Genomic DNA, 140,139 nt, shown 5'->3' on the forward strand with positions numbered 1-140,139 from the left:
ATAGTCTATAATTTAAGGAAGATAATTATATCTCCTTTGACCATACAACAAATATATACTATATTTAACTCTTAAATTTGAGGATGATGCTCCTTTCTTTTGCTGCCCCAGACCGACTTGGTCTCCCTAAACAAAATTCTTTGATCAACAATAATAAGGCGGTCTAAATTGCATTTAAGGTGATTTGAAATCGGGTCAGGAACAATTTGCGTTGAATTTAGGTCGGGTCAATAACAAGTCGTGTTGATTTCGAGTCGGGTTAGTAACTGATCGGGTTGAATTTTTTGGTCGGGTTAGTAATAGGTCTGGTAAAATTCGGGTCGGGCCAATAACAAGTCGGGCTGAATTTGGGTCAGGTTAATAACAAGTCGGGTTGATTTTGGGTCGGGTATGTAACAGGTTGGTATGTAACAGGAACGGGTCGGGTTGAATTCAGGTTAGTAACAAGCCGGGTAAAATTCGGGTTTTGACGGGTTAAAACGGGTTTGGGTCAATTTCGGTTCAAGTCGGGTTCGATTCGGGTCAAAAATTTACGGGTTACATTCGGGTCGGGTCATCTCCAGGTCAGTTCATGTTCGGGTTCGGGTCTCACATTCTCGAGCCAACTCGGGTTTAGGGTCGGTTTCAGGTCGGGTTTGGGTCACCATTTTTTCGGGTTCAGATGGTTCGGTTAAGAATTGAAGGTTCAGATGGTTCGGTTAATAATTGAATTTGAGTCGGTATTTCGAATCGGGTCAACTTTTGACAACTCTATTGTTACATATTTATGCCCTCTATCTCAGTTAAAACATTTATTTCAGTTGTCATTTTCATTTTTTGACGGGTTATATCAACTTTCCTTAATTTGTAGGTTATTAAGTGGAATATTGAATAAGGCATATACACATCACTTTCACAGACAGCCAAGTAAAAGTAATTTCTGGTCTCTAATTTCATAGAACATCTAAGAGACTTTTCAAAAGACTTATCACTTTACTCCAAAAAACATTTACAAGATATTTTGTATCACTCATTTGAATTTATCCTAATATTCTTTGATCAACACATAAGACATTTAATGCAAAGGATAAAAAAAAAATAAAAAAAAAATAAAAAAAAAAAGAAAGAAAGATAAACTACCCTTGAAAATATACCTCTTATGCCTCAAATGGCCATTGTTCCTGAATCCTGAATACCTCCACTAGTTAATAACAATGATTCTTATACTTGTTCTTGCATTAGCTGTACAAATCTTTGCTCAAGATGAAACACAGTTCATCTACAATGGTTTCCAAGGTTCCCTCAATAAACTTCAAGTTGATGGAATCGCGACTATCCTCCCAAATGGTCTTCTCCGGATGTCAAACCATACACCTGCTAGTCTTTCCCATGCTTTCTATCCACATCCCGTGATCTTCAAACCAAATCATTTATCATTCTCTACCACTTTTGTTTTTGCAATGTTTCCTCAAGTTCAAAATATTTCAGGCCATGGAATCGTTTTTGTTATTAGTCCTACCACAAATTTCCAACACACTCTCCCAGCTGCGTACCTAGGACTCTTTAATACTTCCACCAATGGCCGTTCTTCTAATCATATAGTTGCTGTAGAATTAGACACTGTCAAAAATCCTGATGTCGAAGACATTGATGGCAACCATGTTGGGATTGATGTCAACAGCCTCATATCTGTTGATGCTGCTTCAGCAGCATACTACTCTGACAAAGAAAGGTCGAACAAAACCCTGCTGCTAAATAGTGGGAAACCAATGCAAATTTGGATAGACTATGATGAGGTTGAGATGTTATTGAATGTAACACTAGCTCCATTTAGAGATCCAAAGCCTAGTAAGTGTTTACTGTCTAAGCACCTTGATCTTTCTGCCATACTACTTCATTCCATGCATGTTGGTTTCACTTCTTCTACTGGCCTTCTATCAAATCGTCATTACATACTAGGATGGAGCTGGAATCAAAGTGGGAAAGCGGAAGATTTAGATACTTCCAAGCTTCCATCACTTCCACAAGACAAACATCAAAAGCAAATCCTAAACAAACTTATTTTTCCAGTTCTACTTTTTGTAGTTTTACTATTGTTACTAATGATTGCTGCTGCTGTTTGGGTTTTATGGAGGAAGAAGTATGAAGAATTGGTTGAACCTTGGGAAAAGGAATATACTACTCATAGATATACATTCAAAGATCTCCATGTAGCAACAAAAGGTTTTAAGAAATCAGAGCTTCTTGGAATTGGCGGTTTTGGGAAGGTCTACAAGGGTAAACTGCCTTCTATAAGTCACCAGGTTGCTGTGAAACGAGTATCCCATGACTCGAAACAAGGGATGAAAGAATTTGTTGCGGAGATTTCTTGTATGAGAAGGCTAAGTCATAGAAACCTGGTTCCACTACTAGGTTACTGCAGAAGAAAAGGGGAGCTTCTTTTGGTCTACGAGTATATGCCTAATAGGAGCCTAGACAAGCACCTCTTTGGCAAGGATGATGAGCCAAATTTATGTTGGTCCAAGAGATACAACATCATTAAAGGGGTGGCCTCTGCCCTTTTATACCTCCATGAGGAGTGGGAACAAGTTGTCCTTCACCGAGATGTGAAGGCAAGTAATGTCCTGTTAGATGCTGAGATGAATGCAAAATTGGGAGATTTTGGTCTGGCCAGACTGTATGATCATACAATTGATCCTCAAACCACTCATGTGGTAGGTACCATTGGATACATTGCACCCGAAGTCAGTAGAACGCAGAAACCTACCACCAGCTCTGATGTTTATGCTTTTGGAATGTTTTTACTTGAGGTGGGTTGTGGGAGGAGGCCAATGGGAAAGCAGACGGATGATGTTGCAGAGGATTTCCTCAGTGACTGGGTTTACGACTGTTGGAGAAGGGGGGAAATTCTTATGGCAAGTGATCCTGCAGTGGAAGGTGATTATCAGGAAAATGAAATGGAGCTTGTATTGAAATTAGGCCTTCTCTGTTTGCATCCTAAGTCAGAAGAAAGGCCGACTATGAGGCAAGCAGTACAGTTTCTTAATGGAAGTGCAACTTTGCCTGAAATACCATCTGACTATGAAACTGTTAGTGGCATTTTCTTTGGTGAGGTATTGGGGAAATCAGTTTCATTTCCATCATATCCACCATCATCTGGAACTATCTCTCATGGAGATATGTCTAGCACAAATTCAGTCCTTCAATATGGCCGCTGAATATTGAGTTAGTCTACCTTAGCTTCTTGTTAAACCGATCTACTTGCAGTACAGCTAAGTAAATCTAATGTGCAATGTTGGAACATGTCTCATTATATGCTATTCTTCAGAAATTGGTATTCCTTTCCTTTATTTAACAACCTTCTGTTTATGCAAAATTTCATAAAAAAAAATTCTATGATCTAACCACGATTAGCCATTTTTCTCTATAGTCTAGTCCGTAATCATACAGGGTCAATCGATAGCTTAAGGTCATTCAAGGGAAAGAAGCTGCTAGATATACCCTAGAAAGAGCTCATTATTTGCATATCTAATATCAGTTTCCTCCAAAAATTAACAAACTTCTGAAACAGCAATTTTCCCATACCAGAACAGACTACAAGGGAATAAGAAACAAGTATTCTTTAAAAAAAAATGTATCAGCACTGAAACTCCAGAGGCATCAGATGCAGTAAATAACAGAGCACTTAATTATCCATATATATAACGATGAAATTTCATAGGTTAAACTGAAACATAAATAAAGTTGGATAAGTATTGTCATACGCTGAAGGATTAAGTCCGATTAACTGCACAATCCAAGACACTTGGCTGCCCAATTATCTGTAACAATAAAGTTTAAAGAGTCAATATAAACTTAGAAATGGGCATTGGTCTGACAGTTTAGGCATAAACATGAGCTTAAAATGATCAGCTGAAAAAAGGTATGAAATACCTAACAAGTTCCTGATGTTGGTGACTATAATTTAGGCATATAAGATGATAGTTGGTGGGTGACAAGACATCAGAATTTTCATCAGACTTGTGAAGAAGATTGGTTAATGTTTAGAGACTATGCTTATAAATTTTAGAATGTTTAATGCCTGTCTTTATTACCGATTACAGTCTAACACCCAGCAAAGACTAGCAAAAAAACTGCATTTAGTACTGATTTAATCGCCTTGCATGATTGCTAAATCATACATAATAAACCAGTAGTATATGTATATTTAAGTTGTTCTTTGGTTCTATAATTGCTTTTTACTGGTTAAACAGTTTCACACTTTCACGCATACATTTTTATTGTTTTGCTCTTCTTTTAAGTTCAGTGTTTTGGCTATGACTAAAAGAATGCTCATTTTCTTCTTTGAAAGGAGAACGAAGACAAACAACGAAGAAAATCTTTGCCTGGAATTAATCTCCTAATTAGTAGTGTATGTTTTAGGCTGCATTTAAGAAATTCGGAACAGACAAAGGAAGGAAGAAAGGTAATTCAATGAAAGACGACAAGTGTGACATCTATATCTTCATAATTGTATCTTTAAAAAAAAAAATCAATTATTCATGTTGAAAAATAAATGATGAATAGAGCATATATAGTACAGAAATACTTATTGCCAAAACATATAAAGGACTTCATCAATATGATAGGACATCCAAGCGACTTTTCAAAGACTTGAGTCACTTAGCACCAGAGTAACGTGAGACTTGGTCCATAAATCCATAATCCACTAATGAGTTACAAAACATATTACTGTATTATTGCAAAGGAATAAGGAATAAATTGAATAATTAAACTTGTCATAGTAATAGTAAGGTTATAAAAAATAAAACACCTAGTGAAAGAAGCTATATTACCTTAGCTTGGACATACATAATTCATTACCATTCCTCCGTGCAGCCGAGAGATGCATTGGAATATGTCAAATGATGCATTGCAAGAGAAAACTGGCTACCCCTTAGGAGAAGGAAAAAAAAAAGGTTAGATATCATCCATATCGTGTTGAATACGAAGTAACATGTAAATATGCAATGTGATAAAACTTCGCCTTAAAAGCAAGCTATTGCCACACCCTATACAGGTAGTCCATAAGCTATCTATTAATAGCTTGGGTGAAATTTTCCTTGTGCCACTAATTGGACGTGCGCCCAACTATAGAGATTCTAAAGTGTGCTAGCTAATCTTGCATTGTAAAACACGCAGTATGTACTGCGCTGTTGAACATTGTAAGGTAAATAATAATTCCAGCTTCAAGATGGAGAAATTTCCCACCTCAAACCATCCAAACACTGTATTGAACTCCTTCTATCCGAAATTAATTAGTTGTCACATTCTCCCAACTCGTCATAATTAAAAAGACATGATACCATAACTTTATATGAAAAAAAAAATGTGTTATTTGTATGATTTCCTCATCTCTTGACAAGTGGATCACTCGTCCTCTTAACATTTCTTCTTCTTCGTTCTGATCTTATGGTTTTTCCTTCCCCTGCCATTTCCCTATTTTTCCAAGAGCTTTCCATCTGCTTGACCGTGTCCAATATGGCGCTCTCAGGAAATAATACTCGTAGCAATTAAATGGTCCTACTATTGTACTAGGAAACCTATTCTATTGTGACAAAGCTACATTGCCTTCAAATCTCTTTGGCTACACTTGAGCTCTATTACTTTGCTTCACTTTTTCATTCCTCAAAATCAATTATATTCCCAACATAATTCCCCCATAAACACTTTACTAAGCTAACACTCCAAATTTCAATCTTATTGGATGTTGTTCTTGAATCCAAACTATGATGAGCATGATTATACTTGTTCTTATATCTCTTTTAGCTTTACATGCATCTGCTCAAAATGAAACTCAATTCATCTTTAATGGTTTCAAAGGATCTATCAATAAAGTTCATGTTGATGGACTCGCGACAATCCTCCCTAATGGTCTTCTCCAAATGACAAACTATACAGCCCACAATCTTTCCCATGCTTTCTATCCACATCCTGTGATCTTCAAACCAAACCATACATCTTTCTCTACCACCTTTGTATTTGCAATGTATCCTCGTGTGGTAAATCATTCTGGCCATGGAATCGCCTTTGTTATTAGTCCAACCACAGATTTCCGACATGCTCAACCAGCCACATACCTAGGAATCTTCAATGCTTCCACAAGCAGCCTATCTTCCAAGGATAATACCAACCAATCTTTGAACCATATATTTGCCGTAGAGTTAGACACTGGTAAAAATGTTGAAGTTAATGATATCGATGCCAACCATGTTGGAATTGATATTAATAGCCTGAAATCAAAAGATGCTGCTCCAGCATCATACTATTCTGATAAAGAAGGGGTGAACAAAACTCTACGGCTAACTAGTGAAAAACCAATGACAATTTGGATTGACTATGATGAGGTAGATATGATTGTTAATGTAACATTAGCTCCACTTGGCCATCCTAAGCCCAGCAAGCATCTCTTGTCTAAGTACTTCAATCTTTCCACCGTACTCCTTGAATCTATGTATGTTGGCTTCTCTTCTTCTACAGGTGTGGTTGCAAACAGTCACTATATACTAGGATGGAGCTGGAATCAAAGTGGGAAAGCACAAGATTTAGACCCTTCCAAGCTTCCATCACTTCCACGAACCAAACATCGAAAGCTAAGCTTAAGCCACCTCATTTTTGTGGTTCTGCTGAGTGTTGTTTTACTACTGCTATTATTAATTTACGGAGCAGTTTTTTTTGTATGGAGGAAGAAGTATGAAGAGTTGCTTGAACCATGGGAAAAAGAATATGTCCCGCATAGATTCTCATACAAGGATCTGTACGTAGCAACAAGGGGTTTTAGAAACTCTGAGCTTCTTGGAGTTGGAGGATTTGGGAAGGTCTACAAAGGCGTATTGTCTTCTACAGGTGATCAAGTGGCTGTGAAACGAGTCTCCCATGATTCGAAACAAGGGATGAAAGAATTTGTTGCTGAGATTTCTAGTATGAGAATTGAGAAGGTTAAGGCATAGGAACTTGGTACAGCTCCTAGGTTATTGCCGAAGAAAAGGGGAACTTCTTTTAGTCTATGATTACATGCCTAATGGAAGCCTTGATAAACTCCTCTTTGACCAGGTTGAGGGATCAAGTTTGTGTTGGTCCTCAAGATTCAACATCATTAAAGAGGTGGCATCTTCCCTTTTATATCTACATGAGGAGTGGGAACAAGTTGTCCTTCACCGTGATGTGAAGGCAAGTAATGTCCTATTAGATGCCGACATGAATGCAAGGTTGGGTGATTTTGGTCTTGCTAGACTTTACGATCATAACATTGATCCTCGGACTACACATGTTGTGGGAACCATCGGCTACATTGCCCCAGAGGTCAGTAGGACGCAAAAGCCTACCACCAAATCTGATGTTTTTGCTTATGGAATGTTCTTACTTGAGGTGTGTTGCGGGAGGAGGCCAAGTGGCAAGCAGTCTGACAACGAGGTAGAGGAATTCCTCAGTGACTGGGTTTATGATTTTTGGAAGAAGGGAGAGATTCTCAAGACTAGTGATCCCAAAATGGAGGGGGACTATCAGGAAGAAGAAATAGAACTGGTCTTGAAGTTAGGGCTTTTGTGTCTGCATCCTAATCCAGAAGAAAGGCTGTAATGAACTGACTTCGGGGAGGGTATTATGGGTAGTTTAGTATGTTAGTAGTTATCAATTGTAGTATGGGCAGTATGGGTAGTCTAGTATTATTAGGTTTGTAGTTGTTAGCCTTAGTATAAATAGGAAAAGGAGAGAAGGAAACAGTAGGCAGAATGTTATTATTTTAGAGAGTTCTTGGAGAGTGATGGCCTAAAGCCAATAACGATGTACGCAAGCTTTAAGCTTTATCTATCCAAAACAACCTTCCGTTCATTTAATTTATACGCACCACGCTAGTTCGTTGCAAAGGCCTAAAATGAGGCAGGTAGTTAAGTTTCTGAATGGGAGTGCAGCGTTGCCTGATATACCATCAGAATATGATATTGAAAGCCACAGTTTCATTGGGGAGGGTTGGGTAGCATCAGGTTCATTAGCATCATCACTCCCATCATCGTCAGGAAATATTTCTGTTGGTGTTATGTCTAGCACAAATTCAGTCCTACAATATGGTCGTTGAATCAGTAATATCAAAGTGCTGTTACACCACTTATTACTTAGTCAGATATTGTGTTAGTCTACCTCATGTGCTTGTAACACAATATATAGATCTGATGTGCTTTGTAAAATACTAGATTATGTCTTATTAACTAGGAGCTATTTTCACAATAAGATTTTCTTTAATTTCCTGCATTCAACAGCCTTCTGAGTCTACTCCAAATTTTTATTTTTATTTTCCATGAAAACCTTTCTTGTGCTCTATATCTGTAATCATACAGGGTCAATTGCTTGCTGAACTAATAAGGGTTTAATAACTTCATTGTTGACATAACTAATATCAAGTGTTATTTTCCTTCCAAAATAATCGACTTCAAAAACAGCCATTTTTGTAACCAGACCAAACTACAAGGGTATGTATGTGACTGAAACTCGAGATGTATCAGATGCAGTAAAAAACAAATGAAGCATTTAATCAAAATATAATGAAGAAACAGCTTCAAAAAAGGGACAGAGGAATGAAGATACAAGTTTTGACATACCCTGTAGGATATATATAACAAGCATAATCCAAGACACTAGGCTGCCCAATAACTCCAGTGAGTTATCTCATCTCATCTGTAACATAGATGGTAAAGAGTCAAAATAAACATAAAAATGGGCATTGGTTTGAAAATTTAGTCACAAACATGAATTCATTGAATAATCAGGTGAAATAAACTTTTAAATAATATACATAATGACTATAAAATCCAATCAGAATTGCTCTCTACTAATCAACAACAAATGTGAGTACATGACTACATGTTGGTGGGTCTTTGGTTCTTTTTCTTCTTCTTACTAGATTGACAATTTCAGACATACACCATTTTTTTTTCTGTTAAGTTCCACCTTAGTCATGACTGAAAGACTGCTCCATTTTTTTATGCAATGACTCCGAAAAAAGAATGGAAGACAAACAATGAACAAAATCTTTGTCCAGATTCTACCTAAATTTAGATGAATATAAAAAGCAAAATATAGGTGTAAAGGTATTCAATGAAAGACTACATGTTTAATAGATCAAGTAATATTGTAGTACAGAATTATTTCATACTGCCTAGTCAATATATATAATAATATACAGGTCTTCACTTCAATATAATAAGATATCAATGTGACTTTTTCAAAGACTTCAGTCCCTTGACACCAGAGTAACTTGACACTTGGGTTACAGTTCACTGATGAGTTACAAATCATGTGTTTAGAGCAAAAGAAAGGATCAAGTACCCAACATAATCAAAATTATAAGCGAAATCTTAAAATTATAAGCGTTTGATAATTTGAAGGAACAACTATGAATATTGTACGTGGCTAATGATATTTAGAACGAAGCAATGGACATTAAGGTCAGATCAGAGAATATATGAAGCGAAAAATTCATTACCTAGGACATACAAAATTCATTACCATTCCTCCCGTATGAAAAAACATATAAACATGCAATGTGATAACAATTTGCCTTATAGGCAGTAACATGTAAATATGCAATGTGAAAATTCCAGCTCTGATATAAAGGAAAATTCCCGCCTCAAGCCATCCAAACACTTTATACGGAGTATTTGGCCTCATTCTATCCAAAATTAGTTGGCACTTTCTCCTTACTCGTCATAAGTCAAGATATGATTCTATAACTTCACATTAAAAATATTGCGTTTAAATCCATGATTTGAATATCTTACCCCGTGGATCCCTCAGTCCTCTTTCGCTATTGGACTTGGGATCAAGGGAGTCCTATCTCCGATATGGGCCTAACCTTTCTTCTTCCATGGTCCCCCTTCCCCTGCCTTCTCCCTATATTTCCAAAAGATTTGTCTGCTGACCGTGTCCAATATGGTGCTCTCTAATGGAAACAATAGCTTGTAGTAGTTAAAAAGCATAATACTAGTAGTGGTTTAAGGGACCAATTCGGCAATTACTAGGAAATCTATTATTTTGTGACAAAAGTTACATTGCTTTTAATTATCTTTGGCTACAACTTGAGCTGTATCATTAGCTTCACTTTTTTGTTTCTTTGAAATAATTAGTCCTAACACAATCCCCCCCCCCCCCCATAAATACTCTACTAAGATAACACTTCAAGTTTCAATATTATTGGCTATTGTTCCTAAATCCTAACACTAGGCCACCCAATTAATTAGCAAAAATGAGCTTGATTATATTTGCTCTTATATTTCTTTTAGTTGTACATGCATCGCTCAAAATGAAACACAGTTCATCTACAATGGTTTCAAAGAATCTACCAATAAAATTCATGTAGATGGTGTTGCGACTATTCTCCCTAATGGTCTTCTCCGAATGGCAAACTTTACAGCCCACAATACTTCCCATGCTTTCTATCCACACCCTGTGACCTTCAAACCAAATCATACTATACATCATTTTCCACCACTTTTGTTTTTGCAATGTATCCTCTTGTAAATAAATCTGGCCATGGAATCGCCTTCGTTATAAGTCCTACCACAGATTTGCATGGTAATCCATACCTAGGAATCTTCAATGCTTCTATCCCCAACCTATCTTCCAAGGATTACACTAACCAGTCTTCGAAACATATATTCGCCATAGAGTTAGACACTATAAAAAATGATAAAGTTAATGATATTAATAATAACCATGTAGGAATTGATATTAACAGCCCGAAATCTAAAGATGCTGCTCCAGCATCATACTATTCTGACAAAAAAAGGGGTGAACAAATCGCTAAAGCTAAATAGTGGAAAACCGATGACAATCTGGATCGACTATGATGCAGTAGATATGATTGTTAATGTAAAACTAGCTCCACTTGGTCACCCTAAGCCTAGCAAGCATCTCTTAGCTAAGCGCTTCAATCTTTCCACCTTATTCCTTGATTCTATGTATGTTGGCTTCTCTTCTTCTACCAGCCTGTTTACAAGTAGTCAATACATACTAGGATGGAGCTGGAATCAAAGTGGGAAAGCACAGGATTTAGACCCTTCCAAGCTTCCACTACTTCCACGATTCAAACCTCGAAAAATAAAACTAAGCTTAAGCCAGCTGATTTTTCTAGTTCTGCTGAGTGTGTTATTACTATTGTTGTTATTGATTTCTGGAGCAGTTTGGTTTTTATGGAGGAAAAAATATGAAGAGGTTCTTGAACCATGGGAAAAAAAGCATGCACCACAAAGATTCTCATACAAGGATCTTTATGCAGCAACTAGAGGGTTTAGAAACTCTGAGCTTCTTGGAGTTGGAGGATTCAGGAAGGTCTACAAAGGTGTGTTGTCTTCTACAGGTGACCAAGTGGCTGTGAAGCGAGTCTCCCATGACTCAAAACAAGGGATAAGAGAATTTGTTGCAGAGATCTCTAGTATGAGAAGGCTAAGGCATAGAAACTTGGTACAGCTCCTAGGTTATTGTCGAAGAAAAGGGGAGCTTCTTTTGGTTTATGATTACATGCCTAACGGAAGCCTTGATGAATTCCTCTTTAACCAGGCTGAGAGATCAAATTTATGTTGGTCCTCAAGATTCAAGATCATTAAAGGGGTGGCATCTGCCCTTTTATATCTACATGAGGAGTGGGAACAAGTTGTCCTTCACCGTGATGTGAAGGCAAGTAATGTCCTATTAGATGCTGACATGAATGCAAGGTTGGGTGATTTTGGTCTTGCTAGACTTTACGATCATAACCTTGATCCTCGGACCACTCATGTTGGGGGAACCATCGGCTACATGGCCCCAGAGGTGAGTAAAACACTGAAACCTACCACAAACACCGATGTTTTTGCTTATGGAATGTTCTTGCTTGAGGTGAGTTGTGGGAGGAGGCCAGTTGGCAAGCACTTTCACTATGAGGTAGAGGAATTTCTCAGTGATTGGGTTTGTGATTGTTGGAAGAAGGGAGAAATTCTCAAGACTACTGATCCCAAAATGAAGGGGGACTATCAGGAAGAGGAAGTAGAACTGGTTTTGAAGTTAGGCCTTCTGTGTTTGAACCCTAAGCCAGAGGAAAGGCCTAGAATGAGGCAAGTAGTTCAATTTCTTAATGGGAGTGTAGCTTTGCCTGATATACCATCTGAATATGATATTCAAAGCCACAGTTTCTTTGGAGAGGGTTGGGTAGCATCAGGTTCATCAGAATTACCATTGCCATCATCGTCTGGTATTGTCTCTTTTGGTATCATGTCTAGCTCAAATTCAGTACTCCATTATGGCCGTTGAAGCAATGATTTGAGAGTGCAGTTAGAGTACTTAGTCAGATGTTATACCTTTTTCATAAATTAATGTGCTTGTAACACAGTATTTAGATCTGACGTGTAAGTGTAGTAAGATCATGTCTTATATATTATGAGATTTTATTTCAGTGGTAATCTTTCCTACATTATCTAGCCTTCTGAGCATACAGAGTTCTAGTTTTTTTTTTCACATCAGTAAACTATCTGCAGGCATGACACAAACTTTTTTGAATGCTCTATACCTGAGAATTTTAAGTCTCTATAACTTGCTCTGTTGCTCAAGGACCCTCTGAAGGGAAAGAAGCTATTTGATGTTAGAAAACCCCAGTATAATTGGCCTGGGCACAATACCACCTCCTATTAATGGGGTTTCTTTCCAATAACACCCTGGTATACTTGGGCTAAACCTTTTTAAAAAAGCTTTATATTTTAAACATAATGCGAAACAAGCATATTTTGTTATCTTGAATAGACTGATTGCAGTATAGTACTTAACTACATACATATTCACAATTTAATTGCTATCATAGGCTTATAGGCATATTAGCACAACTCTAGAGGCATCAGATGCAGCAGAAAACTGAACACACGATAAAGATTACAAAATAATTAAGTTAGATAAGTTTTGACATACCCTCCATTGTTTAACCAGCATTATGCGAAGACATTAGGCTTCCCAGTTATCTGAAACAGCATTGGCCTGGTAAAATAGTCTAGTTAAGTTTAGCAGTGGTAATCAGCATGGTAATTTAGGCACAGATTATTAAAAGCACTCCGACTAAATGATAACTAGCTTTTTCTCTGGATCCTGGTCATGATAAATGGTAATTAAGGGAAATAAGATTAATACTTTTTCAAAGAAAATGTGAAGATAAGGTTTTTATATGGAATTTAAGTAAGGTTATATGACGTACCATCCATCCATCAGATATAGTTATAAACTTCAGCCTTCATCGTATTACAGACTGCACTCGTATGCCCTGCTTTGACCGACAAACTTAATCAGACAACAGCAACCAGACACTTGTGACATAATACTTCATATTAGTACACTACTGAGATAGTATACTTACTATGTCATTACAATCAAGACAGAACAAAAACTAAACCACCTAATAAAATCATTTTATCAAAAAAATAAGTAAGAAAAATAACATTAAATAAAAAACAGCGAGAGAAGTGTTGTATAAGCCCAATCTAGTTATCTGAAGAAATATTTGGCGGATTCAGTGCTCCGGACTTCCGATCCTTTTTAGATCCTAGGATTCTAAAGAAATGGAGCTCATTTTGAGGCAAGTATTGCAAGTTTTGGATGACACTAACAATTCTCTACAAAAATCTGACAAGAGTCTTGTGAAACCATCAACTTCATTTCCAGCAACACCTAACTATGCATCAGCTTGTTCTGTTTCTAAAGCTGATATGATTCAACCCTTGTGCATGGTCTTTAAATCATAGGATGCGTAATTTCTTCATTTGTTACATGTCATACATATATAGTTCACCTAATGACCTATAAATCCAGCGAAAATACTTGTAATTAAAACAGCATGGTGATGTCAGCTTGTTCTATAATTTCTTGAATGAATATAATCTTGTGCCTAAATTATATATTTATTTATTTATTTTAGTGTTTCAGTTGAGATAGAAAACCTGCTCATGGCAAGAAGTAGAAGAAATGGACAGTTCAGTAAGTGACAACGAAAAAAAGGAAGTCAAACATTTGGGCTTTGATCAAAGTTTACACCGCTCAGCATTTCATATGCAGTCAACCAGTATACCACCTTGAATTTCTTACATAAGTATTGGTCTTTCTTAGAGTAGGTTAAATATCATTATCAAATAATTTTGGTATGAAGTACTCCGTATTAAACAAATTAACATACTAGTAGAAAATACTCTTCAATATGAAAACGACATTTTGCTGCCAAAGAAATTAAATACTAGTATGACTTTTCAAGCGACCAACTAGGACATATTGTATAACCCACATCTATTCATCCTAATATATACTGTACTTTGAGGTAGAAATCATACATTCTTGATGGAATCGCAACTATCCACTCAAATGCTTATATCTCCAATGCTTATTATTGTTCTTATATTATCTGTACATACCTTTGCTCAAGAGGATATGCAGTTCATCTACAATGGTTTCCAAGGATCCATCAATAAACTACATGTTGATGGAATCACGACTATCCACTCAAATGGTCTTCTTCAAATGACAAACCATTCGCAACAGCTTTCTTCCCATGCTTTCTATCCACATCCTGTAATCTTCAAACCAAGTCGTTTATCATTCTCTACCACTTTTGTTTTTGCAATGGTTCCTCAAGTTCATAATATTTCAGGCCATGGAATTGTTTTTGTTATTAGTCCTACCACAAATTTCCAACATACTCTCCCTTCTCAATACCTAGGACTCTTCAATAATTCCACCAATGGCCGTTCTTCTAATCATATAGTTGCTTTAGAATTAGACACTGTCCAAAATCTTGAATTCAAAGACATAGATAGCAACCATGTTGGAATTGATGTCAACAGCCTCAAATCTGTTGATGCTGCTTCAGCAGCATACTACTCTGACAAAGAAAGGTCAAACAAAATTCTGCTGCTAAATAGTGGAAAGCCAATGCAAATTTGGATAGACTATGATGAGGTTGAGATGTTACTGAATGTAACATTAGCTCCATTTAGAGATCCAAAGCCTAGCAAGTGTTTGCTGTCTAAGCACCTTAATCTTTCTGCCTTACTCCTTGATACTATGTATATTGGCTTCTCTTCTTCTACTGGTAGTGAGGCAGCAAGTAATCATTATATACTAGGGTGGAGCTGGAATCAAACTGGAAAAGCACAAAATTTAGACCCTGACAAGCTTCCACCACTTCCACAAAACAAACAGCAAAAATTACTCTTCAGAAATATTGTGTTTGTAGTTCTACTTATTGTGGTTATACTAGCGTTATTAGGGATTGCTGCAGCTCTTTGGTTCCTTTGGAGAAAGAAGTACAGAGAACTGCTTGAACCTTGGGAAAAGGAATATGCCCCTCATAGATACACATTCAAGGATCTTTATGTAGCAACTAAAGGTTTTAAAAACTCTGAACTTCTTGGAGTTGGTAATTTTGGAAAGGTCTACAAGGGTATTTTACCTTCTACAAGCCGCCAAGTTGCTGTGAAGCTAGTGTCCCATGATTCAAAACGAGGGATGAAAGAATTTGTTGAGGAGATTTCTAGTATGACAAGACTAAGGCATAGAAACTTGGTACAGCTCCTGAGTTACTGCAGAAGAAAAGGAGAGCTTATTTTGGTCTACGAGTATATGCCTAACGGGAGTCTTGACAAGATCCTATATGGAAAGGATAATAAATCAAAATTATCTTGGTCCACGAGATTCAACATCATTAAAGGAGTGGCCTCTGCCCTTTTATACCTTCACGAGGAATGGGAACAAGTTCTCCTTCATCGAGATGTGAAGGCAAGTAATATCCTGTTAGATGCTGAGATGAACGCAAGGTTGGGTGATTTTGGCCTGGCCAGACTCTATGATCATAACAATGATCCTCGAACCACTTATGTGGTGGGAACTGTTGGATACATTGCACCTGAAGTCACTAGAACGCAACAACCAACCACCAGCACTGATGTTTTTTCTTTTGGAATGTTTCTTCTTGAGGTGGGTTGTGGGAAGAGGCCAATTGGCAAGCAGTCTGATAATGATGATGAAGATTTTTTCCTCGGTGACTGGGTTTATGATTGTTGGAAAAGGGGAGAAATTCTTACAGCAAGTGATCCTACAATGGAAGATGATTATCAGGAAAAGAAATTGGAGCTAGTATTGAAGTTAGGCCTTCTCTGTTTGCATCCTAAGGCAAAAGAAAGGCCTACAATGAGGCAGATAGTGCAGTTTTTTAATGGAAGTACAACTTTGCCTGAAATACCATCTGATTACGACATCGATAGCTGTATTTTCTTTGAAGAGGGTTGAGGCAAAGCAGCTTCATTACCATCACTATCTGGAACTCTCTCTCTCTCTCTCTCTCAGTTTCCTGTCTCGCATAAATTCAGTCCTTCGATATGTCGTCGTTGAATCACAAATTTCCAGACGGCTAACTGTTAGAGTACCAGTTCAAATATTAGGCCTCTCCTTTTTTTTTGGTGAAAAAGGATTTCATTCAACAATATAAAAGCATTACAGAGTCTGCTACATACTACGAGTACTACATTACTTGTAGTCTACCTTTATAATAAACTGGTATGTTTGTAAGCCAGTATGTAAATCTAATGTAGTAATGTGCAATGTAAGAATGTTGGATTATATTATATTATGTGCTATATATTTTATCATAGACTACATTGAACTCCTTTCGTTCAAAATTAGTTGTTACATTCTCTTAACCGGGAATACTTAAATGATTTTCTTATCACTTGATGTGTGTACCCCTAGTACATACCTAACCTTTCTCCTTCATCCATAGTCCCCACTTCCCATGCCTTTTCTCAATTCATATTCACATTTTTTTTCTATCCGTTGAACGCGTCCAATATGGCGTTCTCGCATATAATAATAGTACTACCAAACTGGTCATACTACTGTGTTATTTTGCTTTATTACGTCTCTACGACAATTACTTTGATCAGGGCTTCCACGTCTTACACCCATAAATGCTTTCCTAACACTTTTAAATTTCAATCTTACTCCTCTAATAAGGTATTGTTCATCGGTCAGCTCAATTCGCAATAATGAGCTTGGTTATTTTTTCTCTTATAATACGATTAGCTGTATATGTATTTAGTCAAAATGAAACACATTTCATCTACAATGGTTTCAAAGGATCTATTAGTAAAATTCATGTTGATGAGGTAGATATGATTGTTAATGTGAAATTAGCTCCACTCGGTCACCCTGTGCCTAGAAAGCTTCTATTTTCTAAGCACTTCAACCTTTCCACCTTTCGCCTTGATTCTATGTATGTTGGCTTCTCTTCTTCTACTAGTGTGGTCGCTGAGAGTCATAACACATTAGGGTGGAGTTTGAATCAAAGTGAGAAAGCACAAGATTTAGATCCTTCCTTGCTTCCATCACTTCCACGAATCAAACATCGAAAGCTTGGTTTTTTATATGAGGATAGAAAGCTAAACATAGACCGGCTGATATTTGTACTTTTGCTAAGTGTAATTTGCATATTACTGCTATTGATTGCTGGTGCAGTTTGGTTTGTATGGAGGAAAAAGTACGACGAGTCTCTTGAAACATGGGAAAAAGAATATGGCCCACATAGATTTCCATACAAAGATCTTTATGTTGCAACAAAAGGTTTTAAAAATTCTGAGCTTCTTGGAGGTGGTGGTTTTGGGAAGGTTTACAAGGGTGTATTACCTTCTGTAACTATAACTCAACAAGTCGCTGTGAAACAAATCTCCCACAACTCGAAACAAGGGATGAAAGAATTTATCGCGGAGATCTCCAGCATGAGAAGGCTAGCGCATAAAAACTTGGTGCCACTCCTAGGCTATTCTAGAAGAAAAAGGGAGCTTCTCTTGGTATATGAGTATATGCCTAACGGGAGCCTAGACAAGTTCCTCTTTGTCAAGGATGATAAGTCAAAATTATGCTGGTCCTTGAGATTTAACATCATTAAAGGGGTGGCCTCTGCTCTTCTATACCTTCATGAGGAGTGGGAACTAGTTGTCCTTCACAGAGATGTTAAGGCAAGTAATGTCCTGTTAGATGCTGAAATGAACGCAAGGTTGGGTGATTTTGGCCTTGCCAAACTGTACAATCATAGCATTGGCCCTCAGACAACCCGTCTAGTGGGAACCATCGGATATATTGCACCAGAGGTTAGTAGAACAAGAAAACCTACCACTAGCTCTGATGTGTTTTCTTTTGGAATGTTCTTACTTGAGGTGGGCTGTGGAAGGAAGCCAACAGGCAAGCAAGATGATGATGACGATGCAAAGGCTCTATTTCTCAGTGATTGGGTTTATGAATGTTGGAAAAGGGGAGAAATTCTCAAAGCAAGTGATCCTAAGATGAAAGGAGATTATCAGGAAAAGGAGATGGAGCTGGTCTTGAAGTTAGGCCTTCTTTGTTTGTATCCTAAGGCAGAAGCAAGGCCTAAAATGAGGCAAGTAGTTGAGTTTCTTAATGGGAGTGAAACTTTGCCTGATATACCATCTGAATACAGCCCTGATATTAACGATTTTTATGGAGATGACTTGGGAACATTGCGTTTATTACCATCAGGAACTAGCTGTCCCGGTGTCATGTCTAGCACAAATTCTGTTCTCCAATATGGTCGTTGATTTAGTGATTTAGTCATTGACTCCAGAGTGCTACTTTGTTTGTTTGTTTGTTTTTTTTTTTTTTTTTTTTTTTTAAGTTTGCATTTTTCAAGGGTGCAAGCCACTCGAAAGCTTGGACTGGCCTATAAAATTATAGTTCTATGTTCCTGAAAAATTAGTCATATTAATCTTCTTGTTAGGTTAATTATACCATATATCTGTCCAGCTCCGCTTGTTCGTAGCATATTCAGAGCCCTGATCCTTCTAAGCATGCAGAGTCTTAAAACATGGTCTTACTGTAAGCTAACCTTACAGAGTCATGTGAAAGATAGTAGTACTTTCACCCTCACCTTACTATGCATCTGTCTATTTAGTTTCTAGTACTAATTCAATTCTCGCGCATAGTTTTCCTAACGACCACTCCTATCAGACATATTTGTAATTAAACAGCATAATGCAAAGGCAGGCACAAACATGAGTACAACAAATGACAGCCAAATCATCTAGGAAACATCTGTAACTATATAACAGGTAATTAAGGGAAATAAGAGTGATATAGATTAGTGGAAAATATGTGAAAGCGTATTAAAAGATAAGGTTCTATGCCGTACCATTTACCAGACATTTCTTTAATCTCCAGTGTTCATTGTATCACAGACTACTGCACCCCATACACCCTGCATTAACCGGAAATCTGAATCAGACTTTTAAGACAGCAACGCCAGACTTAGGACAAGACTCTTCACTTTAGTACATAACTGAACTAGTATAGTTAATATGGCAGTAAATGCATACAGAAGGGAACAAAAATCAACTACCTTAGAAAAATCAACTATAGTGAGAGTAAGAGTTGTGTGTGCCCATCTAGAAAAGGGCAATTGATAAAATAGAAGCATTACAATTTGTTTGAATTGAACCAAACGAGAAGAGAATGAATATTACGCGCATAATTTCCATTCATCTAAATTACTTATATACTTATATACTCAGGGACGCACTAATAAACAAGATGCCCTTCCTTACAGGGTAAGCCAAGTTGATAAAGAACTCAAGAAGTGATGTATCATTTATTTAACACCTTGTACTGTAATTAAGGCAGATGATTTCACCTTGTAATAAAGCATCCTGTGTTCTTGTTGTACGCACTGACAGTTTTATGGCTCTAATGGCCATTTCTCTTCAGTATCTCCTCCACATATCAACGATTTTTCTTATATCGGGTGCACTGACCCTTGCTCAAGATGAAACACAGTTCACCTACAATGGTTTCAGAGGATCCATTAACAAACTTCATGTTGATGGACTTGCAACTATCCTCCCAAATGGCCTTCTCCAAATGACAAACTACTCAATGCGCAATACTTCCCATGCTTTCTATCCACATCCCGTGATCTTCAAACCAAAGCATCTATCATTCTCCACCACTTTTGCTTTCGCAATGTATCCTCAAGTACCAAACCATTCTGGCCATGGAATTGTTTTTGTTATTAGCCCATCCACAAATTTCAAACATGCTCTCTCATCCATATATCTAGGACTCGTCAATACTACCAGCGACGGCCTATCTTCAAACCATATATTTGCTGTAGAGCTAGACACCATCCAAACAAGAGAGTTTGGAGACATTGATGATAGCCATGTTGGAATTGATGTTAACAGCCTGCGCTCCATTGATGCTGCTTCATCATCTTACTATTCAGATAAAGAAGGGGTAAATAAAACCCTGTTGCTAAATAGTGGCAAACCGATGCAAATTTGGATAGAATATGACGAGGCACAGATGTTAGCTAATGTAACATTAGCTCCTCTTGGTCATCCAAAGCCTAGCAAGTGCCTGTTGTCTAAGCACATCGATCTTTCTACAATACTCCTTGATTCTATGTATGTCGGTTTCTCATCTTCTACTGGCAAGGTCTCAAACAGTCATTATATACTAGGATGGAGCTGGAGTCAAAGTGGGAAAGCGAAAGATCTAGACCTTTCTAAGCTCCCATCACTCCCACGAATCAAACATAAAAAATTAAGCTCAAACAAGCTAGTTTTTGTACTTCTTCTCAGTGTAGTTTTACTGTTGCTTTTAGTGATCGCAGGAGTATTTTGGTTCACATGGAGGAAGAAGTATGAAGAGTTGCATGAATCTTGGGAAAAAGAATATGCCCCACATAGATTATCATATAAGGATCTCTTTGTAGCAACAAAGGGATTTAAAGAGTCCGAGCTTCTTGGAGTTGGAGGTTTTGGGAAGGTCTACAAGGGCGTGTTGCCTTCTACAGGTGCCCAAGTTGCTGTGAAACAAATCTCTCATGATTCAAATCAAGGGATGAAAGAATTTGTAGCGGAGATCTCTTGCATGAGAAGGCTAAGGCATAGAAACTTGGTACAGCTCCTAGGATATTGCAGAAGAAAAGGAGAGCTTCTTTTGGTCTATGATTACATGCCTAATGGCAGCCTTGATAAACTCCTGTTTGACAAGTTTGAGAAATCAAATTTGTGTTGGTCCTCAAGGTTTAATATCATTAAAGGTGTGGCATCTGCCCTTTTATACCTTCATGAGGAGTGGGAACAAGTTGTCCTTCACCGAGATGTTAAGGCAAGTAATGTCCTGTTAGATGCTGAAATGAATGCCAGGTTGGGTGATTTTGGCCTTGCCAAGCTTTACGATCATAGCATTGATCCTCGGACAACCCATGTGGTGGGAACTATTGGATATATTGCACCAGAGATTAGTACAACACGGAAACCTACCACTAGCACCGATGTTTTTTCTTTTGGAATGTTCTTGCTCGAGGTGGGTTGTGGTAGGAGGCCTACTGGCAAGCAAGATGGAGAGGAAGGTGCAGAGGCTCTGTTTCTCAGTGATTGGGTGTATAATTGCTGGAAAAGGGGAGAAATTCTCAAGGCAAGTGATCCAAGGATGGAAGGAGATTATGTGGAATACGAAATGGAACTTATCTTGAAATTAGGCCTTCTTTGTTTAAATCCGATAGCAGAAGGAAGGCCAACAATGCAGCAAGTAGTTCAGATTCTTACTGGCAATGCATCATTGCCTGATTTGCCATCTGAATACAACCCTGAAACCAGTCCTTTTTGGGGAGGACTCTGCAACATTGATTCAATGCCCTCATCGTTTCCATCGTCGTCTGGAACTAGCTCTCTTGGTGTCATGTCTAGCATAAATTCAGTCCTCCACTATGGTCGTTAAATTTTTCATAGACTCCATAGTCCTGATAAAGTACTATGTTAGGCTGTTAGCTAAATGTAATTGCCTACGTTGTTGACAATCTTATTCCCTGTAAGTTATAACCTCGTATGTTGAGTTCATGTGTAATGAAAATGTGTTGCTTCAGTGGGGTAGTTGCTCATAAGTAAGTTAAATATTTAAAGGGTTAAGGTAATAGTAAATTTAGCCATTTAAGCCTAGGTTAGCCACTTCAGTAATATATAGCATACACTAATGAAATAGCCAAAAAAAAAAACAAAAAAAAAAAAAGTGAAATCTGTAAAAAAAATACAAGGTCATCATGTAGAATTTTCCAAAAGTAAATAAAGAGGTATGCGGCAATCTTAGTGGGATAGAGGGGTTAAGGCGTAGTAGTAGCCGCAGCAGTAGTAGTATGCAGTTCACGTAATTTTAAATGTTAGATTCAAGTATATACAGCTCATATACGACAATTATATGACTTCAACTTTCCAACTTCCAAGCAATGACTTTTCAAGCGGCGACAAAACCGACTTCTTTCACTTGACTCCAAACAGCATGAGACATCATTTATCACTCAAGACACTCACCTCTATCCATCCTAATCTTCTGTGACCAAGAATTCAGAGTTGCAGACATTTAGTGTAAAAGGAAAAAAGAAAAAAGAAAGACTAAGGTACCCTAGTTAGTAACAATGATCCATATATCTGTTCTTCTAATATTAGTTGTACATGCCATTGCTCAAGATGAAACACAGTTCACCTACAATGGTTTCCAAGGAGCCACCAATAAACTTCATGTTGATGGAATCGCGACTATCCTTCCAAATGGTCTTCTCCAATTGACAAACTACTCAAGTTACAATACTTCCCATGCTTTCTATCCACGCCCCGTGATCTTTAAACCAAATCACATATCATTCTCTACCACTTTTATTTTTGCTATATATCCAATAGCTCCAAATCAATCCAGCCATGGAATTGTTTTTGTTATCAGTCCAACTACACATTTCCAACAGGCTCTCCCTTCCGCGTACTTGGGACTCTTTAATACTTCCTCCAACAGGCTGCCTTCAAACCATATAATTGCGGTAGAATTAGACACCATCCAAAATCCTGAGTTCAAAGATATCGATAGTAACCATGTAGGGATTGATGTGAATAGCCTCACATCAAGCGCGGCTGCTACAGCCGCTTACTATTCTGACAAATTAAGGGTGAACAAAACCCTGCAGCTAAATAGTGGGAAACCAATGCAGATTTGGATAGACTATGATGAGGTTGAGATGTTATTGAATGTAACACTAGCTCCATTTAGTTCACCAAAGCCTAGCAAGTGTTTATTGTCTAAACAGCTCAATCTTTCTACCATACTACTTCGTAACATGTATGTTGGTTTCAGTTCTGCTACTGGACCTATACCAAACTATCATTACATACTGGGATGGAGCTGGAATCAGAGCGGGAAAGCACAAGATTTAGACCCTTCCAAGCTACCATCGCTTCCACAAATTAAACACCATAAGAAAAGCTTAAGCCAGCTTATAATAGTTCTACTTATTGTAATTTCACTATTGTTATTATCAATGATTGCTGCAGCTATTTGGTTTGTTTGGAAGAAGAAGTATGAAGAATTGCTTGAACCATGGGAAAAAGAATATGCTCCTTATAGATACTCATTCAAGGAACTTTACTTAGCAACAAAAGGATTTAAAAACTCCGAGCTTCTTGGAGTCGGTGGTTTTGGAAAGGTCTACAAGGGTATAATACCTTCTACAAGTCGCCAAGTTGCTGTGAAACGGGTCTCCCAAGATTCAAAGCAAGGGATAAAAGAATTTGTTGCAGAAATCTCTAGTATGGGAAGGCTAAGGCATAGAAACTTGGTACAGCTCTTAGGGTATTGCAGAAGAAAAGGGGAGCTTCTTTTGGTCTATGATTACATGCCTAACGGGAGCCTTGATAAGCTCCTTTTTGACAAGGTTGAGGGATCAATTTTGTGTTGGTCCATAAGATTTAAGATCATTAAAGGGGTGGCATCTGCCCTTTTATACCTTCATGAGGAGTGGGAACAAGTTGTACTTCACCGAGATGTAAAGGCAAGTAATGTCCTGTTAGATGCTGAGATGAATGCGAGGTTGGGTGATTTCGGCCTAGCCAAGCTTTACGATCACAGCATTGATCCTCGGACAACCCATGTGGTGGGAACCATCGGATATATTGCACCAGAGTTAAGTAGAACACGAAAACCTACAACTAGTACCGATGTTTTTTCTTATGGAATGTTCTTGCTTGAAGTGGGTTGTGGAAGGAGGCCAATTGGCAAGCAAAATGAAGATAATGATGCAGAGGCTCTGTTTCTCAGTGATTGGGTTTATGATTGTTGGAAAATGGGAGATATTCTCAAGGCAAGTGATCCAAGAATGGAAGGAGATTACGTGGAAGACGAAATGGAGCTTATCTTAAAATTAGGCCTCCTTTGTTTGTATCCAATAGCAGAAGGGAGGCCAACAATGCGGCAAGTAGTGCAGATACTTAATGGCAGTGCAACATTGCCTGAGTTGCCATCTGAATACAACCCTGAAACCATCGGTTTCCTTGGGGAGGACTTGGGAACATTGCATTCACTGCCATCATCGTTCCTGTCGTCATCTGGAACAAGCTCTGTTGCTGTCATGTCTAGCACAAATTCAGTCCTCCGATATGGTCGTTAAACTTTTCATAAATTCCTTAGGTTAGGTAGTTAGCTAATGCTGAGAGTTTAGGTTCAGTGCTTTCAGTGTATAAACTGGTGACTAGCAATACAGATGCAAATCAAATGTGTAATGAAAATATGTTGGGTCATGTCTTATTGTGTGCTAATTTCTTCAGACAAAGGTTTTACCCATACACGCTATCTTTATTTTCCTGCATGAAACAGCAATTCTGAAAACTCAGAGTCATAGTCATCTTAGTTAACTCTGAAACTTTTCAAGTACCAAAGAACACGAAGAATTAATCACTTTATACGTGAAAGAAGCTGTATGATGTAAGGAAACCCTGGTATATTTCAAGATTTTTATTAACGTTGGATGTTTTTAACCTGAAGTTAACCCAGAAGCCTTGGAATCTTACACTACTTAATCAGACAGCAGGCTCTCCTACACTCTGAACTTACCCTTGGCTGACTATAATGATTAGGTGTATAAGTTATAGTGAGATCGTTTCGATGAGAAGGTCTTCCATTATTTGCATATTTCATGAAATTGGCAAGAGCAGATTAAGAATCTTCCTGACATAATGAGGAAATATATTGCTGAATAGAGTTTAAGTACCTGGTCTTAGACTCTTGCAAAACTATAAACTGACTTCAGTTGATCAGCTTTCCGAAATAAGAAGCCCTCTCCCAGTGTGCAAAATAAAGAAAGAAAAATTGTGCTCCCATCTTCTTGTACTGCCACAAAATGACTAGTAAAAAAAGAAATTGTTTTACAAAGCTTATTTATTAATAGTACATGAGATATATGAATTTGCATTTACAATTAACATGGAAGGAATAAATATTTTCTTATCATGTAGCATCCGAGCCAAATCTCATTCTGATAATTTTGCCTCGATTTCTTCCAGACTTAAGCCCTTGGTCTCCGGAACTAACGTCAATATAAATACAAGAGACAGCAAAGCAATAGCTCCAAATAAGAGGAATAGGTTATCAGCTCCAAGCAACTCCTGCAGATTGCAGAACAGATCTTAGCACAGAATTTTGCAGACTAGCCAAGGAAGCAATCAAATAAGGAGTCCCTTAATACCAAGAAAAGCATGAATTAAAATATACCTTCAAAGGTGAAAAGGCAAAGGTCACAAGAGCATTTGAACCAAAGTTTGTTAAAACAGCAAGACTGATTCCTCGTCCTCTTGTGCGAACAGGGAATATCTCTGACACCATTAGCCAACTGATTGGACCAAATGATATCTGAAAAATTGATTCAGGACAAAATCAATGTAAGTGGAAATCCAGAAGGTGTAATGAAAAAGAACTGTTTCTCGATCATTGGTTCCAGACTTCCAGTTATATTATTCAGACTAGCCTTTCAGAAACTAAAATTATTTTTGAAGGTGATCGGATACAACACTTTGCTAACGAATCAAAAAATGTTTAGAAGCTACAAGAGGAATAACATTGCAAAACAATTTATAAAATCAGAAATACAGAGTAATGGACTGTGAACTTCTCTGAAAATAAGATTAAAATTTTGGTTTTAGAAATTTACTTGATAACTACCGACATATAGCAGCAAAGCAGCTACAGCGACAAAAGGGAGGCCTCCAAGAAACTTGTAATATGCAGCAAGGAGGAACAAGGACACAGCCTGTAAAATAGCTCATGAAAGAGTTCAAACACCAAATGAGCATCTCTTCCCCACATTAAAAGGTTAAAGAATAAAATCTTGTTTTAGGGTTTTAGGGAACAGAAGGTGAAGTATACATACAATCCCACTAACACCTCCTATGAGCAAGGGTTTCCTTCCAAGATCATCAACCTTAAGAACAGCTACTCCAGTCATAACAAACTGCAGGAAGGAAATGAGAGATGAGCTCCATACGCGACTCCACTGTATACAAACAACAGATTGTTGCTCCATGCTAAAGTAAAAGGGAATCAAGTATACCTTGAATAGGCCAATCAACACTGAAACTCGAGTGGCATCGGATGCAACAGAAAACCCAGCACTCTATTTCACAGTCAAGGAAAAATAAGTCAATTAAGCATTCCGTCTGTTTTCTGTATTAGAAACAGAAAATTGAAAACTGGATAAGCTTCGCCTTACCTGTAGGATTTGACCAGCATAATACAAAACACTAGGCTGCCCGGTTATCTGAAGACAATCATAGTGGTTAGTAAAGGAGTCCAAATATTTTCTATAAACAGATTTTGATGCAGCTTTTTAGGCACAATGAGTACAAAGAAAAGAAAGCATGATCCATGTACTGAGAATACATGCCCACCAAATTTTCTCCAAAACCCCCAATTTGATCAGTAAAATACCAATTTCACCACCTATATGGGCCATATTTATCCAAAAAAATGCCACGGCACAGAGTTCACTCCCTGTGCATGGTGTATCATCCGTTCAAAGAATGAAAATCACCTGCTGAAAAAGTACGAGACCTCCACCAATGATGAAAGCTTTCAGATTAGGCCCTTGAAACACCTCTAAAAAGCTTCCCTCTTCCTGATCTTGGTAAGAAGACTTCATTGAAACTAGCATATCTTCAATTTTCTTTTCAGACACTTTATCCCCTGCGGATCTGCCTCGTAGTTTGCTCAGAGCAGTAATAGCCCGCTCCTTGTACTCCTGCAAAGATCCTTGACCTTTAACACCCCTAAGAAGCAACCAGCGAGGTGAAGGAGGCAGACTTAACATCCCAAGACCCATAACTGCAGCAACCGGAAGACTCAATCCAAACATGTAACGCCAGCCTCCAACCACATCAATATTAAAGTTACCAACAAAGTAACCCAACTGAACAAATGCAAATGAGCTACAAGTTAAGTCAAACATTAGGTAAAAGAAGGGAAAGGAGGGGAGGGGAGGGATGGGGAGAGATAAATTAATCGTAGAAGTAAGATACCAAAATGCCGAGAACTATGAAAAGCTCTTTCAATGAAATCAAGGTTCCTCGAATCTGAGAAGGACAAGTTTCTGCAATGTATAGAGGGGCCCCATGCATAGCCTACAATAGACCAACTTCAGCATACGCACAATTACAATACTAGGAAGTTAATTCACTCAATATCAAAACCATTAATCACTAGGATGCTCACCCAACCAATGCCAAGGCCATAAAGAAGCCTCCCAATCAAAAGAGTATTAAGACTAGGAGCAAATGCGGTGGTAAGGCCACCAATAGCATAGAGAGTTGCAGCGATGAGAAGTTCTCGCTTCCTTCCTTCAAGATTTAGAAGATACAAATATCTCTTAAAATTTGTTAATCCCAAATCCATCAAAAGTACATCACAAACAAATCAACATAACACGCTAGCTAGAGTCATACCAAGGAAATCAGCTATTGGATAGACGATAATAGAACCAAAAAGAGCTCCATACAGTGAACCACTCACCTGCATTACAGGAAAACATATCGGAAAGAAGTCAACTAATATCAACTCTATGTCAAATCAAGGCATGATTAGTACAAAAGCTTACCACCAAACCCTGTTGAACTGCTGAAAGATTGAACCATGCTGTACCACTAAGCTCAGGAGACTGCATTTACAGTAAATTACTAATTACATTTATCTATATTTCTATAAAAAAATATCACCAAAATCAGAAGTATACCTGTAGTGATATTGTAGCACCAGAAGTAGCACCAATATCATACCCGAATAGTAAACCACCTAGTGCAGGGAATAGAAACCTGGAAGTAAATTAACAGCAAAATCTGTTAAAAGTTCTAATCTGGGCACAAATTTGTAATTAGCATTTACTAATTTGGGGCCAATTTAAACAGATTGATGTGCCTCAATTCTTAAACTTGACCAATTTAGTAATCAAGACCATTAATTGACCCAAAATATGAAAATAAACGTATTCAAAATTAATAAATTACATTATAAAACAAACCCATCAAAATTCAGAACTATAATTTCATACCCAGCAAGAAAAAATTCAAAACAATACAAACTTAAAAAAATATTATTGTTCAATTGCCAGAATACTGTGAAAAATGACTCAATATATGACAAATTAAACTCAATTTAAACTACATTATACAATAAACCTATCAAATTTCAGTACTTCAAGTTCAAACCCTGCTAGAAAAAAACCCATTTAAGAGAATGATTGAAGAGGGAAAAACTCACGGTAAAATTACAGAGGACCATGCAAAGACTTCTGGTTCAACAACATCATGCTCAACAGGGTAATCCTCTTTCTTCTGGGAATTTACCTTATTGAGTAATAATGAAGTTTCAAGACTGTAAATTGAAGGATTTTCCATGATAAAATTTCTTCTTCTTCCACTGAATTGCAGTTTAGGGAAGAGTTTTGTTGAAGAAGATGATGCATGAGAATTAATGTGGGACCAAGAGGAGATAGAAAATGGTTTCTTGAATTCACGAATTTTGAGGTGGGGGTGGTGGATGACCCAGGCACTGGTGACTGACGCCATTTTTTAAGAAGCAAAAACAATTGATCATAGCCTAACTACCACCCACCCAAATATAAAGTTTATTATATATTTATATCTTAAACTGTAATAATGTGTGGGATGATTAGAAACATGGTTGTGTTATGTCAATTATGTGTATAAATATCAGCTGCGGCCAGCGAGCGTAGTGACAACAATATGTCATGATGTAAACGGAATTTGAGCTAAGTTCATTTCATGCGATCTGATTTGATCACATTATTAAACTTGTATTAATATGTTCTTTTCAAATACGGAAGTATGAAAACATAATTATTTACGAAATTAAAGATTTTTAACAGTATAAACACAAATAAAAAGATTTGATTTAAGTATTTCTAAAATAAGCCAATATCAATTTGTGTTTGAATTTTGTAGATATACATATACAAGTATATTGAATTATTGATAGACTAGTAGAATTAACTTGCAAGAAAGTGTTAATAAGGTTTGTGATACAAGAAGATTGTTACCTAGTAAATTTGAGTAAACATTTTATTACCATCAATTGCTGAATCTCACACTGTCACAATACTTTCCTTCTTCTCTCATCTAAATTCCAGCAGACGACTAATTGTGTTTTTTTACCTTGTAAACTCGTAATTTTTATCCATTCACACTTTGAAATAAACACAACTTAAAAGTCATAAAAACATCCTGACAGGCCAACTCCAATTGAATGATTTCACTCAACACCACCCTCCTCAACATGCTCAAATCACGGTGTACAATAGCATAACACACAAAATGGCGACCTTCCATCATACTCCCGTATATGCGTTACCTAGAGTTTAGAGCAAATCTAGGAGACAGTAGAATTCTGAGGCGTGTAATCAGTAATACTGGTACTTGCACTTCATGGATGAACGCTTCAAGTCTTCATTGAATGGCATTCTTACATATTTTCAAAATAACAAAAATCATACTATTGCATAGTGTCCATCAACAACATTAGAAAACACCAGTATACTAAACCACAGATTATAATTGCGTCATAGTAAGACTGACAACATGATGTTTAACCCTAATCTACACAATCATGGTGCTAAAAAAGACACAGAGCTAGGGAAAATGCAATCTCTAGAAGATGATCCAAATGTCCGAAGTGTACAGAACTAATGGAATCACATATTCCATTTAAGAAATGATGATAATCTGATTTAGCCATCCGCATTTAAGGCCAAAGGGCTCTTGCATTATATACAACTGGCCAACCACTTTTATCCCACCTCTAACAGCATATACTGATTCCATTCTTAACCCTCGAAAGATCTAGCTAACGAAACCAGGACAAGACAAGAGATGCTGAGTGGCAACTCGGATAACTTCCCTCTAAGAGCCACTGAACTTCCCAAAACGACTTTGTCCTCTCAAAATTAGAAATCAAATTCTCCTGAAGCCTGCCAGAAAAAAGACCACATGTAAGAAAATAAGAAAGATGTCCGGCTTCCACAGGTGAACTGGTAGCAAAGCGCACTGACCTTGTTGAACAAAATGTCCTTGTTGTTTATATGCATTATGCCATCCTTAAGGGTGCACTTCCAACGGCTCTTGGTACGTGTCACCTGAACAATACGATAATAAAAATTCAATTAAATACTTGGTAGAAACAGTATTTTAAACTACAAGAAACACAGGGTACATATACAACTAATACTTCATATTTTGTACTCCGTAACTAGGAAGCATTAGCATACCTTATCAAACTGAGCCAGAACCAAATGCTGTGTGTTAAGCTCTTCTCCTTGGTCGATGTCATCTAAATCATCATCATCATTCTCATTCAAAGGTGGTTCGTCATCACCGTTTTCATCAAGATCATTCTGGGCAGGGGGAGCAGGGGTACTAGCTTGCAGGTCTAAGCAAATTTGAGACAAACATGGACAACATGAGAGAGAGACCTTATGCCATGCTAAACCAATATGTCAAGATATAGCGGAAATTTAGAAGCATACCAGGAGCTGGAGTGTTCACCACATTGTAGTCTTCATTGACGGGTTGATAATTGTATATCTACAAGGTAAAATGCAAATAATGTTCAGGTCGCATAAGTGCCCTTGCATTCAATACTGATCCATTCACAACACTATCAAGCTCGTGAAAAGAGAACCACAACTTTACAGAGTAATACTTACGTATCAAAGAGAGTTTGAGGTCTGGAACTTTTCAGATTCAGACACAGTTTTAGCTCCAAATTAACAAATACATTGAAGAAATATCCAAACAAGACGAATGACAAAACTTGAAACTGGAGCAACACATAAAGATTGAAGCTTGAACTCCAGATATTTTACCACAGCTCGTTAAATTTCATGCCCATTTTTATAGCTAGTACAGAGCATTAATTTTCAAGCCTCAACACAGGATCCACTTTCATACACGTGAACTTTTTCTTTTGTCATTTTCATTTTCCAAACCTGACACTAAGCTAGATTGAACCTCTGAATATAAAAAGTTTCAAGCCATTTTATTTCTGCCCTGAGATAAACTAAGAACCAAAAATATTGCACCCCTGATCTAGACAACATTCACTCATTGATATGACAAATCATGAACAAAGCATTTGGACAAGCAACAGCATCCCAAAATTGCTGGAAAAAAGACATAAAACTAAGGCGGCAGTATTATTTGATGAACTTAAGAACAACAGGATAAAAATCTCTACCTGTTTTCAGTCAATAATACATCAGAAAGAATGCAAGTTTATCCGTATATTTAAATATTCTGAATTTTGGGAAAGATTAGAATTCGATTTTTTTTAAATCATAAACCTTTTGTTTGGACTATGACCAACTCATTTGAAGCCATAAACATACCAAACCAATTTTTACTCTAAAAAAACATACAAAACCAATAATCTCCACACACATAATTTTCAATTCTAAAGAAGTAATTTGCATGCCCCTTCTTATCCAAACAAAGTATTATTCGAGCATAATCTCATTTCTTGAACAGAAACAAGTGATTGCCAATTAAATGAGTTCTGCACTAATATCATTACTATGGTAAGTAGCATTGGGATGGAGTGGCATCCCAATCATTAATACACTGAACTGCCACTCCCCAATTTTCATAAACCCCACCTTGTTTGGCACAAGCTTGGTCAAGAAAGACATCTTAAACAGACTTTTTATTAAACAGTTACTCCATCAGAACACGGCATCCCTCTTCTTATACAACAAGGGCAGTCTTTTTATTATATAGTTACTCCAACAGAACACACAACGTAAAACGACCAAAATCAAATGAACATTTGGTTCAGCAAACACAAATTACTGCTAAAATATAATTGGGATTTAAAGAAAATAGAACAAGCTTACAACCATAGTATTAGAGAGAAAATTTTACATTGGGTGTGGAAAGCATGTCTTCATAAGGATCAGGAATTGGTCCATCTAGTTGGGGAATCCTAGAAGAGGATTCTTTCTGCTGCGCCGGTGTGACTTTTACAGCGCCACTTCTTCCAGAGGACTTGCTCTGAATGATCTGATACAAGATCACAATAATTATAAATCCACTAAATCCTCAGTGACGATATTAAAACATATCAGCATCTTTATAGATGTGACAGATTCGGATAAAAAGAAATCTGGCTAAGAAGACTAGGTCCATTAGCCAAAAGTAGATAAAGTTTTTCTTAAAGATCAACCTGAAATTAAACCCCCTCAGAGAAAGAGAATGTGCAATAATGATATAACTTATCAAGCAATGTTCAGAATTTTGTAAGCCAGCAAATACAACGACCGATGAATGATACAAACTACAAAGCCTTCAATATATTTCCTCAAATATGAATACGTACTTTTACAAAAATAAAAAACTGGTATACTGGCAGAACTAGATGCAAATACCATGGATAGAAGTGTCAATATATACAACACAACAAAACTAATACACAATGGGCAAGTGCTAGGGGGATGTGCATGCAGTGTAACACATCAGTTAAAGACAATATATGCTATCAGGAACTGGGAAAAAAAAAAAAAATACAATCTAATTTAACCAAGACAGTTCAAGAAGACAATCAGCATATTCTTCTAACAAACATTGTATAGAGAAACCGCTAGAAGGTGTAACACCAAAATAGTGACGTTCGTCCTCATCGCATGCCTACATTCTGCAGTAACAAATATGAATACTAAACCAAAGCTTTTGTGTGTGCTATTAGTTGAGAAATCTCCAGTATTTTCCTTGTGACTTGTAAGTAATCAAGAGTCAGAAGAAACATTTTTCTAATAGAGCACTGCATAGAAGTCCAGAAAAAATAACATCCCAACTTTTTCCTTTCCAAACTACCATACGCATTCGCTTGGCCATTTACAAACACCCCTCCTCTCCCCCCCCCCCCCCCCCCCCCCCCCCCCTCCTCACAAGACACACACAAATCAAAAGCATAGAATTGTATGATGAATACTAAAGAAAAGAAAAACACATGCAAAAGGTAGGGGTTAATATTTGGAAGGTGAAAACCTAGCTGTCTACAGTGCTTGGATTCAGATATGGGTGTCTGACTCGGTATACATTTGCATGCACAGACATGAAAATTGTAATTGTAAACTACAGGGACATCAGCAATCAAATTAAAATCTAGACAGAGGTATACTAACAATTAAAAATTTGACTCTATATATACTTTGATATCAAAAATCAATCTATAATCTTTAACAGTATCAATCATCTCACGAAAATAATGATAATTTCTTTTTAACTAAAAAGAGAAGTAAAAACACATGAAAAGAAAAGAGGAAAGGGGAAAATATTGAACTAAAATATGTGTTGAGCTGTCGATCTCTCTCCACTAAAGTACAGACCCCAGTCTGACAGTCAGTCATATTTTTAAAAATGAACTGAGCTACCATCACACTAAAGACTACCTCTGAGTACATCTGTCATGATTACTGATCGCCAATCTCCAACCAGCAACAACAGCAAGTAAATTCCCTATGTAGCAATTTATTTCCACGCATTGCAATGGCTCAATTCTAAGATCTAGAATTTATGATTGTAAACCTAGATCTCAAAAGTTTATTATTACAATGACAATTTGATGATCTTAATTCTTAGTAATATAAAAATAAATAAATAAACCCCCTACCACAAGAACATGGAAGTCTGATTTATTAAAACAACGGATTCCCAATATGAAAACCTTCCTACGTTTTCTTTCTTCTAGACCCCCTACTCATGTCTCTTTACTTAAGCCTGCATCTTCTCCTAATAAGGAAGAAATACATCTATTGCTAATGATTCTAACATAACCTTATTTTTTTTGTTTGAGTATAGGCACAAAATAGCAGCCACCATTTCCTAAAAGTATTCATCTTGTATGAGTCCACGCTTTGCTGGAAATGAATGATGAGCTAAATCCTATAGCAAATCACTCCATACACAGCCATCAAACCAAACATTACTACTAGAGAGACAAAGGTGGATTATTGAAAGATATTCATCGCAATGACCACCTTTTACAATATATTATGGACTTTATGGTCTTGTATCCTCAACCAATTTCTGGATAAATCTTATCAGCTTAGCCAGTACCAAGGTGCTTGGATCAATAAGTAGAAAATCAACTTAATACAAAAGACATTTGTTTTTTGTTGAGATAAATTATGGATAAGTGGAAACACGTGGAAAGTTGGAGTTGTGGACATTGAGGATAAGATAAAGAAGCACCACCTTTGTTGGTTTGGGGATGTGAAATGTTGACTAGAGGATGCATCAATGCAGAAGGTGGAACCATAGATGATTGGGATAAAAAAAAATTAAAAAAAAAAAAAAAAAAAAAAAAAGCCTGGAGAGGACAAAAATAACGTGGGTATAGGGAAATGATATGAAGAGGGTGGGTTCACAAGACCATGTAACACTAAATAGAAGGGAATGAAGGAAGATGACTTTCGTGGATGACCATGAGGGATAGAATCTTGGTTCATGGAGCCCCTATCCTATAGGAATAAAGATTTGGTTTTGTTTATTGTTGGTGTATCAGGCAAGAACATGTTTAGAAAATGGTGGCTGCTATTTTGTGCCTATCCTCAAACAAGAAAATAAGGTTATGTTAGATATTTATAGGATTTATATTATTATAAGTTTTTCTAAACATGTTCTTGCCTGATATATTAAAGAGCTATATCAATAAGCAGGTTAGGATTTGTCTAAAAGAAACGACATACATAGTATTAAAACCTAAATAGTACATGCAGAGCCAATTATAATTTAAAAAAGCCAATTACAGAAAAAATTAGTATCATAGAAACAAGATGGTAAGACTTACTTCCAGTTCAAAAACATCACCTACGACATCCCCAGCTCCATCTTGCTGAGGTATATATCCTCCTCCTTGATACTGTGGTGGAAACTCATCACGTTTTCTTTTCCCAGTAGGCCCTGTAAAGAAATCCTGGATATTTTCCCAATTTAGAATATGTTAGCAGAAATACCCCTGCCTAAAGCAGAACACTCGATGAAAATAGTCCACATGTAAATCATATTGATCATGATTACAATATTATGAAAGCAAAAGTCAACATAATCTGGCATCCTAAATCACTGAAAAAGAAATTAGAAATTATCCAACCCAAAAATTGGGAATCACCTGAGTTGCTGGTTGTGACGAACCTCTATCTACCTCTTCTCGGCCTTCCACGTAAGCTACATGACAAAACCAATGACACCACTTATCAAGACAACAATTTTAAAAAATATGGGTGGAAAGGAAACAGAACATATGAGGAAAGCATAGCACAATTTCTCCTTAGTCTTACTCACCCACATTAACATCCACACCAAGTGGAGGCCTCTGATTCATCCAGGGTGAAGGCGGTTGCTGCAAGAAAATTAAAAATTCAGCATTAATTCTGTAACCATCTAGCCAGGAGAACAGACAGTACTAAAAGCTTATAATTTGACATAACAGCAGAAAGAATATTAATCCCACATTCCAAACGGTATCAGTCTATCAAATAATTAGCAAGGCTTGAGGAGCCAGATACTAATACTCAAATCCTCTAAAGTCATATTGAATTATAACTTATAACTACTATGTCAAAAACATCAAAGGATAAGAATAACATTTAGTTAAATAAATAATGGTTAAATATAGGCTACTTTAGCAATAAAAATAAAAAGATCAAGATTTGTGAGCCACTTGACCAAGTTGGCCCAAGAAAAGATTTTAAAATACCATGTAAGGGCTAGGCCTTCCAACTCCGGGCTTTATATCATTTGAGGCACCATCACCTTCATTAGAAGTTGGAGTAGGATAATCTGAAGGTCCTGTAGGAATGTTATACATCGAGCTATCTGCAGTTCCAGGTAAAGGAGTCTGAATTGGAGTTTGCAACGGCGTCTACAACAACAGAGCAAAATCATCAAACATGATTCCTAAAGGGGAAATTATCTAAGATAATATTAAATTGCTTCTTACTTCATTAAGAGAAAGGGGAAAAAAAAAAAAAAAAAAAACTGAACGGACGTTTTATCTGTCACAATAATTAATAATGATAAAAAAAAAAATTCCAATACATAACTGACATAAACCAAAGACTATTTGTTAACCCCTGTTTGACTACAACAAAAAAACAAACACAACTCTGCTTGTACCAAACTTAAAACTTAAAAAGATAATTTGACCACATATAGCGGTATCAAAATTTGGGAAGGAAAAAAAATTCAAACTTGATATTTATATGACCAAATACCTCGAAATCTTCCCGTACGTTTGTATGGATTGATACTAAGTGAGTAAGTGGTTGTTTATATAGCTTTACCAACATCCCTTTTTAGTTTAAAAATTGATAGTTAACACTTGTGCCGTATATGGAATATATAAAGGAGGGGAGGGGTGGAATTAAGGTCTTTATACTCTAATTTTGCATAGCGAAGCAATTTATAAACTCAAGGAAGATTAAAATACTCCACATCTCCACCACCTCCATAGAATTCCATGTTCACTTATAGGGAGAATATTTGCACTAATATAAACATTTACCAGTAAATTAACAAAATATACCTCCCATAATTCCCCGACCCGAAAAAATCATTTTCATACAACTGTTTTTTAATTGGTTTCTTTATACAACTTCTATAGAGATATAACACTTACAAAGAGCTATCAATTTTTCAAGAGCACCTGTTCATTATACAAGATGGTTGTTCATTCATTTTAGTTTCCTTTCATTTGTTTGATGGCAATATTACAACTGCCAATTTCCAACTACGAATATTTTTTTTCCTTTTCAAGTTTTGAACGGGTAAGGACGTAAGGTGAATCTTTACAACTAAACTATAAAACAAGAAACATATTCAACAAGCCAATGCCTTCACTATTATTAATTGGATAAAATACACTAAACCATCAGATAAAAATAATAAAATAAAATAAAAACAAGTTAGAAATGCAAACAAGTTTCCTAAAAATCAACGTTTTCTGTCACCATTTCTAAAGTTGATAAGCAAACAAAATTCTGAATATTACAATTACTTAACCAATACTCCAGTATAATCCTAAACAGTGCCCAAATCACTCACCGGAGGGAAAAGCATCTCAGCAGTGGGAGTTTCATATTCTTCAGTTCCTTCATAAGGCACATTCAGATCGTGAACAGGCGTTATCGCAGCTCCCGGCCCCGGCTTCGCCACTGCCGGCCTCTCACTGGGCTGCAACACAGCGCCGGCTTGCATCATTTTCAGTTCCCAAAGCTGTAAACAAACCGCATAAAATAACACATCAATTTCACGAAAAAAATCCACAAATCACAAAACCCTAGAATCACTCAGATCAGAACATCTTCCACCAATCTCACTCCAAATTAACACTAATCAAACCGAAAACCCTAATTAAACACCAAAATCACAATTTAAAAGCAAAAATTCGAATTCATTTCTTCTAATTAACAACACAAATTACATACTCCTTGTAGTTCTTGGAGGACTTTTTCGCCGGGACCGCCATCGGCAACAAACTCTTCGCGAACTTTCTCGATGACATCCTCAATAACATGGATGTAAACAGCGCTAGTAGTAGAGGTCGTCATTTCTCAATAAATTCAAAAAAAATTCAAAAAAACTCCGAGATTCTCCGGATATCTCCGCCCGAGATAACCAAATCGGAGCGATTTCAAATTGAGTGGAACCGATTAGAGAAGAAATCAGTGAGTTTTACGGTGTCGATGTTCGAAGACGATATCGGAAGAGGCGGAGAGAAGGGTGAGGGGGCGGAGGAGGAGGCGGAGGGGAGAAGAGAGAAAGGTGGAGAGAAGGGGAGAAGTGGTGGTGGGGAGAGCGGAACAGAAAAGGAAGATTAAAGAGTGGAATATAAATAGGTTTGCATCCGTTTATAATGCTCTGGGTCCACGTGTCAAAATATGCAGTGTTGTTCAATGCTTTATAAGATGCCTCTTCTATTTATCGAGAACAAGGTTTCCAGATTTTTTAACTTGAGAATTTGCTTGGAACACTTGTTTTTTTCTTAAGTTGTGATTGTTTGATCATATTGTACTTCTTTTTTTTTTAATTAATTCGTATTATTGGAATGAAAATAATGAAATATTAAACGGAGTACTCCCTAGTCTCATTTTTTTTAAAACCAAACTAGTATATTAATTTAGGGCTCTCTAGTCTCATTTTATAGTTTTTCTTTGTGTTTTTTTCACGGTATTTAAGAAATATGAAAAAAGTGGATAAATTAAATTTTTTAAAAAAAAAAAGGAAATTTTGCATATAACCACCTTTTAAATCTTGTTTTTTTTTGCAAAAAACCACCTTTTAAAAAAAATGTTGTTAAAGACCACCAATTTATAAAAAAATGTTGCAATTTACCACCAACTGCCGGAAAGTGAATGTTGACCACTTTTTCCGGCGTTGATCTAGTCATGTGCGTGGCACATGACCCCCCGTCCCCCCTTTTTCTTTCCTTTTCTCTTCTGATTCCCTTTCTCCTCCAATGGTTCCCCTTTTTTTTTCCTGTTCTTTCGATTTCCCTCTTCTCCTTTAGTTATCATTCTTTCTCTTTCTTTTTGTTCCTCCATTGTTGATTGTTGTTGTTGTTGCTGCTGCTTCAATTCTTATTGTTAGGAACCCTAATTATTGTTAATTGTTGCCGCTTTAATTCTTCTACCAACCACGAGACACCTACCACCCACAATCCCCTCTCACATGTCGCCCACTACCCACTTACCCAACCGCAAGAACCATCCAAGAACAATCCACAATCATAACACACTTCCCTTCAAAAACCCCATATCTAAGCACGCGATTCGATGATGGAGAAAATGGACTGTGACTTGACAAGGGAAGGAAGGGAATTGGAACTAAGGAGGAAAAGAGGGAAATTGAAAGATAAATTGTCATTCTTTGGGGGGGGGGGAGAATTAGGGTGCATTAAGGGGAAAATTGAATTCGTTTTCAATTAAATGAATTCAATTACTAGAGAAAAGATGAAGAAGAAGATGAACAGAGAAGAAAGAGAAAGAGAAAGAAAACAAAAAACGTAGCAGCAATAATCTACAATGGAGGAGGAATAGAGAAGAGAAAGAAAGAGGAACCACAGTAGGAGAAAGGAGAAATCAGAAAAGAGAAAAGGAAATAAAAAAAAGGGAAGGGAAGGGGGGGTCACGTGCCACGCACATGACTAGGTCAACGCCGGAAGAGTTGGTCAAACATTCCCTTTTCGGTAGTTGGTGGTAAGTTGCAACGATTTTTCTAAAATTGATGGTTTTTAGCAACATTTTTTTTAAAAGGTGGTTTTTTGCAAAAAAAAAAGATTTAAAAGGTGGTTAAATGCAAAATTTCCAAAAAAAATGAGAAGTTCATAGACAAAAGCTAGATAGAGTGTGGGAAAAGTATAGAGTACAAGACACGTGGAAAATTCAAGGATTATTTAAGAAATACAATGAATAAAGTTAAAAATAAATAAAAAAATAAAAAATAAAAAAAGGTAAAATGGTCTTTTCATACTACCCAAAAATAGAAACGAAAACAACATTTTGAGTCTCTAAAATAGGAAAACAGTAACTGTAATATGGGACGAAGAGAGTACTATTATAAGATAAATTTTCTCGTGAATTTCAGCTTAGCAAATAGTGTAAACCCGGGCGTTGCCCCGGGTTACTACAATAGTAATTGTCATTGTCAAACTAAAATGGAGTATTTTTTTATTGAACCTTACGGTTTGCACTTATATAAATTTTTTTACATATTAATAAAACATTTGATAATTGGCTTAAAATGTAAAATTGTTATCTTTCTTATAAGAGGTTGAAGGTTCAATCCTCTTGGCTTTACAATGGAGTTTGTTTGTAACCTATCAGCTTTGGTGTAATTCAAAAGGTGCAACATTTTAATGTCGCATATCACCCGCTGAATAGACATCCAGTCCATCATAAGCATAGGGTATTATTATCATCATCGTTAATTTCTCATTATTACTATTATTTTATTATTATTATTATTACTACTATGTTTACAAGTCTATTGGAATAAGAATTGTTGCACAATATATGTGAAGTATAAACTTTTCATGCTTTGAATTTTGGACACATGTAGGGTTTAGCGTGGCTCAAATTTCATAAGCCCTACCAATTGTCTCTTAAGGCTTCTTAAATTCTCTATAAATTTTAAGATTAAGAAATTGACGAAAATTTATGGAAGAACCTAAAATTATTGGTAAATGCTCATGCAGCAAGTTTCTAGATTCATGTAGTTAATTTAAAAAGCATGTGTCTAGGGCTATAGGTGATTCTACACACTTCTTCCATAGCGTATAAATGTGTGATTTTGAACATTATTTGAAAGCATGTAATCCAGTTATACCTTTCTAATGTTTTAAACTCTCAACTCATACACTCATTATATATACTCGCTAGTATATTATTATTTGTGGATTTTTTGATGGATTTCGAACACTAGACCTTAAAGAAACAAGATCTACTTCCTTACCATCTTAGACAATAACAATTGATGTCATCTTTACATATAAATATAACTATAAATGACATACATAAATTAAAAAGGAAATACGAGATATACAGTTTGAAAAAAAAGGAATAAACTCAAAATTTCACAAACCATATAGTGTTAAAAAATATCTTTTTTTAGTCTTTATCAATTAGTAACATAATTTTTAACATTATGCATAACATACACAATCGATGATAATATATTTCATTTTGCCAAAAAAGATGATAATATATTTCATAAACAAACAATTTAATCAAAGTGGTAACCGGGTGCAACGTCCGGGGCCGCACCCTGGTTATAATTTATAACTAAGATTTTTTTATTTTTTTATTTTTTTTTTTGAGATCAATTTATAACTAAGATAATCAATGGAAAGTGCTACTTTTTTCTTTTCATAATCCATATTCATTATAATATAGGGTAATATGTTCGTTCGAGGTTGATTAGCAACACTACAACTTTGAAAAATTATGAGGGTGAAGGATAATTCAAGTGGTCAAAAATTCTTTCTCGTTTCTTAAATATCTATTTTGAAATTTGAATAGAAATATCGATTTTTGAATAAATTATCACATAAACTCATTATTTGAAATCCTAATTTAGAAGTGGTAATTTAATGTAATATATTTTGGTTTTCCATAATTTTTTTTTTTTATTATTATCCTATATATTACGATTTTATTACTTATATAATAATTGTTTAGTAGTTGTATTTCACACAATTACCATTCACATATTTGTTTTTTCTTTTCCAAACTAATGAAATGAAAAAGTTAATGTTTTCTCGATCATATTATTGGATTACTTTTCAAATTTTATAACAAAACTTATACTTGTCAGTTGCCATTATATAATAAGGAGGTGTAAAAAATGACCCCTCATAAACCTGTAAGTGGCCACTCGTTAATATCCGAGCCCATTCCGAGGCATTTGTTACCTTTTCCTTATTGATCTTTATATTTATCTATATTCAGACTCGTGAAATATGAGAAACAAAAATTTAATGGGGCGGAGGGAGTATATAATATAGATAGATTGCATTCAATTACCCAAAAAATTCTATCAATTACAAGTAGTGACATTTCACGGAAATAAAAAAGCTTAAATAACTTAAATAAGGAGTCAATGTACATTGGACATGTAAATTTACATGGGGCATGCAAAAAAGTAGAGAGAAAAAGTGATAAAAGTATATGGAAATGCAAAATTTACATAAGGAAGCTAAAATTGCACAAATATTATTGCAAATTGGAGGAGATTTTGGTAATAGAGTAATATTAATAATGGTTGGAGAAAGCAAATGTTACTATAATTTTGGGACTTAAATTAGGCCATAAAGTATTGTAAAAAAAAAAGGCAATAAAGTACTATTAATAAAGGACAGAGGGAGTACTTGAATACGCAATCACAAGGAACACTTGTTGAGTTAGAGATAACTCAAATGATTAGTGCTTTCCTTTCGATTTCAGAAAATTCTGAGATCGGATTTCAGCCCGCCCTTGTGGCTCTCTAAACACCAAACAAACAAGGAACACTTGTCGATGATGGACATGTGTGATATGTGTTACCAACAATGTCTAATTGGGTAAATTCACATCCATACTCTCGTAAAAAAAACAAAAGAAAAAAGGAATCACACCCATACTAGGGCTACATCTTTCTTGCATTCAGCAGAAAGCATTTTTCCTCTCTCACTCTCGCACACATGCTCAACCGATTCACCTCATTTCCCCCGACGATGCCTCTCACCAGATGAGCGGCGCCCAATCTTCACCCTAAATCTTTAACCTAATTGCGTCTTGTTGATCATTTATCTTTTCAATCATCCACTCAATTTGTCTTTCGGATTGTTGAATTTCAATTTCAATTGTTGTTTCTCCAAACCCTAGAAAATGTCGGGCGGCTTTTTCCGGGTAATTAAATTTATCTATCTTTTTTTTGGAATCTGGTAGTTTTGGAACTGCGTAATGTTGGTGATTGATATTCTGATTATGAATTGATTATTTTTAGATCGGATTTAATTGCATATGCACTCGAATTAATATGTTTGATTTAACGTTCAATTGTCGATGTAATTGTTGTCGTTTCAGCTGTTTTGATCTTGTATATGTAGAAATTGCTTGTTTATTACGCCTGGTTGATTTTGTGTCAATTTGTTGGAGTTTATATGATTGGAATTTGGAATTTTCCATGTGAATAGGGTACGTCGGCTGAGCAAGACACTCGGTTCTCAAATAAGCAAGCAAAGTTGCTCAAAACGCAGAAGTTTGCTCCAGAACTCGAACATTTGGTTCGTTTTATCAATACTATTGTCATCACTTGAGTATTTGCTAGGGAATTGAAATTTGAACTAATTGTAATTTGTTGATTGTTCGTATGGTGAATTTTGTTGGTTAGGTTGATATTTCAAAGGTGAAAATGGATGTTATCAAGCCGTGGATCGCGAAAAGAGTGACTGAACTCCTTGATGGATTTGAAGATGAAGTGCTCATTAACTTTATCAATGGACTTCTTGAAGGAAAGGTAACCTATGTTACTGTCATCATGTAATATTGCAGTCATTTGCTGGATATAATTTATTGATGCATCCAGTTTTTTTTGTGTCAATTTACTTATATATTGTTTTCAGTACAATTCACTTACATCAATCTCTACTTGGACAACTGCATGTATTCGGAAATACAGACACATACTCAATGACTCAAATTTGTCTAACTGGTTGTTGTTTCCTTGTCCGTGTTGTTCCGTTACAACACTTTCATATAATCATATCTGTCACCAAGAAACACATTATCTGCTCTAGTAGCAGTTTTATGACGGAGTCAATTTTAGAGTCACAACATAAACTGTTTACTTGCAGAGGTTATAGATTGTATTCATCTCATTCTAAAAGGTTAAATTTTGCTTAATTCTCTGCATATTTTGTTGCAGGTTGTTAATGGAAAGCAGATCCAAATTCAGCTGACTGGTTTCATGGAAAAGAATACTGGTAAGTTCATGAAAGAGCTTTGGTCGCTTCTTCTCAGTGCGCAGAAAAATGCTAGTGGCGTACCCCAACAATTCCTGGATGCTAAGGAAGAGGAAACTAGGAAGAAAAAGGTTCGTATTTTTACAGTGAGGCTCATTGTTCAAGACTGTACTTACCAATGTTGCGTGATTAACTCTTTGTGAATATTTGCAGGAGGAGAACGATCGTATCTTTAATGAAATCCAGAGAAGGAAAGAGAAGGAAAGAGAAGATTCTGAGCAAGAGAAAGTGAGGCAAATGGTAACTTAATATGTTTCATGCTAGAGCTAGCTTTTTGAGAGTTGGGTTGTTTGATTTTAACTCTCTTGTTTCTTATGGCCACTCAGCTTGCTTCTGCAATTATTTGGGTTCATGTCCTTACCTCAAACTACTGTAGGATGACGGGCTTGGAAAATATTCTAATGACGAATCAAGTCGAAGACGAGAAAGAGGTTCTGGTGCGCAATCTGAAGATGAGAATGGAGCTGACGTGAAAAATGGTTTTGGAGGAAGATCCAGGTTGGTTGCTAAACAATTAATGCTTATTTAATATCCGTGATTTTTGATGTACACTCCTTTGAGTGTTGTAGATTCTCGATGGTCTTTTATAGTTCCATTGGCATGTGCAAATGGTTTTAAAGATTAAACTGAAATATTTGAATCGTTTTAGGGAGCATTTTGTAAAAACTGATTAAAAGTTGTTTGGTCTTTCTTCTAATCTTCTGTGTTTAAAAAATCTGAAGTCCTCAAGTCTTTATCCCACCACAAAGGACTGTTTGTTATTGAAAACTGCATCAGTTTTATTCAAATTAAACATTACAACTGTGATGGTTATATTTCAAAAGGGTTTTAGCGATTTTTTTATATCAATGTACCGTATGCCTTTTCGCAGTTTATTATTGTACTTGTGATTCGCTAAGTAAGTGGTTGCATAAAATTTCTTTTGTACTAGCTTTTAATGCGAATTTTTTTGTTGGTATGTTGAAGCTTCGTAGTTGCTTTAATATATGTATTTTGGGATTTTGGTATTAGGTATGTGGTATTCTTTACTTGTTCCGTTCCGCATATATTGCACCATTTACCTTTTTAGGAATTTTCATATTTTTGCAATTTGTTTTTTAGGAAACTTTTTCCTTGTACATTTACCAATTTACCCTTACTAAACCCATGTGAGTAATTCCTTGCAAGGAGGACACTTTTGTCATTTTGCCTTTCTCTCCTCTTACCAGATTTCTTGCCCCTCCCCCCATGGTGCAATATTTGAGGAACGGAGGAAGATATATTTTTCTACCTTGTCTTCTTAAACATCATTAATGGTTAAACCTCCTTATGATGAGGTTTCCTATCTATGTTGCTTATCAGTGTCATCTATAGATGACTAAAATATGTTCTTATTGGTGTCTATTGTATTCTGGAAAAAAAAATACTTGTATTGATCTTGTTTTTACTTTGTATAATGCACATGTGTAGCTTCCGTTTTTGCATTTGCATGTTCAAAGAATTTGGAGTAGAATTGTCACACCCTATATTCTGCTGTGGATGGTTGTCATGGTAGTTTAGGAAATAGATCATTTTGTGCCCAACTTACTGATACAGCTGTCATGTACTCATGTCTATCTATTTGTCATTATTTCCATGAACATGGTGTTTTCTCCCCCTTCCCCTCTTTTTCTTAAGTGTGTTTGAATTTGCTTCCTGTGGGTGCATCAAGTTGTTTTGGTTTTGGGTAGATGCTGCATTGTCTCTTGACCTCCAAACATTTGGGTGTTTTGGGTAGATGCTGCATTGTCTCTTGACCTCCAAACATTTGGGTGCTGTTGCATCATCCTTAGACGTGATTGGTGATTTAGTTGGCAACAGAAATATTGACATACAAACTACCTCTTTATTTGCAGAGCATCCAAGTCACCATCTGATCATTCTCAATCACCTCATCGGTAAGTATTCTAGCTATTTTTCTTGCTTGAACAATATGCAAACTTGTGTGTTATCAGATTTTCTTCTTTTGGTTCTTTAGAGCACTGCTCGATCTAGGTGTATTACCAAGTCATATTCTATTTTTAGAAGTTTTCCAAAGGATTTGGTCTTTACAGCATAAAGTGAATTGAACAGGTTGTCGTTATCACTTAATAGTTTGCTCTTTTGTTGTTATGCTCTTAAGTCAATGATTATGCCGCTTCCATTTTTAAGAGATTCTCAAATTATGTGGTTTCGGCATGTTTTTCAGTAGGTTGCTATTTGATGTCAGTATTTAGTTGTGTTTTATCCACCTTTTTATTGGATGTTTATAAAATTACTGTTTTATTATTAACGTTACTACTGTTTGAATATTTGATTACAAAGTATCATATTATTTCTATGTTTCATTTTTTATATTTTTTTGGTCATCATTTGTTTGTTTCCACCGACCAACTTCCATGTTACAATTATCTTTGCTAACTTAATTGGATATATTTGTTTGTTAGTTGAGTACCGACTTCTTTAGCAGGATTCACACTAGATATTGGTGCTACACTGCTGCATTGTGTTACTATTTTCTTTCTTTTCCTTCTCTTGAAATTTTTATACACCCGGTGCAAGGTGCACCCACAAGTATTTTCTGCTCATTTAATTATTTTTGCTCAATTTAAATTCTTAAAATGAGCAAAAAAAAAAAAAAAAAATCAAATGTGCAAAAAAGCCACCCTTGGGTGCACTTGGGTGTATATATAAGGTTATGCCCTTCTCTTAGTTCCTGTGGTGATCAGGATTCACAATGTTGATACTTTTTCAGAGACTGAAACATCTTTTTCTTACTTGTAGAGAAAGAAGTGTATCAAGGAGTATTTCTGGCTCTCCTAGGCCAAAAAGGCAATCGGTTTCTCCTGGAAGAAGACATCAATCGCCCCGAAGAAGATCTGTCACACCTAGGAGGCGGTCTGCCCGGGAGTCAGTGTCTCCAAGGCGGAGGTCTCTTTCCAGAAGGCGGTCTCCATCTCGTACACGTTATAGGTCTCCATCTCCTATGAGGCGCCGGGTCCGTTCTCCAGCACGTAGAAGGTCACCATCTCCAATTCGACGCATGTCACCTTCTCCTGCCAGAAGATCACCATCTCCTTTAAGACGACGGTCTCGCTCACCTTTGCGACGGCGGTCTCCTTCTCCTAGGAGGCGTAGGACACCTTCTCCGTGGCGTCGACGATCACCATCCCCTAGGCGACGCAGATCCCCTTCTCCTGTTCGTCGCCGTAGGAGAAGGTCCTCTTCAAGTCCGAGGTCTCGGTCTCCAGGTCTGCGTAGGTCTCCGTCTCCTATACGACGTAGGTTCCAATCCCCTGTCAGAAGGCCTTTTCCTGTCCGACGTAGGTCTCCGTCTCCTGCACGGCGTAGGTCTCCGTCTCCTGCACGACGCAGGTCTCCGTCTCCTGCTCGACGTAGGTCCCCCATGGCAAGGGGACACCGTTCTCCATCTCCAGTGGAACATAGATCTTTAGCTCCAGTTCGGAGAAAGTCACCTGTTCCAGCTCGTAGTCGATCACCTACTCCATCACCTAGCAGATCTCCGTCACCTGCCAGTCAAAGTTCCGGATCACCTGTCAGGCATATTTCTGCTTCACCAGTTAAGACAAGATCACCCAGGATTCAGAATTCCCCACATGGATCCCCTAGAGATCAAAACAGGTAATTTATGGATCAGTCAGTTGCAGTATTGCATTTGTGAATTTGTATTCTTTAAGCATCACTCTCAACTTTATTTTTGCTGAAGCATCTTGCAGTTTCAGTTTAGCTCTAATTTGCTCAAAAAGTATTCTCTCTCTCTCTCTCTCTCTCTCTCTATATATATATATATATATATGTGTGTGTGTGTGTGTGTGTGTGTGTGTGTGTGTGTGTGTGTAAAGTCAAAAGATCTTATCTTTAGATGGATTTACAGTGACCACGAGCCTGCAATGATGGCTCGTAGACAGCCTATTTCATTGTCCCCCCAAAGAGATAATCGAAAGCGTTCACCCAGAAATGTTGCGTCTGTCTCACCTTCTCCAGAGAAGTCAAATGCGGCCTCACCACTATCCCGCAAAAAGAGTTCTGGTGAAGATAAGAGGTCTTTCTCTGCTGCCTAAATTTAAGTAACAAATTTTCGGTTTATTGGGACTTTTATAATAAGTTTAACTTTTTCTTTTCTTTTCTTGTGCAGGCTGGCAAGTCCATATGACAGTCCTGAAAAAAAATCAGGGGATAAAACGACCATTAATGGAAATCGGAGTCCTAGTAGATTGAGAGGCCACAAAGTTCGTCATGGAAGCCTAGAAATGAGAGGAGATAAATTTGATAATGATAGGTTCAATTTGTCAAATATAAACAATAATTTTCATTTTACTGGAAGTGTTCATTTCAAAAATTGCAGTTTTTTAAAACATCAATGGTTATTTTATAGGGAGTATCAGGCGGACAAGTACAAGTCAGAAGAAAAAAAATCAGGACGCTCATCAGTTGGCAATCAGAGGGATTCTCCTGATCGATCAGTTAGATACCAACATCGTGGTAATGTTGATGCACGACAGGATGATGAGATAATAAGGTAATGAACTAATGACTGTTATATGAATTGTCTTTTTGTGCTGCATTCTCTTGTAAAAGCAGTTATTCCTCATTTATTATTGACTGGTTTACAGTGAAGAAGCTTCTTTGAAGGAAGTTCGTGCTCTGAAAAAGTCACCACCTAGAGGTACTGTATCAGATGAGAGGTCTGACATATTGTACCCTGGGGATGTTTTCAAGTTGGATGAAAAGAGGAACTACCAACAGAAAGATACTAGGGACAACACTGTGTCTGACTCCGTAGTGAAATTACAAAATAAACGAAGAAGTCCTAGTGTTGACTCTGAATCTGGATCTGAGGAAAGTGAGAAGCATAGAGCTGAAGTTTCTGAGAAGAGGAAGCATCGAAGGTCAAGGCGAAGAGAAGTGGCATCTGATGATACTAGTTCTGAATCTGAGATGGAGGATAGAAAAGAAGCTAAGAGAAGAAAGAAAGAAGAGAAGAAAATAAGAAAAGAGGAGCGACGTAGGCGTCGTGAGGAGCGGCGCCGGAGGAAGGAAGAGAAGCGTGCTGGTAAACGGAAGCGAAAGTCAAAAGATGCTGATGCCCTGTCTTCTGATGTGGAAAACAATGAAAAGGATACCAATGCTGCAAATGGTGAACGTCGTACAACAAAGTATTCAAGTGATGAAGAAGAGACAGAATCACAAAAGAAGAGGCTTGAGATTGAGCTACGTGAAAAGGCTCTTGAATCACTAAGAGCAAAGAAGGGGATTAGCCGTTGAATATGTTCTTTTTGTAACTTCTGATGTTGCCTATATTTTGCAACGTTGAACGATTTCTAATGGCTTTGTTTTTGTTTTTTGTTTTTTTTGTTATTGTTATGTGTACTTTATATCTTAAATGCTATAAATGTAGTTGATATATCTTTAATGCGGTCTGTGTTTGCTGCTGGCAGTTGAGATGGATAGTTGAGGATTTCTGAGATATCTCTTGACTGCGACTGTACGCAGGACTTGCTGCTATATATTCTGGTAATGACTGTTTCCATTGTTGGTTTCTCGTATATGTAGAATATCCGGAGAGCATTGCTTTTGGGTGTTACTCATCCTGCTGTTGTACGACCCTTATTTGTTGTTATTGATTAGTTCACTCAATGTTGCTAGTGAATAATAACTTATAATAGTTATGCCCATTCAATCTAGTGATTGTAATGTATTGTAAGGAAGTAATACCTAATGGTGCCATTATTCCATATTGTTTTTAGTACTAAGTCAGCTTTCTGGTTAATTGATAGATCATAATATTCCAACTAGATGTGGTTGAGAACCTGAGCTGGCCTACTTATTGAGCACAATTCAGGTGAAGTATTTCAGTTCTTTGACAGTCTCTTGGGAGAAGATTTGTGTACATATAGACTACAAAATATGTCCATTGGAATTTTATAGCATAGGGCTTTTTTTTTCTTTGAGTTGTGTATCTTACTTTTGTGTCATTGGCAGCTTGAAAGGAGTTCTTGGACTGTGTATAGTTTTTGACTGGTGCTTGCTTTGGATGCTTGCTCTCCTGTTCTCCATACGGGTAGATTCCTGCATGTATAACTACCTTACTACAGTCAATAGGTATTGGTATCAGTCTCTCTTTGTCAATTCATTGCTTCTGCATTGTAAACAATTTGGTCAGGGGATAGGTATTGGTATCAGTCTTTTCTTTGTCATTCGTTGCTTCTACATGTTAAACTATCTCAAATCATGAACAATACTTTTTTGTCATCTATGTCTCTTTCTCTCCCGTTCTGGTTTTCTGGGATAGATCTGTTACTAGCTTCGTCACTGTGGCACTACTGACTATTCTGCAGTTCTCTTTTTTCCATATTTGTTCTGTTAGCTTTTTTTATTGACTTGCATTAAGCTGTTCTCTACTGTACATGGTATGCATAATATTTGCAGAATAGGAAGTGATTTTCATCTTCTGAAGTGGTTTTGAGTTTGATTTGATGTTACTAACTTACAAAGTCAATGTTGACATGCTATGCCAGACTACATTCTACTTTATGGTTTTTCATGAACTAGCAAACTGAGTTGTATTTATTTAATTGGAGCAGGCTTGATGTTGGTATAGTTCAATTACTACGTAGAAAGTATGTTTAGACATAGATTAGCATTTTGTGACTGAAGAGATTGCAAAACTTAGCATACTTTGTTATTTTTAAATCACCCAGATTAGGGAAGGAATTACTATTCTGTATCATTATTAAGTGTGATGGTTGTTTTGTGCTGTTATTTGGGTTTCAATTGGAGAGATGAATTATTACTATTCTGCTGTTTTTGTTGATATGCCCGTTGTAATTATTATTTTTTTGTTGTTAAGGCTTGCCTGAATCTCACTGCACTAATTTTCACGGTTGGGTCAAGTTACTCGTTGATGTGTGCTTCAGAAGTTAAGATCTTACCTATGTCTAGAGATTAGTGGCACCTTATTTTCTATATTGTTTCTGTATATTTTACATTGTTTGCCAAAATATGCTATATCAATTGTAAAGTTCAAATTGCAAAGTCAGGTTTGTACTGTTAACCCGTGCTTATGAATTGAAGAGATATTATGCTGATTAGGGAACAATTTATGAATGAAGTTTTTTGTCGGATTTGTTTGCTCGCTAATGGTGTACTTCTTTCGAGTGTCCTTATTTTGAGGCAGTAGTGGTCTTTATGGAAAAATTTTCTTCTAAGCAAATCAAATTCCCAGAATTTTTCCTTGCCATTAATAATTTAATGTCGTAATTTTATGGTAGAACTTTGATGATGTTGGTTGTTATCTATCTGTATGTAGGTATTGAGTACTTAACATAAATGTAGTCTGTCAGAAATATTAAGGTTGTGACTGTCAATATAGTTTATAAGAAACACGCTAACTAAAATTCTCTGTTAATACAAGGTTAACTTTTTAAATTGGATCAATATTTTGCTTCGTGCAACTATGCTGATAGTGGCATTTGGGCCAGTTTGACTTTAAACATGACAAGAATTGTGTTACACCAGCTGCTGTTGTTAGCTGCTAGTTGGTACAATACTCTGTTGTCTGCTGATGTTAGTTATGTACCAGTGTTGTCGCTGCAAGTAACGACTGCATCTGTGTTATCCATTTCGTTTGCTCCCTGCTCCGCATATTACGAGTTTGCAAAATTTGACTAGTTTGAGAATTTTCTTCTTATTCTAATGCTATAATTATAATAATCTCTTTTCATCATTGTCTTGTAACTTTGTAAGTCCGCTGTAACAGCTTCCTACTATGTCGATAACTCTATCAAACTCGTTCAAGCCTTTAATTTCAACTGTGCCCACAAAGGCCTTTAATTACTCTATCATACTGGTTGATTTCGTTGTACTCAGTCTGATAAATAAAACAAGTTTGGTGAACTCTTTGGAAGTCTGGGTCCGCGTTTGCCCGTGTTGCGTTAAGTAACTAAGGCAACATCTAAACAATACGCCCTATTTTTTTCGTTGTACCTTGTTATATTTCATCTTTGTCAACGCACAAGGCTAATGGCATGACTCTGCCTAATGATATAAAATAGGATAATGTAGTGTTTGTAGAGCTATTTAATATCAATGAGCTCTTTCCAACAATGATTGAAAAAAGAAATTATAGTCACTAATTATGGTTAACTCGGGTAATCAGTAAAGTGGTGTAAGGTGATATTTAAGAGATGAATTTATTCCGGTAAATATCATTGCCCTTTCGGCTCTCTAAAAAAATTGTATGAATTTTATTACTCCGTAAATATCTGCATTGACTGGTTATAAAAATGGATTGAGACTTGTCAAAATTATCCCTATTCCCTTACCCATATAAGGGCGCTATCTGAAAACTTAGTGGTCATCGTTATATTGTAGATAGTGTTTGCGTGGCTGATGTTAATTGGGTAAAGATAAGCAGATGGATTGTCTTCTTTCTTCTGCCTGTGTACTGCACATTACACAAACTAACAGAATTGATACTAATGTTAATGAATGGATCACAAACTAAAATCACAAAGATTTCTAAACTAACTAAGCCTTAATTTTTTTGAGTAACTCCTATGGCTCATACTGTCCCTTCCAATTCATTTCTGTTAACTACTACACCTCATTCTAGGCTGCTGGTTTCCAAGAAACCAAGGCAGCTTACTGTCTTTGCTAAGAACGCCGGGCCTTTTTCATCGTTTCGACTACGAAAGCAGTCGGGTGATGATGATGCAGCTTCTGAAGATGATGGCCAAGTTAAAAACAATAATCCCTTTCAGTTTAACTGGAGTAAGATATCTGAAGTTGATGTCAAGTCATTGATTCCGGTTGTCAATAATTCTTCTGGCTTGGTGGGCCCTGGTAGGCAGAAGGATGCTGGGACTGTTTTTGTTGTGGGTGCCACCGGTCAGGCGGGTGCACGCATTGCTCAGAAGCTATTGCGAGAGGGCTTTAAGGTCCGCGCTGGGGTGCCAGACCTTGGTGCGGCACAAGAATTGGCTCGGTTTGCCTCAGACTATAAGGTGGTTTATCTTCTTACTGTTTTTTCTTTTTTACTTTATGTTTTTTGGTGATTGAGAGATTTATGATTGTACGCGCTACTTTTTATATTTGTGTTTGAAAAGAAATAGATGATGTTAATGTTAGAGTTGGAGATCAATTCTTTGTGAATAGGAAAGCAGGGTTATAAGAAGTTTAAACTATAGAAGCCATGATATGCTATGATTTTGCATTAAAAGGGAGGAAGAAAAATCTTTACAATGTCATTTAAGGTTGGTATGTTGTTTACTTACATTTGAATAGTTGGCAGATTATATCAAAGGAAGAACTGAAACGCTTGAATGCTGTTGAATCCACGTTCAACGATGCAGAATCAATCGCGAAAGCAATAGGGAATGCAAGCAAGGTGGTAGTTACAATTGGTTCTTCTGAGAATGGCCCCAACAAAGAGGTCACCACATCAGATGCTCTACAGGTGGTTGAAGCAGCTCAACTCGCCGGTGTGGGTCACTTGGCGATCATCTATGATACTGCACCAGTTGCAGCAACCAATAATGTACTGGATGGAATCTCCTCCTTTTTCAACAACCTTTTCTCAAAATCTCAGCCATTGACTATTTCTGAGTTCTTGGAGAGAGTCATCCAGACTGATGTCAGATACACGTTCCTCAGGACGACATTTACTGAGGATTTTTCCCCCGAGAGTTCTTACAATGTTGCTGTGGCCACAGAAGGGAGTGCTGGCACAAACGACTACAAAGTAATGTAATGTATGCGCACAAATGTTGAAAAAAAAAAATGGCTACTTTCTGTATGTTTATGGAGCTGTCCTGTTTTTGGATGGTTTTAATCCTTAGTCCTTACTTGTACAGGTAGCAAGGTCACAGATGGCTACTCTGGTGGCAGGTCTTTTCTCAAATACAGCAGTAGCCGAAGATAAGGTAGGTTGACATTCTGCACATATCACAATAATCTTATTTAAACATGGTAAAATTGCCTATAACATGGTTTAATGCCAAGTTGAAACTAGCATGTGTATTTGATCGTTGGATGCATCATAGTCAAGTTAATATTTGTTGGACTTCACATGTAAAGGTCGGACACATTTTAAGGGTCTTGTCCTGAAATTATTGATCCACAAATTGGAATAAATTGGAATCAGCTGATATATTATTGAGACTACTTTTGCATTTTAAAATCAACAAACAAGATTAGAGAAAACTGCCAAAGGCCACTTAGCACGAGCTGAATCACATTAACATAACATATGATGCAAAATACGTAGTAATATGCTCAGGACCAAGAATTAGTCTGCTGATGAACACAGATTTCTAATCTAGAGATTGTATTCTTTTCACCCGGTAAAATTTATCATCTGGGAATTCAAGATTCCATTTGTTAAATTTCACGTGTGTTCAAAATTGGGTTTGGAATGCCTAGGAACGGAGGGTTGTGGTTCTGTTCTTGTTCCTTCTCCAACGCAGGACTTTTCACCTGTGAATACATGCTTATCTGGAGCTCAAGATGTAGTTTTTGTCCAGATAGTTTAGATTTCCTCTATCCCTCTAGGAATGCAAGGAGAGTTATACTTCTATCATTTGAAAAGTTGAATATTCTTCCTTGCTTATGTAACATTTTCAGGTGGTGAACGTGTATGCGGATCCATCAGCCCCATTAAAGACTTTAGACGAACTTTTCAGGTATTGTTACATTCTGCACTACGAACAAGCATTCTAACTTGGCCCATTTTGTTCTACCAAAACAACACATATGCTAAAAACTATTGAATTTCAGTTCCATCCCAGAGGACAATAGGAGGAAAGAATATGCAGAAGCAGTTGCAAGAGCTAAAGCAGAAGAAGAAGCTATAAAAGCTGCTGAGCAAGCCCAGGAAGCAGCTGAGGCTAAGAAACTGCTCGAAGAAGAAGTGAAAAAGTTGGCAGAGCAAGAAGCACGAGCTGCTAGTTTAGCTGAGGAAGCTAAAGAGAAGGCAGATAAAGCAGGAACCTCATTGGATAACTTATTAACTAGAGCTAAAGACATTGGCTCAGGAATTTCCTGGGACCAAATTGGGTCACAGCTTTCCAGTGCAGTGAAATCATCAAATATCGAGCTTTCCAAAGTTCAGGTTGCTACTGTGAGAGGACAAGCAAAGGCCCAGAAGTTACCCACACAAAAAGCTGTGACCAAACAAAGTACTCCGAAGCAAAGATCTAGACCAAAAGCAAAACCAACACCTGCAGAGGAAAAACCTATCAGTAAAGAGACGAAGAAGGAAGTAAGGAACATATTGGGTGGTCTGTTCAAGCAAGAAACTATCTATGTCGACGATGTTTGATAATTGCCATGATTTTTCTGGTCCAACTATTCAGAGTAGCAATACTTCTGGTGCATTATGTTCTTAAGTCCTGGTTTCTTGTATATGTATGGTTCCAAGTTCAGGTTTCCTGTTATTCCAGTGAAGTATGTATCTGTCATCTAAAGATATGTTTCATGCTGTATATGTATTACATCGCCCCCTCCTTTCTTTAGCCAAAGTTTATTGCTTGAAAATTGAATGAGAAGAATCGGAAAATCAAATTATTACATAGATTAAATTTTTTATTTTGTAATAAACTAGTTACTAGCTTACTACATCAATTCTAAGCATAGCTAATACCCGAAATAGGAGCAACTCTTCGTTTACATGAGAGCTGGATCTTAGCAGTTGCCTTGCTTTGTGTTGAATTTTGATGTTGTGGCAAACTTGAAGCTTCTTACACACTACACAAACACAATTTGCCACCTTGTTCACGACCATCACCAAAAAATGAAAGTAATTTCCTTCCTAGTGAAATTACCAAGATTATAGTTATTTCTCCTACTACCAAACATGTTGCTCAGGTAAATGAAACTTGTAAAATTTTTACTACTTCGTACTATTTATAGAATTTAATTTAACTATTTCCTAATTAATCAACAGGTAGGAAGTAGACGAGAATGTTGTGACATTTTAGATCAAATTGAGAAGAATGTGACCATGATCAAGTATATAGATCTTGCGCAAATGATGAAATATTGGGTTACGATTCATATTTATAATTATGTCACATTATATGTACAAGATGCAATTTTCTCCCTAAATGTAGTGGATTTATTTTTAGATAGATTTGCTTTTGTTCAATGAAAATTTTCTCAATACCTTATTATTTTTTTCTTACTATAATTTGTATTAATTTCATGGTACATCTTTTGTCCATTTACACATTTGGCTTGTAGTATCGGACTCCATAATCCTTCTAAAAAAGTATGCTCCATAGATCTTTATGATTTATGCATAGTATGTTCTTTATTATTTAAGTACAAATGAAAATACAATTGTAACAAAAAGAAATTGAACAAATTATCTTCTTATATTCATTATACCACGGAGTATTTCATATTTAAATGGATATCATCTCATCTCAAACTTCATGAAATAACACAAAATGGTTGTTTAAAAAAAAAGAACTTTTCCTTTTTTGTTAACCAGTCTCGAGGCCAATAAGTATTAAATAATTACATTTTCCGTTAACCAGTCTCGAGACCTACAAGTATTAAGGGTCTATTCCAATTTATTAAACCGAACTGAACTGAACTGAGCTGAAATGAATCGTTTATGATAGAAGAAAATTAGAAACGGAACTGAACTGATTGGAGTTGAATTGAACTAAATTGATTAAACGGAACGGACATGCCTAAGTTACAAGTCTTACTATAATTAGTGTTTACAAATTTTTTTTCAAATCATGAAATTTTAAGATAAGTTATCAAAATATTAAGAAAAAACAATCAAACATAAATATCAAAATAAACCAGTATAAACTAGCATTAGTTATCTTTATAACTTATAAGGTATTGAGCAAACTACAAAGAGAGCAAACTCTAACTTACCAAGAGTGCAAGCTCTACAGTTGTTTATCTCAAATACTTCGTACTTTCTAAACTAACACTTGCAGATCTACGGGTTTAGGAGTAAAAAAAATTTAGGAAAATTTTCCAAAATGAATATCAGCATTGTTAATCCCACCTCAAATTCATCTCATGTTCCTTCAATTTTCCAAAACGCATCTTTTTTACCCAGAATTTCATGGTTAACCCCCAAAATTCCCTCAAAAAATCACCCAAAAAATCACTCAATAATTGCTTCCTCAATTAGCAGCAGCAGCAACAACAATCAAAAAACACCCACAAGCAGGAAAGATAATCGGTGGTCTCTTCATGGAATGACGGCTTTAGTCACCGGCGGCACTCGTGGAATTGGGTTTGTCACTCTCTCTAAATTCATTCAGCCCTTTTGTGATTACAATTCCAAAATTTAAAAAGATGTGATTTTTATGTGAAATGTGGTATTTGTTTTCTTATGAATTAGCTTAAAGGGTATCTGGGATTTTGTTTAGGCATGCAATTGTTGAAGAATTGGTGGGTTTTGGAGCAATTGTGCATACTTGTGCTAGAAATGAATTGGAGCTTCAAAATTGCTTGAAAAATTGGGAAAGTCAAGGGTTTAATGTTAGTGGGTCTGTTTGTGATGTTTCTTCTTGGGAGCAAAGGGAGAAGCTTATGGATACTGTTTCTTCTGTTTTTAATGGCAAGCTTAACATTCTTGTAAGTCAATGTCTAACTTTGATCTTATTTTGTTGTTTTTAGTATTAATTTGATTAATTTGGAGTAGTGTTTTATATGTATGATAGTTCCTTGCAACGTTTCAGGGTTTAACTACTTTGCGTTGTGTTGGTTGATTTTCAGAAAACAAGTTTATCTCAGTGATAAACAAATTTTGTTTATCAAATGACATTTTCGAAAATAAATCATATGATTTTGACTTGCTTTATAGGCTAATATCATGTGATAATGATGGTGTAATGCTTGTGTATATTTCTGTTCTAAGAGGTGTCTAAACTTATATAGAAATTGGAGAAGTTTGTGGTAATGGAGTTTCTCCTTCCCCAATTGTAGGTGTGAGAGGATAATGATATTAGTTTGATTACTTTGATTTGTAAGTAATTTCAGCTCGGATTTTCTGGTACTGCAGACTGCAGAGGGTTCAGTGTATGTTAGTTTGTTATCATACAGAACCTTGTTATATAAGTAAATTAAGTATTTATATAGAGATTCGACTGGGGGAAAAAATGTTTATATATGGCAAACTAGAATCTACTTTAACTACCCATCTACTATAAGTGGCCAGCATTGGATAAGTATTGATCTTTTTTCTGATTAACTCAATGTAATGAGCTGACTGACTAAGTTTGTTGCTCCGGACTTGCCTGTGATATGGGGAGCTGCTGTGACATGACAATCATTAGAGGCTTTGTTCTTTCCACTTGTTTATGCTAATCTGAACTTGCTTTTAGAGCATGATTTTGATGAAATTTATCCAAGAGTTAGGATTAAAGGGCTCTTCCACAGTCTCAATTAAAGGCTTTGATTGATTGATTGATATTCCTCGGCCAAGATAAGACAAAGTATAGAATGAGGAAGCATCTTTTCATATATTAGATGGGACAGATAGGATAGGGACATAGAGAGGGAGGGTGGAGGCTGTAAGCGAACCTTGATGATGCTCTTACCTCACATCTATAAGATAGTTTGCTGGGTGAATCTACCTCAAATTTTCTCCTGCTTTTATAACTCCTCCTGTGCTTTATCAGTTGTCACATTTTTCTTTTTGGATGTTTCTATATTTAAAAAATGATTGGGTATAATTTAAAAAAAGTGGGACATATATTTTAAATTCTTTTTTCTCTCTGTAAAGTGATAAGAAACGGTGGACTAGGGAGTACATAACCAGTTCAATTAGGTCTTTTGAATTGCTGTGCTTCTAACCTATCTCTTATCTCATTGTTTCAGAGATTGTTTGGTCACTGAATGAATGTGTAATTAACCTTCTGTTTGTCCTGAATGTAGAATTATTTACATTGTGTATTTTTTTCCCTGTTTTTTGATTGGTCTTCCTCTCAGGTGACACTGAAAATAGCTTGTTTCTGATCACTTGTGTTTGCAGGTCAACAATGTCGGGACAAATATACGGAAACCAATTGTTCACTTAACTCCTCAAGAATATTCGACATTGATGACTACAAATTTTGAGTCTGTTTTCCATTTGAGCCAGCTGGGTCATCCCCTCCTAAAAGCTTCTGCCTGTGGAAGTATCGTGTTTGTCTCTTCTGTCTCTGGTTTTGTTTCCTTGAAATCAATGGCTCTTCAAGGAGCAACTAAAGGTGATCAAGTGATTATTGTTTGTGTGACCTGTTATGTAACTCCTCAAGAAGTACATGTCAATAAGTCTGCATTTGAACTTTTTGGTTTGTAGGAGCAATTAATCAACTTACTCGAAATTTGGCATGTGAATGGGCAAAAGATAAGATTAGGAGCAATGCTGTTGCACCTTGGTATATCAAAACCACTATGGTAGAAAAGGTGATTATAACTTCCTTGGTTACTGTTTGTACTCTGAGCTTTTGCTTCTTTCTGGATCAATATTTTTGCCTGTGAGCCTAAGCATTCTGGCTGATAATTTTAGTGTTGTTGATGTTCGTTTTAATCATCACTTTGTAAAATCAAAATCCAAATGTAAAGATTTTTCAAGTAGCACTGTAGCATTGTTGTCTATCATATGTAATATAATCCTTTGTGCAATTTTATACTTCCTCCGTTTCTATTTAGTTGACACGTTTGATTTAGGCACATATATTAAGGAGAGGAGAGAGTGAGAGAGAATGAAAAAGCAAGTGGGGTAGCTTGTAAATGCAAGGTAAAATAATTTACCCCAAAAGGAAACGTGTCAACTAAAAAAAACTTCCTAAAAAGGAATACGTGTCAACTAAAAAGAAACAAAGGTAGTAATATGCAAAAATAGGGTTTGTGTTACAAAACAATTTAATTCAAATGCTTGCTATGAGCCTATGACCTGCCAGTTAATAGATGACAGAGTAGGGTTAGTGAGCTATATAATAGTAAGGGGTTAGTTTAACATTTATTCTGCTTTATATTTTAATTTTTTTTCAGGTTTTAAGCAATGAAGAGTATCTCGAAGAAGTTTATTCTCATACACCACTTTGTCGTCTTGGAGATCCAACAGAAGTCTCATCTTTGGTTGCATTCCTCTGCCTCCCTGCATCTGCTTACATTACTGGTCAAATTATTTGTGTCGATGGTGGAATGTCTATCAATGGTTTCTATCCCAGATTTGATTTCCAGTAGCTAGTAAGCTCACTTCCTCTGTTAAATTATGTGTAATTGTGTCTTTGCCTCTTTTATGCCTTCTTGTTAAATTAATATTAGCATAGCTTTTCTGTTCACTCTATTTCCTCTGCGACTACCTTGCTGCCCCTTAACTAATGGAAACTTCCTACTTTTGATTTGAGTTTTTGATGTCCACGACATTTAATATTCCTCCCTCTCTCTCTCTCTCTCTCTCTCTCCTTTATGTCTCATTCTTTCAAGTCCACTCAAACTTCTATCCTTTTCAACAAATGTATTAATTCAGCATCTTTTTTTTTTTCCCCAAAAATCTCTCCCTTCCATCTTGCTGTGTTTGTGTGTCTTTCCTCTTGTCAGTGTAACCAGATGTTGTCACCAGACATCACTAACAACAACCATGAACTGTGAGGTGATGTTGGTATGTGAATGCAGAATGAAAAAGTGAAAGTAGATGCTGAGAAAGTGTTATTGACGATTGTGCAACCTTTGTCTGGCCTTTTTTATATTGCCTGTCTTCATCTATGCTTGAAACACATGCTTGGGTTACTTGGCATCTCGACATGTATTTGTAGATCCTTTCTTTGACTTTAGTAAATTTTATTCACGTGTCAGACAACGAATTGTTCGTTCTCTCACTGCTTGTTCATCGATTGTTTGTGCTCTCACGGCTTGTTCATTATTTCGGACTACATTTTGTATCGAAATTAGGGTTTTGCATTATATTTGACATTAATCTTAGGTATGATCTTGGCAGAATAAAAGTCACTTTTCTATGTTAGGATGCCTAGTAAATTAGTCACATTTAGTGAAAGAAAATTGTTGAGTGCATTCCTGACGGCAACCCTTTAGGCTGAACACGGACAAACACTGTGCCCTAAATTAAATTAGTTTCTATCTTTGGCTTACCCTGAGCCCCTTGCAGCCTCCTCTTGTTTATACTTAGTATAATAAGCTCTCATCTAAGCAAAATGATACAAACTTGAGCGAAGTCATAGAAATACCACGTAAAAGCATTTGTGAATAAGAACATGGCAAGGGTTATCTGCTGCATTTGAAATTGCATTAAGGATTGAATGTCATCAATTCAGTACAAATTTCAAATAAATGGACAGAAAGTTTCATAAAATATATTTGACAGCATAACACCATTTCTTGAACAGTTATTTTGTTATTTGAGGAAAGACTGGTAGCAAAGTTGTGGTAAAATTGCCGAGTAAACGAGATGATTAACACTGAAGCGGAAAGAACATTGTGACCAGAGGAGTAAATAAAATTTATCAACTCTTAACTTTATAAGTTAATTTTGAGGTAAGGTAGCTTTGAGAGTCTGAGTTTTACTTTTCAACTGAAAGATGCAGAAGTTAAACTTTTTTCCTTCAGGAATATGGTTCCACTTTTCTACTTGAAACAACTTCTCCACTGTTCATACCCCACCATCAGCCGGGATCAAGTGATCAACGTTAGGTTGATCTTGTCGTCATATTTCTTGTTGCATATTAACTGGAAAAAAAATGTGAATGAAGCTCTTAAGATGGTTCCTGATGATAAATGTTGGATGAAATATGAACCCTTGGTCTATGTAGGTGTTTTTATCCAGATAGTCATTTATATACATGTATATCAGTATATGTGTGAAAATGAAGCTATAAGATCTTTAGTTCTGCTTACAGAATGCAGAGTTACCAATCAAGGGGACATTGTGTTTGGATTAGAGAGGACAAAGTAGAAGCTAAGGCCATATGACAAATATTTTTCAGTGGAGAAAGAGAAAAGAAGTATATATGATTCGAGTTTTCTGTCAAAAGGATTTGCTCACTCCTATTACACTGTTCCGTAAAGACTTGGAATATCTTTTAAGAGTGAAGATGTGTTTCCAGACCTTGATGATGTTACTCAAGCTATTGGTTGGAGTCTGTGTTTTTAGTGAAGTTATTGTTTACTTGCCAAGAAAATCCTGCTAATCACGTTGGATTATGGTCTTCTGTTAGTTCAGCTCATGACAATCTGAAAGATTGATTTATATCTTGTCCAACTTTTTGACCTGTTCATAAATTCAATCTACCTATTAGGTTGAATGCTATTTTTCCTTCAATTATCATGCGTTCTCTCACAATGATGATAATTCTTTCTCTAAGCAATTTAATCAGTTTCTATTGTACATGTACTTTGTTATATATATATTTTACTTTCTATCATTCAACACATATATGATATATCTGTAGTGTAAAGCTTTTTTTGGAAACTTTTGATTCTGTTTTATAAGTTAACCATGTAATTAGTAAAGTAGTCTTTTTTTCATCCAAAGATAATATTTAGCCATCTTGTAAAATTTTCACTTTCGAGTTTTGAGTTGGGACTGGATACTAACTTGAATTTTGTTTGGATGTAACTGTGTTATGATACTCATTTGATTTTATTCTATTAAAATGCATGCATTACAATAATTACATACTCTGCATGCACACCCGCTCATGAACACAACAGAAAAATATTTGGATTTGTGTTCTTCGGTATAGGATAGCTCCTTGACCAATTTTATGAGGTATGGTGGCTTTGGCTGTATACTTTTGCCAAATTTAATCACATGATGGATTATACCTCTTGTCTTTTTAGACTGGAGTTAATGACTGAGGGTTATATGCTTGTACAAGTTACAAGGAGCACCAAAATTCAAACTAGTATGTTATATCACTTTCTAAGTTTCTACTGGAAGCAACCTGTCAAAAGTACTGTGCACAATTTCTGATTGAAGGTTATATGCTTATGCAAGTTACAAGAAGCACCAAAGTTCAAACTTGTATGTTATAGCACTTTCTAAGTTTCTACTAGAGGCAACCTGTCAAAAGTAGCGTGCACGGTTTCATTGGCTGATTTTTTCAACAGTTACCATTAATGTAAAATCTAAAGCAGCTCCTGCAGCCACATGGCCTTATTATCAACTGCAGTAGGCGGGATATGTCATTTCACTTCTGGGCGGAGTAGTATATAATAGAAGTGCTAGTAGTATGGCGGTACAAAATACATTATTCGGAGTTTAGATCCAGTGTAATACGTAGGGTGATGTCTGAATCTGGTAGCAGCTGCATTGTCAAACGATGGTCTCTTATTGGCATGACTGCCCTTGTCACTGGGGGCACTAAAGGAATTGGGTTACTCCTTGCCCCCCTTTTCCTTCTATCTTTGTATTAATTTGAGAGCTTGCTAATTTGATTCATGCATGCACAATTCAGTATCAATGTATTAATAATTTAATATTCCCTTTGTTTCACAGTGATTGTCCTACTTCACAAAATATATGTTTCAAATATGTTGTTTTATATGTTCATTATCTCTCTATTTAAATCTATAAGTGTAACTGACATATCTTATGATATGTAGGTGAGTTTTTGATTAAATTTCTGCTCTCATCTTGCAGGCATGCAGTTGTTGAAGAACTGGCTAGCTTTGGGGCAAGGGTTCATACATGTGCTAGAAATGAGGATGAACTTGAATCATGCAAACGCAGTTGGGAGACTAAAGGCTTTCAAGTCAGTTGTTCTGTCTGTGATGTAACATCTCAAACACAGAGAGAGAAACTGATGGAGATTGTCTCCTCCAAGTTCAATGGCAAGCTCCATATTTTGGTTAGTATGTAGTAATGGGTATTAACCTATATCCAAGATGTTCAACAGAGAGTTGTTTCTTGGTTTCACTAATAGTTGGTATTTATTTTTGGTGAAATCTAATTAGGTCAACAACGCTGGGACTTTCATACAAAAGCCAACAGAACAGGTCACCACTGAAGACTATGCAACTGTAATGGCCACCAACCTTGAATCAACTTACCATTTAAGCCAACTTGCTCACCCATTTCTCAAAGCATCTGGGTCTGGAAACATCATCTTCATATCTTCCGTTGCTGGTGTTGTGGCTGCCGAAGTTGGCTCTCTTTATGGCACTACCAAAGGTATTAATTAAACTGTGGCACATTATATAAAAATAAAACAAAACATGAATCCTAAACTTTGATGTTTTTTTAACTGTGGATGACAATAACATACAAAAGAACAAAATATACTTGATTTGGTGTACCCTGTGCTCTTAAAAACTCCTAGCATTTGATCTGGAAAAAGCCAAGGGAAATGATGATCAAATATCCAGTTGAATCTGAAATCCTTTGCTTTTAAATGGATAAATATGTGTGATATATCTATGTATACTCTTGGCAGGAGCTATGAACCAACTAGCAAAGTACTTGGCATGTGAGTGGGCAAAGGACAATATCAGGACCAATTCTGTTGCACCATGGTTCATCCGTACCCCTCTTACTGAAAAGGTAACAACATAACTTGATAATTTTGTATTGCACAAAATGTATTGTTACTCCAATGCCTCTCATTGAAGTGGGTTATGGGGGGTAGTCACACCTCACACCACTCACACGTGTGTTGCGTTATCCATTAAATATTTATGTTGGAACACTTATGGAATAGATGGAGGTTATGTATCGCATATTCATATATGAAGTTTAACTATACTAGGCGTTGAGGAGGATTAGTTTAATGGATATGCTAAGTTTTAATTCAAAGCAAAAAATGAGGAGCAATGTTAGGATACAACGTTTGATCAAGCAATCATTACGATTTTCCTAAGTTTGTTGCGCACCTGGCCGGGGCAGGCAATCAGGCAGACGGACCGTTTCAGTGTTTTGGACAGTTGCTTTGTGAGCAGTCATATCTATTCGGATATTAACTGATTGTTCATGCAAATTTCTATATTTATGACATGTGGTGGATATAAATAAAATTTATTCAAATCTTCTTGGTTACTTTGAGAGAAAAACTGTAGTAATTTTCTTAGAGTGAAACAAACACATTTCCTCTCAAACTTTGTTAAATTAGTATTGTAAAAACAAGCATAGCTGATTGGTTTTTCATTGTATCCCAATAGTTTTATGCTTATCGTGTAAATCAATTGTTCCAAAAAGAGTCGATAAATAACTATTAGGAAAGTGTTTATCATGTATCTTGAACTTGTGTCTTTTTACATCAAATATCTCCTAGAATTTCTTACAACCCACATACTGATTTCTGAGAGTAAAATAATAATAATAATAATAATAATAATAATAATAATAATAATAATAATAATAATAATAATAATAATAATAAATAATAATAATAATAATAATAATAATAATAATAATAATAATAATAATAATAATAATAATAATAATAAATAATAATAATAATAATAATAATAATAATAATAATAAATAATAATAATAATAATAATAATAATAAAAAAAAAAAAAAAAAAAAAAAAATAATAATAATAATAATAATAATAATAATAATAATAATAATAAATAATAATAATAATAATAATAATAATAATAATAATAATAATAATAATAATAATAATAATAAAAAAAAAAAAAAAAAAAAAAAAAAAAAAAAAAAAAAAAAAAAAAAAAAATAATAATAATAATAATAAATAATAATAATAATAATAATAATAATAATAATAATAATAATAATAATAATAATAATAAAATAATAATAATAATAATAATAATAATAATAATAATAATAATAATAATAATAATAATAATAATAATAATAATAATAATAATAATAATAATAATAATAATAATAATAATAATTTCATACTAGTAAATTTGTAATCATGAAATTGCTTAATTTTGAGATAAAGTCATAAAACAGAGAAATGTACCTTTTGTAAATTGTTTACTTAGCACTGAAAATCCATAATGTGTTAACCCTTAGCTCTAGGATAGTTAGCCCAATTCCTCACACTGGGCTTGGGATTGGTGGCAGGTACTTAGTAACAAAGAATTCTTGGAAGGAGTTGAAAGGAGAACTCCTCTTGGAAGAATAGGAGAGCTGGAAGAGTCATCGTCGTTGGTGGCATTCCTATGCATGCCAGCCGCGTCTTATATTACTGGCCAGACCATTTGTGTTGATGGAGGTTTTACAATCAGTGGCTATGTATCCAGCCATGTGTAATATAAGCTATGGTGATAAGCTTTCCTTAAAATTCAATTATGTAATAAAAGCTACAGTGATAAACTAATCAGTGTATTTATTTTTCAATCAAAACGTGCACGCTATGTATGGAAGTATGACAAATACTTTGTATGGAATTACAATAAATTATCATTATGCTTGCTAAACTTTCTTGAAATGATATGATTTGTATCATACTAATATTTTGTTCTTCCTCTGATTGTGCATGGGATATGTATGGTTGATTAAGCATTACCTTCTTGTCTATAAAAAAGGTATTACCTACTATTGCTGAAGCATATTGCTCGGCTGAGACCGAGATTTAGTGTTGAGTCGAGTTTTTTTTTTCTTTCTTGAGTTAGTTTAGGATTGAGTGCATTTGGAATTGGCTTGCCTTTGGCTTGTTCATTGAAATAGAGTAGACTTCGCAAATGAGCCTCATTCTTTCATAACTAGCTGAACTTAATTAGCTCGTTTGCTTCCAAGGTCTGCATTATTATATGACGTTATGGACTAGTATAAGTTTATGAGCATATATAAACAATGGTGAAGTTAAAATCTAATTATTCACCTGATAAATTTAAATAGCAATCTATTGAAAAGGTTAGATTTCAAGCTACTGTATTATTTATGAGCGTATATAAATCAAACTGTAAACAATCAGAACAGCCTAATGCCCTTATTCACAAGACTTTGTAAACTTCAACTTCATTTACACCTACTAAAACGTGAGACTAATGATATTGAGCTCGAACTATTCATCGAAAAGATAGAAATAGCAACGTTGTCAGAGAAGGGAAGAACAAAAATCCAATTTGAAGCTCCGACAGCCACAAAGGCCTTATCATCTATATTGAAGGCATCTTAGCATAAAAGAACTTATATTTGTTGTAGTGCTGGTAGTGTAGTGGTGAAGGTCTGAAGGATAAAAAAATTTCAGACTGTAATTTTGCATTAGCAGAATTGCAGAAGGGTGATTTGATGTCTGAATCAGGTAACAGTTGCAGAAATAAACGATGGTCTCTTACTGGCATGACTGCTCTTGTTACCGGGGGCTCTAAGGGAATCGGGTTTTCTCTCTGTTCCCTTTTCCTTCATTATTACCGTTGCTTGCTCATACATGCATGCTCAAGTTGGTACTAAAGGGTTTTTTTTTTTTTTTTTTTTTGCTCATTTTGATTGCAGACATGCAGTTGTGGAAGAACTAGCAGGACTAGGGGCAAAGGTCCATACATGTGCTAGAAACGAGTCTGAACTTGAAGCTTGCAAACGTGATTGGGAATCGAAAGGCTTTCAAGTCAGTTATTCTGTTTGTGATGTGTCTTCTCGATCCCAGAGAGAAAAGCTCATGGAAACTGTCTCTTCCGAGTTCAATGGCAAGCTTAATATCCTGGTTAGTTAGTATTCTTAGATCTCATCTGTGACATCTCACATTGAAATTTGAAAGTAGAGTAAGCATGTGCTCCAATCCACCGCCTTCACCAGTCCATGCTGAACCTGATCTAGCCTGGTCCATTGGCCACATGCCCACGGCTAGAAAATAACAGATTTGCCCTCTGCTTCTTTTTCAATGTTATATTATTACTAGAAGTATGTTGTATTTGGTCACATCCTATGTAGGTGAACAATGTTGGGACTTACCTAAAGAAGCCAACAACAAATTATACAGCCGAAGATTATACAACTATAATGAGCACCAACCTTGAATCAACATACCATTTATGCCAGCTTGCCCATCCTATACTCAAGGAATCAGGGTTTGGCAGCATCATTCTCATAACTTCCGTTGCTGGAGTTGTGGCTGTCGAATTGTCGATACTGGCTCACTTGGCAGCGCATCAAAAGGTATTTATCGAACCTCATCACATTATGTATAAGTAATAGTCACAGGCAGTTGTAAATAAAGCTCTCAAATAATAGCAGTTTGTCTTTTAAACAATTGATGAAAAGCAAAGGCTAAGCCAATTGACTATGAAAAGTTTAGACGATTCTTGTATTATTTACTTTTACTTCAGCTAAATACTTCGTATGACTTATATGAGTGTGGTGTAATATTATGGTGTATTGACAGGAGCACTGAACCAACTAGCAAAGAGCTTAGCATGTGAGTGGGCAAAGGATAATATCAGAATCAACTCTGTCGCACCTTGGTACATTCGTACCCCTCTTGTGGAAGAGGTAATGGCATAACATTAGACTAAATTCCATTTATAGCATAAGATCTCGTACTCTTTCTATCTATAAATAATTTTTCACCTCTGCATCAGTGACTTACTGAAATTACAGGACTACAAAGGGAGTACTATTACTCCGACCTTGGGGGGTTAGTTGTTGTTCAAAGTTCAGGCTTAGATATCATGCGTGCCTGATTGCCTATACTAACAAAATCTGAATACAAGTGTATTAGTTCGTCATCCTTTTTTGTCTGAAACTTGGCAGGCTCTTAATGACAAAAAATATTTCGAAGGAGTAATAGAAAGAACTCCTCTTGGAAGGACAGGGGAGATGGAAGAGGTGTCTGCTTTAGTGGCATTTCTATGCATGCCTGCTGCTTCTTACATTACTGGCCAGACCATTTGTGTTGATGGAGGTTTTACTGTCAATGGATACAACCCGACAATTGGCTAGATGACTGGCTTGGATTCCTGAAGTATTAGTAGAGACAAATCAGGAGCTTCGAGCTTGTTCTAATAAGTTGTATGTAATCATGTACTCCCTCGGAACAATATTTATTGTCACATTATCCCGACTCTTCATCTATTTAAATTTCACTCTGATGACCCTCCTCTTGATATGAATAAGTTGTTTCTCATCATCTGAATTCACTGATAATCTTATCTTATTAGCCAGAATTCTTACCTGAACTTACTAGTCATAACTTATCTAATAATGCTGCTATGTACTTCATTATAAATGCTACATCGTTCTACTACTCTACTCCATATTATATACGAAGTCTTGTATTAAGTTATCCTCCATAGCATCGTTTATTGCAAAAAAAAATTCCCTCAAAGATTATCATTTTTCACTAGAGGTCTTATGTCCTTATTGACATGATTTTGTTTGACTTCAAGTTCATTAATACCTGATAAAACATGTTACTAATTTGATTTTGAGCTCTATATGTTCACTGAGTAGCTATGAATGATGGAAATAATGACGTTGTCAGAAAACGGGGGATGAAAATTGCAATTTGAAGCTCCCACAAATCCAAACGGAAGTTCCCACAGCCACAGCCACAAATCCTGCCAATACTGACTTTTCTATAATAAAGGCATCTTAGCATATAAGAAATATATTTTCTGAATTGCTAATAGTGTAGTGGTGAAAGATAAAGACATTCAAAAACTCTTTTTAATTTTCCATTAGCAGAACTGCAGAGGGATTATCTGATGTCTGACTCTGGTAGCAGTTGCAGAAACAAACGATGGTCTCTTACTGGCATGACTGCTCTTGTTACCGGAGGCTCTAGAGGAATCGGGTTTTCTTTCTGTTCCCTTTTCCTTCATTAATATCATAAACTTGTTGATTTTAAGTATTCATACAAGCTGCTCATGTTGGCATTATACTGAGAAAGATTTCTGTTTTGCTTATTTTGATTGCAGACATGTAGTTGTGGAAGAGTTAGCAGGACTAGGGGCTAAGGTTCATACATGTGCTAGAAACGAGTCAGAACTCGAAGCTTGCAAACGTGATTGGGAGGCCAAAGGCTTTCAAGTCAGTTATTCTGTTTGTGATGTAACCTCTCGATCCCAGAGAGTAAAGCTCATGGAAACTATCTCCTCTGAGTTCAATGGCAAAATAAATATTCTGGTTAGTGTATATTCTTAGCTTTCATTTATTCATTTGTGCAACGCTCCTGTATTTCTTATAATGAAACTTGAACTTGAATGGAGCATAAGCACTCTTTCCCATCTATCGCCTTCACCAGCCCGTGTCGAGACTGATCTAGCCTGGTCCATTGGCCACATCTACTAGAAAAGGACAGATTGGCCTTCTGTTTTCTTTTTCATTGGTTTGTTTTTACTAGAAACATGTTGTTTTTGGTTAAATCCTATGTAGGTAAGCAATGTTGGGACATGCCTATATAAGCCAACAGTAGATTTCACAGCAGAAGATTATGCAGCTATAATGAGCACCAACCTTGAATCAACTTACCATATATGCCAGCTTGCCTATCCTCTTCTTAAGGCATCGGGTTTCGGCAGCATCATTCTCATGTCTTCTGTTGCAGGCGTTGTAGCTGTTGATGTTGGTACACTTTACAGCACATTAAAAGGTATGAACCAGACTCAGCTCCATCAAATTATGTACAAGAAATAGTCATAGTGTCACGGTCCGAGTGATTCAACACCAGATCGTGCGGCGCGCTCTCGTCTTTTGGCGACAAGGGCGCAAGCCTAAAGTAAGGAGGTTCGTGAGCACACAGCAACACGGACCTACGGTGTCTCAAGAGGGCACACGAGAACAACGAGTGCGGAGTCGGGGCTTGTGACGGCCGATACTTCGAAGCGGGCACAAGCGGAACCGACGAAAATGAGGACGTCTCTAGGGTCTCTTGGTTTGGTGGGGGATGCTTTAAAACAAGGCAAGCACAATATCTATAAAGGCTTAAACAACACACAAGTCTTAAAGCAATAACAACGGGGTAGAGAGCTTTGATTGAATAACCATTCGCTCCCTAAAGAGCTTTATATTGCATTAGTAGAGAATTACAAGTGAACGTTGAAATGACAGTAACACAATAATTCTCCCTAGGGTCTAGAAAAATAAAAAGAAAGACTAAAGAGACATTACATAAGGAAAATACAAGGAAAATAAAGAAGAATACATAACAAAGAGGTTGGATTCTAACATCCTCCCCCACTTAAGTCGTCGACGTCCTCGTCGACTTACAAAATCTACACTAAGATCTTAGCAGCTTCAGTCTTCTGTTGTAGGGGTGGCTCTTGGCGTGGTAGCTGACGTTGCGGTTGTTGTCGTCGGGATCTGGATGGTAGGGTTTTAGACGACTAACGTGGAAGACGGGGTGAATCCTCATCCACGTAGGCGGTTCTACCTTGTATGCGTTCTTCCCAATCCGTTTAGTGATGCGGATGGGGCCTTCATATTTCCGAATGAGGCGACGATCTCTCCCTCTGAGAAACTTCAGCTGTTTTGGTAAGACCTTCACCATCACCATGTCCCCAATAGCAGAATCAACTGGCCTTCTGTTTTGATCAGCCCATTTCTTCATCTGGCGCGATGCTCGCTCTAGGTAGGCTTTCGCAATGTCGGTGTTTTGCTTCCACTCTCTTGTAAAATCTCGAGCCTGAGCACTCCTATCGCCCTCCCAGTTAGCCACTGTGTGCGGGAGGAGAGGTTGTTGACCCATGACCAACTCAAAGGGGCTTTTGTTGGAAGAAGAACTCCTTTGAGCGTTGAAGCAAAGTTGTGCGACGTCCAAAAGTCTCACCCAATCTTTCTGGTTGGCGCTCACAAAGTGACGTAAGTATTCCTCGAGAAGCCCATTGAATCTCTCTGTCTGCCCATCAGATTGAGGGTGGTGGCTTGACGACATGTTGAGGTCAGACCCCATCATTTGGAATAGCTCAGACCAGAATATGCTCGTGGTATCCCTGTCGCTTACTATGCTCTTTGGCAATCCCCAGTATTTCACAATATGCTTAAAGAAGAGCGGCGTCGTTTCTTTTGCTCCACAAGCCTTCTGCAAGGGTACAAACGTTGCGTATTTTGAGAACCTGTCTATCACCACCATGATAGAAGAGAACTGGTCAACCTTCGGGAGGCCACTAATGAAGTCCATCGACACACTCTCCCACGGTCGAGTTGGTACAGGAAGAGGTTCAAGGAGGCCCCCGGGCTTCTGTCTGTCAACCTTGTCTTGCTGGCACACAAGGCAGGTTTTGGTGTAGCTCATCACATCTTCCTTCATTCCTGGCCAGTAGTACCCCATCGCGAGTAGACTGATGGTTCTCTGCCAACCTGGATGTCCCGCCCACAGCGTATCATGGCATTCCTTCAACAACATTTTCCTCAATCCCCCTGCTTTGGGGATGAACAGCTTTGTACCTTTGGTGAAGATGAGGCCATCTTCCAACCAAAAGCGTCTAGTCTTCCCTTCTTCAATCATCCTTGTTATGGTTTTTGTCATCGGATCATCTGGGAGATAAGCACGAACTTGATCTCTAACGGATGTGGCAATGCTGCTTGCAGTCATTAGCGCTAACTTGTACATCGCAGCAAGATCGGCCCGCCTACTCAGGGTATCGGAAACTCTATTGCTGGATCCCGTTCTATAGGTGAACTCCACGTCGAACTCAGCTAAGTCCTCCTACCACCGAGCTTGTTTTCCTGTCAGCTTGGGTTGGGTGAGAAAGTGACTCGCCGCGGTGTTGTCTGTGCGGACGGTAAACTTTGACCCGAACAAGTAGTGCCTCCATCCTCTTAGGCAGTGCATAATGGCTAGTAGCTCCTTTTCTTGTGCCGCATACCTTCTCTCCGCATTATTCAGCTTCCTACTTTCGAATGCAATAGGATGTCCTTCTTGGAGGAGCACTCCTCCTAAAGCAAAATCCGAAGCATCCGTCTCGACCACGAATGGTTTGGTGATGTCTGGAAGGGCAAGGACCGGCTCCTTCACCATTGCTTCTTTCAACTTCTGGAAAGCTTCCTTCTGGGGCCCTAACCATTCCCAACGACAATCTTTCCTCAATAGGTCGGTGAGGGGACTTGCGATCTCTGAGTATCCCTTAATGAATCTTCTATAATAGTTCGCCAGTCCTAGAAAGGATCGCAGAGGGGTTCTTGGGATCCCGCCAATCGCGAACAACACATATCTTCTTTAGGTCCATCCTCAATCGACCCTTCCCCACAAAGTGTCCAAGAAATCCGACTTCTTCCTGCGCAAAGGCACACTTTTCTCGTTTCACAAAAAGGTGATGTTCTCTCAGATTCTCGAAGACCAATCTTAGGTGCTCGAGGTGCTCCTCCAAAGTCTTGCTGTAGACAACGATATCATCGAGGTACACGACCACAAACTTGTCTAAGTACTCTCGAAATACTTGGTTCATCAGAGTACAGAACGTAGCAGGTGCATTCGTCAAGCCGAAGGGCATGACTAGCCATTCGTATGCCCCGTATCTCGTCACACAAGCAGTTTTTGGTTCATCTCCTTCGGCGATACGAACTTGGTGATAGCCAGACTTCAAGTCTAGCTTTGTAAAGTACACTGCATCCCCTAACAAATCGAACAAATCCGCCACCAAAGGGATAGGGTAGTGATTGCGCACCGTAACCTTATTTAATGCTCTCTTCCTTCGTGGAAAGTGTTGCTAGGAACGTGGGCTTGTTCCTCTTCAACCCCTTCTCCAATTGCATTGCTGAAAGGAGGGGCCCTTTCGGCCCTTTTCCCGGATCGCAGGTTCGGAGGAGACATGGTTGCTACCCAGGCACCAGAATAGATCTAAGATGCGGCATCGGGACTGCCTTACTAAAGTGTAAGAAGTCCATGCCGAGCACCAAGCTGAAGTCATCCATTGGCGCAACGGTAAAGTCCACCTGTCCGCTCCAATCTCCCAGCTTCATTGTTACTTTCTTGGCAACGCCGTGGATCGATTTGGCAACTGAATTCACCGCTTTCATACTGCCTCCTTCTGGTAGGAGCTTCAACCCAAGTCTTTTTGCCTCCTTTTCTGAAATGAAGTTGTGGGTAGCACCGGTATCCACCATGGCACGAGTTTCCTTTCCGTTTCCCAACGCATTCACATACATCAATCCAGAGTTTTTGGGTTGGCCCTCAGAGCCTTCTCTTCCCATAGCGCACATCATGCGAATGGTCCCCAGTCTGGAATGTTCTCCTTCACTAGGTTCTACCTCATCGGCTTCTTCACCCTCGGGGTTTTCTAAGGACATGGAGGACAGTTTCTTTTGGAGATTGTCAATTTCTCCCTTGTGTCGACATTCAAACCACTTGTGCGGTCCTCGGCAAAGGATACACGTCAATGGCCTGGCTGCCGAAGATGAACTAGGGGTGCTTCCTCTATTAGAGAAGGAAGAAGCTCCACTCTTCCGAGAGTCTTCTCCCCCACTCCTATTGTATCTATTGTTCGAGTTGTTGGAGCTCACTTGCGAGCCATGTCCGGAGTTCCTAGGAGGGTTCGGTGTCGGCCCGCTATTCCCTTTCTTCAAACCTTGTCCTTTCTCTGAGGAGTAGTCCATCAACCTTTCGGCTGCAGCGATGGCTCCCGATAAAGTATCAATCTTTTGGCGCCAAATTTCTCTTTGGGCCCATTCCTTAAGACCACGCACAAAGTTGAATAGGCGATCTTCCTCGGACATATTGTGGATCTCCAACATGCACGCTGAAAACTCTTTGACATCTCCCGGATAAAACCCTTATGCTGCAAAGCAGCGAGCTTGGTGCGAGCAACAAACTCGGTATTCTCGAGATAAAATCGGGCCATCAGCTCTTTCTTCAGATCCTCCCAAGTATCCACCGACGTCCTCTTAGCTTGGATGTCGGCGTACTTGGTGCGCCACCAAAGCTTTGCATCATCCACCAAATACATAGTGGCGGTATCAACTTTTAACTCATTCTCCAACTGACAGACCCGAAAGTATTGCTCCATGTCGAAAATGAAATTATCGACTTCTTTTAAATCTCTCGTGCCATTGAAGGTCCGAGGCTTGGAGGTTTTATCTTGGCACCTCCACTTCCCCCGAGCCCTCTCTGGGCACGCATTAAGGTTGCACATTTATCTTGTGCTTCATCAGCGACGCCTTGCACGAAGTTAAGTTGCTCCGTTAACCCATCCACAGTAGCGGCAAGCCTCTCTATTTGGTCGGCTTGTTTTATTACAATATCCTCGAGTTTGGGAAGCCTTTCTTCAAGCATAGCCCACTGTTCGGACTTGCCTTCAAGCCAAGCAAGTCTTTCCTCGAATGTGTATTCATGCATCTCTCCTTCTTCTGCCATCTCTATGGCAAACCTGGCTCTGATACCAAACTGTCACGGTCCGAGTGATTCAACACCAGATCGTGCGGCGCGCTCTCGTCTTTTGGCGACAAGGGCGCAAGCCTAAAGTAAGGAGGTTCGTGAGCACACAGCAACACGGACCTACGGTGTCTCAAGAGGGCACACGAGAACAACGAGTGCGGAGTCGGGGCTTGTGACGGCCGATACTTCGAAGCGGGCACAAGCGGAACCGACGAAAATGAGGACGTCTCTAGGGTCTCTTGGTTTGGTGGGGGATGCTTTAAAACAAGGCAAGCACAATATCTATAAAGGCTTAAACAACACACAAGTCTTAAAGCAATAACAACGGGGTAGAGAGCTTTGATTGAATAACCATTCGCTCCCTAAAGAGCTTTATATTGCATTAGTAGAGAATTACAAGTGAACGTTGAAATGACAGTAACACAATAATTCTCCCTAGGGTCTAGAAAAATAAAAAGAAAGACTAAAGAGACATTATATAAGGAAAATACAAGGAAAATAAAGAAGAATACATAACAAAGAGGTTGGATTCTAACACATAGGCAATCGTAAAGTTCTCAAATTATAGCAATTGGCCTTATAAACATTTGATGAAAGCAATGGCTAAGACAACTGGTCATGAAAAGTTTGAATGTTTCTTTTATTCATTACTTTTAATTTTGTTCAATATGAATTATATGAGTTTAAAAGTAAAGTTTATGGAGGTTTTTTTTTTTTTTTTTTTTTTTTGACAGGAGCAATGAACCAATTAGCAAAGAGTTTAGCATGTGAGTGGGCAAAGGATAATATCAGAATCAATTCTGTTGCACCTTGGTACATCCGTACTCCTCTTACTGAAGAGGTAATGCCATAACTTAATACTGTATTCCATCCAATTAACTTTGTTTGAATGTTATTGAAGGTTTACTTCAACTGCTCATTTTTATTGTCGTAAACTTTTGGTCAATATGAATTTAAAGATATTAATGTTCAAAGTTGAGCCTTAAATATCGTGGGTACATGATTGTGCGCCTATACTAACAAAATCTGAATACAAGTATTGGTTTGTCATCCTTTTTTCTGAAATGTTGCAGACCCTTAATGACAAAAAATATTTGGAAGGAGTATTAGGAAGAACTCTTGGAAGAACAAGGTAGATGGAAGAAGTGTCTGCCCTAGTGGCATTCTTATGCATGCCTGCTGCTTCTTACATTACTGGCCGACAATTGGCTAGATGACTGGCTTGGATTCCTGAAGTATTAGTAGAGACAAATCAGGAGCTTCGAGCTTGTTCTATTAAGTTGTATGTAATCATGTACTCCCTCAGAACAATATTTATTGTCACATTATCCTGACTCTTCATCTATTTCAATTTCACTCCGATGAACATCCTCTTGAAATGAATAAGTTGTTTTTCTTCATCTGAATTCACTGATAATCTTGTCTGATCTTATTAGCCAGAATTCTTACCTGAACTTACTAGTCATATCTTATCTAATAATGGTGCTATGTACTTCATTATAAATGTTACATCGTTCTACTACTCCATATTATATACGAAGTCTTGCATTAAGTTATCCTCCGGATTATCGTTTATTGCAAAAAATTCCCTCAAAGATTCTCATTTTTCACTAGAGGTCTTATGTCCTTGTTGTCTTATTGACATGATTTTGTTTGACTTAATGTTCATTAATACCTAATAAAACATGATACTACTTTGATTTCGAGCTCCATATGTTCCCTGAGTAGCTATCAATGATGGAAATAATGACGTCGTCAGACAATGGGGAATGAAAATTCCAAATTGAAGCTCCCACAAATCCAAACTGAAGTTTCCACAGCCACAAAGGTCTTGTCATCTATAACCAGCCTGCCAATAATGACTTCTCTATAATTTAAATGAAGGCATCTTAGCATATAAGACATATATTTACTGAATTGCTAGTAGTGTAGTGGTGAAAGATAAAGACATTCAAACTCTATAATTTTCCATTAGTAGAACTGCAGAGGGATTATCTGATGTCTGACTCCGGTAGCAGTTGCAGAAACAAACGATGGTCTCTTACTGGCATGACTGCTCTTGTTACCGGGGGCTCTAAAGGAATCGGGTTTTCTTTCTGTTCCCTTTTCCTTCATGATTATTATAAACTTGCTGATTTTAAGTATTCATACAAGCATGCTCATGTTGGTATTATACTGAGAATGATTTCTGTTTTGCTTATTTTGATTGCAGACATGCAGTTGTGGAAGAGCTAGCAGGACTAGGGGCTAAGGTTCATACATGTGCTAGAAACGAGTCTGAACTCGAAGCTTGCAAACGTGATTGGGAGGCCAAAGGCTTTCAAGTCAGTTGTTCTGTTTGTGATTTAACATCTCGATCCCAGAGAGAAAAGCTCATGGAAACTATTTCCTCTGAGTTCAATGGCAAACTAAATATCCTGGTTAGTGTATATTCTTAGCTCTCATTTATTCATTTGTGCAACGCTCCTGTATTTCTTACAATGAAACTTGAATGGAGCATAAGCACTCGTTCCCATCCACCGCCTTCACCAGTCCATGTCGAGACTGATCTAGCCTGGTCCATTGACCACATCTACTAGAAAAGGACAGATTATTGGCCTTTTGTTTTCTTTTTCATTGATTTGTTTTTACTAGAAACTTGTTTTTGGTTAAATCCTATGTAGGTAAGCAACGTTGGGACATACCTAAAGAAGCCAACAACAGATTTCACAGCAGAAGATTATGCAGCTATAATGAGCACCAACCTTGAATCAACTTACCATATATGCCAGCTTGCCTATCATCTTCTTAAGGCATCGGGTTTTGGCAGCATCATTCTCATGTCTTCTGTTGTTGGTGTTGTGGCTATTGATGTTGGCTCACTTTACGGCACATCAAAAGGTATGAATCAGACTCAGCTCCATCAAATTATGTACAAGAAATAGTCATAGGCAATCGTAAAGTTATCAAACTATAGCAATTGACCTTTTAAACATTTGATGAAAAGCAATGGCTAAGACAACTGATTATGAAAAGTTTAAATGTTTCTTTTATTCATTACTTTTAATTTTGTTCAATATGAATTATATGAGTTTTAAAGTAATGTTTATGGTGTAAGTTTTTTTACAGGAGCAATGAACCAATTAGCAAAGAATTTAGCATGTGAGTGGGCAAAGGATAACATCAGAATTAATTCTGTTGCACCTTGGTACATCCGTACCCCTCTTACTGAAGAGGTAATGGCATAACTTAATACTGTATTCCATTCAATTAGCTTTGTTTGAATGTTATTGAAGGTTTACTTCAACTGCTCGTTTTTATTGTCGTAAACTTTTGGTCAGTATGAATTTAAAGATATTAATGCTCAAAGTTGAGCCTTAGATATCGCGGGTGCATGATTGCGCGCCTATACTAACAAAATCTGAATACAAGTGTTGGTTTGTCATCCTTTTTTCTGAAATGTTGCAGATCCTTAATGACAAAAAATATTTGGAAGGAGTATTAGGAAGAACTCCTCTTGGAAGAACAGGGGAGATGGAAGAGGTGTCTGCCTTAGTGGCATTCTTATGCATGCCTGCTGCTTCTTACATTACTGGCCAGACCATTTGTGTTGATGGAGGTTTTACTATCAATGGATACAACCCAACTTTTTGCTAGATAACTTGCATTGGTTCGGGTCCATGACTTTTAAGTAGAGAGTCGATATCTTCAAGCCTTCAATAAGTTGTACGTAGTCATGTAGACACGTAGTCCCTAGGAACAGAATTGATTGTCACATTATCCCGACTCTTCATCTATATCAATTTCACTCTGATAAACCTCAGTATGAATCTTTTGTTTCTCTTCATTTGAATTTCACTAATGTTATCTTTTTTTTGAATAGTCACTAATGTTATCTTGTTAGCCTTGAATTCTTAATTAAACTTATTAGTCCTATCATATCATGGATATTTAATATATAAATGCACTTTATTAAATTACTCTATGCTTTAATTCATATCATATATGATTTACAGAATACAAAAAAATTGTATTATGTTATATTATCATTCATTATAAATTACAAAACTATAAACTTAACCGTGTTTAACATTCTACATAGGTAGATAAATTCTCTCAAAAAATTCGGTTTTGCCTTTTCTTTGATTAGTACTTGGTACGGAGTACTTGTTTAATATTTATACTTGTATATTTCTTGTAGAAAGTACGAAGTATATTTTAAGGTATATAATAAGCAAAGTATTACAAATTTTAAATTTTTTAATAAATAAACAGGGCTCAAGTAAATGTTATTTATTTGCTATTAAAAAAAAAAGTAAATATTATTTATTTTATTCGTAGCTTTAGGAATCGTACACTCATAGCAAGGTGAGGAAATTTCATTATTTATTTCTTCTAACAACAATTCTTCTAACAAATAACAACCTTTTAATTAAATTAGCCCAAGCAATCCAATCATAGCTAAAAATTTCACTTCAATAACCCTGTTATTGGATTAAATATGTGATTAAAGTCTACCAAACGTAACAACTAAGGATCTACTTTGTATTATCTTACATTATATGAAGTATATATCATTTTAATACTGTTTGACTATAGTTTATTCATAACATTTTACTAAACCTCTTTATATAAACTCCTGTACAAGAAGTCGTTCAACTATATGTCACGTTTGCAACAAATGAGTTGACATTCACCAAAAAGAAAATTTTAATCAAAGTTTAATTTATCAATCAGGTGCCAAACTGTAACTACCAATTATTGGCCTAACCTTTTAGGAAAAATAGGTTTTTATTCATTAATTATTTGAGCCTTACCAAACTACCTTTTTTTTAATTAAATTTGAAATTTGGGTTTGGGTTTGATTGTGATTGTGGTTCCTAAGTGTATATTATTGTAAGTATATTACAAGTGTGTACAGAATTTCTTACCCTTGAGATTTGGGTTCTTCAATTCAATTTATTGGCCACCTTTAAGTATTTAAATCTTTATATTACGAAATACAGAATATTAGATGATTAATAGTATTTCAAGATTGTATACACCATATCGTAAACCCTAGTACTAGAACAACATACGCAGTAAATGAAAAGCCCGAGGTGAATTCTTACCAAGCACACTTAAAGATTATAGTTTTACAAAGTAAAAGTAGTTATTACTATATAGTGTTCTCTATACATATGTGTTCTATAAGTCTAATAATGTTACATGATCACATTGATCAGTATCACTATGAATCATGTAATAAGATCTGGTTGTATCCGATCCTTGATATTACTATATAGTTTTACATTGACAATATTAGAAGTGTATTGTGTATATTCAAGGTTGATCTTCATTGCACTAACTTTCATTTCAGTTTAAAACAAAACATTATTTATTCTTGGAAATTTAATCTAGCCGTGAAGTCATACCGGCCACCGCTATAACAGCTTATGTCGTACGTCTGTAAGTGCGGCCGATGGTGGGCCCGGTGCATATCCACCGAATGACCTTGGCATGCTGATACGAATAGCTCTAGCTCAATGCAAACATTTATATAATTTGTTTCAAAGTTTTAAACCATGTTTTCGATCCCATCGTGTTCATTATTTCATATACATATAATTATCGACCCACACATTATACACAAGGTGCATATTCTTAATAACATAATAGATCAAGCAATTCGATTATTAGTATTTTCTAGTGTACAAATGTGAGGTGCATATAAAACATATGATAAAAAGTATTATGAAACGGAGAAAATAGATAGTATTATCGACCAAGCACATGGACATACTTGTACGACACATACATGAATTTAGTCCCTGACTTCAATTTTGGTACCTCCTAAGAAACAGAAATGGCAAAAAATAACTCTTCAATAATAAAATAATTCCCTGTTTTTATGCTTTTTAAATTATGCCGAAATTTATAAAAATAAAAAACAAAATTGGACGCCATACTTTATATTCTACTACGTAATTGAAAGTATCACTAAAATTTAGTGTGGCGTGGCTGCGCAAGAATCAAAACAACTCGACACGAGTCCTAATTTAAATGCTTGTAAAATAACACCTATTCTTCCCAAAATTAAAATTGAACACTTGTTTTTATTTAAAGATATTATTATTGTATTATTCTTATGTTCCTACTCCGTTTTGCGTAAACGCAACTGAACTTTCCTATTTTTCACTGTTGTGCTGTCCTCTATATTTCGGCTCCCTGCCCTCCAACGTTGTTTAATTACTTATTATTTTTGTAAGATTACTTTTTCTATATTTTAATTCATACCATATAATTATAGTACTACTATTATGGTTGGTGTCACCAGCTCATTAAGTTAAAGTGAAACCATATTCATCATATGTACTACTATACATATGAACTATGATATATATATTCTTACATAATATTTGCATGCTTTGGCTAGACTATAAATAATAATTTAAATTTAGGTTTATTAACATTATTTTTAGAAGTGTTGGATTGTAGGTTGTTTTTACGTTATTTTAATTTAATGATTACAATATAATTATCGCTCATTTAAGTATTAAACAAGCAAAATTTAACCTTGAATACATCTTACACCAAATAATATGACTGATATTTAGAGATAACATACATTATCGGACATTGATATAATTAATTTTAACAATTGTTGTAACAAAATTATTTGTCTAGTAAATATCTCGAGTGTGAAAAGGTTAAGATTGAAACTTACAAAATGGTGCACGTATAAATAGGTGTGTGCCATGTAAAATTAACAAGTCAACACGTGGAGATAAGTAATACTATGATCGAGTACGTAGTAAAAACCGAAACTAGCTCATTCAATGGTCTATACTCCTACATGGATTCATATATCATCAGCTCCAAAACTCTTGTTGAATAATCAAAGAGAATTACTTAGTAATATTCATGCCATTAAATCTTGTTCCAATTAAATTTATAACGCATATATTCTTCGTTGATATTTCATACGTTGAGTCATCATTGATACTCTATTTATTTATAATGCATAAAATGAAGTTTGACAACAAAATATCTAGCTTGTTCCTTTAATTTCGAGTTTTTTTACGTTTTTATTAATGTATTATATGGACAATATATATCAATAAATCATTCAATTTTGAATTAGTTTGATTGCAATAGTATGTATGCATTTATTCATTTATACATACGGTGATTATTCTGTATTTCATTATTATTATTATTATTATAGTTTATCATACCATAATGAAATTTGATACGATTGTGATATTACAAAGTATATGTATCCTTGCTAGTCAAAGATATTATAAGCATTTGTGATGGAGGATATTAAACAGATAATCAAGAGATATTCTTGACATTATCTTTAATAACTACATTTTTATGACATCACATTATACCTTTGAGATATATCTTCAAAATCTTACAAGTGTACATTATTATGGAAATACCTCATTTTTCTTACTAATTGAAATTAAAAAGTAAAATAAATAAATAAATAAATAAATAAATACCTTGATATATAGTTAACAAATACGAGTAAACAAAGTACTGAGTATGTTATTCTGAGAACGATTTAAAAGAAAGGATCGAGACTATTGTTCTTCTTTATGTGTTATAATCCTCGTAAATAAAATAGAATTACAAAAAATATATATGACTCTAAGATAGTACAAGCGTAAGAGAGGAGTTTCAAATGTGTATTAAATTTCTTGGGCATACTTTTTTTATTGTTTGCTTGATAGTGTGGTTGTTTATGATTTAGTAAGTTTCTTAATTGGGAATTATATTGTTCATTACATTTTAAGATGAGATCAAACTTTTACTCGACTAGACTACTAGAAGGGACGTGTTATATAAGGTAAGAATTGTGCAATTTAGGTAATTTGTTAGGTCTATAGATTAATTGTTGAATCGGCCTAGCTGGTACCATTATTTGTCTAACAATATAAAGTATTTCATAATATAGCAATATTCACTGATAAACCAATTTTAATGGAATGACTTTTATGTTTAGACGTACACTTTCTCATGATTGAAACTTTCCCATGATTGAGACAACATTAGATTAGATCAAAACACTCGGAGTACTAATTTGGTTACAATCTTTTGTGGATCGGAGTAAAGCAATGTAGGATCCGAGTTAGAAATAATCACCAAGAATGGCAAGAACCCAATTAATCATATTCTTAATTATTGAGTGATTCCAAAATTTAATTTTTGAGTAATGATATATTATATACATGCAATTAATCATATCCTTAATATTCTTGTATTCTTTTTATGATATACATACAAATCTTCGTGTTAATTAAAATGAAAAAAAAAAAAATTTACACCCATTCCATGTGATGTATTTTTTTCACATTTTGACTTCATTATCCTAATAAATTTTTGTATTTGCGTAATTATTAATATTTCGTATAACAAGAGAAGAATTTGACTACTACATTATCCATAAACTACTCTTAATTCAAATCGTATCAAATGTTATTTGTTATAATAATACTTCGTATAGGATAAGATGAACTTTTAGAGACATAAAAAGCATTTCAGAGTATACGTGGCTACTTAATTAAATCAAAATAAAGACATTATAATTAAAGGATTAATAAGAGGATAGAGGTAGGCGAGTAACCCTTTAAAGCTTATACTAGCATCAGTACAAATCTACAAGTATCAAAGCTTTAATTAGCATAGCATTACTTTAAGAAAATTTTTAGAATCATAGCAATTGATGTTGTATTTATAAAAGATCGTGTCATTCCATAGCTTCCAAGGTTGAATCAACCACGTGGCGAAGGAGTTGAGGACACAAGCATGGAAAAATAATAAAGGAAAATGAATTAAAAAAAGAAAAAGGAAAAGAATGAAGAAGTAGTGGGACCCATTAGATGTCAATATCAGTGGGTCCAAAAAACATGCTACGTAGAGTTTTATAATTGGACCACATGCACACCTAAGCTTAATCATCGTACCCCACCAAACAGACATCAACATAATAACCCCAAAGCTATACTTCCTCTTCCTTCCTTTTAAGTGTCAACTAGTGTGTACCCCGGGTAATCCTGGGCGCCGTGTCGGGCTGTCGCGGGCCGTGTCTGACGGGCCACGGACTGGTTCGTGCCGTGCCGATCGTGCCGGCGGGCCCAGGATTTCGTGCCGTACCGTGCCGGCCATTTTCACAGGCCAGCCCACGGCACGGCACGGCCCTCGTGCCTGGCGGGCTCGTATCGTGTCGGCCACAGGCTGGCCTCCGGGCTGGCAGCGGACTGGTGCAGTTTTCAATTTTTTTTTTTTTTTTTTTTTTTTTTTTTTTATGACAACATTATAAATTAATAAGTTTATAATGTATATAAGTTATAAAATTATAATTATAAGTTTTATAAGGTAACTTATAAGTTTATAACTTATAAGTTATAAGTTATTAAGTTATGAATTTTATAATTATAAGTTGAATATTTATGTTTTATAATTTGTATATTCAATATTTATATTTATATATTTACTTTATACTATTACTTTAAAATTTAATGTTTATGATTTATTAGTAATTGGTATAATTTTATTTTTTTTTAATATGAATTTACAATTTGTAAAAAAACGGGGAAAAAAGGCAAATTGGACTTTGGATGTGAATAATGCGTACTTTATATTATTATTACTTGAGTTGAGAAAATTGTACAATGATAACAATGATAAAAATCATACAATGATGGTATTAAACAAAAATTGGAAAATGATAAAATTGATATTTTTAAAATCGTACAATATACAATAATTGTCTATTCTTCTTCTCCTTCTTCTTGCTCGTCTTCGTCTTCGTCTTCGTCTTCGCCTTCGCCTTCAAGGTCATCGGCTAGTTGCATAGATTGGGAACTAGCCGAACCCGAACCGGAAGCGGAGGTTCCTTCTTCGTTGTCGTTGTGGTCGTAAGAACGGTCTTGTGAGCGATTTTCCGCATCCAACCAATCTTTGAAACACACGCACATTTCTAGTGTTTCGGGTTTTAGACTTGTTCTTCTATCGTCTTACCCTTCCGGATGCGCTGAAAGCTCGTTCGGAGGCGACGGAGGAAACTTGGATAGCAAGAATGTCTCGTGCCATTGCCGCCAAAGTTGGATGCTTCGAGCTTTGTTGTTTCCACCATGCAAGGAGGTCGAGGTTGTTTATCTCATCGTCGTCCATGCCTTTGGTGAAGTCGTAACTCAGGTACATCTGCAACTCCGAGACGTCGCTTTGCGTTCTCCTGATTGATGAATCACCTGAAAACCTTGAAATCAAGTTAGTAGCTTGTGAAAATAAATGTTTGGCCTTCTTACTTACGTTTTTGGATGGTTGGGAAGGCCCTGAGCGAGGAACGGTGCCATATTTGGCTTCATAGACTCTATATAAAGCAAAAAACTGATCCTTCACATTAGTCTTATAGTTTTCTACATCATCGTCAAGAAACATGCATTGAAAGTAAATGTCAACTAACATAAATGTGTTTTCATACTTTTGCCTAGGATCTAATATGGAAGCAAAAATATAAATCAAAGGAATCTCACTATAATATTTACGCCACTTTTTTTCCATTGCTGGAAGATACTGATCATAATCACTTTGATCGCGATGATCAGCGAAAAGTTGGGCGAGTAAGCATGCATTAGAAAGAAAGTTTTGAGCACAAGGATTGTAAACAGTAGAAAAACAATACGTCATGTTATATAATAACTGTAAAAATTGCATATATCTTTCACAGTTTTTCCAATCATCATCATACAAAGCATTTTGTGGAAATTTTTGGTTGTAAAATAATGTTAACGGGCCCTTGTACTCAATTGCCTTTGTTAACATGTCATAGGTGGAATTCCACCTAGTTGGGCAATCGGTTCTAATTTTTATTACCCTTATCTTTTGTTGTTTTAGAAAACTCTTCCATTCTTGGTATCTCATGTTAGAGCTATTAATAGACATAATAGCATCTCTGATTTTGCTGTAGTATGGGCCAATTGCCCGAACTCCATCCTGTACACATAAGTTAAGTACATGGCAAACACATCTAGTATGAAGAGCTTCACCGTCTAATAGTACATCGGTTAAGTTTTGTTTGATAAGATTAGCTGTGTATGTCATAGAGGTTGCATTATCAAAAGTCATAGACATCATTTTATCTCGAAGGTTGTATTCGTCTATTGCTTGCATTAAATGGTGAGCAATGTTAATGCCGGTGTGTGGGTATTCCAGCATTTTGAAATGTATTATTCTTTTTTGTAACATCCATTGATCATCTACCCAATGTCAAGTCACACATAAATAGTGATATTTATAACCACTATCCCAAGAATCGGCTGTTAAAGATACTCTACAGTTAAGGTTACTCAATTCGGCTTGTAACCGGACTTTGTACTCTAGGAAATTTTTCATTGCGGCGGAACGAACGGTTTTCCTAGAGATTCTTTTATGTTGGGGTTGTAGTGCTTTGTTAATGTAGGTGTTGAATGCGTCACTTTCCGAGAAAATAAAAGGTTGTTCGGCGTGTACTATCATTTTTCCTAGTTCATCCCTATCCCTCTCATAGTTGTATGTAAAGCCGTATGGATGGAATTGGGAAATTTTGGGCTGGATTGGATCACTAGCTGGTTTTGCACAAGCTTTCATGTGTCTAGATAAGTGTCCCGTCCCGTTTTTGGTAACTGCCGTGAATACACTATTACATGTTTTACATTTTGCCCATTGTTCACCATCTTTACTTAGGACAAAATAACGCCATACCTCACTCCTTCGGTTTTTCAAAAGTAGCATCTCAGTTTCGGTTAACCATTCATGATGTGTGTGATGGTTAGTAGTGGGACTAGTGGGAGTGGCAGTAGAAGGGGTAGAACCGGAGGGAATTCGGGTACTTTCTTGGCTACCTTGGCTAGAACAATAGTTTTGTTGATTACCGATATAATTAGGTGGAAATTGGTATGGTGGTAGTGGAAATTGGTTTAGTGGTGGTGCTGGAAATCCCGACGTATTATATGGCTCATAGCCCGGGGGGAAGTAAATGGGGTCATTGGTTTGACTCGTAATTTGGGGGCTCGTTGTATTTGGTGGTTCCCTAGAACTACTACTACGGATAAGTCGGCCTTTCCCCCTAGACCTAGATGATGGGTTGTTCGATGCCATAATTAACAATTAATTTTTTAATAAAAAGTGGTTAACTATAATAATAATAATTAATAACAACAATTTTAACAATAAAAATATCAATAATAATAATTAATAACAACAACTATAACAATAACAATAACAAACAAAATAAATAATAACAACAATTGTAACAATAATAATAATTAATAACAACAATTATAACAACAACAATAACAATTAACAACAATTATAACAACAACAATAACAATTAACAACAATAATAATTAAACAAGATTATTCTAATAATAACAATAAAACAATAATAAATTTAAGATTAGTTTAGATCTTACAACCGTGCTTCAACGCTCCACTAATTACGATTACGAACTTTTTAATTTTTTCCGATATTAGGAAAATAATTAGAGAATTTAAGAGAATAATTAGAGAATTTAAGAAAATAAGGATTATTAGAGATTTAGAGAATATAAGAGATAAGAAGAAGAGATTGTGATTTTGTGATTTGGGAATGAAATGGAGGTGAGTATTTATATAATTTTTGGGGAGCAAATTGGCAAAAAACTAGCCGTTTTATAGCCGTTTTTTTGGCTTCTAGCTACATGAAACGGTAATATTACCGTTGGCCCGCGGGCCAGCACGGCGGGCCATGCCCGTGCTCGTGCCGGGCCGTGCTTGGGAATTCTCCACCTGTCCGTAGCACGGAAGTTGAACTTCGTGCCGTGCCGTGCTTGACTTCGGGCCGTGCCGGGCGGCACGCGGGCCAACCCGGCCCGTGCCCAGGTTTAACCCCGGGCGATGTCCCGGGTTGCTAAATTGTGTATTTAATTATGTTCGATTATTTGTATAGTTAGTGTGTGTAGTGTTTTGGGCGTTGCTTCGAATGTCACTTTTTAAAAAAAAAAAAATCTGTAATTATATTTAATCTTGTGAAAAATAAATGAATTATATTAGCACTAATTTACTTAATAATTGAAATGAATATATAATATTATGTCAAACTTGAAACATTAATAATAGTTGGTTGAGATGGTAAATGTATTACCTATATGTATTAAAGGTTATGAGTTCAAATTTTGTTCAAATTATATTTTATTTTGTTAAGTGAAGTGGCTAGCTTATGTGGTGCATATATTTTGGATGATGATGTGACATTGAGACATAGCACACATACTTTGAAGAGTGTCACGTGGCACCGTTCCTTTAAAAGGAACGCCTTTTAATATATAGTATAGATAAGTGTCATTGCTTCTATTTGTTCCAACTCCCTTTAATCTTTGATAGCTTCAATTCCATTTTCCTTTTTAGTAGGAGTTGGTTTTTATGCCTCTACTCCGTATAATTAACAATTCTACTATTTTTTATACTACTTCTGATTCATATTATTTGTAACGATTTGACATAAATTAAAGTGGAAAAAAAAATTAATTATTACGAATAATTATAATATAAAACGAAGATTTAGTCTAATTACCTAACATATTAATTCCTCGATTTATTTTTTATTTTTATTTTTTAAATATAACATACGGAGTACTATTTTTGTGTGGTATTTTAAGAAAAGTAAATATGAGTATCACATGATTAATACATTGAAAATGGAGTTGATATATTATTACAACTTTAGAATTAAGTACCTCATACGCTATTTTAAATTAGGGTAATAGTACAACTTTAAGAAATTTCCAATTATGGAGTATTGTGAGCAATGAGCATTTTCATTTCAAAAAAAAGTGTTGTAATTGTTAAAAAATAGTGAAAGTATTTGATTGTTGAATCTTTTATTGTTTAATGTTGCCTTACAAGTAATTATTTTTATAATGACATTGAATTAAAAATAATAAAAAAATCAAAATTTAATATGTATTGTAGAAAACAAATATGGTCAAATTAAGTTGCAAAACTTAAAATCGTTGTAATTGTAACGGATAATCAAATCAGTATTAGTTATTGTGTTAATTGTGTAATCTCTTGATTTATTCTTTTGATTGATAGTCAAAGACTCAAAGATAATCATACTCCTAACTCGTAGCTAATGTACCTAGACAAATGTACCAAATCATATTCTATTGCTTACTCATGCACTTATACATACTCTTGTATATACTCATCAAATAATTAAGCTTTCCAACACATCAGTAATCAATTAAAAGCAGATGAAGTATCTACCATGTAGTACTCTTTAGTCCTTAAAGTTTTTTAGAGTCTTTGTTGAAGTGAAGTATCTTTTGCTAGTGGAGACAAGTGAATAAATTTCGCGGATGAAAGAGGAGATTGATTGTAAATTGAGCAAGTATACTAATTAAATCTTGATACACTCCAGCTTACTATGGTATAGAATTTTTTGTTTCTACTTTTAACTTAAGTTAGAGTTTTGTGACAAAGGCCCTGTTTGGTAATTAGCGGAAGCTGATTGATAGAAGCTGATTTCATTAGTTGGTTTGACTAGCTGGTAGTATTAGCTTGTTTGACTAGCTGATTGCATTAATTTGTTTGTATAAAGTTGTTTGGTAAAATTAGCTGATTAGATATAGCTATTTTGTTAGTTGAACATATTAAATGACAATTTTAGACATTGACATTTTTTTTAAGGGCATTGACATTGTAAATTAGATTAACTTTTTAGGATAAGAGTGTCATTTGGCAACCATATCTCAATCAGCTAATATGAAAAAGCTCTATTTTTTAGCTTTTTACAAATCAACTTATTTGCCCCAATCAGCTCTTTAAATAAGCTCTTTTTACCAAACAACCAATTTAGATTATTTTTGTAATCAAACCTCTAACTTGGTCAAATAAGCTCATTTTTTGTCAAAACTCTAATTACCAAACATGGCCAAAATCACTGATCTAATTTGATTATATACTAATTAAGCTAAGGAAATTATAATCAATGCTATTAATAAAATAACAAAGTTAACGCATTTCCCCTTAATGCATCCAAAATGATCAACAAATTTGAAATTGTTATAGATGTATACGTACTTGTTGTATGTAGTAGTGTACTTGAGGAACCATACCATATTGATATTTTGATTATTTTCAATCAACCAAGTTTCCACAGTCCATGACTCCATGTACGTAATATATAATAAAACAAAACATTTTTTTTACTACAGTACGTATTTAAAAAAGAGCAACATTTTCCGAAATAATGGAGAAAAGAAGGGAAGAACGTAGTAGCAGCAGTACATTATACAACGTGTAATAGTTTCCACATGTTTCATAAATTAAACGATAGTGACACGTGGTCTACTCCTTCAATACCCTACTGAATTTACTTTTGATTTATTAACATACATAAATATATATTTTTGTTTAGAGTGTCTGGAGAGTGAGAATTGATCTCGAACTCTCCTAATACTGATTAAAAAAGCTCTAACCACTTTGAGCTATTTCTCGCTCTGAGTATATTTGATTTGAAAACAGTCAAAACACCGGTTCTTTTGCAAAACTTAAAATTTCCTCCACATCCCTCCACTTCCGAGTTGGCGAGTCCCGAGTTCACTCGCTCAGTCACACACCGACTCGCTTAAACACTGAGTGAGTTATGTAACATAAAACTGGTCCACAAACATGAATCGTGTCAGAAAAGGAAGGTCCCACCTTCACAAATCGTTGTTGTTCTGTGATTGGTCCACGCACTTATGTGCTTTTACCAGTACACCCCCACCCCGCCATCACACGTGGTCGTTTTTTCATTACCAGACAGCGACTCATCCAACGGTTCAGATCTTCCCTCCCTCTCTTTTTCGCGCTTTGCCACGTATGCTTTTCACCACCACCTTACGGTCACCTGCCCGTCACCATAAAATTATTTTTATTACTTCCTCCGTTTATATTTTATTGCATTATTAGGTCTTTTACACTATTCACTTAATCTTCTTTGACCATCATTTGTGATTTATACACTAGGAAAAATATAGACATGTGGGATCTAGTTAGATTCGTATCGAACTCTACTTTTCAAATATCAAATTTTTATAATTTTTACAAAAGTATAATTGAAGATATTAATAGCTAAAGTAATGCATTGGCAAGCGTGAAATTCCTTATGGTGCAATAAAAAAAGAACGGAGGAAGTATTTCTTTTAATTTTTAAAAAATTAAAAAAAATATCCTCCTACTACTACTTGTTAAGTTTCCACGTAAAATTAGCAAGCGGTACCCACTCAATTAGGAGAGAGAAAGAGAGATTAACAACGCAACATAACCCCAGTACTACTCTCACTCAAATACTCAAACTTTTTTTTACACCACCACCAAAAACAAAAACAACACTACATCATTTCTTAATTCTCTTTCTATTTCTGTTTTTTAAAATTTCAAATTAACAATTTCCATGATTGAATCGGAATTCTTCATCAATGGCGGAAATTTGTTGCGGAGTTGTATTAGGTGAAGGAGATGAGAGAATATTTGCCGTGCCTTTCTCATTGATCATGAAATAGTATATAATACAAGCGTAAGCTAGGTTAGGGTTAAGGCTAAACTACTAATTTACAAACTAATTACATACTAGATTATTTACATAATCTAACACTCCCCCGCAGTCAAAGCGGGAGGACCATGAACGCTTAGACTGTCCCGAAAATCATCAAATAAAACCTTAGGCAGACCTTTGGTGAAGATATCTGCAATCTGGTATCGGGAAGGCACATGTAGGACACGTACTTCGCCCCTTTGAACTTTCTCACGAACAAAGTGAATGTCCATCTCAATGTGTTTAGTGCGCTGATGCTGAACCGAATTACTAAAGAGATAAATCGCACTAACATTGTCACAATAAACCAATGTTGCTTCCGAAATAGGAAGAAATAGCTCGAGCAACAAATTGCGAATCCAGCAGTATTCTGAGACCACATTGGCAACCCCTCTGTACTCTGCTTCACAACTAGACTTAGACAAAGTGGGTTGGCGTTTTGAAGACCAAGAAATCAGATTGTCACCAAGGTATACACAATACCCCGATGTGGAACGACGAGTATCCGGACACCCGCCCCAATCTGCATCCGTGTATGACACAAGGGTAGAAATAGGAGATTTATGCAGTTGTAAACCAAAATCTGTCGTACCCTTAATGTATCGTAGAATGCGTTTCAACGCATTCATGTGCTCAACACGGGGCGAGTGCATAAATAAGCAAACCTGTTGAACTGCATAAGAGATATCTGGTCGGGTGAATGTCAAGTACTGCAAAGCACCACAGAGGCGCCGATAAGAAGTAGGATCGTCATACAGAGCACCCTCCTGAGTACTCATTTTGCCTTTGGTGTCAACAGGAGTAGCTGAAGGCTTGCAATTTGCCATTCCTGCTTTTTCCAAAATTTCCTGCGCATACTTCTTTTGAGATAAAAATAGACCACTTTTACCTCTAGTAACAGCAATACCCAATAAATAACTCAGAGGACCCAAATCCTTCATTGCAAATTCAGAGCTGAGCCGAGAAATAATATGTCGGCGGAGAGATTCCGATGAAGCAGTAAGCACAATATCATCAACATATTGAAGTAGATAAGCAGTATCATTACCATGGCGATAGATGAACAAAGAGGTATCAGATTTGCTATTAGCAAAGCCAATAGTAGCCACAAAATCTGCAAACCGTTTGTACCACGCACGGGGTGCCTGTTTGAGACCATAAAGTGACTTGTCTAATAAGCAGACATGATCAGGTTTATTAGGATCTTTGAATCCCATAGGTTGATACATGTAAACCGTTTCATTCAAATTACCATGTAAGAAAGCATTTTTGACGTCCAATTGATGAATTTGCCAAGACTTAGCCAAAGCAATGCTAAGAACCACCCGAATAGTAGCCGGTTTAACAACCGGGCTAAAAGTCTCATCACAATCAATGCCTTCCCTTTGAGTTTTACCATCACCAACAAGGCGAGCCTTATGCCTCTCAAAAGACCCATCAGACTTAGTCTTATGCCGAAAAATCCACAATGACCGAATTATGTTCACATTCGGTGGTCGCGGAACCAATTTCCAAGTACCATTTTCAATAAGAGCATCATATTCTTCCTGCATAGCAATTTTCCAATTATGGTCACGAAGAGCGGTAACCGGGTTCTTTGGAATGGGTGATATGGAGGTGGTAGTATGATGTGTGTGGTCTTGGTATTTGGGATTTGGTTTCACAATTCCATGCTTGCTACGAGTAGCCATGGAGTGCGTGGGCATTGGGGATGGTGCGGGAACATGAGTAGGAGGGGAAAGATGCGGCTGTGATGATGGGGAAGAGGTGGCAGCAAGTTGTCGTGGTGACACAAGGGTGGCAGCAAGAGGAGAAGGGGGTGATAAGGGTGAGGCAGCAGTGGGAGAACATGGTGATGAGGGTTCGTGCTGCTGCTGCACTACCTCGCTCACCGCGCTGTGTGGGGCAGGGGGCTGTGCGGGCTGAGCAGACGCAACAGCTTGTTGTACCCTCCCCACTCCAGCGCCTGCTGGATCCCGTGTGGGTGAGGTAGCAGCAGGCTGCTCCTGATGCTGCCGCAAGATAGGGAGAGGAAGGGGACCTAAGGCATCACCCAAAAAATCATAAGTATGTTCATTTGGGTTATGAATTTTAGAAAATGGGAAAACCGACTCATCAAACCAAACATGCCTAGCTATTATAATTTTACGACTCGAGATATCAAAACACTTGTAGCCCCTATGATTAGACGGATAACCAATAAAAACACAAGGAGTAGAACGAGATTGAAGCTTGTGAATTTTAGTGGAAGGAAATAGAGGGTAACAAAGACAACCAAACACCCTAAGATGAGAATAAGCGGGATGTTTTTGATATAGAATTTGAGTTGGAGATTTATAGCCTAGGAGTTTGGTAGGAATGATGTTATGAAGGTATGTGGCAATTTCTAAAGCATGATGCCAAAAGGTAGGAGGCATGGAGGCATGACTAAGAAGAGTACGAACAACATTGTTGATCGTTTTGATTTTTCTTTCGGCTTTGCCATTTTGAGGAGAAGAATATGGACAAGAGAAGCGAAAGGTCATGCCATGTTGTTCACAAAATTTTTGAAATGGAGTGTTGGTAAATTCCGTGCCATTGTCACATTGAAAAGCTTTTATTTCTTTTTCAAATTGAGTCTTAATATATGTTCGTACACGAAGAAACAAGTTGTGAACTTGGGATTTGGATGAGATAGGAAAAGTCCAAAGAAAATTCGTGTAATTGTCAAGGAATAGAACATAAAATTTGTGACCAAGAGAGCTAACAATGGGAAAAGTCCATAAATCACTGTGAACAATATCAAAGGGCATAGTAGTAAAAGACATAGAATCATAAAATGGTAATTTCATTAATTTTCCCAAAAAACAAGAATGACAAACGTGATTTGTAGCCTTATTACAATTTATGAGTTTACTACTACGTAAAGAGCTAAGAATTGCATTTCCCGGATGACCTAAACGGGAATGCCACACACTAGGAGAAACAACTGCAAAAGCTGACGGAATAGAATTGGAAATGACTTGACGATCATTGAAGAAGGGATAAAGATCGCCATGGCTATTACATCTCACTATTTTGCTCCCCGTCTGCAAATCCTTCACAGAAAACCCAAACGGATCAAATTCAATTGACACATGATTATCAATAGTGAATTTTCTAACAGAAATTAGATTTTTGACAAGTTTAGGCACGTGTAGGACATTTTTGAGTTGAAGTGTGTTTCGGTTTAAGGATTTGTGACCATAACCATGAATTGGAACTTTGCTACCATCACCAACAATAATATTATTATTATTATTTTTGCTCAAATGAAAATATGACGACAAGTTACCTTGAGAGTTTGTCATATGTGAAGTAGCACCGGTATCCATGTAGTAATTCGGGTCGGCAAGAGACATTGTATGCATAGCTTGCTCGATGTTGGTTGGCACATATCCCGAGGAAGAAGGAGGAGGAGAAGACATGAAATATGCATGTTGTGGACGAGCACCGAGAAGACCGGGCTGTTGTGATTGAGGCCTCCCACCCCACTGCATTGGGCCTTGACCCTGTGAAGGGTACGGACATGGGGGAGTGGCCCATGGTGGCTGAGACCAATAAGCCCAAGGGGGGGGGGGGATACATCCACCCCTGCTGCCCCGAGTGAGAATGCTGCGCTGAGGGCTGAGCTTGCGGTGCTGACTGCTGGGACTGGTTGTGCCGGCCACCGGAGTCGGCGCTGCTCTTCTTACCACCCTTCCCTTTAATTTTTCGACCACCGCGAGCAGGTGGCGCACATCCACGAGCAGAGTCAGTCGCGGAAATACCCCTCCCCTGTTGCGAAAACGACGCTGGTTGCGAGGTTTGAGAGAGGAGAGCTTCCTCACCAGAATCTGGAATATCAGATGCATTGCTCTGCTCTTCCAATTCAAGCATGGAGCGCAATGCCTCAAAGGAAGGCAGCGGATCGAGGTGTCGAACAGAGGATCGAAAGGATTTGTAGTCATCGGTGAGACCCTTCAATAATTGCAGAGCCATTCGATGATCAGAGACCGTATCTCCAACGTTCCTCAGATTATCCGCAAGGGTTTTCAGATGTGAACAGTACGGTTTAACACCATCAAATTGTTCAAGCTTGGTGTTTGTGAATTGTGCATCAAGGGTCATAGCACGAGCAGCCTTGTTATTTAGAAAGAAATTCTCCAAACGTTTCCAAGCGTCGACCGCTTTGTCATCGGGGTCGGCAATGGTGTTGAGCAAATCAATGGATATTGTCCCATATATCCATTGACGGACAAGGTCATCAAGACGTTGCGAGAAAGCCAATTCAGCAGCAGAAGGTTCGGGTTTCTTAGCAGAGGGATCAACCAGTGGAGGAATGATAATATCAATTACCATATTTGCGCGGCAGTGAAGTTGAAAGAGAGTTCTCCAAAGGTTGTATTGAGTGCCCTTGTAATCCAGAGTAACCGGAATACATGTCTTGATGTTGCTAACAAGTGTGGCCGGATGTAGCTTGCTAGAATCAGCCATTAGAGAAGAAAAGAAGAAGATTAGATGAGCGGAAGAGAGGTAGGGTTTTGGATTGAAAAACCTAGACTCGTGATACCATGAGAGAATATTTGCCGTGCCTTTCTCATTGATCATGAAACAATATATAATACAAGCGTAAGCTAGGTTAGGGTTAAGGCTAAACTAGTAATTTACAAACTAATTACATACTAGATTATTTACATAATCTAACAGGAGAGAATACTCACAATCCAGTACTTTCAACCGTATGTGAATCCACCTCTTCTCGAGCTGCTAGAAGACGTAGGATGGAAATCAGACGGTTTAAATTCATCGATGGAGTGTCCAACAGTAATAATCCTGTAACAGACGACGATGATTCTGATATTATCGACGGAACTAAGCGTCAAAGGATAGATTTCGCGTCGTCTTCGTTTTCCAGAGAATGCACTTCTAACGCTGTTGAAACTAGCGTCGTTTCTGATGATCGTGTTAGAGATATAATTAGTTCTAGTACTGATAATACTACTAATAATAATAAATTGTCGGAGGAAGAAGATGAAACTTCGACGACGTCGTTTTATGAATCTTCCATTTATAATATTCAGAATTTAGTTCCGAAATTTGGCGTCGCTTCTGTTTGTGGAAGGCGTCGAGATATGGAAGATGCTATTGCTGTTCATCCTTCGTTTTTCCGATCAGAAAATTGTTCCGATTCCGATATCTCCTCCTCGGAATTGCATTACTTCGGCGTTTACGACGGCCATGGCTGCTCTCACGTACGTCACCTTACTTTCTCTTTCACAATAATTATTAAAATTACAAAAATAATAATGTTAATTGAATTGACAGGTGGCGATGAGGTGTAGAGAGAGACTGCACGAGCTAGTGAAGGAGGAGTTAGTGGCGGTACCAGAATGGAAGTTAGCAATGGAGAGAAGTTTCAGTAGAATGGATAAAGAAGCGATCGCGTGGAATAAAGGAGTAATCGGTAATTGTAGGTGTGAATTACAGACGCCTGAATGCGACGCCGTCGGATCCACCGCAGTCGTCGCCATTGTTACGCCGGATAAAATTATCGTCGCTAATTGTGGTGATTCTCGCGCCGTTCTTTGCCGTAACGGCGAACCCTTCCCTCTTTCCGACGACCACAAGGTCCGTCACTTTCATCAATTACTGTTTTTTTCTTTTTTGGTGGTTACGTTGTTTCAGTTTAAAAAAAATAAAAGGAAAAAGAATTAACGTGATATTGTAAATAATTTTAACAGCCGGACCGACCGGATGAGTTGAACCGGATCGAAGAAGCCGGCGGTCGGGTGATATATTGGGATGGAGCTCGGGTTCTTGGGGTGCTCGCCATGTCTAGAGCCATTGGTGAGTTTTTTTTATTTTTGTTGCACCTTTTTTTATAAATTATTTTATTTTTTTTTTGCCAAAAAATGAAAATTATAGGTGTAAATAATTTGAAATTGAGTGAAATACTGAAAAATGGAGCAGAGTTTTTTAGCTCACGTGATACATGATCGAGGATCAGAGAGGCAATCAAAAGTTTTCCTCGTGAATTTGGAAGGGGAGGGGCCTGGGGGATTTTGCTAATTTGCTAGTATCATCCCTATAACCCGTTTCTAGTTCCGGTTGATGTATTTCTTTTGTTCGGAAATAATAGTCACATATACGTTCTTATCAATTCTTATACATAGTTAGGGATCTCTAATGTTTATTTTCATTAGTACTTTTTAAACAAAGAAAAAAAAAATGGTTCTTGTACATAGTATAGTAAATCTATTGCGATATGATTTAGATATGATTTCCCTATAATGCCAAGGTTTAAATCGGATTACACAAAGTATAAAGTAGATCAATACCAAAGAAAGAAGTACACGAGTGTGTGAGAGTGGTTTTATTATAATAATACTCCGTATTGGATATTTTAGTGTAATTTTTTTAGTGGCCCTAAAAATGATAAGGCATGAAAACTCTGCCAAAGTAATAATAATTCTATTTAAAATATCCAATATATAATACAGAGTATAATTATTATATTTAATTTTCTATTTCCGGAAAGTACAAGTTTTATTTTAATACTCCTTATGACATACAGTATGTTATTAATTTTAACTACTTCTAGGTTAGAAGTTAAAAATGAAAATAATCTATTATGATTGATTAATTTTATTGGAATTCCCGTCAAGAAAAAAAAAACGGAGTACTTAGTATTAGATTGATTGATGTCCTCCGGAATAAGGTTATACTTCGTAACTTGTTAGGAATAATATTCACTTAAAATAAATTTGGAGCGTTGAATTGTTCATGTACCACATTGTTGATTTTGTTTGCTAAGAATGCAGTACATTTGTGTTGTAGGGGATAACTATTTGAAGCCATACGTGAGCTGTGAGCCAGAGGTAACAATAATGGACCGAACAGTAGATGATGACTGTCTGATATTAGCAAGTGATGGGCTGTGGGATGTAGTGTCAAACGACACCGCGTGTGGTGTGGCAAGAATGTGCTTAAGAGGCAAGGTGCCACCAGCGACATTAACCCCGGATGTTGAACAGATCACTGGTGTTGGTGAAGCAATGGCGGATAAAGCATGTACGGATGCTTCAATGCTGCTTACGAAGTTGGCTCTAGCAAGGCACAGCACCGATAATGTAAGTGTTGTCGTGATTGATCTAAGGAAGGATGCCTAGTAACAACGTAACGGGTGTCCTCCAGCGAAAACAAATCATCATACTATTAGGTAGCTAGAAGAAAATGAAAATGGAAGGAAATGGAAGAGGGTTAAAAAATGGGATTTGTTAAACATCGTCCATAAATCTCTACATAAAGCCCACAATTATTTTTACTTTGACTCTTTTGCCCTTTTTTTAATTTTTACCGAAACCGTAATTCCCTCTCACGAAGAATGTGGAGCTGGAGTGGATTGCCGAGGGACACCGGAGAGCCATCATCGTCGCCGGAAAGCGAGATAATCCGGGGAAAAAATTACGAAAAGTAGGGGTGGCGTCTGGTCAGGACGCCGCCACCATTGCGGTGGCATCTGGCCGGGACGCCGCAACCGTGGCTAGGCGTCCAGGTCAAACGCCAGCCCCCTGGTTCCGGCGGCCGGAGCAGACGCCACCACCAGGGGCTGGGCGTCCTGGCCAGGCGCCCCACCACTTCTTGTTTTTTTTTATTTTTTTTTTTTTAAAAAAAATCCTGCCACCGTGAGCCGTCCTTCCCTCCGCCGCTGTGGCCGCCAAGTCTTTACCTTGCCGCCTCGACATTGTCGTATTTTCGGGTGATTAGAGTGTGAGTATGGGTTAGATTTTTTTATTTTAGGTTTAGGGCAATAAGGTAAATTCAATATAGATTTGTGGGCTTTATGTGGAGATTTGCGGGCGATGTTTAGCAATCCACTAAAAAATCCCCTCCTTTTTTTTCAAGGAATTACTTTATTTGTTTTTTTTTTTGAGATTTGGTTAAGTAGCTTTATTCTCCTTTTCTCTCACAAATGCCCTTAATTTAGTGGTCGATTTTATTTGTTTAAGGTTTTTCGAGAGAGAAAAGAGAGCAATTTTAAAAAAAAAAAAAAAGAAGAAGAAGTGATGGAGATGTAAGAATTAAAGAGGGTTAGGCGGGAGGGTCTCATATTGTAAGGGGAAAAAAATGAATGAATGAATGAAATACCTCCAAATATTTGAACCAACTTTATTTTATTTTCCATTTAGTTGATTTAAATTATTACAACTAGTAATGGTTGTGGATGCAAATTTAAACTATATAAATATTACGAGAGTGCACGCGTCAAAAAAGCTTTGTAGTTTGTATGGAAATCATACTTTTATTATACTCCCTCCATCTTTGATTATGGTTACATACATATGTATATATGGCTATGCTAATTATTTAGAGTCCATTTGAAACATCTTTGGTATTGATACGCGAGTTATCTTATATTAACGACGTTAAGAGTGAGAAAATAACCATTTTGTAAGCTCAATCAATGAGTTATTGCTTGTATTGTTCATACTGATCAATATTTGAGAGGAAGAGTTTTCAAATACAACGTTTCTTTTCTTCATTGTTGGAGTTTCGGAAAAAGTCTAACATTTCGTTACTTGTATTCTTTTTTGTTTTAATAAACGATAAGATATGAGGATTTCTCTTACACAGTCACCGTATCACAAGAATGAGGATCAAACCCCAAACATTGGGGGAGGGGGGAGATGGAGGGACTAACCAAGTAATTGTCCCTTTATCTCTTATGTCCTCGTTTGGTTTCGTATTACTCCGTATTGTATTAGCATAGAAGTATTATTATGGGTTTGGTGGGGCTGTAATGCCTGAATAGTATGTCTCCAGGTGGCAAACAAGCTTAAGGAAACTACCAAACTTTGCTACACGCGTCACTTGATAGTAGCAATTATATTGAGTGATTTAAAACATCTTAATCATAGTTGATTAATTGTCTGCTTAGGCCTATAATCATAGGACTAAAGATATATTGTTTAATTAATTATGTAATTGAATACCTACCATAGCATAATATTACGAGTAAAATAATTAGTCACATCATCAACTTCTGGTAGTATTCCTCTTCTAAAATAATATCCCTAGCTATTATAGTTATGCTTTAATTTGAAATGATTTCCTAACCACCAATTTAAGATCACGAATATATAACTATATCTACTGTTTATAGATTTCCTGCATTTCAAGTAAATTAATTTAAATAATCCTCTATTTTTAGATTTATATTAATTTTTACGTAGTATATTTTTTTGATATTGTACTGTTCTAATCTGGAGTTTCAATTCTCCAACATAGGCTTCTATTATGAGCCTATGAGAGTGTGTAAGCCTCTTTCTTAATTATTTGAGTTGAAAGATTGAAGGGTTTATCATGATCTATAATAGTAAAGGAGATAATCAAGTGGAGTATTTTTTAGTGCGATCCCTTCATAATTAATTTCAATATCAAAATTCATCAACTTTAACTATTATAGGAACCATTCTGACATTCTCTAAAACTTAGGACCGACCTGTTTCAATTTACTAAAAACAGCTGAACTGAATAGAGCTTAACTAAACTGAAATAAAATAAAACTGAACAGAACAGGTCCTAACTCTAATCAATTCTGGATCACATCAAATTATATTAAAAGTATTCATAGCTTAACTTTTAATTTTTGTTTAGACTATATATCTATATTTTGCATATTATCTTAGCATACAATCAAAGCTTATTTAAATTAGTATATTAGATCAGGCTAAAGAATACATATCAAACTTTATTGAATTTGGTTAGAACGAACACCTTATTCCATGTGAAGAAAATCAAACAAATCTTTTACTTTTTTTTTCGTTCTCCCACTATCACACTTTGACTTATTCATTAGACTTTCACATGCTTAACTTTAAACAAAAATTATAACGAGTTCTTGTATTATATTCTCAAACAAATCCCGATCATAAAGTTTTTTTTTTTTTTAATTCGTTTCACATGCTTAAATCTTATTCTTTAAAAAAACATTAAAAAATTATGTAAGAAAAATATAATGATCAGGTTCTTGTGTTATATTCTCAAACAAATCCCAAACATTAAGTTTTTTCAATCTGTTACCCACTACTCCACTAGTCTTTCACATGCTTAGGCATGTTCACATTTACTTAATTTCAGTTCAGTTAAGTTCAGCTCCAATCAGTTCAGTTCAATAAATGTGAACAAGCTCTTAATTACCTCTATTAAAAAAAATAATGTAAGAATTGAAATGTAGAATCATCCAGTTCTTGTGTTACATTCTCAAACAAATACGTATTAATCATAAAGTTTTTTAAATTTGTTAAACGCGTTATCCTAAAATTTAATATTAGTTGCTATACTTCAAAAAAAAAAAAAAAAAAAAAAAAAAAAGAGAATATGGAGTATTTTGTACTCCGTACAGTATATGTAATTTCATACAGAATGTGAATACGTAATACAAGTAAAATGCGCATGTAGGTCTTCGCTTTCTTTTATTTTGGAGCTAGCACGTACAGTTGCACAAATGTTGTTTATGAATCTAATTTGCCTAAGCTAGTTCATACTTTAAGAAAATAATACATAAATTGCGACATTTATTATTTTTGAGGAGGAAGAAGAAAGAATTATTACGTATGGTGTAAATGTCAATTCAAAGATCTATAATGGGCCCTTAAAATTTTGAATAATAAGGGTGAAAAATGAAAAGTATATATCAATTGCAGAAAATAGAACTGATTTTCATATGGTGGGTAAGATGTATGTAGCCTTAATTAGAAAGTCTAGACCATAATCATTTGCTTAATCAAGCTTCTAAGAATTATTTGGCTAATAGACCCTTTTAGCTTACCAAAATTCTAATCAAAACAAAAACTTCTACCATTGGACCATACATTGAAACTTGAAAGCTTCAAAATTTTTGGAAAGAGAAATTGAGACATAGGAAATTTTTTGATGACTTTTGTTAGGTATGGTTGTTTACGAATGTAACTAATAATAATTTATATGAAGACGTTAAGAGTGCATTTTATTACCTGATATTTTTTTTACAGGTACCTGATGTAGTGATGTGTTTTTGTCTAAATGAATTTATTAGAGCTAATTTGAACGTATCTAAACATATTAGAACTTACGTTAATTAGTAATTACATAATAAACTTAGGTAACTTTTATTAACCATTATTGATATTTGAACTTATTTTGGATAGTTGAACAAAGAAGTTGATCTATTCATCTACTAGTAATATACTTCATATAATCATTGATAAAGTTTGAAATTATATATGCTTTCAAAAAAGAAGTTTGAAACTATATGTAAGATTTTGGGTTGAATTGCAAAATGATTGAAACCAATACATTTCATGCGGCCCATGATATACTCGTAGATTGTTGGGCTCAGTCCAATAAAATAAAGCACCATTTTGGCTTTCAAGAAATAAAAAAATTACTCATCCCTTAGAAAAAAAGAGAAAAAAAAAAAAAAAAAGAGTGAAAGATTCCGGCCAAATTCCATTGAAGCGCACCCAACATTCTCCATTGAAGCGCCACTCAACTTTCTCCATTAAAGCAGTTTCTGAGGTAAAATTTTAATTCTTTTTTTCATCATCTAGTTTCAATTTCTCAAAAAAATTGAGTACCTAACAATTGAGGGCCTATTTGTATAATTAACTCGTAAAAATAATTGAAAGCTGTTTTTTCGAATTTGGTTGATTTTAGTTAGTTTTAGTATGTGGGTTTGAAACAATTAAGTTCATTGTTAATAGTTCAGTTCTTTTTAGTAGGGTTTCTGGATAATATGCTGGCAATGCTGCTATTTGAGTGAAAAATTGTTAATTTCCCCAATTTTCTCAGGTTAAGGATTGTTGACGAAAATGGTCTCATGGGCATCTCAAATTTACGGTATTGCCACTTATAGTGGTAGCTCTTACTCGTGGAATCAAATTTCAGGGTCTAAGATTATGTTGTTTAGCGAAAAGATGAAGCCTAATCCATTTAAGGCAACCTTTGGACTACCAAATTCATCAGTATCTTCAATGGGGAAGAAATTTAGTTTCAATTCCAATATGATTATTGATAATGGTAGAAATGGTCACTTTGGTTTAGTAGATGATAAGGTATATGGGTTTGATTTTTCGATGATGGGTTCAAAGAAAGCTGGTGGGTTGCATCCATTTGTGGTTACTTGCTTAGCTAATGGAGAGATGAGTGCAGGTATATTGTCTTTACAAGCTTTATTGTGATTATCTTAGCTGTATTATGTAATTAAACTGACTTTTGTCATGTATTTGGGAAGTGGATGTATTTGCTTTTAAAATTAGGATTAAATTGTTATAATTGGTATCACTTGCGAGATTGGTTGATGGGTGGAAGGTCGAGTCTTTTGTTCTTTTTCTTCACACTGTAAGAGGACAAAGAAATGGCGACCTAATTAGTGAAAGTTAAATTTTAGGAAGCATTCAGTTACTCATAATCGTCTTGTGCTAATGGCGATTGTGCTGTTTTTAAGGGCTATCGATGCTGTTGTAGTGGTTAGTGTTTTGTTTTGTTCAAGGTTCAACATTGGTTGTGCTTAATATTTTGCTTTGTAGAGTTCTGTTGACATTAGGAATGTGAAGAGGTATGGATATGTTCTATATTTATCATTGTTATTGCTTTTAGTGAAGTATGGAATGTTTTGTATGCATTTTTTCTATCTTAATGTAAGAGTTTGTGATTTAATTCTATCAATATAATTCATGCATGGATGTTTTTTGCAATCTTATTGAGCTAATCTTCCATTGTTATGTGTTACTACTACTTATATTGTTATTTTGTATAGATGTGCATTAATATTGAGCTTATCTTCCACTATTATTACTGCATATATTGTCTCCTGCTGATTTTTTAATTGGCATTGTAGAGGAGAAGGTGAATGTGCTGGTAATTGGAGGAGGTGGAAGAGAGCATGCACTTTGCCATGCCTTGCAACGATCGCCATCATGTAGCGCGGTCTTTTGTACACCTGGGAACATTGGGATTTCGAAATCAGGGGATGCTATTTGCCTTTCAGATGTTGACTCCTCCAACAGTTCAGCTGTCATCTCTTTCTGCCAAAAACAGGCAATTGGATTAGTTGTGGTGGGACCAGAGGCACCCCTTGTTTCTGGCCTTGCAAATGACCTTGTCAAAGCTGGTATCCCAACCTTTGGCCCTTCATCTGAGGCTGCTGCATTAGAGGGTTCCAAGGATTTCATGAAGAGCTTGTGCTACAAATACAACATTCCCACTGCCAAGGTCAGTCATGTTTTTCTTTCAAACTCACTGTGATATTCTATGAACTTTGCTGGTCTGATCTGGGTCGATGAGTTGATAGTTAACTCCTTTTTTTTTAGTCTTGATAAAAGTTCTTATCATATACTTTGTATGAATTAGTAAATCCATCAGTATGAGATGACAATGCTAGAAATTACCCATTCTAGGACAATGTAGTGTCATGGACTTTTGGTCATGTATGAGACCTTTGCACTAGTGTTTCATGAACAATGAAATCTTAAAATGAATGTTTCTTATGAATGAGCGCTTCAGTTGCTTACTGAAAATAACAATTTTTGACTTTTTCGTGATAAATTCGTTTTTCCAAACTGCGAGGTCAGTAATGGGTGCTAGGCATAAATTGTCATGTCTCAGAGAGTTAAGGTCAAAGAAGTATAGTAGGCTTTATATTGATAAGTTAGTGCTCTTAAGCTATAATAAATTGTTATTTTCTTTTTATTTTGCAGGGGTTTATCTGTGTGTGATTTGTATTTTTCTTAGTCATATATTTTTGGATGACTTGCTGCAGTACCAAACATTTGCCGATCCAACTGCTGCCAAACAATATATCAAAGAGCAAGGAGCACCTATTGTCATTAAGGCTGATGGGTTAGCTGCTGGAAAAGGAGTTATTGTAGCTATGTCGCTGGACGAGGCTTACGAAGCTGTCGATTCGATGCTTGTAAATGGCATTTTTGGTTCTGCAGGTAATCGTGTCATCGTTGAGGAGTTTCTGGAAGGAGAAGAAGCATCCTTTTTCGCAGTGGTGGATGGTGAGAATGCTATTCCCCTAGAGTCTGCTCAAGACCATAAACGTGTTGGAAATGGTGATACAGGGCCTAACACAGGTGGAATGGGTGCATACTCGCCTGCACCTGTGTTGACAAAAGAACTTCAGGCTTTGGTGATGGATTCTATAGTTCTTCCCACTGTCAAAGGGATGGCAGCAGAAGGTTGCAAGTTTGTTGGGGTCTTGTATGCTGGGCTTATGATTGAAAAGAAATCTGGACTTCCTAAGCTTATTGAGTATAATGTCCGGTTTGGAGACCCTGAATGCCAGGTGAATACTCTATCAATTCGTTTCTCAATTTGTTATATTTCTGGTATCCATTTTACGTGCATTAACAACTATTCTTAGATTACGGTTCCTTAATACTTGAAAATGATCTCCTTGGGGCTTTGGGTTTGGCTGAATAATTTGTCAACATGAAAGTTTTTCCATAGCTGCAAATTGACCCAACAGACTAATAGTCTTCAAAAAAGTTACGGTGCCTATGTCCATATGAACAGTAGTAATTCTTAAACTACTCAATCACTTGATGTGTGTAGTGATGGGAATATTTTGCATGGAAATATTCTTATTATGAAAGATGGGGCTGTTCTTTACTCTTTGGAAAATTGAAGTTTGTAACACTTATTAAATACAATGCCAATTAGTCTCTCACATAACTGAAGTTTGTAACACAATTTTAAAAAATGCCATCTATATAAAAACAATGCCAAGTAGTCTTTCAAAGCTGAAGTTTGTAACCTTTCTCTACAAATTCCATGTATATATGACAGGTTTTGATGATGCGTTTGGAGTCGGATCTGGCACAAGTTCTTCTTGCTGCTTGTAGAGGTAAGCTAACAGGAGTATCCTTAAAATGGTCGCCTGGTTCTGCAATGGTGGTAGTCATGGCTAGCAATGGTTACCCTGGAAGCTATAAGAAGGGAACTGTTATTAGTAATATAGAAGAAGCAGAAAAGGCTGCTCCTTCTGTCAAAGTATTTCATGCAGGAACCGCATTAGATTCTGAAGGCAATTTGGTTGCTGTCGGGGGAAGGGTTCTTGGAATTACAGCCAAGGGGGATGACCTTCAAGAGGCAAGGGATAGAGCCTATCAAGCTATTGAGAAAATTAACTGGCCGGAAGGGTTTTATCGGCAAGATATCGGCTGGAGAGCCCTCCCCCAAAAGCAATTTTCTTAGAGGTGTTAACTTGTTGACTTCCATCAGAGATTTTGGATAAATCATGAATTTTGACTCCCGCCTCGATTTGGTAGCGAACAACTACAGATCAGAGTAGTTTAGATTTCTTTCCTGTGTCAAGTCCAATGGAGATTGCGAAATTCTCCAGATGTTGTATCTTAGAATTTAGCATTATACCAATTGATCTAACGATTCCTGAACTTTGGCTGTCTTTCTTCTTTCAATTCTTGATATCTTTTGAAATGTTTCACTGCAAAAGATTTAGAGCTGTCAAAAGTTGACCCGACCCGAAATATTGACTCAAACCCGATTATTAACTGATCCATCTGAACCCGAAAAAATGGTGACCCAAACCCGACCTGAAACCAACCATAGACCCGAGTTAACCTGAGCATGTGAGACCCGAACCCGATCATGAACTAACGTAGAGATGACCTGACCCGAATGTAACCCATAAATTATTGACCTGAATCGAACCCGACTTAAAGTGAAATTGACCTAAATTCGTTTTAACCCGTCAAATCCCGAATTTAACCCGACTTGTTACTAACAAAACCTGAATTCAATCTGACCCGTACCTAACCCCTGAACTTAACCCAACCTGTTACAAATCCGACCCGAAATCAACCCGACTTGTTATTGACCCAACCTAAATTAAACCCGACTTGTTATTGACCCGACCCGAATTTTACCAGACCTATTACTTACCCGACAAAAAAATTCAACTCGATCTGTTACTAATCCGACTCGAAATCAACACAAATTGTTATTGACACGACCTAAATTCAACCCAAATCACCTTAAATGCAATTTAGACCACCTTATTATTGTTGATCAAAACATTTTGTCTAGGGAGACCAAGCCGGTCCAGGCCAGCAAAACAAAGGAGCATCATCCTCAAATGTAAGAGTTAAATATAGTATATATTTGTTGTATGGTCAATGGAGATAATTATCTTCCTAAATTATAGACTATAGTTCCCTAGTATATTGCCATATCTATTATAGTCAAAGGAAATAATTAGCTTGATAAAAATGATAATTATCTATTTATAGTTAGTTTAACCCAAATGTGACCTGACTTGGAAATGATCCAATCTGATTGTAACTTGTAAGTTATTGACTTTAACATAACCCGACTTGAATCCGAGAATGACCCAACTTGGAAATAACCCAACCTGATTAAAACCCGCAAATTATTGACTTCAACCGAACCCGACTAGAACCGAGAATGACCCGACTTGAAAATGACCCGTCCTGATTATAACCCGCAAATTATTGACTTGAACTGAACCCGACTCAAACCTGAGAACTACCCGACGTAATTCTAACCCGCAAATTATTGACGTGAACCGAACCCGAGAATTACCCTAACCCGTTTTAACAAGAATAGAACCCGACCTATTGTTCACCCGACCCGAATGTAACCCGACATGTTATAAACCTGACCTAAACCCGACATTAACCTGATAAGAAGTATGACCCGACGTGACCCGATTCAAGCATGACCCAACCCAAACCCGACTCGCATAGGTTATGGAATTAATCCGAATTGACCCGACCCGAGTTGACCTCACCCACTACTACTGACCCAAACTCGACCCGTTTACCCGGATTGACAGCTCGACCCGAAACCTCAAAAATTTCTCAAAGCGTAGATATTAGCCTTCAATTTTAGAAATTTTTTACTTTTTTCACCCGGAAATATAAGTTGCCGAAATGTTTACTACTTACTAGTGTCCCTAATACCCTTCGGGAGTCCAATTGGCTGGGTAGAACCATCCAATTTGTCTTTAAACGATCAATTTACCGGTTTATAACTTGCACCGATTTCATTAACTCAAGCCTACCACAAACATTTATGACAACAAAAAGTTATCATATATGGTTCCAAATGGCATTATATGACCTCGAGATATATCCCCTAAAATTCAAGACTTTTCGACACCGAGCCCCGAATCCTCTAAAATTTCTCAAAAAGCGTGGATATTAGCCTTCATTTTTTAAAATTTTGACTTTTTCGCTCGGAAATAAAAATTGCCGAAATGTTTACCATGCTCCCTATTACTGTCCGGGATTCCCATGGGTAGAACTATCCAATTTGCCTTTAAACGACAAATTTACAGGTTTACAACTTGCACCAATATCATAAACTCAACCCCACCACAAACATTAATGACAACAAATAATGATCATAGATGGTTCCAAACGACATTTTATGACTCCGAGATGTATCCATTAAAATTTCAAGACTTCTCGACACCGGGCTTATAAACTTCCAAAATTTCTCAAAAAGCATGGATATTAGTCTTCAATTTTGGAATTTTTTGACTTTTTTCGCCCTGAAATAAAAATTGCCGAAATGTTTACCATGATCCCTAATAACCTTCGGGAGTCCAATTGGGTGGGTAGAACCATCCAATTTGTCTTTCTACGACCAATTTATCGGTTTACAAATTGCGCCGATTTCATTAATTCTAGCTTACCACGAACATTTATGACAACAAATAATGATCATATAGGGTTCCAAACGGCATTATATGACCTCGAAATGTATCCCATAGAATTTCAAGACTTTTCGACACTGGGCCTTGAAACCTCCAAAATTTCTCAAAAAACGTAGATATTAGCCTTCAATATTGGAATTTTTTGACCTTTTTTTTGTACGAAAATATAAATTGCCGAAATGTTTACAATGTTCCCTAATACCCTATGAGAGTCCAATAGGGTGTGTGGAACCATCCAATTTACTTTTAAACGACCAATTTACCGATTTACAACTTGCACCAACCCGACTTGATTCGAAATTGACCCAAAGCCGTTTTAACCCGTCAAAACACTAATTTAACCCGACTTGTTACTAACCAGACCTGAATTCAACCCGACTGGTTCCTAACCGGACCTGAATTTAATCCAACCTGTTACAAACCCGACCCGAAATCGACCCGACTTGTTATTGACCTGATCCAAATCCAACCTGACTTGTTATTGACCCGACAAAAATTTTATAAGACCTATTAATTACCCGACCTTAAAATTCAACCCGATCTGTTACTAACTAGACTCGAAATCAACACGACTTGTAATTGACCCAACCTAAATTCAACCCAAGTCACCTTAAATGCAATTTAGACCACCTTATTATTGTTGATCAAAACATTTTGTCTCGAAAGACCAAGTCGGTCCAGGCCAACAAAAGAAAGGAGCATCATCCTCAAATTTAAGAGTTAAATATAGTATATATTTGTTGTATGGTCAAAGGAGATAATTATTTTCCCAAATTATAGACTATAGTTCCCTAGTATATTGCCATATCTATTATAGTCAAAGGAAATAATTAGCTTGATAGAAATAATAAATATCTATTTATAGTTAGTTGAACCCGAATATGACCTGACTTGAAAATGACCTGACCTGATTGTAACCTGCAAATAATTGTCTTGAACATAACCCGACTTGAATCCGAGAATGACCCGACTTGGAAATGACCCAACCTGATTATGACCCGCAAGTTATTGACTTTAACCGAACCCGACTTGAACCCAAGAATGACCCGACCTGATTATAACCCGCAAATTATTGACTTGAACCGAACCCGACTCAAACCCGAGAATTACCCGACGTGATTCTAACCCGCAAATCATTGACTTGAGTCGAACCCGACTTGAACCCGAGAATTACCCTAACCCGTTTTGACCAGAATAAAACCCGACCTATTATTCACCCGACCCGAATGTAACCCGACATGTTATAAATCTAACCTGAACCCGACTTTAACCCGATAAGAAATTTGACTCGGCGTGACCCGATTCAAGCATGACCCATCCCAAACCCAACCCGCATAGGTTATGGAATTAATCCGAATTGACCCAATCCGAGTTGACCCGACCCACTTTTATCGACTCAAACCCGACCCGTTTACCTGAATTGATAGCTTTACCCGAAACCTCCAAAATTTCTCAAAAAGCGTGGATATTAGGCTTCAATTTTAGAATTTTTTTATTTTTTTCACCCCGGAAATATAAGTTTCCGAAATGTTTACCAGGGTCCCTAATACCCTCCGGGAGTCCAATTGGCTGAGTAGAACCATTCAATTTGTCTTAAAACGACCAATTTTTCGGTTTAAAACTTGCATCGATTTAATTAATTCAAGTCTACCACGAACATTTATGACAACAAATAGTGATCATATATGGTTCCAAATGGCATTATATGACCCCGAGATGTATCCCCTAAAATTTCAAGACTTTTCGACACCGGGCCCCGAATCCTCCAAAATTTCTCAAAAAGCGTGGATATTAGCCTTCATTTTTTAAAATTTTGACTTTTTTTCGCCCGGAAATAGAAATTGCCGAAATGTTTACCATGCTTCCTAATACCGTCCGGGATTCCCATTGGGTGGCTAGAACTATCCAATTTGCCTTTAAACGACAAATTTACAGGTTTACAACTGACACCGATTTCATAAAGTCAACCCCACCATGAACATTTATGACAACAAATAATGATCATACATGGTTCCAAACGAAATTTTATTACCCCGAGATGTATCCCCTAAAATTTCAAGACTTTTCGACACCGGGCCCAAAAACCTCAAAAAATTATCAAAAAGCATGGATATTAGTCTTCAGTTTTGGAATTTTTTACTTTTTTTCGCCCAGAAATAAAAATTGCCAAAATGTTTACTAGGGTCCCTAATACCCTCCGGGAATCCAATTGGGTTATTGGAATCATCCAATTTTCCTTTAAACGGTCAATTTACCGGTTTACAACTTGCACGAATTTCATTAATTCAAGCCTAGTACGAACATTTATGACAGCATATAATGATCATTTATGTTTCCAAATGGCATTATATGACCCCAAGATATATCCCCTAAAATATCAAGACTGTACATCGGCCCCGAAACCTCCAAAATTTCTCAAAAAACGTGTATATTAGCCTTCAATTTTGATTTTTTTTAATTTTTTTCGCCCGAAAATAAAAATTGCCAAAATGTTTACCATGGTTCTTAATAACCTCCGGGATTCCAATTGGGTGGGTGGAACCATCCAATTTTTCCTTTAAACGACCAATTTACCGATTTACAAATTGCACCGATTTCATTAATTGAAGCTTACCACGAACATTTATGACAACAAATAATGATCATATATGGTTCCAAACGGCATTATATGACCCCGAGATGTATCCCATAGAATTTCAAGACTTTTCGACACTGGGCCCCGAAACCTCCAAAATTTCTCAAAAAACGTGGATATTAGCCTTCAATTTTGGAAGTTTTTGACTTTTTTTTCGCACGGAAATAAAAATTGCCGAAATGTTTACCATGTTCCCTAATACCCTACGAGAGTCCAATAGGGTGTGTGGAACCATCCAATTTGCTTTTAAACGACCAATTTACCGGTTTACAACGACATATTTAATTAACTTGCAACGAAACCTACTTGATTCGAAATTGACCCAAACCCGTTTTAACTCGTCAAAACCTGAATTTAACCCGACTTGTTACTAGCCAGACCTGAATTCAACCTGACCCATTCCTAACCTAACCTGAATTTAACCCAACCTTTTACAAACCCGACCCGAAATCAACCCGACTTGTTATTGACCTGACCCAAATTCAACCTGACTTGTTATTGAGCCGACCGAATTTTACCAGCCCTATTACTTACCCGACCCAAAAATTCAACCCGATTTTTTACTAACCCGACTCAAAATTAACACGACTTGTTATTGACCCGACCTAAATTCAACCCAAATTGTTCCTGACCTGATTTCGAATCACCTTAAATGCAATTTAGACCACCTTATTATTGTTGATCAAAGCATTTTGTCTAGGGAGACCAAGTCGGTCCAAGCAAGCAAAAGAAAGGAGCATCATCCTCAAATTTAAGAGTTAAATATAGTATATATTTGTTGTATGGTGAAAGGAGATAATTATTTTCCTAAATTATAGACTATAGTTCCCTAGTATATTGCTATATCTATTATAGTCAAAGGAAATAATTAGCTTGATAAAAATGATAATTATCTATTTATATTTAGTTGAACCCGAATATGACCTGACTTGGAAATGACCCGACCGGATTGTAACCTGCAAATTATTGACTTAAACATAACCCGACTTGAATCTTAGAATGATCCGACTTGGAAATGACCCAACCTGATTATAACCCGCAAATTATTGACTTGAATCGAACCCAACTTGAACCCGAGAATGACCCGACTTGAAAATGACCCGACCTGATCGTAACCCGCAAATTATTGACTTGAACCTAACCCGACTTGAATTCGAGAATTACCCTAACCCGTTTTAATCTGAATTAAACCCGACCTATTATTCACGTGACCCGAATGTAACCCGACCTGTGATTAACCCGACCTAAACCCGACCCAAACCCGATAAGAAGTATGACTCGACGTGATCCGACTCAAGCATGACCCAACCCAAACCCGACCCGCATAGGTTATGGAATTAATTCGAATTAACCCGATCCAATCCCGACCCGTTTACCCGAATTGACATCTCTAAATAGATTACAATTTTACTAGAAGCATCATAGCCGATCATAGGACATATAAACTAAGCACTATATATCAGCTTAAACGCTACTAGTAAAATTATATAATCTATGCTTCATACGGGCAACAATAAATGTATTTTACGCAGTGTACAGTGCTTTCTGAAGACATTTTGCGTCTGAGTTTCAGCCTGGAACCTTAAAATAGGATATTCTACAAGTTCCGTTCCGATGTGATAAGTTAATCATTATTATTGATGAATTTAACATCATCATATAGATATTCATGAAAATGGAAGATAATTACAGTATATTGAATGGGATGTCTTGTAATGCCTAAAAAATAACAGGCAGAGTTCTACGGAGTAAGTAGAAATTTATTCATGATATTGTACTAAAGAAGCGGCTGTTTATGTGATACAAAGAACATCAACAGAAATAAAAAGCAACAAAATAATTAAACACATGACAGAGGCTGCGGTCACTACATATGACATAGATCAAAGGAATAGAACACCTTGGGGTCACACTACACACCACATAGAACAAAGGAATGGGAAAGAAATTGACTAAGACCGACTGTAATCCATTCCCTGCACAGAATGAGAGAAATGGCACCAAAATTTAACTCTTTCAGTTTCTTACATTTTCTTGCCATCAACATCAACAGTCTTAAGCGCCTTCAATGTTCTGTAACCTCTGTCAGTGCCAAAAATCCTGCACCAATGGGTATCTCATATATCTTAGAATAAAAGGGAAATCAACTTTGCACAAAAAGCAATTAACACTGAGCCGATATACTCCCATTGTGAACTAAAAAAAACTCCAATGGGAGATCACAAATTCATACAAAAAGCAACCAATTATATTCAAATGAAGACTCAAGGATTAGTAAAGCAAAAGAGCAGATATTAAAGAGTGGGATTTACGCCAGATATTTTCCAATCCATTAAGAATTAATCTGAAGCATCCTTGGCTGATGATCTAGAGTCCATTTACTTTGTTCTCTACTAAAAAACTACCAACCCATAGGAAACTAAAAAGACACATGCTCACCAGTCCATGTACATAAATGTCGATGAGTAGTTTCCAGACTTTGTATACAACAAGCGATGATGGTAGTCATGAAAATCAGAACTGCAAGAGAAGGAAAAATAAAATCACATGACATGATACATACAAACTATTTGAGGTGATTTATATTAAGAAGTTAACTCATAGGCTCACCCTCCATATAAAGGGAAAAAGTTTGATGGGCTCCAAGGAAAGTGATAACCACAATGGGCCTCAACGGTCTCAAGCACTCTAAGCACCATCCACAACCAAAGAGTAAACAAATGGGGACCTGTGATGGCAGGTCCAACAATTGTTGCAAAGCCAAGGAATAATATCTCAGCTGGATGAGCATATTCAGAAGTCAGTCCAAATGGCGTAGCATACCTGCGTATCAAAATATAAAACTCAACATTCCAGACAAGCAGTAGCATAAAATAAGCACATAAGCCTTCAAATCTGACTCACTCATGATGGACACTATGAACATGCTGGTATAGCCACTTTGTATGCAATATCCTGTGTCCCCAGTAAAACACAAAATCTTCAAGGATGAAGTAAAATATTATCTGAGGCACCACTTCTTTCCTGCAAAATAATGTGGCAAAGTAGCTCTAAAGATTGCATGACATGGACACACAAGTTATCCAAAACAAAAGTATGACTGTAGTTAGCATGATGATTAAATAACACAGGCTACAGTACATAAAGAACCTGAAGATACCAGGAAGGCAGAGGTAGACTACTTCGCATCCCCATAGCTCTAAAGACAGGATATGACAAGAGCATCACCGGCAGATTGACACAAAAATGATACAACAATAGCCGTGTTATACATTTCTGTTGAGCCTCAGGAGGGTTATTTTTAGCCTGCAATTGACCACACTTTGCAGATTAACGGCCCATCAAAATACTCATAATATTAAACATATGCCACAGGCTACATGAGCTGGGATCAAGTCTAAGTCAACAGCAATTGGAGATATACCTCTTAAATCGATCAAGCTATGAGCTCAATTCCCTATTCAACACTATCAATATATCCTTTCTTTTCCAATAGTGTTTGAGTTATATTACTTGGGAAATATAAATCCCAGTCACTTATACATCTTTCATGCAGGAAGTTGGCGACATTACAAATTTTAATAACTCGTCATTGTTACATAAAACCTAAAGTTGTAGTGGGTCTTAAGGCAGATAAGCGAGATAACAATTTACATGACACATATGAATGTCCAAGCATTCTCATAAACTGATTGGACATGGAAATGATTCAATCTAAAAGTAATCAATAAAACAAAAAACTCACAACATTACTAAAACTGAAATTATGAGTATAATAACCAGCAAATTTATAAAATTGACACGAAAAACCTTTTTCAAGCCAAACATTCCCGTTACACATAAACAATAAAAGGAAATTTTGAAACCTGTATCTTGTATTTGCTAAGGTATCCTCCCCTCTCAAGGAATATAAAAGGAAGTCCTGATAAGAAGAAGACACTCTCATGAAGAATGAAGCTTCCAATGCAAGCCAATTGAAAGTCGCTGAAATGAGTTACCAGATACTGCAATATCAGGAAGATAGGTCAAATAAATAAAAAATTATATTATGGAATAAAAAAAATAGATGAAGACACCGCAAAACAAAGAAAATGCTAAACCAGCATGTAATACAGAGACTTTATAAGTGAAAGAAAATGAAACATCTTCACAAAATAATTTCTAAGTCATCTTATGTCAGAGACTATTCCCTCTGTCCCATAGTGTCCATATTATTTGATAAATTACATAGCCAAAGAGGAGGATAATATGGGACAAACCAAAATAAAATGGACAGTCAGAGCCGCGGGGGGGGGGGGGGGGAATTATGGAGCAAGGTGCAGAAGTGGACAGATTATGGCAAAGTCTAGCTTATTGGAGTTCTAAACAAAAGGAGTAGCACAAGCAGCTTTAAAAACTATCCAAGAGAACTGGCATATTGGGACAAATCCAGGTTAAAGCAGCATATGCTTTGTGAGAAGAGAGGAATATAATAGTGTTTGCAGCAGTATCTGATGAGGTAAATAGTACAGGAAATCATGAGAAAACATTGATCTGGACCTTACCAGAAACTATGTTCATGACAGCATTGGAATCGTTGCTCTGCATTTTACTAATGCTTATCACAGCAGAGGTATTAGCACATGATGAAATTCAGCAAAAATCTTACTAGAAAGGTTCTTTAATAAAGGGGAGAGCAAACAATTAGCCTTACTTTGCTATGTACGACACTCCTCAATTCCTGAACATCCTTTGATTATGCTTACTCATCTTCCTTTAAACACCATTCCATTCAAAAACATCCAAACACCATAAGACCCTATCAGGCTATCACCCTAATAGAGCACTCATCACAAGCAGCTAACCAAGACAGTGATGCCATCCTTGCTATCTTTGACACTCTTAAAGTTCTCAGCCTCCTTTCAATATGCTTAATCATCTTCCTCAAACATATCTTATCCATTAATTTGCTCCTCAAAACTTAGTCAAAATATCACAAACATATCCTTAAGCTGAGATTACATCACCTTAAAAATGATACTGTATTTAAGTTCATATATAATCCAAACATAATAAGGCTACTGCTCCATTCTTTTTCCAATCAACCTATACTTAATACACTTATCATTGCATAAACAAGATCATCGACGAAGCTCCATAAATCTAAACCTATGGTACAATAAGCCAACTGATGAATATTCGATTCAAAATATAATTTCTACGACAGTCTCCCTACGACAAATATCCCTGCATTCCTGGATTGGAAGATAATAGCCATTGTTATAGTTTGTGTACTCTCTAAAAACCTACGCTAATCTATACACCAAAACAATCCTCATAAATTAGATTTTCTTCCAACAACAAGATGATCTTGCATGTAATACAATGAATATAAATCATCAACATAAAATCTAAAGCAAAAAAGTTCAATTCGCATTCGCTAACATTATTTTCGCAGATTAATACAATCATCAAACTAATATCAATCAAATTGTAATGCTTTAAACATTTGACCTAATCTAATCGCAATACAAAATCAAACAAATTCCAGTTTCAATAATGCGGAAAACTCGAGAACATTGAGATTAATCAAATATCATCAAATAATAACATGAAAATTAAGCTTAAAAATATCAGAAAATGTTGTGGAAAGAGAGAACTAACCTGCCATCCAGATTCAAGGAGCGACGCCATTGAAGACGAACTCCGATCTTCGGAGGAGAGAGAAAGAGAAGAAAGAAGAATTTGTGATGTGAGAGAAGAAGAAGAGAGAGAAAGATGGGGGCGACACAACTGTCAAGTAGGGGAGGGAATCTATCAGAATTTTCTGCTCTTTCTTGCCCGAATATTTTGGTTTTTTTTTATAATAATTATTTTTAACTAATTTTAATTACCCTTTTTGCTGAAATTTTTTACTATAGAGCAATTATTAGGTTATTAATTTCAAGTGATAATGATGTTGATATTATGTTATGATGTTAAAAGGTGTTGAAAACGGCTTTCGCGCTATTGTTTTAGACATCTGATAAAATGGAACGATACAATTCATACAATTGATTTACTTTGAATATCGTAGGGTATGTTTAGGGATTTCAATCTTTAATGTTATTTGGACAGCTTATCAAGGTTGTAAATAGGCCAAATAATAAGTGGTTTTCATTTTCTCCATGTATAATAAAGACCAAACTACATCATTAAATAAATAAGAAGTCTAAACATCATTTATTATGAAATGAAAATTATAGGTTTCATAAAGCTGTCTTGGAGAGCTTCAACATCAACAACCATGAAATACTACTTCTCAATCCAGCTCCAAAAATATAAAGTAATTGCGTGTTTATAAGAAAAAAAGTTTGTAAATATTTGTATGGTGTAAACTTATTCGAGGTCACTTTCTATCTTAAGGGTGTCACCTACAAATTTTTTAAGACGTCATTAGAGAACTAATTCCTTTCTAGCTAACTTTATTTAAATATATACTGTAGTGATATTTTGTAAGTAAGAATATACAAAATTACAAAGTAATATTTAGTAAATGAACTTGTTCAATGTTCATGTTACTTTTATTTTCTTTGGTGAATGGCGAACATGTTCATGATGATATTTAATTTTAATTTAACTAGCTATTTACTATAACTCTATAAGTACTTATTTCGATGTAAAATACTCCGCATTTACTATATTAGAGAACTAATTATCAATTACATGCACTTGTCACAATAATTGCAAATTAAATTCATTATCGTCGGTAATTTACTAGTCATAGTTATTATCTATAAATGGCTAACAAATGAATGGTCAAAATGCTTAAAATGTCAGTCATGAAATAATGGAGATGTGGGCCTCAAAATTATGAGTGGCTTTCCTCAATCATAAATTACTATCATGGAGTTTCTCCTTACGAAAACAACGTTTATGCCCTGGGTGATGCCGTGGACTACTATTAAAACTTTATTAGACACAAAAAATGCAATCTTTTTCTAATTTTTAATGCGATGATACATAATTTTTTTAAAAATAAATAAATTAATGAAGTATGATTTTGAGGTCACGTACTCACGTGCAAAAGGTTACAGTATTTGTCACTTGTTAAAATCCAGCATCCATGTTGCAGGAATATTAATTTGGGGTTTGACCATGTATGTACATCAGTACATGTACTCGTGCAATTCATACACCAAAGACAGACTAGCTGCTTCGCCAAATGTCTCTTGGGGTACTCAAATAGTGGAAATCTAACAATTTTAGGTGGTCCATGTGCACTACGAAAATAAATTATTACGTTGTACTACCTCCGTTACGTTTAACTTTTTAACATTTAACAGAGGAAATATAAAAAATAAACAAATGGGACAGATAAAATAAGGTGAAAAGAGTAAGACATGTTTTTTGAAAGAATGAGATATTAGAAAAACACATTTACTCCATTATGTGTTTTTCTAATGGTTAATGGATTTCTGATAAAAAAAAGTAATGGTTTATGGAAGTTGCTTTATTATACTTGAATTATATAGCTAAAATCATAGTCAATAAAGAAATAGTGTCAACTACTACCATAATATCATCATAAAGGAAATGCCGAAATGGTGCAACTAGGAAATATTAGCAAGGTCACACAATTGCATTCTAGTGCTGTAATATAAAGTACTCCGTAGATTGGTTGAATTTGGTTGCAAAAGCGAACTTCTTATCAAATGTAGCTTCAGAATCAACACATTAAGTGATCCAGACTATCTCCACTTCTGCACTCATATTACCTTAGAAGATTAAATAATTAAACTTCCCTTCTTGATTCAATTTACCTTAGAAGATTAAATAATTAAACTTCAAATTAAAATCATCTCAAACATATCAAACTAGTATGTTGAAATCATCTCAGAGAGCATAAAGATTTATCAGCCTAGTCCGATTGTAAAACAGGAATATCAAAAATTGATTGGTCACAGGAGGAAAAAAAAACCCATTGTCATATTCTAGTTTGCCCTTGGAGTAGCCCATTCAACTCGAAGAATGAGATTATCATAACCATATCCATTGAGCTTATTGATGGCCCGCTCAGCATCTTCTCGGTTCGCAAAGTTCACGAACCCAAATCCTCTGCTCAACCCAGTCTTCTGGTCGATCGCAACATAAACTCTGGTGATCTGACCAAATGTCCTGAAGAGCTCATGGAGATCAGCCTCCCTGGTATCCTCAGAGAGATTGGTAACACGAACAGAGTTCTCTTCATTTCGGCGCCTCATGTCAGTGACAGTTCTCTCAGCACCTGCTCTCAAACTTGGAGGAACATATGCTCCCTTGGAGCCAGTTGTAGAAGCAGCTGCCGGTCCATCTGTGGGAGGCTTATCAACGAAGGTTTCAGGAGGTTGTGCAAGATCCTTGTAAGGACACCTTGAAGTCCAGTGGTCACCTCTCTTACCACAGGTCCTACAAAGCATGAGGACAGCACCTTTGCCGAATGGGTTATCAGATGCAGCTTTTGTTTCTTCTTTATTGGCCCCTGTCAAGAAAACAAATGTTAAAGAGCTTGCTTAAACAGGGGGTTATGAAAAATCAGTACAAGAGCTATAATTGTGCAAAATAAAAAGACAACCTTGCACCAAGAGCTCTGATCAGTGATAACAATATTTGGTACAAAGACAGGAAAACAAACAGAAGGAAACTAATTGCAATTCACAAACAAACAATTCACAAACTAAATCAATACCATAGACATTGATCTAACACAAAATCTTTTTATGGCAGAAATTCCTAGAAGCATTTTGGACCTAACCAATCAACTGTCTAGTTATTTAACAGGAATCCACCAATTCAATACTCCACATAATCAGAAACAAGTTTAGAAGGTATCATTACACTAAACAATTTTCTCACAAAAAAAGTGAAGGAAAAAAGACATTGAGTAATTAACAGCAAGAAAACACACCCCCTCGTTTCCAGAGACATGAGCAAAGTTTAGTCGATCACATTCAGAAGTACAAGGAATGTCCAATGGGAACCTTTATCTCAGCATCACATTCCTTTCTGCTAACTAATGAAGGCAAAAATCCTAGAAACTCAAACCCCAAGGCTACATTCAACTTTTCCCATCAGACCCATTCCCAATATTAATACTTTTATGTCCAACTATCAGTTTTTATGTGCAACGTTTCATTAGGGATTATTAACTGAGCTAAAAAAATCAGACCAAACATGAATAAGCAAAGAATATACCTAATTACCTACCAAACAGAAGTATTTGCAGCTAAAGACCCAACATCTATTTTTTTAGCTTTAAAGTTTTAAAGTTTGTAACATATTTAAACATATGACCACCAGATTTCAGAGAAGACTGTGCAGTATCATTGCAAACTGTCATTAGCAAACTGCTATGGGTCAGCCTGTTAGGTATAATTATCTCAGTATCTGTTGTATATGATTCTTTTTCTAGCAGTGGCTCAGTGTACAGGTCTAATTATACAAGTAACACCTATCATAATAGCAACAATGCTAATGCTACAACTATATTAGCATTAATACTACAACTAGTAACAGTGACAATAGAGTAATTAAAATATATATATATATATATATATATATATATATATATATAAAAAGGGCATTAGTATATTAATAAAGTGAAGACAACAATAACAAGAGAAACAAACACAGAAAACATAAAGATCTATATGCAAGTTCATCTATTCATAAACAAGTCTCGAAGATTCAGTCAACCTGATAAACTACTAATAAGCCATATAACAACAAATTCCAATCTTGAAATTATTCTTATGGTTCAAAATGTTATTCTAATGTATTGAAGACCCCATACGCCACAGTAATAAAATTGTTTGCAGCACCAATCTAGTCTACATCAACAAAGTAGCCACCAATCCTACTTGTTACATCCAACCAAATCTATGACTTAATTAGCAAGGAGTAACATAAGGAGTGAAACTTCTAGTATATTATACTTCGTAGTAACTATCATCCCAGCCCTACCCTGATACCATAAAACCACTGATCTTATTCTCCTACCTATTATTATATCACATTTGTTATTCAGAAAACTCCCGATAATTCACATAATCATCCATCAACAAATAAAATAATATTCAGCATGCACCAAGTTATTTTTAACTCCAAACCTCCCTTCCACCCAAACTAAGCCATCTCAACTCACTTTTTTTTTTTTTTAACAAACTCTGTTAAAAAAAAAAACAACGGACCCTTCTGACCAATAATAAAAATCATCAAAACCATTACAATAAATCACCGATAATGAAAATCACCAAAACCATTACAATAAACCTATTTCACATTCAGTATTCCATCCACTCTCCCACAAATACTAACCTCAATCCCAATCACAATCACCGTTCATCCATCAGAATAGTTTTAAATTACTTCAGGAATCACCAAATTCATAAAATCCCAAACTTTACAACCTTGAGCAGCTAATTTCCACCAGCAACCTTTAAAACATGTAAATTAATCATATTGCTAATTCAAAATACAAGCCTAATGATTAAAAAGCCTAGTTTATTGTTCTTGGCACCTCAAAAATTTCATATCTCGATAAATCCAGAACCCTATCCATCTACAATTCCCCCAAAATTCCACAAATATCCTCGAGAAATCAGGTAAGCCTTCAATTTCTTTCAATTAACCTCAATTGACAAAAATCACTCAAACAAAACAAATTCACGAGTAAATCCATTAAAAATCAAACATAAATAACACAGCCAGATTCAACAACCCTAAAATATCAACAACATCAAAATCATACAACAATTGATCAATTGCAACAAAGATCAAATTTTAAAACAGAAATAGAAACAAAAGCAAAAGAAAGCAAAATCGAAGCGAACCAGGAGGAGCAGGTCGTTCAAGGCCGATTTCTTCAGTAGAAACCATAGTAAGACGAGCGCCGACTTCTTCATGAACAGCATCACCAAATTTAGGCCAAGAACGACGTTCAATTGCCTTCTTGCTAAGATGAGCTTTAGCAAGCTTACGCACCCTAGTTGTGGTGGTAACCTTAACCTTGTTACCTTCGTCGTTAAATTTATACTCAATCACCTTTTTTACGCCATTATCATCTGGACCAATTACTTGCTTTGGAGGTAACAGCAAGAAATCCAGATCTTCGTCTTCGTCTACCTCGCCCCATCGAAGCTTGGTCTGCTGCATCTTTGTTATTTGAAGAGAGAGAAAATTAGGGTGAAGATAGAAAATAAAATTAGGGTTTTGTTTGTTTGAGGAGAGAGAAATAGCGGTAGAGATGAGAAAGAAGATTTTTTTTTTTAAAGGGTTCGTTTTTTTTACAAAGTGGATGTTTAGTTTACGGTCTTACTCAAATACTCAGTACATAGGAAGATTAAAACTCTCATGTTATAGGCATATAACTAGGGGTGCTGATTGAGTTGGGCAGCTCGCGAGCAACTCGTACTTGACTCGGGTTTACGCTCGGTCAAAACTCGACTTGAGTTAACTCGACTCGAATTCGACTCAACTCGAGATGTTAACGAGCATGAGTTGAACAAGCTCTAACTCGACTTGATAAGCTCGTGAGCAACTCGATAATATAATATTAATATAGAATTTGCAAACAAAGTTACTATCTTTAAACAAATTTGACACTTATTAAGTCTTAATATATATCATAAAAAAAAGAGTAAATGTTTAATAATATCTATATAATAAGGAAACAATATAAATTGAACAAAAAAAATAAACAAAGGCATATAATAATAGAAGGACCAAAATTTTAACGAGCTGATCGTGAGTTACTCTACTCGACTCGAAACTTTAACGAGCACGAGTCGAGCAGGTTTTATTTGCTCGATAAGCACCCATATATGATATGCGTGATAACCGACTAAATTAAGGCCGTTGTCACTAGAATGGAAAAAAAATTGTCTGAGCCCGGGTTCGAACCGGGGACCTCTAGTGTGTGAGACTAGCGTGATAACCGACTACACCACCCAGACACTTTGGGTACTTCCAAGAGATTAATTATCGAATCTTAAACCAATCTCATTTATCAAAGATAACCACCAAAAATTCCATTAAAAATTCAATTCCAAATTCGAACCAAATTTCTCAAAATCAGTAAAATAAATAAACTCCGTCACCTTCATCGGCGATACACTCGCCGGCCAAATTCTCTCTCCTCAAAACGCCATGAACGCGCAGCACCACCATGCTTCTCTTGGTCGAAGAACGGTAATTCAACAAAAAAAAATATCAATTTTTATTTCTTCTTGTATATTCTTTCATTAATTAGATTAATTTCACTCAATTATCTGAAAAAGATTTGATCTTTCTTATTTTTGAATTAAATTTAGTTGGAAGAAATTCGGCAGAAAAGAGCTGCTGAGAGGATGAAAAAAGTGTCTTCTGGATCAGATCTTAGTACTTCTTCTAACCCACCTGGTAATAATTGTTATTGTTTTCTTGATTATTTTTTTTTTTAATATTTATTGATTATAAGAATTATTGAGTTTGGAATTTTTCTGAATTCATTTGCAGATAATGGTGGGATCAAAAAATCTGATAGTGTTTCCAGGTTTTCCGAGGTATATATCTTCAATTCCGGCTCATATTCTAATACTGGAATTTATGCTAGATAATTATGCAATGTGCATTAAGTTTTATAAAATATAATCCCATTCTTCAGTGGAATTTGAGCGCAATTTGTGATACAGTAACTGATTGTAGATTTCTTGTATAGTTGTATGATACATTGCCCTAAAGTTTTAATCTTTGTGCTTTTATATAATGAACCCCCCCCCCCCTTTTATGGAGTGGTTATATTTCCCAGAATCAAGTTTACATAAGATGCATTGTGTTAAAATTGTTGATGTGTTGTATGGAACGTGATTCGTAGTGGATAACTAGTAGTGCAGCTGAAGGGTTTGCAAGAGTAGTGCAGGAAGTTTCAATTTTTTGGGTGAATTTGCTCCTTTTTTTTGAGGGGTTATATTCCTTAGTTTCAGATTTAGATGTTGATGCTGATTATGTTGTTGGTTGTTGATTGTTAATGTGTTGTACAGAATGATATTGGGAGTTTAGTATCACAGTTGAAGGATTTGCAAAAGAAGAATTCTGAGTTTGAAGACGAGAACTACAGACTGAGCTCCAAGGTTTTTAAGTTAACCTTATTGCAATTGTGTTAAAGTCTTGGGCTACTTCTCTGGATGTTGATAATTTACTTCTGAAATTACAATTTTGTTTTCTCTATGAAGCTTCAGGAAAAAGAAGTGGAGTGTGAATCATTGCAGAAGCGTCTTAGTGATCTGGTAGACATATTAGAATTATGCCACACTATTGGTTTTATTGGCTTTGTTTGGATAAGAACAGATCTGTATGGAAAGGGCTTTTTGATAGATGGGCTGTACTGATTTTCTCGTTGGAATGCAGGAGCAAAATACAGTACCTTCTTTGAGGAAAGCACTCAGGGATGTTGCGATGGAGAAAGATGCAGCAGTTGTTGCACGGGTATGGACATTTAAATGGAAATTAACTGTGTTATCTAGATGCTATTTAAGTCATGGTTTTGTAACCTTATACCTAAGGAATCTGGTATTTTTTAGTGTAGGAGGATCTCTCAGCACAAGTTCGGACATTGAAAAAGCGTTTCAAGGAGGCTGAAGAAGAACAATATCGAGTATGCTGAGTGTTTTTTATTTATCCTCATTTTCTCTGTTCTAATAAAATAAAATGTATGATATTCTCCCTCTTAACCATTGTTTTGCAATAGGCTGAAGAGGATGCAGCTGCTCTAAGAGCAGAACTTAATTCCATTCAGCGACAAGCATTCAATGATTCTGCTAGTAACATGGCTTCTATGGGAAACCCACCAGATCACATGCATTCTTTGGAAAAGGAGTTAGCTAACCTAAAGTTAGAGTTAGAAGTGAGTGCTTGTTTCAAAAAGCATGTTAACAATTCACTGTTATCTTTGAGTTCTCTTATGATGAATCTTGTTGCAGAGAGAGTCAAAACTTAGGCATCAAGAGCAACAAAGATTAGAAGAAGAGCAAGTTAGGGTTTCTGCTCTTATGTCAGACAAGCAGGACTTGGAATTGAAGCTTGCAGAACTGGAAAGACAAATATCAGGTAATCCTTAGAAACTTAACTTTTTTTTGTACACATTACATGATACAGTACCACATTGTCTTTTTTATTATATATAATAAGAAGATGCGGAAGTTATGGCTTAGGAGTATAGCACTGGGTGCCTTTCTTTCATCTTGCAATGGTTATAGGGAATGGTTTTGTATCTACTAAGCTTTAGGATACCTGTATACTGGCTTTCATTAATTATTTTTGACATCAACTAGTGGACTTGCTTCCTTAATAGTCTTTTTTGTATGTGTTCCAGAAGATGTTGCCGAAAAATCATCATCGAAAGCATTTACCCAGGTCAGCCCAATCCTCCATATTGATATTGATTCTAAATTATTTTCTCCCTTGTATTGAGTTGTTTCAAGGAAGCCATGGTTGCTGTACCTTGATTTTCATTTTTCTTTATAAGCTATTTATTTCGAGCTTTGACATTCTTTTACAAGGCCGGATAACTGAAAAGAATCTAAAAAACCAATTTGGTATGCAAAAATTTGTTAAGTCTTGACATTTGATTCCAATTTTGTGTAATTAAATCGATTTATCTAATAGTATGACTTGGATTGAGATTAACACTTGGGATCTGAAAAAGTCATGTATGTGCCATTATTTTACAGCCTACAAATATCTGAAACTTCTTTTTCTTTGCTTCTATGAACTACCTTCTAATTGACTGTGGTCTTCTGATGCCGTTTGTCTCCTAATCTTGCTTCTATGAACTACCTTTTAGTTGAATGTGGTCTTTCCAATGCCGCTTGTCTCCTAATTTCACAATTTAATATTATTTTTGATATCTTGCAGCAAGACAAGGAGAAGTTGGAGGGCCAGTTGCATGATATGGCAATAATGGTTGAGAGATTAGAAGGTGGGAGGCAGAAGCTTCTGGTAGAGGTAACCTCCTTTGCTTCATTAATTATCTCTTCTTAGTGAAATCTATAACATAAACTCTTTTCTTACCCCTACTCCTTTTTTCCTAAATGCAATATTTGTTCCTTTCCCTTTGCTCAAGTTAGACTGTGTTTTTGGCAGATCGATTCTCAATCTTCAGAGATAGAGAAGCTCTTTGAGGAAAATTCAAGTCTGACATCAGCTTATCAAGAGGCTGTGGGTATCGCCTCACACTGGGAGAATCAGGTGATTTAAGTTGCTTGAAGTTTGTCTATACTGTTGTTCACTAAGGTATTAATCTGATACATTGTATGTGTATTCTAGATAGCTATCTGCGCTTCAAATCCTCCCTATTATTCGTCCTGTCAGATATCCCCTGGTGATGTCTTAATCTCAGGTTATTATAAACTAAGACCTTTACTTTCAGGGTTTTGAAAAGTCTCTAGTCCACAAATGTAAAATTTGAATCCCTTAATAGACATAGAGACTAAAGTTGTGCATCTATGTCATTTCATGATGAACTTTTTTTTTGTTTTGGAATCTGAAACAATTTTGTAAACATTAGTATGTTGTGAGGAATCAGAAACAAGATTTATTGAAACGTAGAAATAGAAAAAACATGGAAACACAATTTTCAAGGAATCAAGAAACAAGGAAAGTAAGTGAAACTAATATCAAGAAATTTGAAGTTATTTGCACTGTTTTTACAATAATGAATATATCGAGAAGGTATCAGAGTTAATTAGGATTTAGTGAAGAGACTAGAAAAAGAAAGGGCCATTTTGGGACTTTCAAAATACGTATATGGGAAGAACTTGTTGGCTATTTAAAGAAGAAATGATCCCTGACTTTTCAGGTTTCCATAATTCCGTAATAGAAAACCTGACCTACATAAGGTGATAAGGGTTTCATTTCTACAGTATATATAGTTGTTTTAATCACAAAACAGAACTCGCCTAATTTTGTAATAATACAGGTCAAAGAATGTCTCAAGCAAAATGAAGAGCTACGAGGGATGCTAGATAAGCTGAGAACAGAACAAATCAATACTATGTCGTCAAATGGGGTGCAGTTGACTAACGGCTCTCCGGGGACAAACAATTATGGGAAAAGTGATACTGAATCACCTGATACAAATGATATACTGAAACTCAAGGTAAGTTTTTGGCATTCAGAGATAGAATGCATGGCTTTCTTCTGGTGTGCCATAAAAACTTGCAGACGTTCTTTCTCAGCTTGTTTTTTTTGGTACTCCCTCTATCAGAAATTGGTCACATTGTTCCTAGTCCGTCCTATACCCCTCACTCCCTCAGAAGGATATGACATTGATTTACAGAAAGACCTTTATGAGTAAAATAATTATATATATCCATATACTTCCCTTTTTACCAATTAAATTTAGTGGGGGTGGGGTGGGTGGGTGGTAAATGGTAATATTAAGAGATTCAATCAGGCATAAACCAGCACCCTTTTGCGTAAGGTTACCACTTTTTCCAAACATCTCAAAATTATACTTTGACTATTAATTCAGCTTCAGGGAGTTTGATTAGTAATTATGAGTCGTAAGTTTTGTCAAAATAAACTTTCAATCTGTTATTGCATCTTAAACCTGTCGAATTTGATTTGTATCTGCAATACTGCATTCAGGGTCAACTGCTCAGGGAGCAAAGCAGAGCAGAGAGTTTGTCTGCAGAGGTCATGCAACTTTCTTTGCAGCTGCAACAAACCTCACGGGCATATACGGGTCTTGCACGCCTGTAAGTCTTCCTCTTTAAAATACTGTTCCTAATTTCTGGATGTGGAGTATATGCTGTAAATTATCTAAATTTGACATGTGATGTGGATTGGTTAAAATGTTTCAGCTACAAACCAGTGCTGCGAAATATTGAGAGCAATTTGATGAAGGTGAAGCATGACGGAGTACTCCTGGCGAAATGATCTGGGAATACTTATTTTTGATGTGTTATACTTGATATCACAGAGACAATGTACAATTGAAAAGAAAAGTAGATATGATACTTATATTGAGTTTGTGTTTTTTGTTTTTGGTGTATTCTTTCCCAGGACTACAATGTTTTGTTATACTCCTTAGAGTCCTTACCATAGAAACTTGAAGAAAAGAATCTATTGTTTTGATTAATCACTTTTTGGCTTGTTGCAAATTGAGATCAACTCTTCAACATCTGAAACAATAGTTGTCCCTCCTCCCCTCATATCGCCAAGTTATGTTCTGAGCCCCCTTACACCTGAGTAGCCATGCTAGCTTTGATGCACAACGTTGAGGGATATTTTGATTCATGCAGTACAAGTATAAATCCCAAACACCAAATGAAGCATAATAAAAATAATATTACTTTGACAAAGGTTCATTGGGCACATAAACTACTTAGCTCATTGTCCTGAAAACAGTCGAGATTCAATAAGACTGATAAATGACGCAACAGCGATCTACCGAATAAAAAAAAATGATGCAACTGCAAAGGAACTGTGAAAAAAAAAAAAAAAAAAAAAAAAAAAAAAAAAAAAACCTACTACGTATAATTTGTTTATGTTCTTGTGGTCACTGTACAACACATAAAATCATCTAGATCCAACTGAGATTTCTTTATGTTGTTAAGGTATAAAGAATCAGCATAAATTTTACATGAAACTACCAGTAATCGCCACAGGAGCAAACACCATCACGAAAATGATGAATGCGATTAACATCCCTAACCATAATCTCCCTGCCGGTAAATCTGGAGATAAACTTGGTCATAGTATGACAATCTTCACATAACCTTAGGTTCTTAGTGATCCTTATGGTTTCTCCCTTTCTAGTATTTATGAGTCCAAAGCCAACAGCTAGTTTTTCACTGTGTCCCAGGAGAATCCGTTCTTTCTCCTTCTCTTCAAGGTCATAGAGAACAAGTTCGGTCCGTGGGGTATATCCCTGCTGCTTCATCTCCTCAGAAAACTCAGCCAAAAGAGCATGAATCAGCTCAATCTGGGGGTTAAGTTCATCAACTGACATGAACGAGTAGATCTTCCTTCTCACTTCAATCCAACTTCGACCAAAAACCTTCTGCAGTCCCTGGGCTTCTAGAAGCTGCTTCACTCTCTTCACTTCATACCACATTCCAGCTTCTGCATAAATATCAGCCAACAGCACATAATTTCCAGCATTGGCAGGTTCGAGTTTAAAAAGTTGAGTGCTTGCTCTCTCTGCAAGCTCGACATTACCGTGAATCTTACATGAGCCAAGGAGAGAACCCCAAACTTTTGGTCCTGGCTTGATTTTCATCTCTTCTATAACTTTAGCTGCTTCTTTTATTCGATTGGCACGGCCTAATAGATCTACCAGGCATGCATAGTGCTCTACACTAGGAGAAATCCCATGCTGCTCGGTCATTGAATCAAATAACCTTTTTCCCATATCAGCAAGCCCTGCATGACTACAAGCTCCTAATACACTCACAAAAGAGATGGCGCTGGGTTTAATTCCCCTACTAAGCATTTCCTCAAAAACGCGAACAGCCTTCATGCCAAAACCATGAATTCCATAACTAGAAATCAACGTATTCCAAGAAACAACATCCCTCTTATCCATCTGGTCAAAAATCTTTTGTGTAACCTCGAGTTTCCCACATCTTGAATACATAGTCATGAGGGCGCTAGTAACTGGCAATATGGAATCAAGATTTCTTCTCAATATATAACAGTGCATCATCCTGCCTTGTTCCAAAGCTGCAAGAGCAGCACAGGCTTGAAGTACATTAACCATAGTCACCGAATTAGGCGACAAATCACTAATCTCATACACCATCTCATGAAAAAGATTCAGTGCCTCCAATGGCCTTTCATTTTTAGCATAACAAGCAATCATAGCACTCCACGACACGACATTTTTATCAGGCATCCCATCGAAAATATAACTAGCATACGACACATTCCCAAACTTAGCATACATATCTAGCAAAGTTGTCATAATATGCACATGGGTTTCATACCCATGTCGCAAAATCCGGCCATGAATCTCCTTCCCTTTCTCCAACAACGAAGTAGTAATTGATTCAGACACAACACAAGCCTTAATTGCATAAGTATGAGTAAACCTGTCACAAGGCATACCAATCCTATTCATCTCCCTGTAAAGACCCAACGCATCAACCCCATAACCAGCCAATGTAAGAGCACGCAAAATAGCATTCCAAACATAAATAGTTCTCCTAGGAATTTTATCAAACACTTGGCGTGCATAATCAATACAGTCCAATTCCGAGTACATATCAATCAATTTAGTAGCCAAAAAGGGATCTTGATCAAACCCATTATCAACAATGTTGCGATGAACAGCAAAAGCGTCAGGAAAAGACTTTTGGAGGGCACAAGAGAGGATTAAGAGCTCGTAAGTTTGTTGGGTTGGTTTGGATTCTGAAGAAAGAAGATGAAGGGCTTGTTTGAGATTGCCTTTCTTGCATAATGACTGAATTGTGGGGTTCTTGTTGGCAGTTTCAGCGGCGGCGCCGGCGGCGGAAGAGCAGAAAACGACGGTGGTGATGGGTTGTTTGGAAGATGTTCTGTGTTTGATTGGTAAGAGAGAGAATGGTGGTTTGATGATTTGGGGAGAATTAAGTACCCACATCACATTGAAAAGATTTGATTTTTTTTCTGGGTTGATGATTAAATTTGGTTTCTTCTTCAGTATAATTTTGATTAGTATGGTTAAAAAGCTCAATTGTTTGGTGCCACAGATATAAGTAAGCCTTTCTCTCGTTGTTTGAACTTCGAAGGAGCCAAATCATACGAAACTAGAGCTGTCAATTCGGGAATTCAAGTCGGGTTTAGGTCGGGTCAAATCAGGATCAGGTTATGTCGGGCCAATCTAGTTTCAGATCAGATTCAGGTTGGGTCAATTTCAGTTCAAGTTATAACGGGTCGTTCACCTTTTCGGATATAGGTTGGGTTCAATTCGAGTTAAAATCAGATCGTGTTCAATTTCAGGTTCGGGTTGTGTTGAGTTGGGTTTGGATGGGTTAAAAAGATGGTACATTTGGGTTTGGGTTAGTATTGAGTCGGGTTCCGGTTCAAGTTCAATTCTAATAAATATCGATGTGGTCAAGTTGAACTATATAATTACGCCTTCCATAATTTGATCAAGCATCATCAAGATTTTATTAAACCTATATACGAGTAATAGAGAACAAAAGTTATATAAGCTGGACAAAAGATTTTATTAAATCGGATTGTACAGAATTATACCAGTATATAAGCTGAATAAAAGGTATATAAAATTTAATTAAACCTTCCATGACTCGGGTTCATGTTTTAGTTGGGTCGGGAACTAGTTCAGATTCGGATTGTTTTCGGGCCGGATTAAATCGGTTGACGGGTACTATCAGGTCGAGGGCAGGTTCGGGTTCAGGTCCTAAAGTATTGGATCAAATGGGTTTTCAGTTAAGATCGGGTCTGGATCAAGTCAGGTTACAGGTCACTAGTTTCACTCCATTGTTCAAGTACAGGCTGAGTTCAGATTTTTATCCGTTAAGGGCGGGTTCTCGGGTCGGGTCAGTTTTTGACAGCTCTACCTATAACACACACTTTTTGAGGAAATTTTAGGATTTCGGAGTCCGGTGGCAAAAAGTGTTGAGACCCTAGGGGATATATCTCAGGGTCAAATAATGCCGCTTGAAACCATAATATGTTGTCATAAACGTACGTGGTAGGTTTGAGTTTACAAAATCAATGGAAGTTGTGAATGGGTAAAATGACCGTTTAAAAGCATATTGGACGGTTCCACCGACCCAATTCGACACCCGGAGGGTATTAGGGACCATGGTAAACATCTCGGTAATATTTATTTTCGGGCGAAAAAAAGTCAAAAAATTACAAAATCGAATGCTATAATCCACGCTTTTTAATGAAATTTTAAGGTTTAAGAGCCCGGTTGCAAAAAGCCTTGAGACCCTAAGGGTACATCTGGGGGTCATATAATGTCGTTTGAAACCATATATGATCATCATATGATGTCATAAACGTCCGTGGTAGGCTTGAGCTTACGAAATCGGTGCAAGTTGCGAACGGGTAAAATGACCGTTTCAGGACATATTGGACGGTTCCACCGACCCAATTGGACTCCCAAAGGGTATTAGGGACCATGGTAAACATCTCGACAATTTTTATTTCCGGGCGAAAAAAGGTTAAATAATTACAAAATCAAAGGCTATAATACACGCTATTTGAGGAAATTTTGATGTTTCAAGGCCTGGTGGCGAAAAGTGTTGAGACCCTAGGGGATATATCTCGGAGTCATATAATGCCGTTTGAAACCATATATGATCATTATATGTTGTCATAAACGTCCGTAGTAGGCTTGAGTTTACGAAATCACTTCAAGTTGAGAACAGGTAAAATAACCGTTTAAGGGCATATTGGATGGTTCCAACGACCCAAATAGACTCCCGGAGGATATTAGGGACCATGGTAAACATCTCGAAAATTTTAATTTTCGGGCGAAAAAGGTCAAAAAATTACAAAATCGAAGGTTATCCACACTTTTTGATGAAATTTTAAGGTTTCGGAGCCCGGTTGCGAAAATCCTTGAAACCCCTAAGGGTACATCTAGTGGTCATATAATGTTGTTTGAAACCATATATGATCATCATATGTTGTCATAAACGTCCGTGGTAGGCTTGTGTTTACGAAATCGGTGCAAGTTGCGAACGGGTAAAATGACCGTTTCATGACATATTGGACGGTTCCACCGACCCAATTGGACTCCCAAAGGGTATTAGGTTCCATGGTAAACATCTCGACAATTTTTTTTTTCCGGACGAAAAAAGATCAAAAAATTACAAAATCAAAGGCTATAATACACACTATTTGAGGAAATTTTGATGTTTCAAGGCCCGGTGGCGAAAAGTGTTGAGATCCTAGGGGATATATCTCGGTTTCATATAATGCCGTTTGAAACCATATACGACCATAATATGTTGTCATAAACGTTCGTAATAGGCTTGAGTTTACGAAATCACTACAAGTTGTGAACGGGTAAAATGACCGCTTAATGGCATATTGGATGGTTCCAACGACCCAACTGGACTTCCGAAGGGTATAAGGAACCATGTTAAACATCTCGGCTATTTGATTTTCGGGCGAAAAAATGTAAAAAAAAACTACAAAATCAAAGGCTATAATCCAGGCTTTTTGATGAAATTTTAAGGTTTCGGAGCCCGGATGCGAAAATCCATGAGACCACTAAGGGTACATCTCGTGGTCATATAATATCGTTTGAAACCATATATGATCATCATATGTTGTCATAAACATCCGTGGTAGGCTTGAGTTTACGAAATCGGTGCAAGTTGCGAACGGGTAAAATGGTCGTTTCAGGACATATTGGACAGTTCCACCAACCCAATTGGACTCCCAAAGAGTATTAGGGTTCATGGTAAACATCTCGACAATTTTTATTTCCGGGCGACAAAAGGTCAAAAAATTACAAAATCAAAGGCTATAATACACGCTATTTGAGGAAATTTTGATGTTTCAAGGCCCGGTGGCGAAAAGTGTTGAGATCCTAGGGGATATATCTCGGTGTCATATAATGCCGTTTGAAACCATATACGATCATAATATGTTGTCATAAACGTTTGTAATTGGCTTGAGTTTACGAAATCACTACAAGTTGTGAACGGGTAAAATGACCGCTTAAGGGCATATTGGATGGTTCCAACGACCCAACTGGACTCCCGGAGGTTATTAGGAACCATGTTAAACATCTCGGCAATTTTGATTTTCGGGCGAAAAAAGGTCAAAAATTACAAAATCGAAGGCTATAATCCGTGCTTTTTGATGAAATTTTAAGGTTTCGGAGCCCAGTTGCGAAAAGCCTTGAGACCCCTAAGGGTACATCTCGGGGTCATATAATAACATTTGAAACCATATATGATCATCATATGTTGTCATAAACGTCCGTGGTAGGCTTGAGTTTACGAAATCACTGCAAGTTGTGGACGGGTAAAATGACCGTTTAAGGGCATATTGGACGGTTCCACTGACCTAATTGGACTCCTGGAGAGTATTAGATACCATAATTAACATCTCGGAAATTTTTATTTCTAGATGAAAAATAGGCAAAAAATTACAAAATTGAAGGTTATAATAATCCATGCTTTTTGAGGTTTCGAGGCCCGGTGGTAAAACGTGTTGAGACCCTTAAGTATAAATCTCTGGGTCAAATAATGTTGTTTGAAACAATATATGATCATTATATGTTGTCATAAACGTATGTGGTAGGCTTGAGTTTACGAAATCATTGCAAGTTGTGAACAGGTAAAATGACCTTTTAAGGGCATATTGGATGGTTCCACCGACCCAATTTGACTCCCGGAGGATATAAGGGACCAAGATAAATATCTCGGCAATTTTTATTTCTAGGCTAAGTAATGTCAAAAAATTACAAAATTGAAGGTTATAATCCACGCTTTTTAGGAAAATTTGAGGTTTCGGGGCCCGGTGGTGAACAACCTTGAGACCTTAAGGGATACATCTCAGGGTCATATAATGCCTTTTGAAACCACATATAATCAGTATATGTTGTCATAAACGTCCGTGGTAGGCTTGAGTTTACGAAATCATTGCAAGTTGTAAACGGGTAAAATGACCGTTTAAGGACATATTGGATGGTTCCACCGACCCAATTGGTCTTCCGGAGGATATTAGATACCATGGTAAGCATCTTGGTAATTTTTTATTACCGGGTGTAAAAAGGTCAAAAAATTACAAAATTGAAGGCTATAATCCATGCTTTTTAAGGAAATTTTGAGGTTTAGGGGCCTATGGAGAAAAGCCTTGAGACCCTAAGGGATGCATCTCGGGGTCATATAATGCCATTTGAAACCATATATGATCATTATATGTTTCCATAAACGTCCGTGGTAGGCTTGAGTTTATAAAATCGGTGCAAGTTGCGAACGGGTAGAATGACCGTTTAAGGGCATATTGGATGGTTCCACCGACCCAATTGGACTCTTGGAGGGTATTAGGGACCATGGTAAGCTTCTCAACAATTTTTATTTCCGTGCGAAAAAAAAAAGATTAAAAAATTACAATATTGAAGGCTATAATCCACGTTGTTTTAGGAAATTTTGAGGTTTTGGGGTCCGGTGGCGAAAATCCTTGAGACTCTAAGGGATACACTTCGGGGTCATATAATACCGTTTGAAAGCACATATGATCATTATTTATTGTCATAAACGTCCGTGTAGGCTTGAGTTTACGAAATCACTACAAGTTGTGAACGGGTAAAATGTCCGTTTAAGGGCATATTGGACTGTTCTACCGACCCAATTTGACTCCTGGAGGATATTAGGGACCATGGTAAACATCTCGGCAATTTTTATTTCCGGGCGAAAAAAGGTTAAAAAATGCAAAATTGAAGGCTATAATCCACGGTTTTTGAGGAATTTTGAGGTTTTGGGGTTCGGTGGCGAAAAGTGTTGAGACTCTAAGTAATATATCTCGGTGTCATATAATGCCGTTTGAAACCATATATGATCATTATATGTTGTCATAAACGTACGTGATACACTTGAGTTTACGAAATCATTTCAAGTTGTAAACGGGTAAAATGACCGTTTAAATGCATATTGGACGGTTCCAACGACCTAATTTGACTCTCGGAGGATATTAGGGACCATGGTAAACATCTCGACAATTTTTATTTCCGGGCGAAAAAAGGTAAAAAAATTACAAATTTGAAGGCTATAATTCACGCTTTTTTAGGAAATTTTGAGGTTTGGGGGCCCCCTGTTGGGAAAAAGCATTGAAACCCTAAAGGATACATCTTGGGGTTATATAATGCCGTTTGAATCCAGATATGATCATTATATGTTGTCATAAACGTCCGTGGTAGGCTTGATTTTACGAAATCACTGCAAATTGTGAACAGGTAAAATGACCATTTAAGGGCATATTGGATGATTCCACCGACCCAATTTGACTCCCGAAGGATATTAGGGACCATGGTAAACATCTCGGCAATTTTTATTTCCGAGAGGAAAAAGGTCAAAAAAAATTACATAATTGAATGCTATAATCCACGCTTTTTAAGGAAATTTTGAGGTTTAGGGGCCTGTGGCGAAAAGCCTTAAGACCCTAAGGGATACATCTCGGGCTCATATAATTCCGTTTGAAACCACATATGATCATTATATGTTGTCATACGTCCGTGGTAGGCTTGAGTTTACGAAATCACTTCAAGTTGTGAAAAGTCGTTTAAGGCCATATGGGATGGTCCCACCGACCCAATTGGACTCTTGGAGGGTTTTAAGGACCATGGTAAACATCTCAGCAATTATTATTTCCCGACGGAAAAAGGTAAAAAAATTACAAAATTGAAGTTTAAAATTCTAAAGTACAACATAAGAGCTGAGCTTACATATTTGAGTAACCGATCTATTGTATACAAGTACAATGAGTCAATGAAGTTTTCTCCTAGTTTAGGGAGTCTCTAATGAAGTGTGTCCCCCTTTTGGATTTGTGTAGTACTGTTACGACTTTAGGACACACATTACTACTACACACTTAGACATCTTTTGAATATTTGTCAAAGAAAGTATTTTTGCCTCATTAACAAGATAATTAACGTGCAGTGAAATGTCCTAATTACCTTTAATCATATAAAGCTTTAGAGACATTTCACCTCAATTAGTTAAAGACAAATGTTTAAATATCCAACAACTTGTTTGATTAAAGTTTAATAGACGAATTAGTAATGCAGTTCGTATGACACTACAATCCAGGACCAGAATTTCCTGGTTCATACAAAGAGTATTAATATGGTTAGCTTGGAGCGTTTATATTCCAAAACTAGATTCAAAAGCTAAAAGACAGCTTGAATTTCCTTCTATGATGTAGCGCCAGGATCACTAATCACGCCCAGAAAATCATCTTTGATTGTACCAATGCAGAACTGCAAAATATCAAAAACAGAACGCTTACAATTGGAGCCAAAAAAACAAAAGCTACAGACAAACCTAGCAAATTTGTTGGATCAAATCCCTCCACACCATAACGGTCACTAATGTTTTTAGAGATTAAGCTTAGATAGCCAATTAGTGTGGCACTAGATATGAAATGTAGGGAGTGCTACAAGTGTGGCATAATTACATGTTTACTGAAATTAAGGACAGGAATATGTTGTCATATAAGATTAAAAAGCACACACTTGGATATTAACGCATAATTTACCACTTTCAAAAAATTTCTACTTGCATTCCAATTGCCAACATCATGAGCAATGGTGATTCTCACTCAAAATCCTACATCTTTCAATCTACCTCAAAGTAGTCCAACCCTCAATCTCATACTCACATGACTATTTGACCTACCACATCACACGAAAACTTAGAAGAAAATCTCAAACTGGACGACACATGAGCCCTTAGATGCAACGTGTACTTCATGTGGAGCATGTGAATGTAGAATGAACCCTAAGAAAACTAGGGCATAAGAGGAAAAACTGAGCTTCAGATATATTAGTAAGTGGAGAGTCAGGATAGCAACTGCATAATGCAATTTTGTGCGAAAGGAGAAGGTAGGCATACAATTTCTGTGGCATCAACTCGAGTTCCAATAATCTTCAACCGTACTTCAGTGTCTTTCTGAATCTTAACCTGCCAAAATCAGTCATACTGGGTCAAGTTCTGCACAATGATGAGACAAACAATTACCAACAACAGCAATTAAGCATCTTGGGATCTTAAGAGAACATACTGATCCATCTGATGTGGTATAATTTGGTGTATCAGCAGATTGGAACTCCATATCATCCGGTATCAGCTACATACAATTAAAAGATACATTCAAATCATAAAAACCTCAAACCAAACTACTTCGTATAATTCATTACGACAATAAAATAAAGATCAAATCAATGCAAATATACTATTATGACAAAAAATTGAAGATACTACAAGCACATTACCATATCACCAAATACTTGACATGAAAAATCACTACAAACTAAAAGAAAACTCATATGATTAGACACAAAGACCTCAACAGGACCAGCCTCAGCAAAATCCACTTAGAAATTGTCGAATTGTGATTGTGAGGTCAATTAAGGACAGAAAGAACAATTTTATGCTACTTACAAAAATTAAAAAACATAAAAATAAAACAAGATAAATTCCAACAGCAAGCCAGCGACAACAGTTAAGAAATAAGGAAAACCAAAATTTTTGACAACATCTACTTGTTTAGGAAATCTGGGCACCAAGCTGATATGTTCATATATATTTGGAACCAAATTGGAAGAGGAAGCCTAACTCGTGTTCAGCTTTGTAGCACCAATCCTATAGCAGATTAGAGCAGGAGCCTAATTTTTTTTTAACTTCACCGATGAATATCTACTTACAGATTATAGACAGTGTTTATTTAAGGCTGCCATAGGTTTTTTTTATTAGTTTAATTTATGAAGTAATTTCGAGATGCAGGAGGATTAAAAGAACTATAGGCCATTCAACATAAATAAAAGACACATGTCACAGCTTATATGCATCAACTGCATATCCCTGTGGATAAATCATCATGGAACATGATTAAGGTCCAAAATGGCTGGTTTCTTAAGTGTTTTAATTTGTTTTGTCTCCTATTTTCAAATGAGTTTGAATATTAGTTCACTTATACACTCTGTTTAGAGTTTCTAGAGTCCTTAGGGGTGTTTGAGGGGGCATTACATTATAAAATTCTTAATGATTCTTGATGAGGGGCAGGATTAGCTAAAGTAGCCAAGAAGTGATACAAACAATATCCACAAATTATAAACACCAGTTAAGAACACAAACTGCAGTAAAATCAGGAGCTCTAAAGATGTGGAGTTACAACTTCAAACTTCTAATGGGTTGAGATGGTTCAATTACTTGTAAGTGTTGTAACCCCTATGGCATTATCTATGACAAAGACAACAAAGTGTTTTAAGCCTATTCAAACGATACCGTAGCCAGTGCTACAGTGAAGTTCATATACCACAAAGCACACAAA

General features: G+C 36.5%; 19 protein-coding genes, 1 non-coding gene and 3 pseudogenes across 26 annotated transcripts in view; 16 read left to right on the forward strand and 7 right to left on the reverse strand.

Annotated features, from left to right (window-relative positions):
• Positions 1-910: 910 nt before the first annotated feature.
• On the forward strand, positions 911-3,318 carry LOC110683351 (L-type lectin-domain containing receptor kinase IV.1-like). Its single transcript, XM_021859702.1, has one exon. It carries the CDS (start codon positions 1,194-1,196, stop codon positions 3,195-3,197), a length of 2,004 nt encoding a protein of 667 aa, XP_021715394.1. The 5' UTR covers positions 911-1,193; the 3' UTR covers positions 3,198-3,318.
• Positions 3,319-4,938: 1,620 nt separating this feature from the next.
• LOC110683353 lies at positions 4,939-7,868 on the forward strand (annotated as a pseudogene).
• A 2,362-nt stretch (positions 7,869-10,230) lies between these two features.
• On the forward strand, positions 10,231-12,436 carry LOC110683349 (annotated as a pseudogene).
• Positions 12,437-14,189: 1,753 nt separating this feature from the next.
• LOC110683352 (L-type lectin-domain containing receptor kinase IV.1-like) lies at positions 14,190-16,839 on the forward strand. Its single transcript, XM_021859703.1, has one exon. The coding sequence runs from the start codon at positions 14,353-14,355 to the stop codon at positions 16,297-16,299; it is 1,947 nt and encodes a 648-aa protein (XP_021715395.1). The 5' UTR covers positions 14,190-14,352; the 3' UTR covers positions 16,300-16,839.
• A 127-nt stretch (positions 16,840-16,966) lies between these two features.
• On the forward strand, positions 16,967-18,812 carry LOC110683355 (receptor like protein kinase S.3-like). Its single transcript, XM_021859705.1, has one exon. The coding sequence runs from the start codon at positions 17,055-17,057 to the stop codon at positions 18,618-18,620; it is 1,566 nt and encodes a 521-aa protein (XP_021715397.1). The 5' UTR covers positions 16,967-17,054; the 3' UTR covers positions 18,621-18,812.
• An 877-nt stretch (positions 18,813-19,689) lies between these two features.
• On the forward strand, positions 19,690-22,473 carry LOC110683348 (L-type lectin-domain containing receptor kinase IV.1-like). Its single transcript, XM_021859700.1, has one exon. The coding sequence runs from the start codon at positions 19,699-19,701 to the stop codon at positions 21,799-21,801; it is 2,103 nt and encodes a 700-aa protein (XP_021715392.1). The 5' UTR covers positions 19,690-19,698; the 3' UTR covers positions 21,802-22,473.
• A 4-nt stretch (positions 22,474-22,477) lies between these two features.
• On the forward strand, positions 22,478-24,638 carry LOC110683350 (L-type lectin-domain containing receptor kinase IV.2-like). The gene has a single exon (XM_021859701.1). It carries the CDS (start codon positions 22,493-22,495, stop codon positions 24,506-24,508), a length of 2,016 nt encoding a protein of 671 aa, XP_021715393.1. The 5' UTR covers positions 22,478-22,492; the 3' UTR covers positions 24,509-24,638.
• Positions 24,639-25,122: 484 nt separating this feature from the next.
• Positions 25,123-29,025, reverse strand: LOC110683354 (D-xylose-proton symporter-like 3, chloroplastic). Its single transcript, XM_021859704.1, has 13 exons — positions 28,642-29,025; positions 28,118-28,196; positions 27,983-28,042; positions 27,831-27,897; positions 27,601-27,725; positions 27,408-27,509; positions 26,924-27,298; positions 26,603-26,650; positions 26,444-26,506; positions 26,264-26,344; positions 26,045-26,143; positions 25,609-25,746; positions 25,123-25,502 (listed from the first exon to the last, which is right to left on the reverse strand). Exons 1-13 carry the CDS (start codon positions 28,947-28,949, stop codon positions 25,368-25,370), a joined length of 1,680 nt encoding a protein of 559 aa, XP_021715396.1. The 5' UTR covers positions 28,950-29,025; the 3' UTR covers positions 25,123-25,367.
• A 797-nt stretch (positions 29,026-29,822) lies between these two features.
• On the reverse strand, positions 29,823-38,363 carry LOC110683357 (transcription initiation factor IIA large subunit-like). Its single transcript, XM_021859706.1, has 11 exons — positions 37,880-38,363; positions 37,497-37,667; positions 36,151-36,315; positions 35,736-35,793; positions 35,563-35,618; positions 35,242-35,367; positions 32,316-32,453; positions 30,923-30,980; positions 30,665-30,825; positions 30,449-30,532; positions 29,823-30,367 (listed from the first exon to the last, which is right to left on the reverse strand). The coding sequence occupies exons 1-11, from the start codon at positions 38,000-38,002 to the stop codon at positions 30,344-30,346; spliced, it is 1,164 nt and encodes a 387-aa protein (XP_021715398.1). The 5' UTR covers positions 38,003-38,363; the 3' UTR covers positions 29,823-30,343.
• A 4,023-nt stretch (positions 38,364-42,386) lies between these two features.
• LOC110683358 (protein plastid transcriptionally active 16, chloroplastic-like) lies at positions 42,387-55,587 on the forward strand. 3 transcript variants are annotated; one of them, XM_021859708.1, is made up of 15 exons: positions 42,387-42,838; positions 43,126-43,215; positions 43,323-43,448; positions 43,857-44,024; positions 44,107-44,193; positions 44,330-44,451; positions 45,828-45,869; positions 46,735-47,592; positions 47,846-48,013; positions 48,107-48,250; positions 48,347-48,490; positions 48,585-49,485; positions 49,749-49,813; positions 49,954-50,073; positions 50,822-51,650. In XM_021859708.1, exons 1-12 carry the CDS (start codon positions 42,818-42,820, stop codon positions 49,234-49,236), a joined length of 2,622 nt encoding a protein of 873 aa, XP_021715400.1. In that variant the 5' UTR covers positions 42,387-42,817; the 3' UTR covers positions 49,237-49,485; positions 49,749-49,813; positions 49,954-50,073; positions 50,822-51,650. The 3 variants fall into 3 exon arrangements, with proteins under 3 accessions (XP_021715400.1, XP_021715399.1, XP_021715402.1); XM_021859707.1 differs by having other exon boundaries at positions 49,954-51,650; XM_021859710.1 differs by lacking the exons at positions 42,387-42,838; positions 43,126-43,215; positions 43,323-43,448; ... (6 more) ...; positions 48,107-48,250; positions 48,347-48,490 and adding exons at positions 53,264-53,713; positions 53,826-53,894; positions 54,595-54,653; positions 54,748-55,587 and having other exon boundaries at positions 49,241-49,485; positions 49,954-52,976.
• Positions 55,588-56,829: 1,242 nt separating this feature from the next.
• Positions 56,830-63,716, forward strand: LOC110683359 (tropinone reductase homolog At5g06060-like). 2 transcript variants are annotated; one of them, XM_021859711.1, is made up of 6 exons: positions 56,830-57,235; positions 57,372-57,579; positions 58,979-59,195; positions 59,288-59,394; positions 59,983-60,180; positions 63,593-63,716. In XM_021859711.1, the coding sequence occupies exons 1-5, from the start codon at positions 56,976-56,978 to the stop codon at positions 60,175-60,177; spliced, it is 987 nt and encodes a 328-aa protein (XP_021715403.1). In that variant the 5' UTR covers positions 56,830-56,975; the 3' UTR covers positions 60,178-60,180; positions 63,593-63,716. The 2 variants fall into 2 exon arrangements, with proteins under 2 accessions (XP_021715403.1, XP_021715404.1); XM_021859712.1 differs by lacking the exon at positions 63,593-63,716 and adding an exon at positions 61,848-62,349.
• On the forward strand, positions 63,076-66,327 carry LOC110683363 (tropinone reductase homolog At2g29360-like). Its single transcript, XM_021859716.1, has 5 exons — positions 63,076-63,326; positions 63,593-63,800; positions 63,907-64,123; positions 64,386-64,492; positions 65,997-66,327. Exons 1-5 carry the CDS (start codon positions 63,238-63,240, stop codon positions 66,183-66,185), a joined length of 810 nt encoding a protein of 269 aa, XP_021715408.1. The 5' UTR covers positions 63,076-63,237; the 3' UTR covers positions 66,186-66,327.
• Positions 66,328-66,397: 70 nt separating this feature from the next.
• On the forward strand, positions 66,398-68,848 carry LOC110683360 (annotated as a pseudogene).
• LOC110683362 (senescence-associated protein 13-like) lies at positions 68,745-76,388 on the forward strand. Of its 2 annotated transcripts, XM_021859715.1 has the most exons (6): positions 68,745-68,882; positions 69,558-69,666; positions 69,791-69,998; positions 70,248-70,464; positions 75,918-76,024; positions 76,257-76,388. In XM_021859715.1, exons 2-6 carry the CDS (start codon positions 69,578-69,580, stop codon positions 76,317-76,319), a joined length of 684 nt encoding a protein of 227 aa, XP_021715407.1. In that variant the 5' UTR covers positions 68,745-68,882; positions 69,558-69,577; the 3' UTR covers positions 76,320-76,388. The 2 variants fall into 2 exon arrangements, 1 of the variants encoding a protein (XP_021715407.1); XR_002503598.1 differs by lacking the exon at positions 70,248-70,464 and having other exon boundaries at positions 76,257-76,275.
• A 70-nt stretch (positions 76,389-76,458) lies between these two features.
• On the forward strand, positions 76,459-79,009 carry LOC110683361 (tropinone reductase homolog At5g06060-like). 2 transcript variants are annotated; one of them, XM_021859713.1, is made up of 5 exons: positions 76,459-77,270; positions 77,396-77,603; positions 77,847-78,063; positions 78,292-78,398; positions 78,631-79,009. In XM_021859713.1, the coding sequence occupies exons 1-5, from the start codon at positions 77,182-77,184 to the stop codon at positions 78,817-78,819; spliced, it is 810 nt and encodes a 269-aa protein (XP_021715405.1). In that variant the 5' UTR covers positions 76,459-77,181; the 3' UTR covers positions 78,820-79,009. The 2 variants fall into 2 exon arrangements, with proteins under 2 accessions (XP_021715405.1, XP_021715406.1); XM_021859714.1 differs by lacking the exon at positions 78,631-79,009 and having other exon boundaries at positions 78,281-78,396.
• Positions 79,010-96,333: 17,324 nt separating this feature from the next.
• On the forward strand, positions 96,334-99,631 carry LOC110683364 (probable protein phosphatase 2C 24). Its single transcript, XM_021859717.1, has 4 exons — positions 96,334-97,005; positions 97,079-97,381; positions 97,495-97,600; positions 98,591-99,631. Exons 1-4 carry the CDS (start codon positions 96,535-96,537, stop codon positions 98,920-98,922), a joined length of 1,212 nt encoding a protein of 403 aa, XP_021715409.1. The 5' UTR covers positions 96,334-96,534; the 3' UTR covers positions 98,923-99,631.
• A 3,353-nt stretch (positions 99,632-102,984) lies between these two features.
• On the forward strand, positions 102,985-107,241 carry LOC110683365 (phosphoribosylamine--glycine ligase-like). Its single transcript, XM_021859718.1, has 5 exons — positions 102,985-103,312; positions 103,586-103,945; positions 104,634-105,007; positions 105,555-106,085; positions 106,589-107,241. Exons 2-5 carry the CDS (start codon positions 103,606-103,608, stop codon positions 106,994-106,996), a joined length of 1,653 nt encoding a protein of 550 aa, XP_021715410.1. The 5' UTR covers positions 102,985-103,312; positions 103,586-103,605; the 3' UTR covers positions 106,997-107,241.
• A 6,609-nt stretch (positions 107,242-113,850) lies between these two features.
• LOC110683366 (methylsterol monooxygenase 2-2-like) lies at positions 113,851-118,043 on the reverse strand. Its single transcript, XM_021859719.1, has 7 exons — positions 117,781-118,043; positions 116,004-116,141; positions 115,298-115,443; positions 115,042-115,161; positions 114,748-114,960; positions 114,577-114,657; positions 113,851-114,237 (listed from the first exon to the last, which is right to left on the reverse strand). Exons 1-7 carry the CDS (start codon positions 117,808-117,810, stop codon positions 114,162-114,164), a joined length of 804 nt encoding a protein of 267 aa, XP_021715411.1. The 5' UTR covers positions 117,811-118,043; the 3' UTR covers positions 113,851-114,161.
• A 1,839-nt stretch (positions 118,044-119,882) lies between these two features.
• Positions 119,883-123,540, reverse strand: LOC110683367 (eukaryotic translation initiation factor 3 subunit G-like). The gene is made up of 2 exons (XM_021859721.1): positions 122,967-123,540; positions 119,883-120,616 (listed from the first exon to the last, which is right to left on the reverse strand). Exons 1-2 carry the CDS (start codon positions 123,286-123,288, stop codon positions 120,090-120,092), a joined length of 849 nt encoding a protein of 282 aa, XP_021715413.1. The 5' UTR covers positions 123,289-123,540; the 3' UTR covers positions 119,883-120,089.
• Positions 123,541-124,014: 474 nt separating this feature from the next.
• TRNAV-CAC lies at positions 124,015-124,088 on the reverse strand. Its single transcript has one exon. It is a non-coding gene; the product is annotated as a tRNA-Val (tRNA).
• A 36-nt stretch (positions 124,089-124,124) lies between these two features.
• Positions 124,125-129,256, forward strand: LOC110683369 (myosin-1-like). 2 transcript variants are annotated; one of them, XM_021859723.1, is made up of 15 exons: positions 124,128-124,323; positions 124,446-124,533; positions 124,630-124,676; positions 125,154-125,243; positions 125,346-125,399; positions 125,521-125,598; positions 125,699-125,767; positions 125,861-126,016; positions 126,093-126,219; positions 126,485-126,525; positions 127,027-127,116; positions 127,255-127,359; positions 128,090-128,269; positions 128,761-128,870; positions 128,976-129,256. In XM_021859723.1, exons 1-15 carry the CDS (start codon positions 124,282-124,284, stop codon positions 129,049-129,051), a joined length of 1,353 nt encoding a protein of 450 aa, XP_021715415.1. In that variant the 5' UTR covers positions 124,128-124,281; the 3' UTR covers positions 129,052-129,256. The 2 variants fall into 2 exon arrangements, with proteins under 2 accessions (XP_021715416.1, XP_021715415.1); XM_021859724.1 differs by lacking the exons at positions 128,761-128,870; positions 128,976-129,256 and adding an exon at positions 127,438-127,510 and having other exon boundaries at positions 124,125-124,323; positions 128,090-128,260.
• Positions 129,257-129,348: 92 nt separating this feature from the next.
• Positions 129,349-131,846, reverse strand: LOC110683368 (pentatricopeptide repeat-containing protein At3g46790, chloroplastic-like). The gene has a single exon (XM_021859722.1). It carries the CDS (start codon positions 131,735-131,737, stop codon positions 129,764-129,766), a length of 1,974 nt encoding a protein of 657 aa, XP_021715414.1. The 5' UTR covers positions 131,738-131,846; the 3' UTR covers positions 129,349-129,763.
• Positions 131,847-137,695: 5,849 nt separating this feature from the next.
• LOC110683370 (DNA-directed RNA polymerase II subunit RPB7) overlaps positions 137,696-140,139 on the reverse strand; it is a 3,564-nt gene continuing 1,120 nt past the window's right edge. The window contains exons 4-6 of the mRNA XM_021859725.1: positions 138,871-138,936; positions 138,702-138,770; positions 137,696-138,067 (exon numbers count right to left, since the gene is read on the reverse strand). Coding sequence (XP_021715417.1) covers positions 138,002-138,067; positions 138,702-138,770; positions 138,871-138,936 — 201 coding nt within the window. The 3' untranslated portion in view covers positions 137,696-138,001. The remainder of the gene's footprint in view (positions 138,068-138,701; positions 138,771-138,870; positions 138,937-140,139) is intronic.

The sequence above is a fragment of the Chenopodium quinoa genome, unplaced genomic scaffold (genome assembly GCF_001683475.1).
Source record: "Chenopodium quinoa cultivar QQ74 unplaced genomic scaffold, ASM168347v1, whole genome shotgun sequence".
Classification (NCBI taxonomy): Eukaryota; Viridiplantae; Streptophyta; class Magnoliopsida; order Caryophyllales; family Amaranthaceae; genus Chenopodium; species Chenopodium quinoa.

Coding starts and splice junctions, on each gene's coding strand:
- LOC110683358 (XM_021859707.1), top strand. CDS start 42,818: ATGTCGGGCGGCTTTTTCCGG. Junction 47,593..47,845: donor TCCCCTAGAGATCAAAACAG/GTAATTTATGGA, acceptor ATGGATTTACAG/TGACCACGAGCCTGCAATGA. Junction 48,251..48,346: donor GATAAATTTGATAATGATAG/GTTCAATTTGTC, acceptor GTTATTTTATAG/GGAGTATCAGGCGGACAAGT.
- LOC110683365 (XM_021859718.1), top strand. CDS start 103,606: ATGGTCTCATGGGCATCTCAAATTTACGGTATTGCCACTTATAGTGGT. Junction 103,946..104,633: donor TAATGGAGAGATGAGTGCAG/GTATATTGTCTT, acceptor TTGGCATTGTAG/AGGAGAAGGTGAATGTGCTG. Junction 106,086..106,588: donor TTGGAGACCCTGAATGCCAG/GTGAATACTCTA, acceptor TATATATGACAG/GTTTTGATGATGCGTTTGGA.
- LOC110683364 (XM_021859717.1), top strand. CDS start 96,535: ATGGAAATCAGACGGTTTAAATTCATCGATGGAGTGTCCAACAGTAAT. Junction 97,006..97,078: donor ACGGCCATGGCTGCTCTCAC/GTACGTCACCTT, acceptor TTGAATTGACAG/GTGGCGATGAGGTGTAGAGA. Junction 97,382..97,494: donor CTCTTTCCGACGACCACAAG/GTCCGTCACTTT, acceptor TAATTTTAACAG/CCGGACCGACCGGATGAGTT.
- LOC110683367 (XM_021859721.1), bottom strand. CDS start 123,288: ATGCAGCAGACCAAGCTTCGATGGGGCGAGGTAGACGAAGACGAAGAT. Junction 120,617..122,966: donor TGAACGACCTGCTCCTCCTG/GTTCGCTTCGAT, acceptor TTTTCTTGACAG/GGGCCAATAAAGAAGAAACA.
- LOC110683363 (XM_021859716.1), top strand. CDS start 63,238: ATGTCTGAATCTGGTAGCAGCTGCATTGTCAAACGATGGTCTCTTATT. Junction 63,327..63,592: donor GGGGGCACTAAAGGAATTGG/GTTACTCCTTGC, acceptor CTCATCTTGCAG/GCATGCAGTTGTTGAAGAAC. Junction 64,493..65,996: donor GTACCCCTCTTACTGAAAAG/GTAACAACATAA, acceptor GATTGGTGGCAG/GTACTTAGTAACAAAGAATT.
- LOC110683361 (XM_021859713.1), top strand. CDS start 77,182: ATGTCTGACTCCGGTAGCAGTTGCAGAAACAAACGATGGTCTCTTACT. Junction 77,271..77,395: donor GGGGGCTCTAAAGGAATCGG/GTTTTCTTTCTG, acceptor TTTTGATTGCAG/ACATGCAGTTGTGGAAGAGC. Junction 77,604..77,846: donor ATGGCAAACTAAATATCCTG/GTTAGTGTATAT, acceptor AATCCTATGTAG/GTAAGCAACGTTGGGACATA.
- LOC110683357 (XM_021859706.1), bottom strand. CDS start 38,002: ATGACGACCTCTACTACTAGCGCTGTTTACATCCATGTTATTGAGGAT. Junction 37,668..37,879: donor TCCTCCAAGAACTACAAGGA/GTATGTAATTTG, acceptor GTTTGTTTACAG/CTTTGGGAACTGAAAATGAT. Junction 30,981..32,315: donor ACATGCTTTCCACACCCAAT/GTAAAATTTTCT, acceptor TTTACCTTGTAG/ATATACAATTATCAACCCGT.
- LOC110683354 (XM_021859704.1), bottom strand. CDS start 28,949: ATGGCGTCAGTCACCAGTGCCTGGGTCATCCACCACCCCCACCTCAAA. Junction 27,510..27,600: donor ATGGCCTTGGCATTGGTTGG/GTGAGCATCCTA, acceptor GGTCTATTGTAG/GCTATGCATGGGGCCCCTCT. Junction 25,503..25,608: donor TTGCCTTTTCACCTTTGAAG/GTATATTTTAAT, acceptor TGCAATCTGCAG/GAGTTGCTTGGAGCTGATAA.
- LOC110683362 (XM_021859715.1), top strand. CDS start 69,578: ATGTCTGACTCTGGTAGCAGTTGCAGAAACAAACGATGGTCTCTTACT. Junction 69,999..70,247: donor ATGGCAAAATAAATATTCTG/GTTAGTGTATAT, acceptor AATCCTATGTAG/GTAAGCAATGTTGGGACATG. Junction 70,465..75,917: donor ACTTTACAGCACATTAAAAG/GTATGAACCAGA, acceptor TTTTTTTGACAG/GAGCAATGAACCAATTAGCA.
- LOC110683369 (XM_021859723.1), top strand. CDS start 124,282: ATGAACGCGCAGCACCACCATGCTTCTCTTGGTCGAAGAACG. Junction 124,534..124,629: donor TACTTCTTCTAACCCACCTG/GTAATAATTGTT, acceptor ATTCATTTGCAG/ATAATGGTGGGATCAAAAAA. Junction 125,244..125,345: donor ACTACAGACTGAGCTCCAAG/GTTTTTAAGTTA, acceptor TTCTCTATGAAG/CTTCAGGAAAAAGAAGTGGA.
- LOC110683352 (XM_021859703.1), top strand. CDS start 14,353: ATGGAATCGCAACTATCCACTCAAATGCTTATATCTCCAATGCTTATT.
- LOC110683355 (XM_021859705.1), top strand. CDS start 17,055: ATGAGCTTGGTTATTTTTTCTCTTATAATACGATTAGCTGTATATGTA.
- LOC110683348 (XM_021859700.1), top strand. CDS start 19,699: ATGATTTCACCTTGTAATAAAGCATCCTGTGTTCTTGTTGTACGCACT.
- LOC110683351 (XM_021859702.1), top strand. CDS start 1,194: ATGATTCTTATACTTGTTCTTGCATTAGCTGTACAAATCTTTGCTCAA.
- LOC110683366 (XM_021859719.1), bottom strand. CDS start 117,810: ATGGCGTCGCTCCTTGAATCTGGATGGCAG. Junction 116,142..117,780: donor TCCTTGAATCTGGATGGCAG/GTTAGTTCTCTC, acceptor CTGATATTGCAG/TATCTGGTAACTCATTTCAG. Junction 115,444..116,003: donor TTAGCAAATACAAGATACAG/GTTTCAAAATTT, acceptor GGTCAATTGCAG/GCTAAAAATAACCCTCCTGA.
- LOC110683350 (XM_021859701.1), top strand. CDS start 22,493: ATGATCCATATATCTGTTCTTCTAATATTAGTTGTACATGCCATTGCT.
- LOC110683359 (XM_021859711.1), top strand. CDS start 56,976: ATGAATATCAGCATTGTTAATCCCACCTCAAATTCATCTCATGTTCCT. Junction 59,196..59,287: donor TCTTCAAGGAGCAACTAAAG/GTGATCAAGTGA, acceptor TTTGGTTTGTAG/GAGCAATTAATCAACTTACT. Junction 59,395..59,982: donor AAACCACTATGGTAGAAAAG/GTGATTATAACT, acceptor ATTTTTTTTCAG/GTTTTAAGCAATGAAGAGTA.
- LOC110683368 (XM_021859722.1), bottom strand. CDS start 131,737: ATGTGGGTACTTAATTCTCCCCAAATCATCAAACCACCATTCTCTCTC.